Raw genomic sequence first — 135,482 nt, forward strand, 5'->3', positions numbered from 1 at the left:
ATTGCTACTTTTGAACCAGATGTTAAGCCACTCCACGAATGTCTCGATAATTCTGTTGTTGTGTTTGATGACATTATATTGGATAATCAAAACAAGGTTAGAAATTTCTTTACACAGGGCCGACACAAAAACATTGATTGCTTCTACCTGGCACAGACTTTTTCTAAAATACCGAAGCAGCTGATCCGAGACAACAGCAATTTTATATGTGTGTTTCATCAAGATCATACCAACCTCAAACACATACATGATGAATATGTAGGTGGGGACTTGAGCTACAATGATTTTTCCAAGTTTTGCAGTAGGTGCTGGAACCAGGACAGTTATGGGTTTGTCACAATTGATATGACAAGAACACCCAATAGTGGCAAATACAGAAATAAAATCAACAATTTTCTAGACATTGAAATATAAATAAATAAACATGAAAAGGCCAATAATTGATGATCTTAAGTTAAGAGATTATCTTGTAAAAAGATTTAAGGGATGGAAATCAGAGAACCGAGGAATTTATGAACAACACAAACAAACAGAACAGCCTATCATTGATGCTATTAGTGAATTAGGTAAGAATATCAAAACTGTTACAGAGCAAAATCAAAATTTGATCACAGAGCTTGTACCTGTAGCTGCAAGGAACATATTAGATTATCCATTCACCCCACTTTCCAGTATTCATACACCTAGTCCTATTGCTCCTAGAAGAATTGAAGCTACTCAGGATCCTATTGAATTGGGTCTTCTTGCACAAAAATATTTAACCACACCTAAAGACAACAAAGATGAGGTGTTTGGCTTATATGCTGACACAGAGCTTGATGGCAGTATCATACATACAATTGGCAATTTCAGAGTAACATTTATGGGGGATGATCTGATTGTTTATTCAGAATCTCGTCTCGGAGAAAAAGGTGCTTTTGTTAAGTACCCCGGCACACCTGGGTTGTGGGAACTGATGACTAGGAAAAGGCCTGGCAGCTATACAGATCAAGATTATGAGCACTACAAAGAAATATTAATAAAATCAGGTGCTCTATACCAGAACAATGATCCCACACAAAAAAGAGTCAAGTCTAGCAGTGGAGCAAAATACAACAATTTAATCAAGCCCATATGGTCACAGATCAAGACTGGCAGTGGAATCAAACAATACAACACCCTGCCTAAAGAATTTGTCTGGGTTGATGATGTCAGGAAACTTGTAGATAGGTTATTGGTGATAGCTGGGGAGGAAAATGCTGGCAACCACAATTTTTACAATGAAAAGGTTGGAATTATGGACATGATAAGCACAAAATTGTCTAATTTTATAGTGAATGACACTAAGGGGATTGGATATCTTATAAAAATTATTAATACTCTACCACCTAAATTTTGGAATATTTCTGAGGGTCGGGGCCTGGTTAATGACATTATAAACAAGCTGCCATTTGAACTACACATTCCAGGCTATCAGTATTGTGGTCCCGGTACAAAATTGGACCATAGATTAAACAGAGGTGATCCTGGTGTAAATCCCCTAGATGCTGCTTGTAGAGACCATGACATAGCATACAACACACATTCTGATCTTGACAAGAGACATGTTGCAGACAAGAAATTAGAAGAGGCTGCATTTGGTAGATTTGTAAGCAAAGATGCTTCTTTGAGTGAAAAAATAGCAGCATTGGGAACCACCATAGCTATGAACACCAAACAAAAACTGGGGTGGGGGCTGTGAATATATATATAATAAACCTACAATGAAGGCCAAGGGTGTTATGTATCAAATACCTTATGCAGGTCTCAAATCTCTTAAAACTATTGATAGTCTTTTAACCAAAAAGCAGCGCAAGAAAAAAAGCTCTTGTATTGCCAAGGGACATGGTATGAAATTGTTGCTTAGTACCCCCCAATTAAAAAAATTACAGCAATCTAGAAAAAAATCACATGTGGGGGGATTCATATTTACCATCCCTGCCATCTTAGCTGCTCTCGGGGCTGTTGGGAGCTTGGCTGGGGGATCAGCTGCCATAGCAAAAACAGTAATAGATGCCAAGAAAAATAGGGCAGAATTAGATGAGCAGAGGCGCCATAACCTCGCCATGGAGAAAAAAGGCAAAGGTGTTAAGAGAGCCATGAATAAGTTTAAAAAAAACAAGAGCCGCTTACAAACCAAGATATTGAAGCTTTAATCAAGCCACTGGGCATCAAAAATTTTAGAGGTGTGTACATGTCTGATTCTTTACCAGAACAACCACTCAACAAAGAGTGTGGCATTGTTAATTTGGATAAGTACAAAAATCAGGGCACTCACTGGATCTGTTATCTTAAATATTTAAACAATGAGGCATTTGTGTTTGATTCAATTGGAGGTGTTCCACCTGAAAATTTAATAAAATATCTAAAATCACCTAATCTTTATTACAATAATGCCCGTGTTCAAAATTTCAAAGATGTTAATTGCGGACATCTGTGTTTATCTGTTCTCAGATATATGTCTCAAATAAATAAACCATCAATTGAAAATTTTCAAAAGGCCTTGTGGTATCTGAAACATCATGGGGGTATTCCATCTCACCAGCCAAAATTCAATATTGAAACTCAAATTGCATGATGACATAGTGTATCCCAAAACAATAGCTCTCAGAGCATTTTATGGCATGTACTTGATCCCTAATATTACACACCACAACAACAAAATTGCAGTAGGGGATCAAAAAATTGTCATCACTCCAGGGCAATATAATCTGTCCACTCTAAATGCTCAATTACCCAGAGGTGTAGTATTAACTCAAAATTCTGTCACTCACAGAGTAGAGATTGTATCTGCTACAGAAACAGTGGATCTGGGTACTATAGGAGAACTGCTAGGCTTTGAGAACAACACAAAACTTGAAGCAGGCATCAAACACACTGCTATTAATATACCCAAATTCTTAGCCATAGAGACTCTGAATATTCACTGTAATGTGGCTGAGGGTATGATCACCAAATCAAATGGTATAGGCACTCACAAACAAACTGGCATCATTGCAACATTCAAACCTAATTCCGAATTCATGGAGCCAATCATCTACAATCCATCCCCAACATTATATTTTCCTGTGTGCCATAATAGAATAGATTATATTGAATTGATGGTCACTAATGAAAAAGAAGAATTAGTTGATTTTGCTGGAGCCACAACAACTGCAATCATAGAGATTAACATTTAAATAAAAATACATACAATGGAAAATATTGAGAGTTATGAGCTACAATCATTCTCCCCAAACAGGAGGACATTTGCAAATTTAAATCAACCCAACACAGAAATTGAAGTTGATCTTGATGTTGGGGATGGATTTATACACCCCCACAGAGCAGATCTATACATCAAATTTGATGTTGTAAAGCTCGATGGAACAGATTATCCGGCAAATTCAAATATAAGATTGGTGGATAATTTTGTGCCGCATCTGTTCTCTGAAATTGAGATCAGAAAGCATGGTGTTGTTATAAACAGAGTGGATTATCCCGGCATTACCTCCACAGCTTTGGCCACATTAAAATTATCCAAAACCGAGGCTTCTTACTACAAAATAGGTGGATTTGAGGCTGGTGAGAAAATATTATCTAAGAACCACACAGTGCTGTTCCCCATGCGCCTGTTGCCAGGATTCTTCTCAGATTACAAAGATATTATGTGGAAGGGTGGTTTAAGAATCACATTTAGAAGAGCTGCCAATGATAATAATGCTTTGATGAGGTACAGCGTATTAAACCCTACAGGAGAAGCTCTGCCTAATACCCTACCTGATGCAGGCAAATGCATTATTCAGACTATGGAGCTAAGAATCCCTGTTGTTGAATATGAGGCCAGTTATGCTCTTAAATACAAAGCTGATATAATAAAAAATCCACAGATTCCTCTGCAATTTTATACATATCAATGTGTACAGAAGCCCGCAACTGGTACTTATTATGAGTTTGATGCTACAAATTCATTCTCCAGTATTCAATATGACATGCCTGATTTTGTGGTGGTATTGTTTCAGACTGGGAGACACAATAATCAGGAAAAAAATTCAAGTAGATTTGATAACTGCAACATCAAGAACATATATCTTAAAAATGGCAGAAATGAGGTATTCCCTTGAGAAAATTACAATTTAGACATGTCCAAGGATGATTTCCTCAAATTATATGAGGCATTTACATCCTTCAAAAGGGTCACTACTGGCAATACTGACATGTATTACACACCAGATGAATTCAAGGCACAGAGACCCATGTTTGTCATCAACACTTCAAAAAGGAAACAAGTTGTGGTGAATGACAGGACAAACATTAAAATTATCTGTGAATTCCATGAGGCATTACCTGATGACACCATATGTAGTGTTATTCTCATAGGTGAAAAATCATATGTTTATGATGTAAGAAATGAGAGGGTCACAGAGCAATTCTAGAAGATATTTGCTCTTATTATGCTGTTATACAACACACAAACCTCAACTGTATTATCAGCTAGCAGTGAATATTTCATGTGTGGGCATATTATTTTGTTGTATATATTTCAATCTTATATCAGGACTCAAACCTAGAGCCCCTGATTACAAGGCAACAATATTAACACTTCTCCATATGGAATATATCCATATTTTACTGGGTTCTGAGACCCTAATACAGACAAAATTGGATTTTGACTGCAATGAATTATTCTCCAAGCCTTGCCTAGGCTCTTATTATCAGAATAATACAAAACTAGAATTGCTTTCAGCATGAAAAGCAGTTCATTGCTACTGTGTCAGAAAATATGTATCTTTATCTCAATAATCTTTGTTACACTTTTACATGTTGCACAGAAAATATGTATCTTTATCTCAATAATCTTTGTTACATTTTTACATGTCACACAGAAAGATTAATGGCCTCTTCAGTGAATCGCACAGAAAAATCATTAATATTCCCTTCTAGCTGTGTAGATTATATCTCTTGCGTGCCGGCAAAACATGCAAACAATTAATTATGCTTACCCGCTCTTCTCCTATTGTATGGCTGAGCGGGTGATCCCCAATATAAAATAATTTTGCTCTGTTGAACAACACTTTTTACTAGGTTTAAGATCTGGGAGCTATCAATTAGCAATAATTATTCTCAAAATCTCACATATGGAGATATTATTTTGCCACATATATTTCAATCTCTCAGAACTCAAACCCGAGCCTTTTGCTTACAAAGCAACAATATTAACATTTTGCCATCAGGGGAGGCTTCACATTTTATCAGAATTCAAACCCGAGCCTCCCGATTACAAGACAATAAAAACCATGCACCACACTCCACTAGGCCTCAGAACCCAGTATATCAATTCAAGATTCCTGGGATTTTGACAGAAAAAAACACACTATAAACAATAAAATCATATGGGAACTTGGCATTGTTTTAAGTGTAGCAAATCTGCTTGAGGGGGGTTCATACTTTCTCAGGAAATATTTGAGGGCATTTTTACAAAAATCTTGGATTAGACGGGGTTCCACACTTGAGCAAAAAGCTCATATGGGCATGTTGAGCTTGTTTTAAGTATAGCCAAATCTGCTTGAGGGGGGTTCATACTTTCTTGAGTTTATAATATCACCAATACAACTACTGGTTTATCGACTTTCGGGATTATCAAACAGTTGGGAAATTTCAAATTACCAAAAAATTAGAACCTCAGGAATACCTAAATCTTCAGTGGTATCAAACCATATCGGGAACTTCTAATGAAATTATAATGTTCGCGCTATAAGTTCACAAGCAGCTGCTTCGGGCAGAAATTACATGTGACATTATATAATTTGTGAAACGTTAGGAGTTGTCTGAGTATTTTTCAGAGAAACTCCGAAACTATCAGGAAATTGCAGACATTTGCTTTGCAGTCCCATCTGGTGTGTGGAATTAATTTCTTTCACATCCGTATCGCGTTCTATACGCTTGTAATTTATGAGAACAAATATAAGTCTGAAGAATTTTTTACGAACAAGTCTCTGCACATAGTGGATAGAACAGGTAATCTGGTAATTTTACTGAACCATAAGGGGGGTTGATCCGTTGAACCCCCCCTTAAATACGCCCATGATTATGAATATCTAAATTTAACAAACTCAAATCTGACACTCAATGTGTATAACTATGTTCTAAGTATTTAAATCAAAAATAGAGCATAATTTTTCATTTGTGTCATTTTACAATGCCTTTGTGTCCCTCAGCTAATTCCGACGATGAGAACGAGTGACAGTTAGATGAAATTGATGAAGAGGCATTGACAAATAACACCCATGTACAGACTGGGACTCGACCCCAGGATCTTCGGTGGCGAGATCAAAAGTCGACTATTTAACTCCCTCAGTCTACTCATTTACATTAAACTATACATAGCAATGAACCTCTTGAAAAGAACCGTTTGTTCTTTGTGTACAAAGCACGACAAATTTAATCAAAACGAAACAAGATTCCACATATGTTTACAAGCGTCCACATTAATATTCCGCATTTATATTAAGATATTACGATAAAAACTTGTTGTACCAATGGTAAATCTTGATGCCAAGTGGTGTTCCTGAAGCTATAAAACATAATTACAACGAGAAAGCTAGTTTTATTTTCTTATAAGATGCCGCGCACAAGGACATGAATTATTATCTAACACAACGATACTTTGTACATTGAATTTGATCTATCACACCGAATTTACGATAACATATATTCTTTCCTGTTTAATTAAGGCAGCCTAATATCTTCCTGACATGATAATGTATGATGATGTAAATTTGTTAGTGCCTTGAAGGTGTAATTCGTTCGCTCTGAACGTAAATTTCTGAATGTGACACCACACGGCTTCTAAAACTAATTGTTTCATTCTTGAGTGGACATGTGGTATTAATTTTTCTAGTGATATCGTCCCTAATTCAATAAGAAAAGGTAAAGGAAAACAGGTGTCATTAATTTTGGTAATATATTGAAGAAAGTTGAGGAAGAAAAAATACCTGTAATATGTTTTTTACAGTACAAGCTAGCAAATGACTTTAAACATAGCTATAAATTGAATTTCAGTTGTTTAAGAAGTAATTTTATGCCGGTATTGATTAATTCAATGAGAATGCGCGTTATTATTTTCTTTATACGAGTGAATAAATTTGGTTGCTTCAACCCATCATATTATTAGTGCGAGAGTATGTGCGTATGTTGTTGTTGTATGCACAGATAGGTTAATCAGAACTGAATCTACAGTTTAAAATGGGATCCGAACTACTATGTACCTCCACCGTGCATCAAACCAGGAACCCCTTGATTTCAAGCTGACAACGTTACCACTACGACATCGAGGAGGCGTGTGTGTGTGTGTGTGTAAAGAGAGGGGGGAAGGTAATGATTCTTCTCCCCGGGCCTTCCACGATGGAGTAGTATAGTAATATCGTTGCATTGTAATCAAGGAGTCCAGAGTTCTATAGCCGGTGCAAGCACATAGTGGTTCGGATCTCACTTTAAACTCTAGGTGCAGTCCCGATTAGATTATCTGTGCTATAAATTGGACTTCAAATAAACTTAAATTCTTGTCAAAGGAGGTTTATACAGGAAAATCAATGCTGTCAATATTGAACTAACATAAAGGTATTGAAAAAAATAATACATGCATTACATCTCCAAACCAATATTCTTCTTTATAGTTTTGCACATTATGTGGTAAATCAGCTGTTCCTTTCTTTCTATTTCGGTTATTTTTACGTCGCTTTTCCCACTTCCTTATTATCGGTAACGTTACTCTAAATGAATCGAGAAAATTGTGAACAATTCACGCTCTGTAGAACATACAGAATTAACGGAGACGTTACCGAGAATCCCCCGCATGGGTTGACCCCTGCCAGGAATAAATATTTCCCAGTAACAAAACAATAATCACGTTTAGTCGTGTAACACACATATTTCTATTAATTTCTAAATGTAAATTTGTTCATGATACACCATTGTCCGATGATTTCAAAACCCATCAATGACAAAGCATGTGACTCTCTTCACAAGAAACACCCAACAGTATATGAAATACCGTATTTGCCGGCGTATAAGACACTTTTTTGTACACATTTTTTTTAAGGAAAAAGCTTTATCCCTGAATTTATATTAATTTACAGTATTTCAAATATACAGTAATATGTAGGCCTACTTTCAGCAAATAACTTACCTAATCTAACCAGAAAAGAATACATTCTAATCTTCTTCGTCACACACCTCATGGAAGCAAGAAAGAAATCGTCTAGCTCAGAACAGAGAAAGTTTCCCGAAATGTAGGTAATAAAAACTGAGTATCGGCATATAAGACTGTTCTTCAGATCTGTTTTTAAAGGTAAAAAGTTCATCTTATACGCCGGCAAACACGGTAATTCTTTTTATGCAAGATATAGTAATGCGTTAATAAATTTCATGAAAAAGTTCATAGAGCAGGAAAATTTAAGCCATTGCAAGGTTCTCGGTTCGTTAGTCTCACATTAAATCCTTGCACACTAACACACGGCTGATGACGTGTTTTCTGAAGATCCTAGAAATATTATTTTAATCCTGATTTTAAAAAAAAATACATTCAAGGGTATGCGCTTAATATCCTAATGCCTTCACGATAAAGCAGAACGCCAATTCCTCAGAATTACAGTTCCCCCGTTTTTTAGTATTAAGCTCTTTGTTAATTAATCTCCTTTTACAACTTTATAATTGTCTTATAAATAAAATAATAGTCAACATATTGTATTAATAGCTACCAAGTTTGTCCTGGCGTTCAGAACGGAAACTCGGTCTACAAGAAATATTGAACATACAATTTATTGTACCAGAGATTAAATTGTTTGATTATAGTGTTAGTGTATCGACGAAAAGTATACATATTACTTAGTAATAAAAGTAAATAATCAGTATAATATATTATATTGCAGATAATATTTCGGTATTTCTTATCAGCATGACGTCAGTATATGGGTTACGATAAAAAATAATTACTATTAACATTAGAATTTAAAATCGATATAAATCTTATTCAAGTGGTTAAGTATTCTTGCTTAGGTTCTCCTATCAAAACAGTTAAATATTATGTATATGAGGAAATGACTAATATAAGTGGTGCCAAAAGGGAAAAAAATCTTGAAATGTAAGAATACAACAGAGCCAATAGTGACAGTGCATGTATGCTTGGGAAAGATATTTCTATGAGATTATGAATGTGCAGTTTTCGTAACATTTTAAAGGTTTTCTTCTAGTTATTACTAATAGTAGTACTACAATTAATAACAATAATAATAACCTGTGTTTATCTCAGTGGAAAGTTGCCTAAATCGCACCGGTTCCCAAATTGCACAACTGGTCTAAAAACCAATGCACTGAACATTGATAAAATCTAGCGGCTGTACAATGGAACTTCAGGCATGCCCAAGAACACAGCCTGTCAGTTGTAGCTGTTGATGAAGTAAGTGATAAGCGATGTATGCGCATTTGAAGAAAAAAACCTGTCCTTCATGCTATTTTTTTGCACCTTTTCACAAGGATATGGGAGACAAGTGAATTATATATTTTTTAACTTCATTTAATGTTCTCATTTGTAAATTCTGTTAGATTAATTTTAACCACATTCGCATTGTGATATTCTCTCAAAGTGAGGCATGGAATGTTTTATTTAAAAATGACGGGAGCTCCTAAATCGCACCACATCGCGTCTGCCGAAATCGTACCGCATTTCACCACTAAAACTCTACGAAGATTCGCGTTTGCACTGAGACAGGGTCCTTATTCCTCATCGCAGGCAAAGAGCCACAAAAAGAAACAGATGAAAGGACTCAAACAACATCATGCATCTCCATCTATATTTCAATATTTCTAGATACCAAAGGAGAGTTGAACTGTTGTTATAAGTCCACTTTGTGCACAGAGGCTGGACCTTCAGTTTAAAGTGGGATCCGAAACACTATTTATTTATTTATTATTATTGACCTCAACAGGTTTACACCAATTTACAGAGTTCATATTGTAATAGTACAATTTCTTGTACAATACATAGAATAACAATACTGTAGAGTTTCATAACATATTTCCATCTATTTTTCTAGCCAATGAATTCATAACTGTTTTCTTGAAATGTGAATATGACATTGTGAATAAATCGACGCTTTTATTATCTTTCTCCATAGCATTGTAGACCGCACTCATTCTCCAAATAGGTGACCTTTTCATGATATTTGTTCGCGCTTTGCTCACATAGAAGGTTCCATGCTTGGGTCGCATTTTAATGTTCGGAATGCGTATTTTGAATTGTGAAAGCCACAGAGGAGATCGAAGTTTGCCGTTAAAAAATTTCCAAAGTAGCGTAAGGTCTCGGGCTGTTCTTCTGTGGTCAAGTCTGTCCATATGGAATTGCTCTATTAAGTTAGTATATGATTCGAACCTGGGGTATTCGCCTTCCAGTTTGAATTTCATGTATCGCAATAATTTTGACTGTACACATTCTAAATTTGCGGTATGTTTTTGAACTTCTGTGTTCCATATGACAGAGCAAATTCGAGTTTTGTACGCACTAGAGAATAATACAATATTTTTAGTGTTTGTATACTTCTGAAGCCCCTGCCCGTGCGAATAATAAATCCAACAAGCTTGTACGCTTCGCTTATTACTTTGTCCAGATGATAGGCGAACGTTAATTTAGAATCAAAGAGTATTCCTAGATCTCTTGCCTTTTCTGCTTTCTTAAGGTTAACATTATTTATTTTATACTGATAATCTATAGGCGTCTTTTGCTTGGTGTATGTAACAGAAGCATTTTTTAACATTTAGGGAAAGTTTGTTATATGAACACCACGCACTCAACCTATTTATGTCGCGTTGTAAGGAGGCACAATCGTCTGCACTTGTTATTCTTTTGTAGAACTTTAAATCGTCAGCAAACAAGAGTTTGCGAGAATCAATCAGATCTTCTGGTAAATCATTAATTAACAACAAAAAATAGAAGAGGCCCTATATTTGATCCCTGAGGGACGCCCGAGCTCACCAAAAATTCATCTAATGAGGAGCCTTTGTAGGTGACATACTGTCGTCTGTTCAATAGGTACGACGCCATGAGTTTTCTTAGGGAGTGTGACAAATTAAAGCTACCTAGTTTACTCAGTAGTACGTCATGGTCTACTGTGTCGAAAGCTTTTGAGAAATCAGTATATATCACATCTACTTGCCCCCCTTCGTCTAATACTGTACTTGTATAATGCAATTTCTCTGCAAGATTTGTTTCAATCGAGCTGTTAGGTTGGAATCCATGTTGAAATTCGGATATGGAATTTTTCACATAGTTAAAAATATGCATGTATAGTATTTGTTCTAGTATTTTCGCAGGAGTGGATAAAATAGAAAATAGGACGGTAGTTTTGTATCGTATTGTTTTCACCCGACTTTTGAATTGGACATATAGCGGTCACTTTCCATCTATCAGGAAACTGCATAGATGATAGGACAGAGTTGAAGATAATAGACAGAGGAGCCTTTAAAACATCAGCCTAACCTTTGAAAATGTATGGTGAGATTTTATCAGGTCCAGCGGACTTCTTTGGTTTTAACTTTTTGATAACATTTTCGATTTCATTTATACTGATTTCTTGAATATTCAGTATGTCTAGCACTCTACTTTGTGAATGCTCTGTCATAATTTAAATATTATACGTGGACCCATTGCCTGTGTGCCTCCACCGGGTACCGAACCCGGAAACCTTTGATTTCAAGCACTGCGCCATCGGTGAAGCTATCAAGGCAGAGAACAAAATTAAACTAACAGAAGAGAAAAATCCCACGAGGCCTACAATTAGATCTAAGAAATTGAAATGTCATGACAAAGAGACAACCCAAGCTGAAAATGACACACAATGGTATTGCTTCCTATGCGGAGAAACCGCGGAAGAAAACGTGGTGCAATGCATCGAGTACAAGAAATGGATACACGATTCGTGTTCTGTCCTCTCAAACGAGGAACTGTATTTCTACATTTGTAATGTTTGCAAACAAACTACAGTTCAATATTGTGTTTACTTTTTCCAGCTTCAAAATTAATGTCCAGAATATGTTTACTTTTTTTATCATTTTCCACTTTTTTATTTCTTATACAGAAACACATATATTTGGAATGATTTTGGCTCTAAATGAGCATGCTGTGGACAGAAAACGTGCCACTGTATATTGAAGTCTTTGAGCCTTTGAAACATGTTCTTCCATAATATTTTAAACAGCGGTGAGATTTAGGAGACCAGTTGTATAAATCGCACCATTGCAAGGGTTTGGAATTTCATATTTTTCTGGTACTTCCAATTGGAATAAAATTTTCCCAAGACATATGAAGAGAAACAAAAGTTCCCTTTACGAGATGGTATATCAAAAACGTACGGATTTTAACTTGTATTGCATCTACGGTCATTTATTTGAAAACTGGTGCGATTTGGGCAACTAGAGTAAAATTGGGAATCGTGGAATAAGTTGGGTAATGTGGAATACTACGATTTTTGCTCCGGTAAGGGGTGACATCTGATGAAAATGTTATAAACTGTTACACCACTAAGGTCAATGGAAGATATGATAGAGGTGTGAGCTCGCAACAAAAGGTCTCGTCGTTTCTGCAACGGAAAAACCGATTTTACAAGTATTTGAGAAGGTAGGGTAAGGACGGGGCAAACGGACACTCTAAGCACAATTTACAAAATAACTGTGAAACATTTTATTGAAGAATGAAAATAACTATTGGCATAAAAGGTGTGAACCTTCAGTTAACACATGGTAGCACATAGTATGCAAGCAAATGAACATCTGTCTCAAAATAGTCTAATCAATCCCCAGATGCGGCAGTGTCTGTTTACCCCGCACGTTCGGGGCAGACGGAGATTTGATCGCGGCAAATAGACACGTGATGATTTATGAACTATCATCACTCTCACAATATCAACACACATAATATGGGTCATTTCCTTTTGTAACACAATTTACATGGAACCAGAGAGAACACTCTAATCACTGCACCCAATTTTGACCATGGTTGTACACATCTTTGCATTTACGGCACTCATCAATTGTTGTGCGTTTAAATTTCTTTGAATTTTTGCTGCAGCTTTCAGTTTCTTGTACTTGAGGCAAGCGATGAATGAAGGATCCCTCAATACATGTGATTGCCCAGTTTTGCGTTCCTTGCTGCAGGTAGCAGAAGTTGATGGCAAAGGGTTTAGCTCCTCAAACCTTCCACGAGATAACACATCCTCTTCTCTTGCTGTAAGCTCTGATGATCGCTCATCTTGAACATGGACAGTTAAAGGAACAAAGACATACCCAGGCAGTCGTTCTGGATTAACGGGATATATTCCATAAGCATTGAACCCATTTACAGCATTGTTCGTTCTCGATGTCTCACCATCCTGTAACAAGGGCACATTGTATTAGAAACACAGACATTTGAAGGGTACAAAATGTATTCTATACAATTCACACTTGCCATTTCCATTACCGAGTCAAACATACATTAGTATCTCAATCAAAAAGTACCTAACAATAGTTAAATGCAATACAATTCATCTTTGTCCGTTTGCCCCAACGGCAACCTGTCCATCTGCCCCACCTGTAGCCTTTAACTTTACATTCCGAAAAAGTCCACCAGATGACAGCACAATGTTGTGAACACGTGTGTGTATATAAAGGAATCACTGCCTTCACCACACTTCAAATCACAACTTCATATTAACCTATGCAATCCTTGTGTTCGCAACTCATTTTTTTAGTATTCAAGGTTTTGAACGTACATTTTCTGCTTACCTGGTAAGGTTTTTATCCTGCATTCGTGTTTCTTCTTTACGATTTCTTCCGATGTTCAACACAACTGCTCGCAAACATTCAGGTTCGTACACAACTCCAACTACTGCACTGTTGCTAACTTCAAACCGAAAATATTCGTACTTTTCTTAGGGAATGTCCGTTTGCCCCAGTGCCCGTTTGCCCCGTCCTTACCCTACATAGATTACACCTCATATGTAACTTGTGAAATGAGCATATTTCTTAATAACGTCCGTAGATGAGGAAAATTTAAAATATTAAATTATAAGTTCACCGTACAGATTCGTGCAAACCAGTTCAGAAATATCCGAAATATTCGGGTAAATAGTGTTGCAGTTTAGTGTGTTGTGAGTTGTAACAAATGACTGACGGGTTTCAGTGTCCTTTTCGGCAGTTGCTATGTATATTAGATTTAAATCGATGGGCTACTATTCGATAGAAAATATGTTACTTGACTTAAAATTAGATATTGAAGAGGCATACTGGATTTCGAGGTAAGTTTGTTACACAAGCGGTCTGTGGATACCGTGAAGGAGCTTGTGTAGAAATTGGAGTTGTGAAGGGAAATAGACAGCTGAGATCTCTCTTCCGATTCGATGTTAAAGCTAAGGGAGGCAGAAAGGAATGAGAATGTGCTTGAGAGATAAGTGTGTTCTTTTAAGCTCATTGCTTTATAGAGTAGTGAGATTGTGTTGAATTCGCCGATTATTCAGTTCAAGTAAATGTAGTTCTTTGTAGAAAGGGGATAAGTGATCTCTGCATTTCAGGTCGAATATGAATCGGACGCAGGTGCTACCAGCTTCCATTCTTGAAAAATGATGAATTAGACCATATAGATCTCTCCTTTTCTCCATTTATATAATGGACTTGCATAAAAGTCTCTCACATGTTCAGTATCACCAATATGCTGATGATACTCAGAGTTACATACACACAGGGGTAAAAGAATACTCAAGTACGATATCCTAACTACAAAAATACCTTGACGCCATTAGTAACTGGGCACAATTTTAACCTGCAAGAATTAAACCCAACTGTAAGTCGAAATGCATCATAATAGGATCCAATTTTCTTGTTAAAAAGCTAAGAGCAAGCGCAGATCAGACGATTCTTCCTAAATTGAATAACTACACACTAACTTTAGAAAAGACCGTTAATAACTTAGGCTTTGTCATGGATTCACACATAGAATGGTGAGATCATATCTCAACGCAGATAAGAAAAGCCAAGAAATCTCTTCGAGCCTTGTACCACTTAAAATAATATTGTAGGCACTGATGTTAAGAAAGCCTATAGTGTTATCAAGGTTAATCTATGAAGCCATAGTTGCTTTCAATGCGAGCAGCTCCATATCTAATAAGCTACAACAACTACAGAATGTATGCATGAGATTCATTTACAAGCTCAAAAAAAGGGACCACATTTCAAAATACTTACACAGTTTGAATTGGCTTAATACAAAGAACTTCACTAAATATCAGTTACTAACTTTAACACACAACATACTAAACAGCAAACAGCCTGGATATATTTTTGAGAAACTGAACACAAATTCGAGCAGGCATCAACGTGTAACGCGACGGAAAAACTTAGTGTCATTCCCAGTACATAACACAACCACGTACGGAAGATCGTACACTGTATCTGACACCAAAGAATGGAATTCCCTTCCAACCTCTCTGACATTCATCCAGTGTCATAAGCAGTTTAAAAAGAAACTAAAAAATCATCTACTAGCAAGGCAGCTAAGCATATAATCACGAGCAACTTTTCTGTTATAAATATACAGGGTGTCATTTTAATGGCGCCCACGGACCACGGAAACGTATAGAGGACATCAAAACAAACAACTTTCCTCAGTAACATTTTTCTTCTTGGTGCATTTCGGATAAGATCTACATTAGGAATAAGGATATTAAATTAGGCACCTGGAATGTTCTGAACCTTTACCGGCCTGGGGCATTTCAGTGTACAGTTAATGAGATAGTTAAGTATAAATTAGATGTAGTAGCTGTCCAGGAAGTTAGGTGGCCAGGAGAAGGGAATTGTAAAACTAAAAATTATACTCTTTTCTATGGTGGTACTGAAAATCATAATTTTGGAACAGGCTTTTTCATAAATAATAGAATTATCTCGGCTCTTAAAACAGTAGAACTTATTAATGATAGGATATCATATGCAGTTTTACAGGGTAGGTGGTGTAAAATTATTTTAATAAACATACATGCACCAACGGAAGATAAAGATGATAATACTATAGATGATTTTTATACAGAGTTAGAACAGGTCTTTGATAAATTTTCTCAGTATGATATGAAAATTCTGTTAGGTGACTGTAATGCACAGATTGGCAAAGAAGAGACATTTAAACCCACGATTGGTAAAGAAAGTCTTCATGAATTAAGTAATGATAATGGTATAAGATTGATTACTTTTGCAACCTCAAAGAATTAAATTGTGAAAAGTACCACTTTTAAACATAAAGATATCCATAAATATACCTGGTCTTCTCCAGATGGTAAAACTCATAATCAGATCGATCATAGTCTCATTGATAAGAGAAGGCATACAAGTATAATTGACGTTCGTACACATAGAGGTGCTGACTGTGCCAGTGACCATTATTTAGTAATTGCTTAATTAAGAGAAAGACTTGCAAAGATAAATCACAAGCAACAAAATCTAAAGGTTCTAAAATTTGATACAGGAAAGTTTACTGATGAAAGAATTTAGAAAGATTACCAAATTAAACTGTCAAATAGATTTGATGTTTTTCAGGATTTAAATGATGATGAAAATATAAATGAAACAGACGTAAATAAGAATTGGGAGCACATACGTAATGCAATAGAATCAGCAGCTAAAGAAAGTATAGGATACCATAAACCGAGAAACAATAAGCCATGGTTTGATAATGAATGTCATAATCTAATAGAAATAAGAAATCAGGCTAGACTTAGGTGGTTAAATAACTCTGTTGATACAAATTTAAACAATTATAATAGAATAAATCGAGAAGTTAACCCCACGTTTAGAAGTAATAAAAGAGATTACTTGAAAAGCAAAATTAACGAAATTGAAACAAACAGCAAAAATAAAAATATCAGAGATTTAGCTATATAAAGGTGTAAATGAATTTAGAAAGTGGTGGCAACCTAAAGTAAACTTGATAAAAGATAAAGACGGTGATTATATAGCTGACCCAAGCAATATTCTAAATAGATGGAAGAACTACTTTAATGACCTTTTAAATGTCCATGTAGGAGATAAATCAGAAGTAAATGAAGTCCACACAGCAGAACCTTTAGTTCCAGAACCTAACTTGACTGAAGTTAAAGATGCTATTAATAGGCTAAAGAATAACAAAGCACCTGGTATTGATTTAATACCAGCTGAGTTAATTAAATATGGTGGAAATTCATTAATATGTCAAATTCATAAATTAATTTGTTTAATATGGAATAAAGAAGAAATCACTCAACAGTGGAAAGAATCCCGAATTGTTCCTGTGTTTAAAAAAGGTGATAAAATGAACTGCAATAACATATAAAATATTATCTAACATTCTTTTAACAAGATTAACCCCATATGCTAATGAAATTATAGGTGATTATCAATGTGGATTTAAACGTAACAGATCAACTACAGATCAAATTTTTCACATCAGACAGACATTTGAAAAAAAGTGGGAATATAATCAAAATGTCCATCAGCTATTCATTGATTTCAAAAAAGCATATGACTCTGTCAAAAGAGATAAATTATATTATATATTAGTAGAGTTTGGAATATCTAGGAAGCTTGTTAGTATGATAAAAATATGCACCAGTGAAACAGAAAGTAAAATTCGTGTGGGTATTAATATGTCTGACAAATTTACAATTCATGATGGGTTAAAAAAAGAAGATGCATTATCTCCATTGCTCTTTAATTTTACCTTAGAATATGCTGTTAGGAAGGTAAAAGAAACTAACGAAGGACTAAAATTAAATGGTGTGACTCAGTTGTTAGCATATGCTGATGATGTAGACTTACTGGGGGATGATGTGAATACAATTAAGAATAATGCTAAAATATTTTTCAAAACTGCTAAAGAGATAGGTTTGGAAGTTAACCAAGAGAAAACTAAATATATGCTTACAGGCCGAAACCAAGTGTTAGGTAATAATCAAAATCTAATTATTGATAACAACTCGTTTGAACCAGTTTCCAAATTCAAATACTTACGAGTAATATTAACAAATGAAAATTATATTAAAGATGAAATAAAAAGTAGGCTTAATTCAGGAAATGGATGTTACTTCTCTATTCATAAACTTTTGTCTTCTCGTTTAATATCTAAGAAACTAAAAGTTAAAATATACAAAACCGTAATTTTGCCTGTAGTATTATATGGATGTGAAACTTGGTCCCTTACATTGAAAGAGGAACATAAATTGAGAGTATTTGAAAATAAGATCCTTAGGAAAATATTTGGACCTAAAAGGGATGAGGAGACAGGTGAGTGGAGAAGGTTACATAATTTAGAACTACATAATTTGTATTCATGTCCAGATATTATTAGAATAATTAAATCAAGAAGACTTAGGTGGGCAGGCCATGTGGCACGAATGGGAGAAGAAAGAGGAGTTTACAGGATTCTTGTTGGGAAACTTGATGGTAAGAGACCTGTAGGAAGGCCAAGACGAAGATGGAGGGACAACGTTGAGATGGACCTAAGGGAAATCGGTAGGGATGGAAAAGAGTATATAGAACTTGCTCAAGATAGGGAAAGATGGAAGGCCTGTGTTGCTGCAGCCATGAAACTTCGGGTTTAAGAAGGTTAAGAAATTTAGTTAGTTAGTTAGCATCATTTTGGAGCTACAGTCGTTCATAAAAGCCCGTTTTTCCGCCTGAATGCTGGCAACCACACACAACATTTAATTGCATTTGTCACGTCATATCCCGTCGTGAAGCGATGCGTGTCAGGGTTGCCAGGAACACACATACTCTGTGAAAAATTACATAGCTACAATCAGCCACATTATGTACCGTAAAAAAACCGAGAAAACACGTTCTGTAACCTAACAGGAAGTAAACAAACGATACGAAAAATGGTAGAAAGAAAATATAATTCAAGTGGAAGTGGTCATATCGAATTTTGTCTCAGCTTACATGTCAAATATTTGCAAATCTAGTTTCCAAGTTCGCATCTACAATTTAGTCTATCCACTTCGTCTTCTGATACTAGTTGTCTGTGACACACTGAACAGATGCCAAAATAGAAATGAAAGAACTCAAAATTCCAAAGGTAAGCAACAGATAATATAATGTATATTCAGAGCATTATGAGGCAAGTGGCAAAAATTATTGAAAATACAGGGATATAAGTAGTACAAGCTCTAAGACGACTTTGTGTTTATCTATGCACCGGATTCACATGTAATAGTTTGCAAATGTAAACAGGGTAGTATATTCGGTACTGATTCATCATTAGATTGTTACTGTGGTTGTACTTGTTTTAGCCGTAATGTAACAACGTGAACCTCGGATACTTCCGTTATCAGCTCAAAAGTACCGCATGGCATCTGGACACAAACCTGTAGATATCAACCTTGAAACGAGATTTGCAAATATTTGACATGTAGTTGGGCGTAAACAGCCACTTGTAAGCTGTAAATCCAATAAAATTTATTGTTGTTGATATTATAGATGTAGGCTGAGACAAAATCCGACATTGACATTTCATTTTGAATACGTTTTTTGCCATTTCTCATATCGTTGGTCCACTTCCTCCTTCCCCTGGGATGACTGCTGATCTTCTGGATTGTAGGCTATGATATTCGGTCTGCTGGACGCGTTTCTCGCTTCGTTTTACAGCTAATAATGTGGTTTGTAGTTCGTCATTTTTCACAAAATTTGTGTGTTCCTTGCAACCCTGTCGTGCGCTGTTTCGCCGCAGGATATGACGTCACAGGTACGATCAAATGTTGTGTTGGGTTGCCAGCATCCAGGCGGCAAAACGGTATTTTTTGAACGGCTGTACGAAGCACCAACGAGAAAAATGTTACTGGGAAAAGTTGTTTGTTTTGATGTCCTCTATACGAATCTGTGGTCGGTGGGCGCAATTAAAATGACACCCTGTATATCCATTGTAATAATTGGCAACTCTGTTCATATAACTTCTTACAACTATTAGCAGTCTAAATTTCATTATTTTCTTCTATCTATTCAATTTTTTAATTTTTTTATTGCTACTGTTGTTTCATTTATTGTTCCAGTTGATTTCACACGTGTACTAGGTCGTTCAAGTCAATCGGGGACTTTTTTTTAAAAAAAATAGAAGAACAAATTTCAAAGTGTGGTAACTGGATTTATTTTTCCACATAACCTCCTGCTACAGTTATACACTTATCCCAGCGTTTAACTAACGCCTGGAATGCTTCCGCATACAAGGATTTATCATTACGGCGGAACCATTGTAGGACAGCATTCTTCACTTCTTCATCAGTGTTGAAATGTTTTCCTCCAAGGAATTCCTTCAGGGGTCCAAACAGGTGAAAATCACTTGGCGCTAAGTCAGGACTATAGGGGGGGTGGTAATATCTCCCAGCCGATTTCCTGGAATGTTTGGAATGTGTGTTCAGCGGTATGCGGTCGTGCATTGTCTTGAAAAAAGAGAACACCCTTTGTGATGAAACCCGGACGTTTCTTCCGTAAACTCTTATGCACATCACGCAGAACACGGCAGTAATACTCACTGTTGATAGTGACACCATGGGGTAAAAAATCAACGTGAATAATCCCCTGTTTATCCCAAAAGTCACTTTACGAGCAGACGCAACTGTTCGAAATTTCTTGAGAGGTGGTGATTCCGTATGCTTCCACTGCATCGATGCTCTTTTGGATTCTGGAGTGAAATGGTGAACCCATGTTTCATCACATGTCATGATGCGATTCAGAAAATCCTGGCCTTCCATGTCATAGCGGTCCTTGAGTTCTCTGCAGACTTCAACTCTTCTGTGTCGGTCAAAAGCGGACAGCTGCTTTGGGACCCACCGTGCACTCACTTTTCGGAACAACAAATGATCATGAATTATTGTGTTCACTGTTCCTAACGACATATTACACACCCTTGCAATTTCACGACAGGTTATGCGACGATTGTCCAGGATCAGCTGCTCCACGCGCTGAATGTTTCCAGGAATGATTGCCGTGGGCTGTGATTCACCACGACCGGGATCGTCAGTAATAGAGATACGGCCATCTTTGAAGCGCTTACACCATTCAAATGTCTTACTGCGACAGAGTGTCTCATCACCGTACTGAGCCTGAAGTCTTCTGTAAATTTCTGCAGGTTTTCTGTCCTCGTTCACTAAAAACTTCATCACAACACGCTGTTCCATGTAGACATTCACACTGTTGTCCGCCATCTTGAATAACGATCTATGCAGAAACGCGGGAAATGAGCGCCGCCTACCAGTAACAGCACACAGTTGCCAGTTCCTACTGCATACAAAACCTCCAGCCTAGGCGTCTATTTAAACCTGGAAAAAAAAAGTCCCCGATTGACTTGAACGGCCCACGTACATGTACATACTAAAGATGAAAGTGACAAACATTAGATATCTATGTCTATTAGTTTATACATGTAATCCTTTTCTTTCCTTCTTATTTTTAATCAATTTATATATTTTTATATTCGGTGTTCATCAAACTTACATGCAATCAGGGTATATTAATATATTCCATTTTTACTTTACCTTTACTTTACTTTGTAATAATCGCCCAGACAAGGCCTGTTGTAAGAGCGGCCCTCGAGGCCGAAACACGCCCGCTCTAATAAAGACGATTTTATTATTATTATTATTATTATTATTAAAAATAGGGATTACTGCAGCCTTGTTCATAGATCTACTACTTCAATAAACAAGAATAAATATTTTCTAATGCATGTGGTAATATGTAATAGATAGAGGCTAATGTGTAATACTAGTCCACATTACCTTCCCAACTTGGAAGTTATAAAATAGTGCTGGCTTTTGAAACTGCTAGTATAACCCACAAAATATATCCTGTGCAGCTGATAATATATTATTTTTCTAAACAAATACTTCACATTTTATTTGAGAATATAAAAAAAAATACTGTACGTGCATTGCATAAAGTTCGTTTCAGAATTTCAAAACGAAAACGGTATTCCATGATCCCCGCATTTCCTCTTTACGCCTTTCCTAGACCCAGCAGTGTGATTTCACATTAAAGCAAAATTTGAATTCTCACCCCCATACACAATATATTTAGAACTCCAAGTACGTATGTGAATATATGCACTCAACAATACTTAGTTTTTCTAACATCCCATGAGAAATATCACATGAATTGGCCCTAAAATACTTGGTAAATGTTACGCCTAAATGCGCCATTATTAAAATACAAAGTGATCCTGGAGATAATGAACGAGAGATTTGTAATTATCGCCGTACTTTCAAAATACAATAACCGCACCCAAATTGATTCAATCAAGATTTTGAATAGTTTAATAACGGGTAATTATTATTGCTGTTGATGATAGGAGACAACATGATAATGAAACCTACATGAAACATTACTTTTAGGTACTGGTATGTTATTTTCGAGTTTGTTATAAGTAGTTTCAATGCATGCACAAGGTGGATTCTACTCAAAACTTAACGCATTCTTTTCTTGAACTTATGGCATTGTGAGAAGTAAAAGTAATCCATTGAAACATACAATTTGTAATTTTTCAACTACGAAAGCGTGTGCAGTTGTAGAGTTGGTTCGAGTTGGTGTTTTAAGTCCACTTTGTGCACAGTAAGGCTAATCGGGACTGGACCTACAGTTTAAAGTGGCATCCGAACCACTTGTGCCTCCACCAGGGATCGAACCAGGGACCCCTTGATTACAAGGCAATGACGCTACCATGGGGGAGGCCCTGCAGTTGTAGAGATAGCCCCTACTAGAATTACTTGTTTTGTTCAGAAAAATTATTTATTTCCAATAACTAAATATTTGTTGCAAATACTAAAAGAAACATTTGTTTGAGAGTACATTTTAACACATTTCGTCCACTGAGAATGTAAATGTTCTATGTCCATTTTTTTTTCTTTTTTCAGGAGAGCCCTTAAGTTTAACATGATATATTTATTGGACCTTTGTCACGATTGTGTTGAAAGTTTGTATCATTGCAAAGGCTGATATATTCAAGCCTCACTAAAAAAAAAAGAATAAAAAAACGTAGTTGTTTGGTTAGGTATTTATGCTGTAATTCATTATCGAAATTTCAGATTGAACAATTGCACGCAACACTAGTTTTGATTTGAGAGTACCAATGTTCTATCTCCCAGATTTAGCCTTGCATTCTGAAAACGAGATGGAGATGAAACAATTTCAATATAAATTCGTCATTTGGTAGCAAAGTAAAATAAATAATTCATGTATTGGGAAATCAATCAACTACTTTGAATCCACTATTATTCAAAATTCTTGTCTGTTAACAACAAAAATAAGAACCGAAGACCATTACTATTACTAAGCATGTCCCACAAGTGACTGAGGTTAGAATGCAAGTGGTTTATCTAATACTCGGATGGAATTTGTAGTTGGTTTAGGAAATTGTCGTAAGGTTTCATTGGCTGTTGGAGTTTCCACTCTCGCGGCTGTTTTCAAATTCTGCACATAGACCAAAAACACACACAATATATAAATATTGGTTGTATGTAGGCACCAGACGATTGCATGGATGAAACAATAACATCCTAAATAGACTACAGTCAAAATATCTCCATTTGTTTACAATTTGGAGATAGAACATTTACGTTCTCAATGGACGATTTGTTTCCTATCAAGCGTTTAGTACGACTACAGACACTACTAATTAAAAATAAACAAATTTATTACTAACCCTTCCTAAGGGTTTGCTCAAAGTGAGGTTTTGGGCTCCACAGACTCATCTCCGATGTAAATTCAAGATAGGAGCACTAAAAGCAAAACATAATTCATGAAAAATTAAGTTTTCAGTTTCCACTTTTATGTACCAATATTTAAATCGTAATGTTCTCAATTTAATGCCTACACATAGGGTTGCCGTATATGCGGGATTGTCCCCTTTTTTAAAGAAATGTCCCGGTATCCCGGAAAATATTCTCGGGACGCCCATTTGTCCCGTATTTAGCTAAAGAAATAATAAGTTAAGTTCTGAATTTTATAGCAATGCATTAGAAAAAAATGTCCTCTTAAAGGACGCCAATAGTTCACTCAAATATTAATATATTTTGTCAAAATGTTAAAAATTAGGGATTAACAATGCTTTAAACAGCAATTGATTTTGTAATGTTTAAAAATCTTATAAAAAATAAATTTAACTATATCCATGCCTATATATACTGTATGTCCCGTTTTCTTATTTTAGAAATCTGGCAACTCTACCTACACATAGAACAGAATTATTGTGAAAACAGCTGGACACTCCGTGTTATGAAAACTTTCAATTTTAAATCAACTCAAGTAATAAGAAAATAACTTGAAACAAGGGCGCCGACTTTCCAAAATTTCTGTGGGTGCATGCATATCAATGGCGGTTAGATCTGTAATTATTAAGTATTGTATTCTTTAAACAACTTACATGCACAATGATTGCAAGAGGCAATGATATTATCAACACGTTACTAAAAGAAAATGCCACATTCATACAAATTAAAATGAAAAAATCTTCATAAATGCAAATAATTTTAATTTTATTGCAGAAAGAACTATGCAAGGATTTTGTTGTGAACAGAAACTACAAAATGACTAACTTTATGTACCAAATAATAATAATAATAATCATCATGACATGTTAACTTTCAATATAAAACACATTCCTTCTTACGTCATTTGCACTTATGAATTTGTTTGCAATTTTGGTAATGTCAATATTTTTAGTCATTTCTTTATGAACATGCAAAATTGCCAAATCATTCAATCTTTTTTGGGTCATTGTTGACCGCAAAATCGTTTTCAATCGTCTAAGTTCAGAAAATGACCGCTCAGAGGTACAAGAAGTAAAAGGTATAGTTAAAATCACCCGTACAAACTTCACAAATTCTGTGAGCATTTCACGCATGGGACCACTGTTTTCTCTACTTAAAATATTTGTAATGTCTGACAAGTTGGCCACTTTTTCTTTCTTCGTTCTGCACACATCTAGAAACATGTCCCTGTGCAATGTTAGCTTGTCTTTATCAAAGTCTGTCCCGTAGAACTGCAGAATTCGATCAGCACCAATTTGACCTATAGCAAAAGCTTCAAGTTGTGAAATAAGTTCCAAAACCTTTGTTTGAAATCTACGATTTAGCGAATCCACAGCCACATCAATTATTTTAAAAAAATATTTGTCTGTTGCCTTTGCACAATTGAAACATTTATGTTTTAGAGGTTAGAAATTTTAACTTCCATCTCAATGTTTTAATTGCTTATTATTTTTTGATAATGGCAAGTGAGAAATATTTATTTTATTTTGTTTTTATCAAACTAAAAATCTTGTGGGTGCGGCGCACCCACAAGATTATTTATGTGGGTGCTCGAGCCCCGGAGCACCCACGTAGTCGGCGCGCATGACTTGAAAAGTCCGCCAAGTATCATGTAGAATAAGCGAAAAGTAATCAGATTTTGCCGTTTAGGTGACGGAGTAGTGATAACACACATTTCAAGTTTTTGCAAGTCACGATGGAAGTACAGATCTTGTAATTTTGGTAACTAGGATCATGACAAAAATTCCGTTCCGATTCCTATTTCGGGGAGTCATTTACCGATTTTCGGGATCCCAAACAGTCGGAAAATTTCCAATCATCACATATTGAAAGTGCTTAATTATCGTAGTTTTCTTCGCTCTATGTACTGGAAATTTCTTGGATATGTGCAGTTTCCACTTCAGAAATTCGGAAACAATTACTCCAGGAAGAAATTATGTGAAGAATTCCACCTGTCCACCCTGTCAAAATCCTTCCAGATGTTGGTTTTTGGACACGGACCTAATATTTTCATTTACATCATTTTTGTATGGGATTCACGAAATAAATGGGCAATTCTGAGACAGTCACCGAATAAGTATGGTTGAAATTATCAGGAATTTGGATGCTGAAAAACCAATTTTATTTTGTTCTCTGTAACTGCATAATGTAACGACTAAATACATACATATATTTTTCTTGTTCTATTAGCAGGAAATGACGGCATCCATTTTGAAAGTTAACATTTGTTACCTTGTTACTATTAAAATCGTACAATCGGTGCCATATTTAAAAAAAAAATCTCTTGGATCGGCCCTCGAGGCCAAAACACGCCCGCTCTAATAAAGACGATTTTATTATTATTATTATTATTATTATTAAATAATACATCATTTTTGTATGGGATTCACGAAATGAATGGGCAATTCTGAGACAGTCACCGAATAAGTATGGTTGAAATTATCAGGAATTTGGATGCTGAAAAACCAATTTTATTTTGTTCTCTGTAACTGCATAATGTAACGACTAAATACATACATATATTTTTCTTGTTCTATTAGCAGGAAATGACGACATCCATTTCGAAAGTTAACATTTGTTACCTTGTTACTATTAAAATCGTACACTCGGTGCCATATTTAAAAAAAAAATCTCTTGGAGCAAGACAAGTAGGCCCAACATAAATGTAGGTTCCAAGATTCTTGGTTTTTTGATAACATGGTTAAAGCATGTGATACTTTCAAATTTTTCCGTATGTATAACTTTTTACGTATATAAAACTTCCGATTATGTAAGTAGTTCCGATAGAATGTAGCAATGTGGGTCATAATGAACGTCTTAGTGTCATGTTTTGCGAATGCTTGTATTCGAATATTTTCAAATTTCATCAGCCACTAAAATATGATTAACCTATTGTCTTTATTGCTAAAGGAAGAAAGGGAAGAGAGGGCACTGTCTAAAGGATACTTCAAAGCAATTTTTTCCCAAACTGTTTCAACCGCTGTTCCCTACATTAACTTATAAAAAATAATGTAATTAGCGGGATCGGAAGTTGATAACTAAATGTACTAAAAAATAATCGTAAAATTATGAAACATGACCCACAAAATTATGTCAGATATTAAAATGTAAACTTCAAAATGTTAATAAATGGCGAAAGAATCAAGATGGTTGTAAATATACTTGAACAATTCGACACAAGGGATGTTAAGTGTCTTAGACTATTGCAGGTATGGAAAAACAATTAATTGCTCATGTAGGGGTTGTGTGAATTAGTTATCCACCTCTCGCCCTTTCCACTTGATCTGAAATAGATAATGGATTTTTCTCTTGTAGAATTTTGGAAGAGACAAGTATGGACTAGAATGCACGAAACATCTGGGAAGAGGAAATCTGCAGCTATAGAACATGAAAGTGATAAAACTACATTAAAAACTAAAAAATTTCCAATAAGTCACAAGACACCACAAAATCCTGGTTCTAACTGAAGAGAAACTGACTACCACGAGGATTAGCATCGTTTTCAAGATTCCGAGAAATGTAAATAGACCTATCTTCATATGATGCTAAAGTCAATGTTATCTTCCATTATCTTTGTGAATAGTGAGTGGTATGTAAGCTCGAAAAATTCTAATTTTATTGTCCATATTTTTGCATAGCCCCCATATCATCTTTTAGAACACATTTTACATGTTTTAGTTACTTTTACATATAATTTCCATATTTTCAAACATTTCCCGACATGTATGCTATTACTAGATTTCATTTCTTGTGTTAAATAGCAAAGGTTTTCTGTTCGATTCCCTACTCTCTGTTTGTCTAAACCTTGACAATAGAGAATGCATCTGTTATTCTAACATTCTTATCAAGCCACTGCATATTTTAAATATAATCCCATTACTTTATGTGATAGTGAACAAAGTTTCAGTCAATATAAATTACCTTAGAGACAATAGGAGAAGGTTCATGAAAAATAAAGTTCGGTAACTGAGTGTTCTGGTAACAGAAAAATAAAGCACATTTTGTATTTGAATTTGGATCACATCTAATGTCTTAAAGCCTAATGCGTTTGATTTAGCTAGGTGAGTAGCTTGATTAATAAAAACTGCTGGTTTTCACAATTGTAAGTCAATATTTAATTTCATATTTTGATTAAAATAGCTGAATATACCGTGCGTCCATTTCGATCTGCAGCCGAGAGATCGGGAGAAGCGTGGCGGGCGGCGCTGACGGAGGTGCCGACATTTGCGGCCTGTAATGCCCGCATATTTTTATGGACATATGCAGACATTTATATAAATATTGCAAAACTAGCACTAACCTGTGTTATAAGAGTTGTTCAAAGTGATGTCCACCTACATTCACACATTCCTGGCATCGTTTGATGAAATTTTGATTCACACGCAAAAATTCTTCTTCCGTAATTCTTCCTAGTTCTGCCCTTATATTGTCTTTTAGTTCGTCGATGCTATGAGGGTTATTTCGGTAGACTCTATTTTTCAAGGTTCCCCACAAATAATAGTCACATACGGTAAGATCTGGCGAACGTGAAGGCCATAAGCCTCTTGAAATTATTCTGTCATCAAACACCTCCCTTATAGCGTCCAAAGAATCAGCGGCGGTATGGGCTGTGGCCGAATCTTGTTGAAAATACCCATATTGTCTCTCATTATCTGATAACAACTGAAAAAACGGCGCGAGTATTTGTGTGCGGTACCTCTCTGAATTTATTGTGTCTTCAAAAAATATAGGCCCTATTATTCTTATGGCACTTACAGCACAGCACACCACACACCAATTTTTGCATCGTGTAACGGAACTTCGTGTATTATTCGGGGATTTTCAGTGCTCCAGTATCTATTGTTCTGTGAACAAACATGACCACGCAAGTGAAACCATGCCTCATCCGAAAAAAATATTAACTGTGGATCAACAATACCATCTACAATATTCTGCAAAACCCAATTACAGAAATTTACTCTACTTACGTTGTCAGGGGGCCGTGATTCTTGCACTATAGAAACTCTGTACGGTTTTAATTTTAGTAGCTTAGTGGCTGTATGTGCTGATGATTTTGACACGTCCATCTCCTGTGAAACACGGCGTAGAGGTTTGTTTGGAGAACGTTCTAACGCTGCGCCAATTTCATCGAGATTTGCTTCGGTTAGAATCCGTCGTTTTTGCTTAGGTGTTTTAAAATTTAACGATCCAGTTTCTCGTAATTTAAGGACAAGATGTCTAACCGTATCTCTTTGTGGAGGTGAAACGCCTGGGAATTTCTGTACAAATTGCCTACACACGTCTCGACACGAGTCTGTTTTCACATAAGTGTCATACATAAAAATTCTTTGCTCTAACGTGAACCTTGCGGCTGGCATTCCAATCGTCTGACTGACACAACACACATACACACTGCAATAACACAAACAAGTAACGGCAAGTAACCAAGAATAACACTCTTACGCACAGTACGAAATTAACACGCTCTTGGTTTACATCTGCCTGCCACTATATTCACAGCTCTGTAGACGCGAAGGAACAAAAAACTTGAGCTCGGAGATTTCGGATTGCAAGGAAGCTCACGAACACCATTAGCTTTTAACGGTTCGTCTGGAGCGTAATCTTGATAGTGTTGCACATTCGAAATCTCCAAACGATCCCCATTGACACAAAACTCTTTCAAGGATATAAACTTAAGCAGGGCGTTACTGGTCAAAACTATGATTAAAATGTTTTACAGAGTATTATCTGTGGCTCTTAACATCATTTCTAAAGCGTATTTATTTGTGTATATAAGGGTGGAACTTGGAAGAATTACAGAAGAACTTTTGCGTGTTATAACACAGGTTAGTGCTCGTTTTGCAAGATGTCCACAAAAATAAGCGGGCATTACAGGCCTCAAATGTCGGCATCTCCGTCAGCGCCGCCCGCCACGCTTCTCCCGATCTCTCGGCTGCAGATCGAAATGGACGCACGGTATATTCACATATCTAACATTTTTAGTAGGCCTACAGTTCCATGATAACAACATATTCCATAACACCAATGAAATGTTTAAATTAATTCATACATTTAAAAATTATTGTTGAATTTCATACTGTGGCATCGATTGAAATATGAGCATAATTCATTACAGTTTGTAACTATTTTTTATGCAGCGTATTCTTAATCGCGATGAATCGGCATCAGTTCCATTATGTTTGCGATAAGTCAACTTTTTTGCTCGCAATGTTTAATATACGTTCTTCATATATATTCGGTTACATATTTCTCTAGCTTAATCACAACGATAAGGAGGATGAATGAAAATATAAATAACGAAACAAATACAATGACACAATCACTGTCTTGCCCATGATTCGAACTGGGATTCAATGACAACGTTTTTGGAAAGAACTCGAGTGATGAAAATAGTAGACAATTTCAGCTCAAAAGCTCTAACGTTACGAAGTTATCGGAGTCACAAAAGTGGCGGCTTAACTCCTTAGTCACCGCTTCTCATCGGTGATTTCGTGAATGACCTTTTTGTGTGTTGTGATCCTGGTGTGTAAAACAACTCAATTTGAAGCATTTTTTTTAATAACAAGGAGTCTTATGTTCTAAGATTTGGCTTCTGGTGAAACATGAACGAGTAAAGGCCCCAGATGTAGCGAGATATAATGGGTCTGAGACTTCAATACTATCATCCGTAAAGGAGTTTGAATTTGCAAGTTTCTTTTTATTTTTTAAACTTTTTTGTGTTCGGCGGGATGCGATTTGAATGGGGGGATTTCCCCACTCTGTCTTGTACCATCCAAACCAGGGATAATTATTTCTCACCCACTGGATATGTAGACTATATTATTATATATTTCAAACTTAAATATTTCCTGTTCAGTTCACTAAAGCCTCATGTAAGAAAATATATTGTTAAGCATGTCATGGGAGATATGTGCCATATTTAGTCTCTTTTAGATGTCATGTATTCGGTATTTTCTCAAAAACTAAATATTAGATTTCTGAGGGTGTGTTACAAGAACTTTTCTATCGAATACTAAAAGTATGTTGTGTTTTTCATGTATGTTGGGTCCTTCGCCTTTTAATGTTATTCGAGAGCTGAGTTTGTTGAGAGCTGCAGCATTTTGGTACGTCTCTTTGGTATGGTTCCCGATCGACTCGCGAGAGGTCTAAGATTGAAAGTTTGGCAAAAATTTGACAACGCGGTTATTTATAATGGAATTGTCTGCATTTTACGAGGCTCTAGATGTTCTGAAACTACGCGTACTATCTATCATTGTCTATGAAAAACTGCCATCCTTCGGTTCTTTGAGCAAAGCAAAAAATTGTAGTGGCTAGAAAAATTCTTGAAACATTGAGAGCGATTGATTCACCGTGTATGAGGATGATAGTTCAAGAGTTAGAAGATTTTTTGGTGAACAATGTGAATAAGCGGTTTGAAGACTTGGGTTTCTTTTCGGATGATTGTGAAAGTTTTTTATGTTGACGTCAATCCTTTGTTTTATGTGGAAAGTGGAACTTTAAGCGAAATCACATGTACGTGACTAGTTAAAGGTCTTCGAATGTAGTTGCACAACTTTCACCCGCTTTTCCTTTGAATAAATAGACCTCCAGTGTATTGCTTCAGTGCACAAAAATTTGCAACAAAATGCATCAAGTCTAAGCATATAATAAGCAAACTGTGAATTAAGTATACAACGCGATACCAAAAACCTTGGGTCCTTTGTCAAAAACAAAGGAAAGAAAACACCACTTCATCCTACAATGAACACATACAGTTCGTATGTTTGCATTATTTCTATTTTATTGTCATTCTCTCTATTTTTCATTGCTTTCAGATCTTATGTAAGATTTAATGCTATTTGTCAATTCTGCTATTTTCTATTTTTTTTGTGCTTTTGAATTATTTGTATTTTTAATATCATGTTCTCTATATGTTACTAAAATAAGCCTCTGGGAAGCAATTGCACAAGCACTTGCTCATCACTTCAGATCAGTGTACAACCAAGACAAATCAAGTTACGAAACACCTTTCCCTGTATCTGACACTAATATACTGTTGGATGTGACTCATATAAAAGAAATTCGCCTCATGGACGTAGAAGCAGCGATAAAATTGGTGAAACCGAAAAACTCCATGGTGCCGGATAGAGTTCTGTTTTGTAGTAAAGCGTTATTTTTGGATAGCCTCAAATATCCACTTGATACTTTATTTAACCTCTCACTTTCAACCTGTGTGTTTCCAGAGAAGTGGAAACTCTCCGAGATTTGTCCCATTCCAAAGACTCCCGACAAAATAGAAACTAACAAATATAGACCCATAGTTCTCATTTGAGCCCAGCCAAACTCTTCGAACAAATCTTCATTCAGTTCTCTCCCCTTATCAGCATGGATTCATTCCGAAACGATCAATTGTAACGAACGCAGTAGAAAATTATGATTTTACGTCCTCAACATTAGATGATGATGTAACCAGTGCCGAATCTACAAGTCTTGCCCTCCCCCCGCAAAATATTACCAATATGCTACCTACACCCACACACACACCCACCCAACTATTTTTTTTTTTAAATGGGAAGGGATTATGTTTTCTCACACCTAGAAAATGATACATTTGTTACAATCATGCAGTCATAGCTTTTTCCTGATTAAAGATAGGTTGAAGAAATCTTCACCCCTGCATTTCTCGTGAAATTCTATCCTGATTTGATTCTAGTCTGACTGCCACGCGGGAAATCTGGGGTGGGTGATCGAAGGTCGGAATTTTTCCGGCTTTGTTCCAGCATAAAGCGGTTTTAGGGCCCACCCAGCCTCAAATCAAATGGCATGGGGAGGGGGGTAAAGGTGACCGCAGCGTGGTGCTGATCACATCACCTCCAAGATGGTAGACATCGAAAATATGTGGGGCTCTACCCCCACGTACCCTAAATGTGCCTTCATGGCACGGTGCTTTGTGCACAAGGATTTTAACTTTTCTTTTACCTGTATATATTGTATTCGTTCCTGTACTCCTGAGTAACAAAGTTTATTTCTTACATACGCATATAAGAACCCTCTACTATGTCAATGGCTGAGGGTCCCCTAAAGGCTTACTTGTCTCCGGGCCCTCTCGCACTGCGGGGTTTTGCGGCTTGTAGATCAGGCACTGGATGTAACTTATACGGATATTCCAAAGGCATTTGATCTTTTTGATCACGACACACTTCTGTAAGAGCTATATTGTTATAATCTTTCGTCCTCAATTTTAAAGCTTATGTCCTCGTACCTTAAAGACAGGAAACGCATGTTATATACAGTAATAGCACATCCTTCGAATTCCAGACCTATTCAGGTGTTCCACAAGGCTCAAATCTTGATCCACTGTTGTTTCTAGTGACACTAAACGATCTCCCAAAATGTTTATTGCATTGGTAAAAATTACTCCTCTATGCAGATGATTTTAAAAATGTGAAGAGTATAACAAATAATAACGATGCTATGGAACCACATTGGATATTGGAAACCTCGTCGAATGGCGATCCATTAATTTTTAACAAATGTAGAATAATTACTTTTACTCGCAAGAAAACTCCCTACATAAGCGCGTATACAAACAGTGAACATATACGAGAAAGAGTAAGAAACTACGAGGATTTAACTGTTTAATTTGATGGAAATGTCAGTTTTCAGAAGCACATTGGCCGTATTGTAGCCGAAGGATATAGAAACCATGGGTTTATAATGAGAATGGGAAATGACTTCAAGAAAACAAAAAGTTAAATGCTATGTAATTCGAATATAAGATTCAAATTGGAATACGTGCTTATACTCTGGTGCCTACACACAAAGCGAAATTGACCAAACCTAAGTATGTTCCACACCCGGCATTAAAAAGCTATTTTCACTTTGAATCCTTACACAATCGAAGATATATTCACCAGCTACTTTTTCTACACAAACTACTAAACCACACAATACACACCTCGCATTTGCTTTCGTAAGCCCGATTTTTATGTTCCACACAAAGAGCTATTAAAATTCAGAAAGATTAAACAAATCATTCCGAGAATGTATAAGTTATTTAAATGAAATTGCAAAACCAAAAGACGTGGTGGATATCTCCCAAAACACACTCAAATTTAAAATTGAAATCCGAACAGACTTTAAACATATGTAAAAAAGGTGAAAGATACGTCAATGAAAGTTTATGTAAATACTCTTTGTCAGTTTCGCTATTTTCCATTTCTGTACTTTTGCATTATTTCTATTTTATTGCCATTCTCCTTATTTTTAATTGGTTTCAGATCTTGTGTAAGAAATAATGTTATTTGTCAATTGTGATTTCTTCTATTTTTGTGATTTTGAATTATTTCAAGTATTTTTATTATCATGTTCTCTCTTTTTCATTCTGGTCATATACGTGTATTGTGTAAGATTTAATGTAATATACCTATATGCCTGTAGTGTCACATCTTTATAAAATGAAAGAAAATAAAATAAGAGAGACTATTGAGAAGGTCAGATGAATATGTAATGGCACTATTTAGAACGACCTGAAGGAAATTGTTAAGGGTGGTCCAGTGGATTGATCTTGCCTAGAATAGGGACAGGTGAAAAATATAGGTTGATGTGGCAATAAACCTTCGATTTTAGGAATGCCAAAGAATTAGTTTAATTAGTTACTTCAAAGAATAACAGAGTTTCAGTTAGGCTACTTATTTAAAAAGTAACTGTTACTTCCAAAAGCTATAGTTTTGATGCTCTCTGAAATCAAGAAAAGTAACATAATACATAAGTTAAACTTTTCCTATTCAGTTTCCTCATCTTGCCTATAAATAGGATTTATGTGAATTGAAAGTGTCCTATATTTTTTTAGCAGATTATTCCTTTGCAGACTATATTTATATTGTCCTACACAGTGAACTGTATTGATTGATTGGGTTGGTGTTTTAAGTCCACTTTATGCACAGTAAGGCTAAATGGGACTGGACATACAGCTTAAAGTGGGATCCGAACCACTATGTACCTCCACCGGGAATCGAACCCGCGACATGTGAGACTCTATTGTTAACTTGGAATAACGAAAAATGTCAATTGGTAGGGTTGGTATACTACTACCTCCTTTAAAATCTACATGGTGTTACCAGGTGCTTTTCTAAATTGATTTTACAAAGAACAAGCTCCAACAAAGCTCCTCGCATTGTTTTTAATAGACCTGTTAACCTTTTACAAACGAACATGTAAATCATGTCAATTAACAGAAATAAAACACAGGCACTCAATTTAATAAAAAGCTTTTCAACCCAAATATTGAGAAGTTGCAAGGCAGAACTAAATACATGCCATGTACATATTATTGCCATGTGCACTCAGATGATCCCTTCCACGATTTGTAAACGGTTTTCAAATCTTTTGGGCACATGGGTTCAAAAATGCTTAGCATAACATATTATATTAAAAATTCGTGATCAAGTCTCTAATCATTATCATCTCCTAAGAAATCAAGAATTCAACAATGATATTAAAGATCGTAATGAACATTTATCATTTCTCAGTTTTTCAAGAGTCATGTGCAAGAACAACAAACGTAGGCTAACTCTGTTGTTTCCATTCCCATATTCACTGTATTGGAAAAAGTCTGACAAAAAGTCTCTAACAATGCGTAATAGTTAATCTAGTTCTTCCATCGTTAGACAGAGAACATAAAGTGTTTTTCTTTCATCAATGAACTACATACATAGCCTACCTTAAACACAAATTAAAAAAAACAACAACATAGATTCTTAACAGAAGTATGAACACCAACCTCGATTCAAGACATTTTAACCTCAAGTCAATTTACTTCCGCAGCACTCTTTTCGCTTCCCTTGCTGTATTTTAAGAACGAATCTATACTCAGTCAAAACCTATCACTATACATGAGAGATGATATGGGATATCCTGGGAAAAGGATAAAAAATAACGAAGGTATCAAGATTTGAATAATTAGATGAATTGGACGCAATTACTAAACTCCTTGCAATTAAAGAAAGAATAATCGATTAAGTATACTAAACTAAACAATACCAAGCAGAATAAGAAGAAAAATGGCTCCAAATTTAGGTGTTATTTTATGGACCTTGGCCAAGCTGTCCTTTAGTCCAGAGATTATGAAGCCTGCAAACTTTCTTGTTTTGAAGCAAGAGCAAGACATAATAGAACTGAAATAATTATGTAGAAAATAAACAGAATATCTTGTTTGAAGGAAGCAAGATCCATATCTTTCACAGATGAGTCACTTAAAAAAAATGTGGAGAAAAGATTCGATTGAGTTCATTTTGACAAGAACATGGATACAGCAATATCAGAGCAAATACAAAAATTCCTAAATAAATATGTATTAAATTTGTAGTTCAGAGAACAAAAATATCACTATATGCGGAAAATTCAAAAATGTTAAGACGAGAAAGTTTGGGAAAAATATTAATATTTTTATTCATGCAGTCACCATAAATTATTTTTTTGTATAATTCACGCTATAATAAACCAGTAAAGATGTAGAAAATGTGATAGATGTAAAAGAATTCTTCATTATTCAGTCTTTGGGGGGGGGGGTGGTAATGGAAACCACATTTAAAAAGAGTGCAAGGAATGTTTTCTGACCTATGTGGTGGTGTATCAAAACAGGAACTTGAAGATATTAAATAATGTGCATTGCACTAACTTCTTAAATTTTTACTGCCAAACTCAAACACTGCATCATGTAACAAAATACATTACCTATCCAATCAATTTTACTCTAAATTATTATCATTAACATATAATTTAAATTATGCCTTCTGAGTTCTTTGCTCAATTTTAAGAACAATGAGCTTGACATCCATTGGCATTGGGAGCCTAAGATAAATTGCCCCCCCCCCCCCCCATTGCTTCAATTTCAGCAACCAAGGGTGTACTGTTCAGCAGGGTATGTGCAGTTTTTCTGAGATGTTGTCGACTTCTCTTCACATCTTGTCAAAGGGTATTTTGGGACAAACTGTACTTAGGTTAGACCCCTATTCAAGCAGGGGTGTGCTCATAAAATAATTATGGAGGGTTTTGACAGGATCATAATTTTCAAGAACATACATGCACACAACACACACATATACAGAGTGGTAGTTCAAAATGTAATGATCAAAAATACTCACTAGTAACAAAAAAAAAGTCTCTCAAACACGAATCCGCAAATTAACTGTTTGCGAGATAATTGGGAATGTATTACTATATGTATTGTTAGGATCCGCCACTGATATGGTTTACGCATGATAGCACATTTTTATGTAACTGTGTGACTGCTTCTAGCTCGAAAATATGGTTAACTAACCATCGATCCTGGTGGCCCTTTACGTTGGCCTCCCGGATCACCTGACTTGAATCCTTTAGATTTCTGTGTCTGGGGTCATGTCAAAGAGGTAGTGTACCTGTGCACCAGATGTGATTGAAAACAATCGGAACTTAATGCTGTGTGCAGATTCAAGGACAACATTTCAAACACCTTCAGTAGCATCTTGCTTTATACAATCCTGTGCATTTGAAATCATATGTTTAATAGCGAGGAGTGTATTTTTTATTTAAGTTCTCCCAACAAATACGTCAGATTTTTTTATTTTTACTAGTGGCAGTGGCGGGGATTGGGTTCCAAAACTGGTGTTAGTTTACTTTCCCTTGGTAGATAAGGTTTAGCATAGTGCAGGAGCAAAAGTTGCAAAAATTGAAGGCGGGCAACTGCTGTAATACTACAGCGCCTAGTGGACAAGTCTGGAAGGAGAACAGCGCACGATGACCATGGGTATCAACAAACATGCCAGTGGCGGATCCTAACAACACATTCTTTTAGGCCAAGATTGTTGGTGGGGGGAAATCCCATCCCGTCCCTCCCAGGATTTCGCACCCTGGTTGAAGCCTTTCTTCAATTGAAAAGCTTTTCTTCGAAGTATTGTTTTAATTTAGCACTGGCAATCGTAATTAAATGAACATTTTACAACAAAGTACACTATTGGAACTTCCTTCTTTGAAACAGCTCTTTCAGGTTATCAACTTAAGGAGTTCTAAAAAATTATCCACGAACCAGAGAAAAAGTATTTGAAGGCAGTATGGGTGGTGCAGTGGGATGGCCAAGTGGTGCAGAGGCTGTCAGTAGCTTGTCTGGCGTTTACTTTAAATTCCTGAAGCTGAGTATAACGAAGAGAATAAATATGATGATGGATATTTTATTTCGTAATATTTATGCATCCCACTCTAACACATATAGGCGAAAGTTGTCTCACTCCAGGACAATTTAGGATGTAAAATGAGACTTTCTTTAAATATACTTTTCTTCCAGCTTTTTTGTCTAATTCATATCTGCGTGTTCAGTAGCGTGTTAAAGGGAAGTCTAGTACTTAAAATTAAAAAAAAGTCAAATAAAGGAAAACATGTCAAAAGTTTAAGACTGGCCACTAAAAAAAGTAACGCCCCGTTATGGTCATATTTCTCTTACGAAAATCCTAGACGCCCTATTGCACTATACTCTGTCCCGGGAATCTCTGGAGCAATCGAACGAAAACAAGTCTCTACGCAAGTAGTGACTCGGGTAGGTTCGGTATATGAATGCGTGAGAGACAACGGGATTGCGTGGAGGGGGAGAAAACGACTGAAGTTTGCAGAAACGTGTACTGCTCCACTCCGCCCACTCGCTTTCCCCCCTTCTCTGCCGTTATGAGCGACTTTGCTCCAAAGATTCCCGGGATAGAATATAGGCATTGATTGATCTAGTCGGTAGGGCGCCTGACTGCCACGTGGGAGCACGGGTTCGACTCCTGGGGTGGATTTTTCATAAAGCGGCTCTGGGGGCTCATCCAGCCTCAAATCAATTGTTACCTGGGGGCAATCATGGGGGATTATGGCGGCCGGAGCGTGGTGCTGATCACATTACCTCCAAAATGGCCTAGATCGAGAATATGAGGGGCCCTACCGCCACATTCTCTGTTTCTTCACGGCATGGTACTATATGTACGAGTAACTTTACCTTTTACCCATCTCGTCAATTCGTTCCGACTGCATAGCTCAACCAGTTCCTGAGATATGTACAGGCTTAGTAATGCCGATTGCTGAATCCCACAGGCAGAGAAATATTTTTTCTTGGATTAAGGCAGCTAGAACATCAGAGGAAGCAGACAGACCAGTTAACCCCTTTCACCCTCAACCCCCCCCAAAAAAAACCCAACGAAAACCAAGTAAATAAATTCACTTCCATGCGAGATATTCGATTCTTTAGATATTTAGGTTTATACTAAATGCTACTCTGTCCACGGCGACCTACGACGCCAGAGGTCCCGGGTTCGAATCTGGGCATGAGTGTTCTCTGTGAATGTCCATATCACTCATCCTCTCGTCGCGATTAGTCAAAAGGAGCAGAAAAGTGATGGTAAATAACAAAAGACAAATCCTTCTGTCCACCAAGTTTCATCTTCCTAACACTGCTTGATAAAGAGTCTCCGACTGATGTATTGAACGTTGCTTATTTGTACAGTAAGTTTGATCGCAGTTGGGAAGATGAGGCAGGGAAATGGAATGAGTTCGTTTGTAATAAGTCCACATTTACGCATTACTTTTAATTTGGACTGGACCTACAGTTTAAAGTGGGATCAGAACCACCGGGTACCCCTTGAGGGAAATGGGATGAGAAAAAAACATGCAGGATTTAAACCCAACACCTCCAGAATACGAATCGTTTCAACAAGTAAGGGGGGATGTTTAAAGTGCCTTAAAATCAATAACCATGTGGTGAAAAGTTGAAATTCGCCCACATTAATCGAAGCATTACCACGTAAGGGTCCATCATTGGGTTGGTGAGCAATGCGTGCGTTGTTCAAATACAGAAAATTCTGCCTAACAACACAGAGGTTCCCGGCTAAATTAGGACGACACCAATACCAGACTATGCTTTAAAGGCGTAATATCAACAAAGCCAGAATTCAATTATATAGAACCGATTGTTGAATAGTACATAGTATAGCCGTGTGCAGCTATTGAAAAGAAAGGTTGTAGAGAATTGAGAGTTCAGTGTCACCGGCCGCATGCTGGCGTTGTTCCCGTAATGGTTCAGTTGACCACAGATAATGGGAGCGAATTTTCAACCCTCCCTCCGCACCCCCTCAACCCCCCGCCCCGTGTCACCTAGGTTATTTGGTTTCAGAGGCGTATATCGTGTCGCATCATATATACCGCGGTCATCAATTTAATCACTCACTGGGACGAGTGATTGGGGACTTGCATATATGTGTGCGTGTGTTTCCGTGGAATGGGGCACCTATGTCAACCTCTCCCCGCCACCACCACGGGTGCTTCTGCCCGGACAGGGTGGTGGTGGGGGGGATACAAACAAACAAACAAATCGAACGCGGTCGAAAAGTATCTATTGGTCCTGTGTCGTTTCCGAATTGTGCATTGGCTCCTCATCCAGACGGCCGATTAAATGAAACTGAGTTTGCGTAGTTCGTAATTCTACTGAACAGGTGGAGCCAATTTCGCCAGAGACTCGCCCATTAGCTTCCCGCCTTGCTGGCCTGTCTGCTCTAACACAGACACGCGGGTTCGTCCCCACCTCCCCCCCCCACATGAACACACTTCTCCTCTCCCGCCAATGCGATAAAAAGCCTGTTGCTGTCGAGAGCGTTAGCGAGCAAGCAAAATTACGTCTGCAGGACAATTTATTAATGTTTCCATTCGGCCCGTCCGTCCATCTGTCCGATCGCATTCCTGTCCTCATACCACCACCCGTGTCGAATTTGTATAACCGATTTAATACCTGTTAATTGCCCCTTGCGTGGTGCATTTAACATACGTGCGAGCCTCGTAGGGTCCCTGTATTGTCGCGTTTGACTGTGCAATCGGACTATCATATATAATTATATACATATATATTATTTTCATTGTAAGTGTCGAGGGAAAAGAGCATGTGCTCTCCATGGCGGGAAAACATTTGTCCAGTGTTCTGAAAGTTACTTTTAAAAAGTAACTGACTTAGTTACTTGGTCCAAAAAATATAGTTACACTTACTCAGTTATAATTACTGGTGCTTGAAACTTGAAAGTAACTGAGAGTTACTTTTACTTTCTTGTAAACAAATTGCACACAATCAATGATTATTAATTGTAATAAAATAAACACATGAAGACTTATTTACAGGTACGCAATATACAGTCTTAATATATATATATATATATATATATATATATATATATATTATTACAACAAATAATGATGCAACAAGCTATGCTTGAGTTGCTTCATTTTATTTTACTCTCACTCTCTCTCTATATAATGCATATACCTTACAGAGTTACTCTTATTAAACAACTTCTCTTTAACTCGACTACCGCATTCCCATGCAGCAATCCACTTAATCACTTAAGTCTTCACGTGCATTAGAAATGCCAAATTGCAATGAAGCCTTAATGTTCTAAATTTAGCATGCAACAGAGCATGGCACCCTTGCCTTAGGCAATTTCGTGAAAATCCTTTCACCTTAGCATGCAGAGAAGACACATGGTTGGGTACAGAGTTGCTAAAATTAGCTCTTCTCCTGTGATACAAATTTTCAAGTTACGAATTTAAGTGTCATAAAGTAACTATTCATAATATTACTTCTATTGCAAAGAGATACAGTTACAGGTATTTATTTTTAAAAGTAACTAAGAATTTCTCAACAAAATCATCTGTTACTTGCAACTGTGTTAATACTAACTAGTTACTTTCAAACATTGCATTTGTCCACTGGCTTCAAAACTAAATATTTGTTTATACATTTGTATATAAGTAGTTACCGAAAAAGGGGGATACATCAAAGTGTGACAACTGGAGAGGTATAGCACTTCTCTCCATTCTGAATAAGGTCTTCACTAGAGTTATCCTAAACAGAATTAAGGAACATTTTAACTTGAAGAGAACAGGCAGGGTTTCGACCAAATCGCTCTTGTATTGATCAAATTAACGCCTTGCGGATAATTTTGGAGCAATGTATAGAATGGCCATCTCGTCTCTATACAGTTTTCATTGACTTCGACAAAGCATTTGACTCAGTCAACAGAAAGGCAATGTGGAAGGAAATTAAATGTTATGGAGTACCGACAAAAATTCTTGGTCTTATCCGAGAAACTTATCGTGATTATACATATAGGGCGTGTATCTGAGCCAATAGATGTGCAGTCTGGAGTGAGGCAACATTGTATATTATCATCCACAATGTTCCTGATTGTGATCGATGAAGTGATGCGAAATATAATAAGAGGGAAATGACGTGGTATTCAATGGGGAATGAATAACAGACTAGAAGACCTTGATTTTGCAGACGATTTGTGCTTCTTGTCTGAAGCACATGGTGATATGCAAACACAACTAGCAGATTTAATAGAAAATGCAAAAAAAGAAGTAGGACTTGTGATAACTCCAGGAAGACCAAGGCACTGAGGATTAATTCCACAAAAACATACCCGTTTAGTATCGGTGAAGAGAGTATTGAAAATGTGGATAGCTTTACTTACCTGGGTAGTGTGGTGGCAAAAGATGGAGGGGCTGCACAGGATGTTTCTCAACGTATCCAAAAAGCATACTGAGGCTCTATCCAGTATGAAAAAACAAGAAAATATCTATGAAGACCAAACTTCGTATTTTTCGAAGTAATGTTAAGTCTGTGCTGTTATATGGGTCTGAGACATGGAAGGTAACAAAAACGATTACCTCTAAACTACAGACCTTCATCAATCGCTGCCTGAGAAAAGAAAATGAATATCTTTTGGCCAGAAGTTATTCAAAACCAAGAACTTTGGAGCAAGACTGGAGAAACCGAGATGTCCATACAGAAAAAGTGGCGAAAATGGAATTGGATAGGCAGGAAGGAAAACGAGGCTGTCGAGAGAGGCACTAGACTGGAACCCGCAGGGAAGAAGGAAAAGAGGGAGGCTTAGACAGACGTGGCGAAGATCTGTTCACCCTGAGGCATTGGAGGAAGGAAGGAGCTGGAATGCAGTGAAGAGAATTGCCATCAGTATGACCAGGTGGAGATGCTCTCTTGATGCCCTATGTTCCACAGGGAACAACAGGAATTAAGTCAAGTAAGTCATAGATTTTTCTCACAAATATCAAGAATTACCACTTCTGAATGCTTGGCTAGACCTTTGGCCCACACTAGGGCAGCTATTTTCGAATTTTCCTCTCCATTTGAAAACATCGCTGTGATATTTCAAAATGTGAAAAATACATCTGCTTAGGAGTCTTTCTAGAGCATTTATGTGATCTCACTTGGTTTGCTTTCTCTGTTGTTTAGATATTATCAATAGTTTCATGGCTATGTAAGTCTATTAAAAAAGTCTAGACAGACTTAAAATTTTTCTTGTGATATTAACAGTACTAGAATTCTCATCTGCAGAGAAAATTACTAACACCAAGTATAGATTTTATTATACTAATGAAGGAAGCCCCTAGAAACACATATCTTGAGCAAGGAACTCTATAGCTGTGAAACATGGACAGTGACTAAAGCTGGAAGGAAAAGCCTTTGCAATGTGAAGCTTATGGAGAATATGTCCTGATAGCAGAAAAAAGCATGTGGAAGTCAACTGTGCAAAGATGTTGCAGGGTGGCAGGTACTGTGATATCTTGAAATATGAAGGTATAATGGTTAAAAATATTTGTAGGTTAAGGATGGAGTACACAAAACCAATAACAAATGTAAATTCTGAAAGCTACAAGGGTAATACCATGGAAGATGACAACATATAAAAACACAATAAAAAAGGAAAGGAGAAGAAGCAACATAGAACAAGTGAGAAGGAAAATAATTCAGACAATTAACTTTTAGTGCATATTGTCTGTTTGTTCAATAACTCATGGTTAGCCTATCTGAGTTGATTTAAGCAAAAGTTTGCTACATAACATACGAGTGATTCATAATTTTCTCTGGGGTTTCAATTGCTTATAGTACAAAAGTTATAACATACACAGCAAAAATAAACAAATCAGTACATAAAGTTTCTCTCCAAGTTTGTGCCCGTAATAGGGCCCCATCATATAATTGTAGATTTAGTCTCAAGGTGGAAGTATAACATAATTAACGCAAACATAGCATGCACAGGGGAACACAATGCATTCTGCACCTTGGAATTAGCTTGCAGAGGCGTGGCATGCATGTAGCCGGTGTTGCCGCAGGTAACAGCAAAATGTAAATAATTAAAAAGTTGTTTCAATAAAATGACAACATTGTTAAATACGTTAATGAACACCGTAGATATTGCCTAGGACATTTTTTCTGCAGCTGACAGAAGCAAAGAGGGAGGCCGTTCCGCTACCCTGAGGAGGCAACAAGGGAGAAGAGGGTGCCAATGCAAGGAAGGAGCGGGGAAGGACTTTATGGGGTTATTCATATGCCTGTTAAGGAGCCTTGTTGCCGTTCAGACTTACCGGATTGGCAGAAAAGAGCTAAATCCCGCCTAAAATAGGATTTCCATTTCTGTGAAGCAACTAGAGGTAGACTGCAGAGCCAAGGCTGGATTGAACTACAACTGAGACCAGTTAGGTAAGAGATGAAAATATAGTTCCTTGGTGTGATTTGTGATTTGGACAAACCTTGCTCCAAAATACTAAGTTGGCAACAGTAGTACGTACAGCTGGGCTTCCCTGCCAAAAAGGAGCGGAGTTCTGTCGTCTGCTCAGTGCTCATCACACAAACGTCAAATTGACCTGAGAAAAGTGTGGATCTTCTTCATCCACTTCGCATCTCATTGCAAAGAAACAGAGAGAGATGAAGAATTGACAAGGGTCTACCATTATTCATTGGATTTTCGTGGTAACTGTCTCTAGACATGTTTTCTTAACCAGGGGGGATAACATCTAGCAGGAATAATTGTCATACTGATAGCTGGTAACACTTTTGAAAGAGTCACGCCACGCCACTGGTCTGTTGTGTCAGTACAATGGGAATTTCATACAAAATATCAAAGAGAAGCACCTACAAACAGCACAATTCGTGCATGGTACAACAAATTCAAGAAGACTGACTGCCCGTGCAATGTAAAATGAACAGGCTAGGATGTGTGCAGCAGGAACTTGATTTCAGGATTGATGTCTGCTGCATCACCAGGGATGTGCATATCAAGCACCTCTAAGGTACATACCAAACTTAAAGAGAATCTTTCTGTACCATTATGCACCTTTTTGCTGTATGTGTTAATAGTTCTCGTACTAGAAACGTTCGAAACCCCAGAGGGAATTATGAATCACCACGTAATTTAAAAAGAAACTTGGAGTCCTCTTTGTTTTGTTTCCACTACACACCTGATTCAGTCTTGTAACATTTGATCAAATGTTAGGCCTATTCCACCTTAACAACAAAAGTTACTCTTATTTAGAAGAACCACATTGATATTCTGAAATATTATATATGAAGGGCTCAGGTGTAAAACATGGTAAGTGACATTTTGGCCATTTCTGATTTCATTAAGAAAAAAGGTTATGAGAAGCTACACTGTAGATAAATTGTTTTCATGTTGTGTTTACCAATTTCACAAGGCTTCACTGAGTCCAATGCAAATTGTGTGACATGGCAATTTCACTCAAAAATTGAAGGATGGGACAATTTACTTTGTAACTCAAAAATTACCACAATGTCACTTACCATGTTTTACACCCGAGCCCTTCATATATAATATTTCAGAATATCAATGTGGTTCTTCTAAATAAGAGTAACTTTTGTTGTTAAGGTGGAATAGGCCTAACACCTTCATATGTTTTAGATTCCCTTTAGGGCTGAGCCAATACCACTTTGAAGCAATACTCTTACAGATTCTCACAGACATCGATGCTTGAAAATTGGAACAATTAAAAGAGGGTCAACATATTGATTAGTATTCGTCGGTGAGGAGTGTTCCAGTCCAATTACAAGCATCAATTTATCAAAGTTTTGCTTTCAAATATTAAAAAATTACATCAGAATACAAGAATATCTGTTACGTAATCGCAAAATACAGTTCTTTCCACCGAGTATTGGTACAAAATCAATGGAATCTTAGAATTTTGCATAACTTCCAAAACAATTCGACTGTTGCGAACAATCAAAATGCTGGAAAAGTATTGACTGGTATCAGTAAATAAAATATTACCGATACTTTCTGATACTGATACCATTGTTATTGGCTGATACTGGTATCGGTATTGGCTGATACTGGTATCGGTATTGACTTAGCCCTAGTTTCCTTGTAAAGCACTTAGGCAAACTGCTGTGTACAATGATTTATTGTTGCACACAACACTTATGTTCAAATGCAATCGTTAAAATATAAGTTCCATATTTTAAAAATGCCTTCTCTATTGTAATATGCCTCTTTTATGCTAATTATGGGCATATAATCACCATCGTCATTGATATTCTTTTATCAATGTCATTTCCTTTGCTGCCAAAGTTAATCTATATTTTCACAAAACTTAGCATATACCCTCAGAAAAATTTGGGCCTACAGCACTGCTAGCAACTATGTTGGTTTTAGTGTAGCATTTTACAGAGTATGGAAGGTGTCTACATGTTCACTTTTCAAAATATAAGGGCCTTGCAGGTATAGTTTGCATAGGGATTTGCATGTCTTAATGGTATCATAACTACTCATAACTGGCAGGTATTTATTGACTAGTAATTCAAGGAACTGAACTGTTTGGTTGGGAGGACTTCTTCTAATCCAGAACAGAAATATACAACTTAACCCAGTGCTGTTATGGTACAATTTATCCTGAACAAAGTTCATGTCTTCCAAAAGTGACTGGGCATACTGTCAACTGTCATGCTGGCACATTGAACACCAAAACCAAACACAGTTATGTAGTAAATTCAGCACAAGCCAGCCTGTGGTAAATGTTATCCATTCTTCTACAGGAAAATTATGATCAGGAAATAAAGATTGAAGGATTGGCAACAGAAGTTTCTTGGTTTTAAAAACTATTAGATACCCATCATCTTTGGTGGCCGCGGTGGCTCAGTCGGTAACGCGTCTGACTACCATGCTCAAAATCCCGGGTTCGATCCCCGGCCGGTTCAAATCCGGGAACTTTTCTAACGATGGAAGCGGCCCCGGCGCCTACCCAGCGTCGAATAACATGGGTACCTGGGGGAAACCCTGGGGGGTAAAGGCAGTCAGGGGCTTGATGCTGATCACATCACCCCCACTCACGACCGGATCAAGAAAGTGTGGGGCGTTACCCCCACACCCCCTATACGCCTTCATGGCGTTGTGCTAAGCACAGGGGAGCACTTTACCTTTTTTTACACATCATCTAAACTAATGTGCACTATAGCTTCTCAGTAGTTGTATATCAGTTCTCAGCAAGAATTGAGAAATAGAGGAAATCAAAGCACAAATGGGTTATTAAAAATACATTGAAAAGATTCTGTCTGTGACCGAATATCATTTTGAGAGCTGTACAAACACCTAGTAGACAACCAAATATTCCTCAAGTTACAATCCTTCTCAATTTATGATTTAAGTATAATCAGGTTCTGGTACTCGTGAAATTTTGTTTGTTATTGTTCCGCATAAGAACTTCTCAAAATATTGTGGTACGATGTTCAGAAATGAATACCTATAAAAAGGTGCTGGTGTGGCATACTGTTACGGAAGAAAAACAAAAACTGAGTATAGTATGGGGGAAAGTGACACATGGAGACAGCAACCTTCTTAGCAAAGAAGAGGCAAAATAAAGTTTGTCCATCGAACAATGTCAATATGAACTTCTTTAACATCGAGAAGACAATCACCAAGTATGGATATCTGGATATCTATAATTAATCAATAAGCTCACCCCCTTTCCTTTCCGGAGCATCTAAAAACGAACAAACTGTCCATAAACAATTCCACTCCCCACCCTTCACATCTGTAATTAAAAGATCAGTCACGCAGATGACACCTAAAACAAAGAATAAACATTCATTGAACTTTGCAGGTGACAGATAAAAAAGAAAACCATTTTTTCCCAAAAGAGAGGAGCATTTATCTGCTGCTGATGTTCAGAGAAAATAGTATTAAACATATTAAAGTTCACCATGCTGGTAAGATCACCACCACTTTTGGTCGTGATCAAGAAAGTGTGGGTCCCTAACTCTACACCCCCCTATACTCTTTCATGGCATGGTGCAAGGCACAGGGGAGCACTTTACTTTACAAGTTCACTGTTTCAAGCACATCTTGGAAAACCTGCAACAATCAAAGCGAACAAAAAAAAAACAGAAAGCCAGCAATACCAACCATTTTGACTCAAAAAGAAATTCACTTATCTATCAAACGGGCCCATTACAAATACACTGATTACATTGGTCTAAAAATTTTCACGAACTTTCTGCTTATGTATATTTTTCAGTCTTATTTTGATAATTTGGACCTGCTGAACACGAATATGACATTGGTTTTGCTGTAATGTCAGTTTTTCGGATAATATGAGTCGTTTATTATTTCTTATTGAAAGTGCACACAGTACAGTCAGTACCCAGTAAATTACATACATAATGAACAGTATAACAATGAGAAATAGCTAAAGCAATACAATGAAATGAACAGAATACATTAATATTACACATCAGTCCCTTAATTTAGTTCATGTTATGTGACAACATGCTCAAGAGTGAATATTTGTTGTTCGTTGTCTTTTTTGGGAAACACTCCCTTCCCCTTCGTCACGAACTAATCCTCAAATGTAATCACCCATCATGGCACAGTCCCATCTTCCCTGGTATCTGCCTTCCATGAATTGAATTTCTTTTGAAAGTTTTTGCCGTGTTCTTCACTTAATGTTCTTAAGCAAAAAAAAAAAAAAAAAAAAAACCACGAAAACACCTGGTGTCTCTTTCTGAATTTTGTTATTCTACAGGAAGGAAGTAGCAAGTTCCATTCCTTCAGCCGTGAAGCTACAAGTTCAGACTTATTTTTTGGTAAATTTAGGTCTCGAATAAGGTCATCTAGCTCTTTCTGGTTCAGTAAATGAGGTTTCTTGCTATCCTTATCATCAGTAACATGGTCACCGGAACTGTCCAAATCACTACCTTCTTCCGCAAACGTGGTTTGGATTGGAGGCGATGGTATAGGAAGATCTCCACTGTCAGGAACAGGTGCTCGGGAGGATGATATGTCTGACACCTGTTCTTCCCCCTCTTGAAATGTGGCAGGTCGATCATGCAAAGGTAACAATCATCATGATGATTTGTAGGTTCCCTCCACACTCACAGAATCGCAAATGGCATGCCTTTCCTGCTACCACGCAACCAATGTTCCATCGTCGAACTGCAATTACCACACGTAACATGTGGAGCTCATGGTCTGTCCAGATCACCAACAGCCATTCCAAAGTATGCTTTACAGGCTTCACAAAATTTTGTCCCTGGTACAATAACATGCTTAACTTGCTTGGGCCCAATATAGTATCCACATACATAACAGAACGAGCCTGCATGTAATTTGCGCTTCTGACCTGCTGACATGCTGCTCCATAACAAAGCAAATTAACTTAACACAGATTAACACACACCCAGACTACAGCGCCTAGAATAACGTAGTGTGGAAAACGGCATGCTTCTGTGCTCTCAGGCTGGTTCCACTCGAAAATGATCCGCTAGAGGCGCTGGTGTTGACCCCGGTGCTTGGTGTTCGACTGCTTATAATGGAAGTAAATGGAGTTTTCGCTGCAACGTCTGATTCTTTTACATGAAGCATTTCTATGAATGTGATAATTGCTATGATATTTGGTACAGTGGTCGCGAAGATATTAACGAACATTCTAGACAGTCGACCACGTCCTGTTATCGTCATACTTTCGTTAATAATACGGGAGAAAAAATACGCGTGGAATGTTCTTGGCAACTAAATTTTTGTGTATGAATTAGGTTCATTATTATCATCATCATCATCATTTCTTTTAAAGATATACACACTGAAGCATTTGTATTTTGGATATTTACTGTCTCTTTTCTTCCGCTTTAAACTAATCGCGGCGATGATGATAATGATGATTGCATGAAACGACAAGGGGAACCCCACAAAACTTTCTTAGTGCCATCGACATGAGTGTAAGGCAACTTTCAAACCAATGGGACAAGCGACACGGGATGTTCACACTGTCACACTAGTGACACACACTTCCAGACTGTAAAATAGCATTCATTGCACATGAGGGTCCAAACAGCAAACAACACGTTCATATGGCGTATTCGCGTGCTACTTGTTACTTCGGTCGGAAAGCTCCTTAAGGGAAGGGTCCTCAGACCGAAGCGACGCGCTACAGGGGGAGTTCCCAACTAAGTGACAAGCGACATGTGCCTTCAGTCTATTAGCAAGCGTTGCTTGCGAACAACAGATAGGCGACACGATAAACCGCACAATACAACAACAGATCTAGGCGACACGATAAGCCACACGTGTCGCTTTGTCGCTTCTGCGTCGCTCAAACTGGGCCATTTCCTCAATAGCTTGCAACATGTTTGTTGTTTGCAAATACGCGATGCAATGAGTGTCTTGCTTTAGTGAGATTGCGCACCAAAGCGACAAGCGGCACGCGACACTTATCGCTTGAGGATTTCACCAACCGAACGCTGGCCTGTGCTTCCCGTCATGCCGCTACGATGTGAAATGTTGCTCTTGATTGGCTCGTTTCCAAGCAACATGTGTCACTTCGGAATGAAAGTTGCCTTGGACCGAATGACCTGTGTCGCTTTGGTGTGAAATCCTCGTATCGTTTGTCGCGTGTCGCTTTGGTGTAAAATCTCCTTGAGGAAACTGTGCAGTCAGAGCTTTTGTCCCTACGGTTCGAAAGGCTGCATTGATTTCAGAGTACTCGCTTTCAAGCGACATTTGTGGTTTGTCGCCTCGGTATGAAATATCTCTCAGGATACTATTTATATTCTAATAACATAGAAAAATAAACTCTAATACACAGTCCAAGACCTGACGTCCGGAATCACATTACGATGTTTCTTCTTGTGCTACGCATGCTATTTATTTATTAATTTTATTTTACTTTTCTTTCCAAATTAATGCCATTTCGTGACTGCAAATCACTCCACAAATATAACTGTTTCCATCAATTCACTTACAGCCTTTCTAGAGAAACAAATCTACACAATATTTTCCAAAAACTAACTAAGCCGCATTACTTTCATAACAAAATTAGCACCTGGGTCGATCGCACTGCCATCTACTTGTTATCGTCTCGGGGAACCAGTTTCTTGGGTCGTTTTCCACACTACGTTATTCAAGGCGCTGTACACAGACTGAAGTAGTAGACATGGTGGCTAACAAACAACCTTGAAACACAAGGCCAAAGTAGGAATTCAGCTGAGTGCTTGTACTCTTAAAATTTACTACAAACCTATAAAAACACACAAAAAAATTAGATAAACCACACAGACGGGGTAGATATGAAGGGAGAGTTTCGAACCATTGCGCGAGATAAAATCAACAGCAGCTGTGCTTCCATCTAGTGACTCTAAGAGTAAATACAACCACATTGCTGCGGCTAAGCCAGCAGTGCAAGAGAACAAAACATGCTAAAATCTTTCAAAATGTTGATATTTCGACAAAATCGTAGCCGGATTCGTGTTTAGTGAGTCGAAATCTATAAGAATTCATCACAAAACAATGATAAGCAAAAAAATCTTGTTGACCAGTGTTATCATCACAGTACAATTAATACCATGAAAACCCAATTTCATGTTCCTGGATTTTACATATTACTCTATTAAATGTTCCTGATCCCTATAAAAAAAATCGCACATTTCACGTTTTCCTGGATATAAAGTTCTCAGTCCTGTGAAAAATGTATAAATTGAGGTATAAAAAAATTCTTACCTTGTAATAGAAGAATACATTTTCTGCATCCTGTGGCATGATACACATAAAAATATACATATTTCAATGTTGGGACTTCATCTCATTGCAAAAGGAAATGAGGATTTCAAAATGCAAGAACCTATTAAAGAGAAATATAAAAGGTATGGTTAACATCAGCAACAAGTCATGCAATTAACAGAATAGCAGCTAAGAAATTAATAAAGCAAATAAAGTCAGTATGATGAGAAGAGCGGTGTAATAATCTGAATCTACAGAAGGAAAGGCATTCTCTAGGAATAATTAGGTGAGAAATGACCGTACTTGAACATACGTTAACAGTTATTAAACTTTAAAAATGAATAAGATATGAAAAGTTTCAAAGTTCTTTACACACATGGACAATATGGGAAACAAGCACACAGCATAAGCAGCCACATATAATGAGCATGCAAAACAGAAGCTTGTATACTAAATAATTAAGTTATGTAAGCATAAATAATTTGCCAACATGCAGGAAACCTTCTCCCACCTGCTTCAGTATAATCATACTTTTGTACACACATACAATCATCCAAAATATAGATACAATTATCTTTACATAAAAAATTCGAGTAACATAATTACATTGTGGCACAATACAGTTTCAGTGGCAAATTATAAGAACCAAAGGTGTTTTTTTTTTTAATTCTCTCTCTTTGGTAACTGTAAGTGGACAATATGCATTATTGAGTTTCCATGTTGGTTGATTAATTCAATAACAATCAAGCTATAAATACATCTTAATGAAGATCTCCCAAACAAACCTTATCAAAAAATCAAAAACAAACTTGTCACTTGAGAAAAAAAAATGATCGAGTGTGCGAGAAGGGGAGGGAAGAGATACTAACAATCTCTCACAAATCTTACAATTCAGAGGTCACGTAGCAAGTACAAATCATATTTTCATTATATCTCCCAATATCGTAAAATCAATTTTGGGCATTATCATCTTTGTGTTTGCCTCAAATGGCTTATTACAAAGACTCTGCCTGTAACATGTTTTGACAATTTGCATTCTTCATATTTTTCTAATATTACAAGGGGTTGATTAATTGATTTATCACCCTAATTCCTGCACTTTTTTCTCCATTCAAGTGTCTCCTCACATTTTGTGCCCAAATTATATAACAATAAAATTAAATTTTATATATTTTAACACTGGAGAACATTTGTGTCATTGCATTTCATGCATGCATTACTTAAGGCTTGGCTGGATCTTTGGTCAATGGTCAATGCCAGTGCAGCAACTTTCAAATTTCCCTCTCCTTTTTAAAAACTGATGTAATATTCCGAAATGTGAAAAATTACATATGCTTAGAAGTCCTTATAGAGCATTCATAAAAATCTTGGAGTGGTTTGCTTACAGCCACGAAACCATCGAGAATATCTAAGCAGAAGCAAAAAGAAACTACATGAAGATTCACATTAATACTCTACAAGGAATTCTAAGCATATGCAATTTTTGAGATTTTGGAATATCATACCGGGTGTTTCACCCAAAAAACCGTGATTTCTAGCGGCTACAAAATTTATTTTAAGAATAGTATAGTAAAAAACATAAATGGATACACAAGAAACAACGTATAAATTTTGTTTTCCAATGTTTTACACTGTTTTCTTTCGTTTGTTTCACGTTGTATAGTCCAGTATAATAATGGCGGGCCATAGACTGTTGTTGCAGCAGAAGATCTCATTGGTGACTTGGTTCATTGAATCACGCTCCCTTGTTGGTGTCCAACGACGATTCCGACTGGAGAATCAGTGTGCATGGGCACCATCCACCAAGTCCATATGGTGTTATGTTGATTAGTTCAATAAAACTGGTAATGAGGGAAGCAAGGAGGGGGATCCAGACTAACTGTGCGTACAGAACAGCATATTGCCGTAGTGCGAGAATCTGTTGTGAATAGCACCGACAAAAAAATCTTTGCGACGTTTGTCAGCAGAAAACGCAATATCCCTAACATCATGTTGGCGTATTCTGCGAAAAGACTTGCAAATGTTCCCCTACAAAATGCAGATGCTTCAAAAATTAACAGTCATTGGAAAAAGAAGGCGTTTGCATTTTGCAAATCAGTTCAGTGCGTTAATTGCTGATGACCCTGAAATTATTGGTAACTTGTGGTGTACAGACGAAGCGTACTTTTACCTGTCAGGTGAAGTAAACAAACAAAATGTAAGGTTTTGGGGAACAGAAAATCTGCATGAAATGGTAGACTCACCTCTGCATCCGGAAAAGGTTTTGGTTTGGTGTGCTATTTCAAAACATGGCATAATTGGACCTTTCTTTTTTAATGGCTATGTCACATCACAAAATTACTTGCAAATGCTTGAGCATTACTTCTATCCTGGTCTTCGTCGGCAATGGTTCCAGCAGGATGGAGCTAAACCACATACAACAGAAACTGTCCTTACTTTCCTTCACACAAAATTCCCCAATCGTGTGATCTCCAATCTCTATCCATTGTTTTATGGAACAGGATTACAGTGGTCTCCATGCAGCCCAGACATTAACCCTTGTGATTTTTTTTATGGGGTTACCTCAAGCAGGAGGTATTCAAGCTTAAACCCCGATCTTTAAATGAATTGAGGGCAAACATTGAGTAGTGTACTACAGCAGTTAGTCACGTAACCCTTGGTAAGGTTTTTGATAACATGTGCATCAGGGTCAGGGAAGTGTACAATCGTCAAGGTGGACACTTTAAACATGTCTTACATTAAACTTTAGTCTTTGATTTATCAGACCATGTAAATTTATCTTACAATGTGTATCATTAAAAAATGTTGTTGTACTTCAAAATCACGGCGTTTTCACTGAAACACTCGGTAGCAGTTTTTAAAAAGCTGAGTGGAATTTGAAAACAGCTGCACTGGCATCGGCTGAAGGTCCAGCCAAACCTTAAAATTTAGTTTTCAAATTCTGATGCTATTCAAAGAATGGTATAACATTGAAAGAATTTTAGAATGAATATTTATTTTTTGTTCATGTTAGGAATTTAAAGATATGAACAAATATATAACACCATTAACTGTTACAAGTTTTACGATAAATTATTGTTGTTATATCAGAAAAGTTCAATGCATGATGGCATTCAAAACTAGTTCCTCCACACAATAGCACACCAAAGGCGAAGGTTAGTTGTTTTTATACTAATTTCTATGGACCAACATTACATACGCACGCACATTCACACACACACACACACACACACACACACAAAAAGGAGAATGAACTATAGTAAAAAAAAACAGAATTGGTTATCAAATTTCCTGGGCATTCTACTGCATCTCCTTATGGGACATGCACATTCACAGCTATGGGTAAATGCCATTGAAACCAGCAGGTATAAGGAAAGATAAAAAACATTTGACCTTAATGCACATTTAGTGCAATCAGAGTGGAAGTACGTTTCTGGGAATTAATCACAAAAGGCTTTGGTGAAATCTTTGGCTGACACCAGCGAATCTATTTTCGAAATTTCCTCTCTTCAAAAAATCACAATGATATTCCAATTCTGAAAAATTAGAATATCTTCTAGAACATTCATGTGGTTGTTTTTGCTATTATCTAGTATCATTACATATCAACAAAACTATTGCAAATATATCTAGAAAACAGGGAAAGAAAATCATACAAAGATTAATGTGAATGCTCTAAAAGATATTGTAATCACATGTATATTTTTGGAATTTGAAATATCTTAGCGGTTTTTCAAAAGGAGAGAATATTCCGAAAACGGTTTCTCTGGTGTCAGCCAAAGATCTAGCCAAGCATCAAATATCACATTCGACACCGTTAAACATCTGATAAGTGCTGCATCAGACAAAAATCAAACAAGCTGTTTTTTTGTTAAAAAAAATAATTACCGAGAAAATAAATTCATGGAACTTGTCAACTGCTCTATTCACACACACACATTTCTGGGGGGGGGGGGGGGGCTTCCACAGGCATTAATAATAATGCAAAAAAAATCACTTTGTAGTGTTTTGAACACCATCCCACCACAGATGCTGGAAAATATTGTTTTTGCAGGTTCCACAGTATTGTGCAAGGTAGTGAAAATTAAATGTTGCCTAAACTCTTGTCAGATTTGCCTCTGGCTTCAAATTGATGGCCATTTACTTCACATAGAACAATAACCAGTCCAACTGTTTCAAATCTCACAAAAAATTCTCTACTTTCAGTTTGAACATGCTGAATAGTAAATACAGTGGAACTCCGAATTTATGTTCCCAGTTTTTACATTTTCCCACATTATACATTCAATCTTGATGGTCCCAACATAGCAAAATGTTATAAAATATTCCTTGGTTTGACATTTTCCTGCATTTTAAGTTTTTCAACATGGTCCCCTGAAAAACTTAAAATCAAGGTACTACTCTACTCCCCAATAATATTCATTCATGTTTCTCATTTCATTATCTACTGTAATGCAGGTTTAAGACACTAACAGAAACTTCACAGAATGTGACAATGTATCACATCTAAAGAACACTATTGTTTTCCACCTAGTAAAGGCACTTTTTCCAAGTTGAGGTTCAAATGGTATGTTGTCATACTTCTGAACTTAAAAATATACTAGTGTCCAAAATTAAAGCAACAAACGGAAATTCTTTCCCGTGTGTCCATTTGACCACATAATACGATCAGGTGATAGTAATATTTATGATGTCATAGACAACTGGTTTAAGATAGAAAATAAACTAACCTTAATTCAGGAGTGCCCCCCACCAAAAAAAAAAAATCATGTCATGTGTTTCCCCCAAATCATATCATTCACACCCTTAAACCATATCGTAATCCCCACAAAATATTTAATTACGACAGCATGTCTACCTAAAGTAACTTTTTTCTTAGCTTTACTGAACATTATAATTGATCTTCCCCTCCTCCCTAAACAGGGGTGCCATCACTCGAGACCACCCCTAAAATTGTTCATCATAATTGAGAATATCCCGTGGATACCACTTCAAACTGTAGGTTCAGTCCCGATTAGCCTTAGAGCACATAAAGTGGACTTAAAAAACCAAATCAATCAATCGAGAATATTGCTTGTCCTGTAATACAGCTTTAGTATAAAAACTTCACATTAATCTCATTAAAGTGCCAAACACACATCGTAGCAACAAAACATTGCGAGCGAAGCGAGCAAGAAAATTTTTACATCCATTTCTTTGCAGGCTTTGAAGAACATTAATTTAATGGGATGTCAATACTTTCTTAAAATCCTGAAATATTTAGTCTTTTCCTTTTCCATCGGCACATTCAGGGTCGAAAACGTGTGGATGCCTTATCGCTAAATACAGTCTCCAAAATGTAATGTTCGAACTCTCTCTCTCAACTACAGAAATCCATTCACAATCTAAGATTTAACACTTTATCAAGAGGTTTGATGCCCCCCCCCCCCCTTCGATAATGCCCTAAACACTTTCATTTCTTCATCTAATGGATTAAATATGGAGCATTTAAGGTGTAAAATTTTGACATATATTTTGGACAAGATATAAATGTTGAATTTTATATTATTTGAAGGAAAAAATCTCCCCCAAAAATCTCGATGGCGGAACCTGCACCATAAAACCCGCTGTGGGCAACCCTGCCAGGATTTATCAACAACAAAAAAAATCACAATAGGAACAGGTTAAACTTGGCAAATTTATGAACAAAAAAAATCACAGGAGGAAAGGATTTCTGTTCGTTGCTTTAATTTTGGACACTAGTGTAGTTTGAGGTATCCAACTAACAAATTATGAAGTTTATCCTTGAAATAACATTCATTATGTCCATCTACATATCAAGTTTCATGTTCTAGTTATTGCAGTTCTAAAACTACATTTGGCATAAATCTATTATGTTAAAGCAGAGGAGAAAGAAATTTCTGGAGTTATACAATATGATAAAAGTGTGCATATTGCCAGAAAGTGAAACTTCTATACGTAAAAAAAAATTGAATTTGAACATAAATCAGAAAAATGATGCAATGCTTATTGACAAGCCATTTCACAATTTTCAATTGCAATTATTTATTTCCATTTGTCTTTAGGAACTCTCCCTTAACTTAATGGTCTAAACTGTAGTTCAATACAACTCAAGTCATGGATACTATCAGGTCTAGCAAATCGAGCTTGGCTGTCCATGCATAGTTCCAATTTCTGCAGTTGAGGAAGGAAGGAAGAATGAAAGCAAGCAAGCAAAGTGGATCAAAGTGAAGCAAAGCAAAGCATGCAAGCATGTGTTTTTTTCCAAGGGGATTCATAAGTTAACTGACAAGTTCTGTAGTTCTGAAATGTCGATGGTTATGGATAATTTGGGCATACTATAGTCAGGGAACAGGAACCTTACACACTGTAACTGAAACACGATCACCATCTTGGATTGAGGTTTATTTTTTAAATATGAGAGAGAGAGAGAGAGTGTGTGTGACGTACTAACACACATATTATCACCAGAAATACAAACCTGCAATCAGTTTTGCCCTAGGTATAATGGTTTGCAAATTGTCAGCTGTCAAATTTACAAATATGCTATATTTTGTAGGTAACCAAAGATAGAATTAGCAAAGGAGTGTTACTCACAGGGTTGCTAGCCATCCTAGATTTTAAGGGATAGTCCCTTATTTAAGTACAATGTTCCACGTTGCATGGTAATCTTTCCTGAAATGCAACTTGCCCAGCATTCCAAATTACATTTTTCCTGGCTGCACCCATGTTTCTGAACACACAGATCCCAACATTGGCGGTGCATTGTGGAACATATTAATTCTGAAGAAGCTTCAAGAATTACTTCAGATATCAATTCTAGTTCCACTTCCCCATCTGTTTGTGACTGCTTTCCTACTCTTTCTACTTTCTTTCAAGTAAGCACAGTGTATGGCTGTTAGTGTAAGTTCTGTTGAACAAGTTTCAAGATAAGTTGTAAATGCAGGGTCTTCTGATGGAAAAAAAAAATACGTGTATATTTCACAAATCTTGGTTGAAGGAAGATGATTTTCACTTGCAGTGGAAATATATATAAAGCAGGTTGAAACAAAGAATTTTAAATAGCGCATGGCAGTCGAAGTGATTTGTGAAAAGTCTGAAACCTGGAACAAGAGGATTTTCTGCAAAGTGTAGCAACAGTTGAAGTTAATCATTGTGATCTGCCTTAAAAAGGCAGACGGGTAATGCAAAATAATAAAAACTAGTTTTACAATGTGATAAAATTGAACCGCAACAGAACCTGTCATCAGGCAGATGGCTGGAGTTCTGCAATTGGGTATTGCAACAATATGCAACCTCATGGGCAACAGTTTGTTTCACGGAACTAAGCTGCTGACTTTGCCACTGTCTCTTGGGGAACTGGTGCTTTATGAGTTTGGTAATGGTTGGGAGAAAAAAACCCTCAGCCAAGATGGAGACCATGTCTCGGTTCCAGCATGTAAGATAGGTCCCTGTTCTGTGACTATGGCGGTTCATCTATATTGCCCATAGAAACTCATATTTTGTAACTAGGAGACTGAGGCTGTCAATACACTTGTGAGTCACTCTACATAGATGTACAGTCACGGACATTTTTGGGTTGTAATAATTCCATTGAAAGCACATGGAGTCGTTACAACCCAGAAGTATCCGTGACTGTACGTATTCATTGAAGTGCTACATCACATTATCAAAATAAAGGAATAAGATAACTTCTGATGTTCTGTAATGAGAAATCTCATGCCTTGTAGATCATTGGACGTAAAATAGTTGCAGGCTTCCATTCACAACATTCCATACAGCTACACTCAATACTTATTTTTTTGAATTTCAAAAATTTTAAACCCCACTGTTACCACTAATGGCAATCTGATAGTCAAGCAATGAGAAACTACAATTGTGCAAGTAATTGTTATGTATTTACATTGGTTTGACAGAAGATGACAAACATAAAACAAAATTAAACAATAGCAATGTCATACAGTTTTTTATTATTAATTTGCTATGTCCACTTGGAACTACAATGTTCTGCAGACATGTGCTAAACCAACCAACGTTCAAACACGATTGCTTATTTGAATACTGGTGTCTACTAACACGTACACTTCGTTGCACACACATTTTTGTTACTAAATATCAACACCTGACTTTTATTTGTTTCACAGTTACTTGTTTTAACATAATACGTAGACCCTACTGCTCTGTATTGTCTGCACGATTGGTATAGACTAGCACAGTCAAATAACAACCTTGATAGTATTCCAGACAAATAAAAACATGGAATAACAAACAAACATTCAAAATTTATTGTCATCTTCAAACTCACTAGCTCGTGCCAACTGAAGATTATTGGCAAAGTACATATACTCTTATATTATACTATTTTACACTGCACACTCTTTTCAATGTCATCCAGTATTCCAAATAATAACTGAATATGACATCTAAAATTTAAGCAACTTCAGTGATACACTGAAGACTCAAACCTTTTCACAATGATATGGTATATACAGTCAACATTAATATTTCCTGGTTTTACACTACAAACAATTTCCTGCATTATTTCAGCATTGCAAACCTCAATATACAACAGAATTACCTAAAATGCTGAAGCATCAAAATGCACAAAATGTATAATGAGATAGTAAAGAAAGGCATTTGTGCAATTCACATAATAATAAACTTTTGTTACTCAGTCTTTACAACCTACAAACTTATTTCGGTCTATAATACATAACTTGACTATATATATTCCATCTGGTTCTTTAAAAATAAAAATTATATGTATCACGAATATGTAAAAATCTCAGTAGAGAACAGGAACTTTAGTTCTGTGTTATCTACCATAAAGCCATCGACCAATTAAATTGGGATAAAAACCAGGAACACAAGCATATCTTTATATTAAATATAAAATTTGTTGAACAATACGTTTTAATGTCGAGGTGTAACAAGAGAATCGACAGGCAAAAATTCACTTAGAAAATTATTCACGTTTTATTAGTAAACTTGATATAAGTTATTTTTTTGAGAACAAATAAACATTCCAATCTCACACACATTGATTACAGAATGATACACATAACTTCAGAATAATTTTGAGATCGGCTGGTTCTGCCATTCATTAAACTAAACACAATTTTTATTAAGTTACTTGAAAACCACAAGAGGTTCACAAAATATAAGGTAACTGGCAAATTAACATTCCAAAACAATTAATTCTTTCCTTCCTCTCCACGAAGTGGGAGACGATTTACAGAAGAGAGCATACACAATCATTTTTAATTTTCAAACCGTGATATACTTTTATCAAATGGCAAAAGCAATGAGGTGAAGACATGAAGTAATATGGCATTTTTAATGCAGAAATGTACGAATACTGCATCAACATAATATAAATTAACAATTTTTTGTAACAGGAAAATAAATATTACATCTCTGTTTAGTCTTATACAATATATCTCTATATACACATACATATATAGACAATAGAAATATATTTATTTGACAAGGCATCAACTGAAAGATCTCACATGGTGTATATGACTTCAGTTTACAATTTGCTCGTAACAAAAATGGTTTACAAAGTTGACTCCAGTTATGTTAAAAAATATTTCAGTACTAAATCAGCAAAATTTCTGGTTTCCACTACTGAAAAAAAGGCTCAAGATAGAGAAAGGCCCATACTCGTAAACCACAATCATGTTAACAATGAAGACACTATACAGGCTGATTTTACAACAAATGGTGGAAGTCCAATCGTGAACTTGGTTCAAATATCTAACATGCTTTTCTTCCAGCTATCTTCTGAGGTTCTGATTCAGGTACCATGTATGGGTAGGTCCACTCCCTAATAGGGACGAACGTTTCCTTTATGGCCTGTGGGGAAGCCCAGCGCAGGACATAATGAGGTCCACCAGCTTTGTCATTGGTTCCTACAAAAAAAAAATACAGTGACAGCAACAATTATCCCTATTCCTTTTGTCTAAACTTGGTCTACTACCTTTTAAATAGGTTAATATTGCTAAATGAGGAAAGGGTACACAAACAATGCCACTCTACCAAATTCTCACTTTTGGTTTGATTTTTGTTATTTAGCATCACTTTTCTGCCACTTTTGGCTAATCACGGTGATGAGGGTGAGTGATGATATGATGCAATTAATGAAGGGACACTCAAAAAGAACACCCATGACCAGACTGGGATTCAAACCTGGAATCCCTGGCATTGTGACCACAGAGTTTGGCTCTCACTTTCAGAATTTAGAGGGAAATGAGGATGGATTGATTGATTGGTTTGGTGTTTTAAGTCCACTTAAGGCTAATCGGGACTGGACCTAAAGTTTAAAGTGCAATCCAAACCACTATGTACCTCCGCCGGGTATCAAACCCAGGACCCCTTGATTACAAGGAGGTGAGGAAAATGAGGATGAAATAACATCACTCCTGATCATAACTAGAGGCAACCATTGCATAAATTATTCTTTGTCATTGTTTTTGAATGGTTTGTCACAAACTAAAGAAAACATTTGCAGGTTCCAATGTTTTTAATGTTCTTTTTATTTTGAAAAAGTATTATATGGATACAATTCAAATGTAAACTATATTCCATCAATTATTACTCAAGCAAATAGCTATATTGGACATTGATAACAGAATGAAATCGTACAAACCCACAAATTATAAGTGAAATTAAAGGAAAATTAATAAAATAAAATACAAAATAATAATGAAATTCCACCACCAACTACATGATTCCATTCCATGTCTTCATGCCAAACAGCAATTATACTGCTAGACCTGAAAGATTTGACTGTTTCGTAAACAAAGAAGAACCTGATAGGACAATATCATCTGCATGTCTGTGCCACATAGAGTTAGAACATGACACTCTACATTGAAAGATGGTATAAAATAGATGGAAAATGACCAACCAGGATATATTTCACAGGGTGTTCCTAAAGTTACTTTACAACTTTGATGTCATACAGCACAACTTGTAATTGACATACCATGTCCCATTTGATTTACAAATGCATGAAGTTTTATTGTGTCTTATACAGTATACGCTTTTAGAAGGCACATGAGTTCAGCAAATATGCAGCCAGTGCTATTGCACTGTTGCCAAACTAACTGCTAGCAGAAGGGAAAGAGAGAATTCGCTGTGTCCAATATTAAACTATTTTTTTTATAATGCATGCTCAGTATCTATGAGTACAGTGAGGTAATAAAGTGGATATTTCTACACAGGATTATAATATCATATAACTGCAACATATAAGAACTCAAACTGACTCATACTCGCAATGTTGGAGAATGCCCATGACAATGACGGGTCATTTTGTATATTGAGACGAATTTATGGGACTTGGACGGTTAGGTTCAAAATGTCTTGCCCCATCTTATGGTGAACTTGAAAGTGGCAATTTTTTAAGAAAAATACAAGACACGGCATTTAACTTGCGTGTTGCAGTTTCCTAACTGGGATAAACGCCCAATAATAATAATAATAATGTTAATACTAGTAATGTCATTATAACATTATTATTATTATTATTATTATTGATTTGCTTTATTTTATTTCACTTCTTGTGCCACTTTTGTCTAATGAAGATGGGGATGAGTGATGGCATGATGAATGGATACTCGCAAACATCCATACCCAGGCCGGGATTCGAACCCAGGACCAACATTATTATCACTATTAGTAGTATCAAAGATGTTATTATCCTCGTAAATTACGCAAAAAGGGGGTAGAAGTTGGTGCTAAAGCATTTATGTTCGAACAAACAATTTGAATTATTTTTAACACGTTCCAATTTCACATTAATAACTCAAAACAAGCACATAAACTATATTTGAAAGACAGAAAATGCTTGATAAATGCATTTCAAATATAATTCTTTTTTTAAATTAACATGACTTTCATGCACGATATATGCATAGACCAATGTATATGTTTCACATATATGCAATGTGGAGTGACATGGACACAAAATTGTGTGCATATTCAAAGTTTCTTTGTGCAAATAATTTCACGGAACACCATGGCATTATATCATTTACAACTTTTGTGCCTCCCCAATGGTGTAGTGGTAACATTGTTACTTTGTGATCAAGGGGTTCCAGGTTCGATACCCGGTGGAGGCATATAGTGGTTCGGAACCCACTTTAAGCTATAGGCCCAGTCTCAATTAGCCTTTCTGTGCATAAAGTAGACTTAAAAAACACAAATCAATTAATAAATTTTACAACTTTTTTTCATTTAGATCATTCGGCACCCAGGGCTGCCTCCCGCTGTCTCCTAGCTACGGTTCTCAACTTGATAAGAATAAGAATTTTTGTGAAAAGTATTTTTATTTGCATAAAATTTGAAGTTGTGGGCGGTAATTACCCTTGCAGGTACACTTGGCCGTCAATGTTTGACCCCTTTGCCCCCCTAGAACTCATTTCCGACCAAGGTTGGGGAGGGGGGCAATGCCCCTCCTGTGGTTGTGCCACTGGATCAATGACAGGAGTGCTGCACACTGTCTCTTTGACATAGCCCCACAAAAAGAATTCTAGGGGTGCAATGTCAGGGGGTCTAGGCAGCCAGGCAATTGGACAATCTCTTCCAATCCAACGTAGGCCTCCCCGATGGCGCAGTGGTAGCGTCGTCACCTTGTAATCAAGATTATTCATTGTAAAATATGGGAATATAAAATTGGGGTTCTCCTGTACTGTATCCCCCCTTGTAGTGAAGTTATGAAAAGCACAGAAACATTAGGTTTCTTATGTGCACTGGTTCTTGCATCAGACTTTTTGCCATTGAATTACATTTGCCAATGGAAGTGTTAACTTTAACACCTAAATGTTATGTATCGTTTATCAAATGGTCTCTGAATATCAAGGTCTAGTTTCAAAAGCTGGAGTTCGCCAGGGAATATCAACACATTGACAGTATATAATTTGTTAACACTGACACCACTACCTTTTCCTGGCTGGAGGAACAGATGTATTTTTGCAGATTGCCTGTGCAACACAGATATAGGAAAATTACCAATATTAATGAAAATATCGGTACCTGATAAAATATTTGAACACAAATCCTATTGGTTTTATTTTTAAATAGACTTATGCTGAATGTCGTCTTCATATAGTTTTCATACCAGTGAACAAATGAATGCTTAATGTTATTATTTGGAATTTTATCTATTTTTACTAGTTTAGAAAATCATTAGAAGAGATTTAGTATTTGTCTCTTGTAACCTGAAAGTGTAAGTTAATTGTAGAATAAGTGCAGAGAAAAAACTACGTACCTGGGAACTGGTTTTTGTATTGCCACTTCCCGCTTAAGAGAATAGAAACTTTTCTTCCTCCTTGGAATGCAAGAACGGTCAGGTACAAGGTAAGGTTAAAATAGGTTGCAATGGGTGGTATTCTTCTACAATCCTTTCTGGCATGTATCCATCAATATGCAAGATTTCGCTCAATTGAGTACAACCTTGTACAGCAAACAATGAATACCCGAACATAATTTTCTTCATTAGTTAATAAGATGACCGTGATAATATGAACGGTAAATCTTCCTTCCCAAGTTATCAAGGGATCATATATCTTTTTCAATGATATGTATAATTGTGAACCTAACTTGCTCAATTGTTCATAATTTTTATTTATCAGATGACAAAACAAATGAATATATTTTTATGAAAACCCTAGGATAACCTCTGTAACGTATCAAATCCCACAAAAGAACTAAAACTATATGGTCTATGAGGATAAAATATCCATATCCTAGTTAAAACCTGAGGCTGTAAAGGGGCACTCAGCACACACAAGGACAAACAAACACAGGACAACACAACTCCACAGAGGATTATACTGGCCATGGTCCAGCTGCCAGAGCCTCGCTAGCCTGCAATACTGCTGTTACCAGTGTGTAATAATTGGAAGTGAGGTTGACTTTTGGGTGCCTTTTCTGGTCTCCCATTGCATGCCTGACAACAGATGAAACAATGATAATTTATAGGATTGAAAACTAGACAGACACCCTGTACTTTCATAGTACATACCACATAAGAATAGAATAGAATGAGTTTTCATTTAAGCAGCAGTGTTTGGACGTAATGTGCCATTCTTACAACCTAACCTATTCACAGATACAAAGAACCAATAAGAGAAAGAAAAACATGATAATACGTACAATGAAGATAATACGATTTGTACTGTGAAATAAATGTATGTAATAAGTCATCAGTAGTGTATTGTGGGGGTAATATGTATGTGTTACATGATGTGTATGTGCAGATGCAATTATAAACATTGATGTAGGTTAATGTTGTTGCTAGGACAATAGTAAGTTGTTTAGTTTTTTCTTAAAACTATGATGGCAAATAATGTTAGCCGATGGTGCAGGCAGTTTCTTCCACACTCTAATCTCTGTAACAATGAGAATTTCAGATATGCAAGTATTAGCGACACTCATTCTTGTCCTGCCTCTCCGATGGCATAGTGGTATCGTCCTTGGATTGTAATCAAGGGGGAACCCCTGGAGGCACATAGTGGTTCAGATCCCACTTTAAACTGTAGGTCCAGTCCAATTAGCTTATCTATGCATAAAGTGAACTTAAACTTTGTCAATTTTTATTTTATTTTATTTTTGTTATTTAACATCAATTTTCTGCTGATCACGATGATGAGGATGAGTGATGATGGGATGTAATTGATGAAGCGACACTCACAAAGAACACCCATGACTATGCTGCAATTCAAACTAGGGCTCCTAGCATCATAGCACTCTGTCACGGAGATCGGCACTTTGTGATTTTTGCCATACACTGTAATCTGTTATTTTGCCTTACACAAGAAGCTCTTTGAACAAAGTGTCAAAATCAGATTCAAGATTACTCACATCAATGGATACCCAAAAACCTTTCCTGCTTTCTCTGTCATTAAGCTGTATAACTTTGAAGAACATTCCAGTCGGAAGATGAAATGTTACATGGAATTAATAAAATTAAAATAAATATCCATTTTAATTATGCTGCAATTTGTCGTCCGAGTACCAGAGAAACAAAACTAACAAAAATGAGGTTTTCGGTTTTGTTTAATGTATCTCCTCTGAAGGTCCTTCTCCGTAGCCCTGCAGTCTAAGGCACTGTGCTTTGGATTCCGACTGCAGGACAGCATGGGTTCGAGTCAGCCTGGGTTCATTCTCAGAGTTCTCGGCCTGTGTATAGGACCAGTGGCAACCCACCATTGTGAGGAAATTGGGGAGCTACGAGTGAGTAGCATAACCTCGTCTCGGAAATCTCCTATAACGGTTGGGGTTCGACGTTCTGAGCCCACGTCACCCCATTACCAGTTGAAGATCTCCACACCTCTAGGTAGGATTGTGGGATTGAGACTGGAAGTCGGGAGATGGGCCTAGGCCCTCCAAGGGCCTTCGAGCCACGGCCCTTTATTTTTATTATCTCCTCTGAAGAGGAGTCAGAGCAACACATCTCCATCTCTGTCAAGTGATAAAGCAGTCACATATCTCCAATACACTAATTCTCTTCAGTCAGACATACCTGTATTTCTAAAAATACGTTATTCCCCTCTTGTGTAAATCTGATAAATTTTGAGTTATGTCCCTCTGGTTCTCACACGACAAATTGATGTAACACAAAAGGTGGTGATGTCCAGCTGTAAATGGATTTCTACTGACTTGGTGTAAGACCATTTTTGCAGAGAATAATCAGAAATAACTTACACTGAGTAGTTTCACACAATTTACATTGTACACTCTTGCTGTGATAAAGTGCCACTCTTACTTGCCAACTGTAAGGTGTGTCACTTTGTATGAACAGGAGTGTACACAGATGTTCAAATAATTTTGTTGAAAGTGTGAGATGTGCATTAGAAGCAGAGATCCCAAAATAGGGAAGTCAACAACTTTGCACCATTTTCTTAGCATGCAAAGGTATTGAATGTTTCCATTTTATTTCCATATCTTATATACTATGCCTAATTTCCAAATTTAGATGGTTTCTTCGATGTGAAACCTTCTAATCCCTGAAGATTCAAATGCAGCTCACATTTTATAGTGCTTTAATGTTGTACATTACTTGAACATACAATAAAAATAAAACACTTCATCCACAAATATAATTACTTAGAATCCTATTTCAACACTAAACATTATATCATATTCTTTGATTGAATTAGGTTATTTTATGTCACTATTCTGCCATTTTGGGTATCATATTCATGGATATAGTGTCTTACTTTTCTGAGATGAATAAAAATACTACTCAATGTAAACAGTCAATTCTCTTTAGTTACAAGTGGTGATGTTTAACTCTCCTCATTTGCATTATCAGACCTGATGAAGTTAAAGAAAAAAGAACTATCCACCACATTTCATCGATAACTTCATAAGTGCACTATCATTTGTTACTTCATTGATGGGTACCACTACTTTCATTCATACAGGTGGTGATGAACATGATGGATTTTAGGAATTGTGGGTAACTGTAGTCTGCTATAATGGCTTGGAAATACTCTAAGTTGTGTGATTTTACATCTATTGCAGGATATGTATGTTATATCGTGTTCTATTTCATTTAATCATCATCCACCGCGATGAGCTTTTCAAGTTGTAAAGAAGTGCCCTTTAAATACAACATATTGAGGTTTTTGTGGTTAATCTATCAAGAATTTCTTCAGTTATGATCCATTTCTGTTAGCAAAGTTAACAATAACTTGACGAGACAGAAAAACAATGGAAAAGATAAATGGTGTAAATATTGCTTCAGAAGACTAACGATTGCCTCTGTGGGGGTGATAAATTCATATGCTTTCTTTTTGTCACCTGCGGAGTTACGTGGCAGAAGGTCTGGGGAATGCTGGCTGTGGAACACCTCCATTTTGAAACAAAACTCTGGTGATAAAAAGACAAGCAAGGATGTCAAAGTAATGTTTTCACTGAAATGCGATGAAATTATGAATGCTGAAGGATTACATGTTTTACAATATCAGATCTGACTGCAGAGCTCTGTCACTACCTTGTGCCAAAAGGTACTTTTTAGCGAATCCAGTCTATTTTCTAGCTCTCTAGGTGAATCAAAATGATGAGATCGTATGATGAACTATTGTAATTGTTTGACATTTCACACAGTAGAAACCACATTTTTTAAATTCCAACAGAGCATAAGTATTTGTCAGAAGATGAAATAATTTCAGTGGCTGAGCACTCTACATGGTTGATGCACAATCTCATCAGAGAAGTCGTAGCCTAGATTCGGATGCTCCTTTCTGAATTTTCCTTTACTAATTCCATCTAGTAATCATTCATTATAATCATTGCACTTAGCCTGAAGACCCAGGCTCGATATCCAATGGAGGAACATTGCACAGTGGTTTGGATCCTATTTTAAACTGTAGGTCCAGTCCCAAATAGCCTATCTGTGCATAAAGTGGACTTGAAGACCTGACCTGAAGAGGCAGAGAAGAAATGCAAAATAAGAAATGTACAAAATTTATTTTTTGTTAAAAAGCTGGAATGTACGAGGGTCATTCGGAAAGTAACTTTGGTTTGGGTATAAAAGAAACACCAGGACATTGTTACTGTGAGAGTTTTTATTATATACAACTGAAAGGGACAAGTCTAAGCTATTTTTCTACATAAGCACCGTTTCTGTTGAGATACTTATCATATTAGCGAACAAGGTTTACAATACCCATGTCAAAGACATCTGCCGCCTGTGCATTCAGCCAGGCAGTAACACTGTCCTTGAGCTCCTGGTCATTGTTGAAGCACTGTGCCCCTAGCCACTTCTTCATTTGTGGAAAAAGGTGATAATCGCTAGGGGGCAAATCTGGGATGTAAGCAGGGTGGTCAAACAATTCCCACTGAAAATGTTGGAGAAGGTCCTTGGTTCGAGCAGCAGTATGCGGGCAAGCGTTCATGCACAAGAACAATGCCAGAACTCAACATGCTACGTCACCTGTTTTCAATTGCTCGTCGCAATTTCTTCAAGATTTCACAATACACTTGGGTGTTCATTGTGTTCCTCGTTCCAGGAATTCCACCAACAGTATCCCTTTTCTGTCCCAAAACACAGTTGCTCAAGTACAGTGTTACTGCATGGCTGAATGCACAGATGGCAGATTTCTTTGACATGGGTATTGTAAACCTTGTTTGCCGATATGATAAGAGTCTCAACAGAAACAGTGCTTATGTAGAAACAGCTTAGAGTTGTCTCTTTCAGTTGTATATAATAAAAACTCTCACAATGTCCTGGAGTTTCTTTTATACCCAAACGGAAGTTACTTTCCGAAAGACCCTCGTACTTGTTTTACTTACTGTCAGCCAGGCAGCCATATTCAACAAGACAGTCAGTCGCCAACCTAAGATAGAGTAGGAAGGACTGTCTTCTATATTTTTTTAACCTTTCTTTAACCCAACTTACCTTCATGTTTGAAACGTGGACTATTCTTGTCTTAACTTCTGAAGAAGCCACGTGATATGGCAAAAGTTTGGATAACTAAACAAGCAAGTACATACATGCCTAACTGGACTACAGCTACTTAGCGAAATGATGCCTTATATTTTTTATTTCAATTTTTGCCACTTTTGGCTAATTGCAACAATGAGGATGAGTGACGATATGATGCAATTGACGATGGGACACTCACAATAAACATCCATACCCAGGTCAGAATTCAAATCCAGGACCCCTGGCATCATAGCATGCTGTGTTAACCACTCCAACATGGAGGTCGGCACGCAAAATATATTGTCAGGTGAGCCTAAAGAAGCTAAACACATATTGTAGGTTGAAATAAACACAGATTTGTTTACGTGCTTAAGGTTTACGGTCAAAAAGAGTTTCTTCATCTCTTGATAAACATTTATATATATCAAACATGATGATTCTTCAAGATGTTTGCAGTGTCTTCTCTTTTTTAAGAATAATGGAATGTGGAGGGAATAGGCTTGAAGATATTGTAAGTTGTCATGCAGACACTTCACATATGCTTCAATCTTGGACAAACAAGGCAAATCCTTTCGAATCGCTTTGCACCCACCACTGTGACATCAAAGAGAATATGAAATAGAGCACTAACCTGATAATCTTGCTCCTCCAAAAGGCTGCTGTCCAACAACAGATCCAGTTGATTTGTCATTAATGTAAAAATTCCCTGCAGCGTACTTCAATCGATCCAGTGCTTTATTCAGGTATGCTCTGCAATTATTTAAAAAAATTAACATGCAATATCATTCTTGTAACATATGTCAGAAATGTCCATGTAGTCACAGTCATATTAACAAGTAGCGACATTCAAATTTCATTTTTTTATTATGGAAACATGAAATGTCAGATTACACATATTTGATGTTTTGTAAACATTTTCTACAATATTTTATCACGAAATACAAAATTAAATGCAAAATGTGAAATAAACATGATATTTGGTTCATTTACTGACACAACATTCACCATGTTTAGATTTACCTTGCAGGTTATAAACAATCTAGAAATACTGATTAATTTTGGGATGGAAAATGAACTTCTGTACACAGGACTACATGTAATAATACTCCACTAACAACATTAATGTGCTAAATGCAAAATGTAAAACTGGTGTTCCATTGTACACTCATTTTGACATTACACAGTTGATAGAAAATTTTTCCCTTTCACTTCACAAAATGCTACAAAATAAAGACTTATATGCAGTAAAATAATATTACTGTAGTTGAATTGCATCTCTTGTACACATGCAGCATAAATAAATGAAGTGTGGAAGTACTGAGTGAGTGTTTATTTCTATAGTTAGTCCTTAGAAAATTCCATTAACATCAAATGTACACTCTGTTCATTAAATTATGAAAAAAAAATCTGAGTAAATTTTCACAAAATTACACAGACTATTGCATATAAATATTAGGTATGAACAGATTAATTGGTACTGTATCAGTATTGTCTAACATAGGCATATGAGTAAAATTACCGATCCAGTAAATCCATTTTGTTATTTTCATGTTTGCAAACTCAAATGCTTACTTTTGTAGAGTAAATGTACACAGTGAAACCCCAATGTTATTTTCCCAATTTTACATTTTCCAGCATTATCCATTCAATCTTCGTGTCCCCAATAGGGCATTGCTAATAATTTTGCCGGATATTATATGTTCATGCATTTTAAGGATTTTCATCTTGGTCCTTTGAAAAGCATAAAATCGAGGTTACACTGTAAAGTTTTTTTTGTTTGTTCTTTACCATCACTAGGGTATGGGACTTTGTTATAACATATTTTTCATTTGGCTTCGGATCTAATATTGGGGTGAGATCTTTACATATCTGATGAAAATCAGCCGAAATAGACAAATTTGACAAAGCATATTTTGACATATTTCACCAATTTTGCATTTTTCAACATATTTCTTCAATTTTGTTGTAATAAGACATATTTCTGTATAATTTCGTAATTCTCTCGCACATAATCGGTTATTTCATAATTTTTTCGTCGATGGCAGGATATGGAAATTACGGAGGAAGAAAGATGTCGTCTTTTCTTAGTACAGAACAATAATACCCCACTTTTTTTATCCCGCCGACAATTGATAGCCGTGCAAACATTATTGAGGAAAAATATTCTCTCTCATTGTTGCACGGGAAGTAAAGAAGTTTCGTTCTCATTTCTTTGCCTTTTTCGATTTTCACAAAAATCAGTCAAAAGTAAAAATAACATTTGGTACATTACAGCCCCTACTCTACTCTATTGGGTATGGGAGAAATTTGAGAGTACTGTTGTACATATTTTTGACTTTACTGGGAATATTTCTGCATTTTTCTGATATATTTGTAATTTTTCATGACATATTTTCCAATTTATATGACATAATTACATACATATTTTACAGTTTTATAGGACAAAGTCCCCGGCCATCTTTCTGTAGCTTTTCGCTAAACACAACAATGATGATACGTGATGATTAAATGAATTGATGAAGAAATACTAATATAGAACATAATTATTCAGGCTAGGACACAAACCTGGAAACTTCAGTGACAAAAATGAAAGTTTACTGTTTAATACACACAACCACTTATCGATAACAGTAAAATTATCGTATCCGTCCACCCCTAATAAATATGTAAGCATGTGAACAGTACCAATTATATGTTACCCAAATTTTTTTGCAATTTTTAGGAACTAATTTTAAGGGCACAAAAATATTTTTCACATTTTTAATACTTAAAGCTCTAGACCTTAATCATTGCTCAGAAATCTTTCACACTAGCCTGTATTCTTTCTGAATATCCTTAACTATTTGGTTCTCTGGAAGAAACTATTGTTCAAACCATTTCAGATATTTAAAATTTCCCTTAGCTACATGAAGTGTTCAAATATTATTCTTAAAAAATACTCACTCATCTTGTGCAAACACTGCTCCAGTAAGAGCAAAACCAACGCTTTCAGAGATAACATCAAATATTTCATCATTAACCATTTTGTCATCAAATGGATATATTGTCACTATTGGTCCAAAAATTTCCTCTGTCATAGTCTTATTACATGGATCTGCACTCTCAATAATTGTCGGTTCAATATAATAACCAACACTGAAACAATGAAAAAAATATAACATTTTATATTCCTCTTAAGATTACAAATACTTACATATTGACCTAATCTTAATATAACTTTACTTCTCCACAAGATAATACAAATGAATTCTTGAATAACAATATTTAAACAAATCAGCATATCCTAAATTAATGTGAAATAAACCAGAACTCTAACATACAAAATACCGGGTGTTCCACGTACAACTGGCCAGTGCACGTTTCCATGCAGAACAGGCGGGCCAGTTTTATGTGGGATACCTAGTATAATTAAATAGTTGCATTCTATATGACTTAAAGGTGTCAAATAAATATAAATTTAAAAACTTTCTCACAATGTAATTTGTTAAAAAAAAACTTTTTAAACTCTTAACAGGAACAACTTTAATAAAGGAAGTAAAGTAGCATTTGGGTAATCTCTTTTCCATTCATTAATTTGAGGTTTCATAAAATTTGATAAAGGTACAATTTTTGTGCCATAAATTGGCAAAAAAGAAATAAAGAAAAAAGGAATTTTAAAAATGAATCATGTTTAGGCTATCTGAAGTGTAGAAATGAAAAAAATTTAATGCAATTTTTATTTACTACAGGAAACAGTTTGGGTTATTATAAAGTTGAAGACAATCTGTGTATGTACCATAATTGGAAAATTTATAACTTCACCACATTACTAGAATCCACACAACTAAAAATAAGTGGAGGAATAGGAAAACAATTTTGTGAAATTTAGCTTATATGTGTCATGGAATTCATGGATATTTTTTTCTGCCTCATAAGTGGCAACACTGCAATATCAGAATACATGTTTTAAAGCCTATTGGATGTGCTTCTGAATGCCATGACTAGATGAGGTATATAGGCAGTGGTTGCATTAGTGAGCAATCAAACAGCTAGTGTGTTGTCAGCACTATTCAAAGATGGAAGTCAGCAAAGTGGAGCAGCGTCCTTACTTGACGCTTCTCTGTGGCACAAGTTCATGATGTCTACCACAAAAACAAATCCAGAATTCTTGACTCTTTCTTGACCTTTTTTTCAGTTTTCAGTTTTCTTACTAAATTAATGGTGGAAATTAGCAATTAAGAAAATAAATATTTATTTAATGAGAAAGGCCAGTTAAGATTGAAACTGAAGCTGTATTTAACAATAGAATTACACTTGCTTTATGTATTAATGTATCCTGGACTGCATTTGTCAGACTAGCTAGGCTCTGGCATCTGGACTCGTGTTGTCGTTCCTATATATTTGTGATTGTGCCTTCATCCACCTTATCTTACCACCATTCACCTCATCTTCGCGATTAGCCAAAGGGACAGAAAAGTGAAGTAAAATTAACTAAATTAATCAATCACTAGCATGCATATTTCGTTTTTGACGAAAACACAAAATGTGAAATAACACATTGTAATGTTCACTTTCATATTTCTGAAAGGTGCGAGGTGCCTTTTCCCACATTGTTTTGTCCCGAAATAATGAGAACTGAGCTGCAAAATGTGAAATAGACTCTTAAACACGAAATTTAGAGTTTATTTACAGATGCGACACTTTCTGAAGTCAGAATTATCCTAAGAGAAAATTGGTTAATTCTGCTGTAAATATTTGAGAAGCAAAAAGAACCCCTTTATACAGTAATAAACTTAATATTCTGGTAACAACATAAATGTGCTATTAGAAGGGATACATTTATTTTGTGTAGTAATTGCAGGTTTTAAATCAAATTTGGGATTATATTCACATTTTTAAAACAAAAATATCATTTTATATACTGCTTTTTCATTGCTATAACAGCAAAATTTTATTTTATTTACTGCTTTTGAACCAGAATTTAACTGTTTATGTACCAAAATGTTGCTCTCTTATTTACCAAAAATATGTGCCTCTATCAATCACTCATATTGATAGCAAAGTTCTTGACCACAAGTATATTTTATTGACATCTTGACCTACTTGTTGATTTCTTTACATATTCTTGACTGGTCGACACCCTGTTGTGAGAGTCATGCAGAACTACAGGAAGCAGTGGGTGATCATGATATGCAATACAGAAAAGTGACAATGTGGGTGCAGGCATTCCAATGTGGGTGAGTATCAACAGCAAACCTGCAGCATAGTGGACGTTGTGTACATGTGCAAAGGTATGTCAGTGGCAGTTATCAAAAAATACTTACAAGAAAACAGGTGCTGGATTGTGCAGGAATTAGTCAGGCATACAGGAATGTCACATTTTATGATGTCCTCAAATTGCACAAGCTTGGTGCTAAGTGGGTGCAACTCGATTAAGTGAGGTACAGAAATTGATTTTCTGTGAAACATGTCACATGCACCATCATGAAGATAATAGCATGTTACACTACACTTGCAATAGACAAAAAAGAGCACGTGAATATGAACCTGAACTGAAGTGGCAGTCAAACGAGTGACTGATTGATTTGGTTTATTTTACTTCGGTTTTATGCCTCTTTTGGCTAATTGCTAATTGCCGCGGTGGCTCAGTTGGTAACGCGTCTGACTACCATACTAAAGGTCCCGTGTTCGATCCCCGGCCGGTTCAAATCCGGGAACTTTTCTAATGATGGCAGCAGCCCCGGTGCCTACCCAGCATCGAATAACATGGGTACCTGGGGGAAACCCTGGGGGGTAAAGGCGGTCAGGGGCGTGATGCTGATCACATCACCCCCACTCACGACCGGACCAAGAAAGTGTGGGGCGTTACCTTCACACCTCCTATACGTGGTGCTAAGCACAGGGGAACACTTTGCCTTTGCCTTTTTGGCTAATTGCAAAGACGAGGAAGAGGGATGATATGATGAAATTGATGAAAAGGACACTCACAAGGAACATGAATGACCAGGGCTGGATTCAATCCCAGGACCTCTTGCTTCATAGCACGGTGTGCTAACCACGGAGACCAGCTAGTTGGGGGAGCATCCCATCCTCCCACATCCCCCCCTCACTTAGAGCACTGCTTATCATACAAAATAAAGATTTCATTTCTAACAACACATTTATGTAGTTATTATAGTATTACGTTTATTCCTGTGAGAAGGAGTCTATCTTTGCTTCTGAAATATTTGTAGCAGAATTAATCAATTTTCTGTAATTCTCCATATTTCACAGATAATTCAGACTTTAGAAAGTTTGTGTTCAGTACTTAAAGTCTCGCCTTCAAATACATGGAAACCTTTACAGCTTGTTACTTCATATTTCATGTTTCTGCAAAAAAAAAAAAAAAAAAAAAAAAAAAAGTGACTCATGCAACCAATAGCAATGTACCATGGACAATCTGGGAGACTACTTTGAGGGGTACTGGTTATTAATTTAATGAGCATCACTGTATTCATCACAGTACACTATCAGTACAGTATATTGTTTCAAAAGATGTTTCACATTTGAAAGTATGATTATCTTATAGTAAGAGTGTCCAATGTCTGTGACGGTCCATTCCACCCATTTATTGGTGGCATTCAGAAGCACATCAAACGGGGCTACCTGTTTGGCAGGAAACAAAGTTGCCACGAATTCCAAAACATGTACATCAGTACTGCTTAATTTTCCACATGAATAGTGTAATCAGGAAAAGAAAGCAATAAAGTAAAACAAAATAAAGTGTATGACAGCGAGTTTACCTGTCATCGCAGCCTCCTCCAGAAATTATTTTCAGCGTGCTAGTCTTCTTTGCATGGTCCTGATAACTCTTTATCCTCTTGAATGCCTTATCATCAATTACTGCAGACAAGAAAGTATCATATTCTGTAACTGGACCCATTTTCAATGTTTTTGCAATCTCCACGAGGCACTCTTTCAACTAAAATATAAAATGAAGTTTTCAAATAATTGCACTGCAAATTACACTACCGTCATGTATATTCTCTCTCTCTCTCTCTCTCTCTCTCTCTCTCTCTCTCTCTCTCTCTCTCTCTCACACACACACACACACATACACACATGGCTGCATAAATAACTGAAACCTACCTTACGATCGACCAGCTTGGTTGTAGAGGTTAGTTAACAGTTTTGCTTAATAAATGAATCATTAAGAAACACAGAAAGCCTCTCTGACTTATAAGATCATGATGTATTACAACAAAAAGAAGGACAAAGCATATACAAGACTGGCTTCAGTTTCATATTTTCTAATTAAAGTTAGTAACAAAAGAATACAAGAACAGAAAAAAGTTTACTCTCATAAACAAGTTAGGAGAACATGATATATTTGATACATCACTAACATCTAACATGGATGATGAAACTAGAAAATATGCTATGACCCATTCCACATGAAATAACCCAGAGCAGGTTGCTTCATAGTCATGGATTTGCATCCAATTTTTTTTACTGATAGATACTTGATCCAATATGACAAATATATGTAATATTAGACTTGTCCAACAAATATGTTGAAAGATTTTCAGAAAATAGGTGGACGAACGAATGTACTATATGACACAAAATATGGAATAACTATGTGAAATATTGTGATGATTTAGGTATTGTTGGGAGAGGAGAAGAACAGTCCTAACAGAAAATAACTGTGTTACCATTCTTACCTGCTCAGAAGGTGTGCCTAGTTTGAATAGTATCAAAATATTTCTGTTAGTTAGAATATTCATTTACATTGAGTAGTTAGTCGTGCAATTCGATATATTTTGATAGAAATTTTATTACTATTTAAATTTTGTTTATAAATTGTTTATATATGAAAAGGAATTTTATTGTGGTTGGTTATATGCTTAGTACATATAAATTAGTTTGTTATAGATTATTAGTACAGTGTTGGGATTTATTAAATATATGAAATAATTAATTTTTATTATAGGAGATGTTAATAATCGTACCTTTTGTATCAGGGAGGATTAAATTTTAATTGAATATTCTGTTTTCTCGAAAGGTGAGGAGCTAGTAGAATTAATTTTAGGGTATTGTGATGAAAAATACACTCCACTTCGGGTAATTCTTTGATAGGGAATTCCAGGTTTTACCACATTGAAAATTGTTACACAGCAGAATCAATATATGTTCAACATAATATTAAAAAATCAGAAAGGTAATATTGTTCATAAAATCATCACAGGTTTCAGTATTCAATGCATGAACTATTGTTTCCAGTGGCACAGAGTTTAATTTTTGAAAAATGGCCCTAAAACACACACAAATTACCACTAATAAGAGTACAAATAACATTGTTAGAAATGTTGAAAACATGGGAGAAGCATTACTGTGATGTTTATACACTTTTGGCTCACAGAAATTGCGCTAAGACAAGAGATTTTGCCTGGAATGCATATGGGTCAGTCCATACTGAATTGTCCAGCACTGCTTGTTTGACCATATATATATATAATTCTTGTTATTCTAACCCCTTAGCAAGGGTAGTTTAGAGTAGGCATTATTTTTCTGAAACTTGACTTCTTTTAATTATGGCGGTTATTGTTTGTTTCATGACTTCAGGCATTATTCTTGCAGACAGTTTCGATAATTATGAAAACTCAGCTAAGAAAGATGAAAGAAAGCTGTGGTAAAAAACAATGTTTTCACTACATTTCAAGCTTTATTTTATGTCCTGTGCCTTTTTTCACAATCTCAAATGCAAATGGCTGAAATTTAAGGTCAAAACAATCAAAATTTAGGATTTTCTTTAGTTTCTTTAGTAAGAAAGTAATGTCACATCAGAGCTTTCATTTTTTTTTAGAGGAAACATATACAGTAGGCACCCTCTAGTTCGGCTTCGGTTGGTTCAGCCCGACCCTGCTGCCTTGCCGGCGACAAGTCACCACTTGTTTGTCTAGCACTGGAAAGTATTGTGCTGTACAGATAAGTCGTCTACATCTCTTGCTATTGTGCGGACTTACTGCTCGCATTTGTTTGTTCTTTTGTTTGTACTGTACCGTTCTGTGCACTGCATTTTTTGTGTGTACGTGTACTATTGGAAAATGAGTGCTAAACGGAAACGTACATTTGTGACTATAGAACAAAGATTACAGGCTCTAGAGTGCATAGATAAAGGTGAATCAGTCCAAAGTATTTGTAACGATCTTAAAGTCTGTAAAAGTCCAGTTAATGACTGGCGCAAAAATAGAAAATACATTGAGAGTGGTTTAAAGTACCATATAACTAATTTTAATGTATGGCCATACCGTTTATAGGATTTATTGGTCTTCTTTTCATAACTTCGGTTCGTTTGGCCATTTTTTAGTTTGGCCTACAGTTCGGTCCAGAGGTGGCCGAACAAGAGGGCGCCTACTGTACATCCAAAGTTTTGGCAGAAAATATTTGAGCTCTGCTACTGACTTTCTCTTTTAGTTATAGCTTTTTGAAAATGTTAGTTTCTCACTTTTTTAAAAAAATTGAGCCCTTACGGACTAACGGGCTTACTATGCCATTTGCATGATGTAATTAATGAATACAATAATTTTAATTTTATGATAGTTCATTAAAAGTAAATATTTATTTGTAACCAATAACACAAATTTACTTTCTTTGCCCAAATTCCTCCTGCTATCCATGGAATATCACTTTCGATTACACTGTCCAACAAAATTGAAGTTGTTGTCTGTTAAAAGATAAGTTGTGGGTGATTCTAATTGAATTTGATGTGCTGGTTTCAAATCTAATTACAGAATTTTTCCATCACCCATGAAATTTGAGTAACAGGGTACATGCAAAATATCAGGTACATACAAATCTTATATAGCTTTATAGTGATACGATGCAATATTTTTTACAATGGCATATCTAGAATGTCTTCGAACTTGATTTTCGGCTGCACTTTGCCTGAGGAACATCACTTTTAGTGTCCAGCAATAATCTGCCAACATATTTGGAGTCCATTTTCCCTGGTAGCGCCTTTCCATTTCACCAATTTCCTGGTGGAAACGTTCTCCATGTTCCTCGCTCATTGTCCCAAGGTTTTGCAGGAAGAAATCGAGGTGGGAGTCTTGAAAAGTGTATCTTCAGAGACATATTACTCTCCAGAGCATGATAGTTCTGAATCAAATTACTGACAAGTTCTCTGTAATTTTCTGACTTGTAGTTTCGGAGGATATTTATGCTTACTTCCTTCAAAGATTGCCAAGCAGCCAATTCCAGCTCATTTAGGCTCTTTTCAAAACCATTATCTTTCATTAGTTTCCTGATTTGAGGGCCAACAAATATTGCCTCTTTTAGTTTCGCCTCAGTAATTTGCGGAAACTTCTCTTTCAGGAACATAAATCCACTACCCTCACGGTCCATTCCTTTTACAAAATTCTTCATCAGACCAAGCTTTATGTGGAGAGGAGGCAGTAAGATTTTTGTCTGTACTTACAAGTGGTGGATGAACAACATTCTCCTGTCCTGCGATGAGTGACTCTCTCTTCGGGCAGTTCTTTTTAACATAATGATTTTTTCTATCTCTGCTGTCCTATTTACACAGGAAACAGCAAAATTTGGTGTAACCTAGTTGCAATCCTAAGAGTATAGCAATAACTTTTAAATCTCCACATATCTGCCAAGAGAATTTACAGTACTGGATATTTGTTAACAGTGTCATGTTTTCATAACTTTCCTTCATGCCCCAGGAATATGCTATGGGAATGCTTGGATATTTATTTCCATTGTACAGTACAACTCCTTTCAAACTTGTTTTCCAAGAGTCTAAAAACAAACTCCATTCTTCACTTTTATGGACAATATCTAGTCACTCTAATAGACCATCGATGTTACAACAGAAAACAAGGTCCTTATCTTCAGCATACATATCTACAAAGCATTTTTGGCGTTGCCGGAAAAAGTAACTCTAGTGTCACACTCCAATAAATGCCATCCTTTTAATCGCGATGCAAGCAGTTCTGCTTTACCCTTACTTAACTCTAGATCTCAACCTAAATCACTAAGATCCTCTTCAGTTATTAAGTGAGGTTCAGTTGTTGAAACACTCCCCACAAAATCAGGATCATTATGCAATTCACTACATTCATGCAGACATCAATGGCCTAAAGTTACTAGTGTATTGTTGGAGCAAAGACATAAAAATATTTAAAATATTGCCTTCCAATCAGCTTATTATAGACTGCATGCTGCAATAATAATGGAGAATTATATTTTTATTGTTACAATAAAATGGTGGGAGATTGACAATTTCTGACTTCATTTTCGGAATCAGCAGGTGGCAAAACATAAAGAACCGTTGAAATTTTACTTTTAACAAAACCATTGTTGGACAGTGTTATATGATTATATATATATATGAATGGCTTATTGCAGAAAGGGACCTGAGTCACATTTTTGAGGTATCGGAGTCACAACTTTTTCATCTCCTCTGTCTCTAGCAGCATACTGCAGGAGGGCGCATTGAGGGTTGCAAAATTAACTATTCATTATGCTAAAAATTTGAGCCAACAACAGCACATTTCTTTCTTACACTCTCAATATTATACGATTTTTCTTGTTTTTCTCAGAATTGTGCAAAAGTGACTCAGGTTAAGCCATTCATATATATATTTTTACAGATACCTCTCATAGAGTACGCTTTATGCTATAAATATAAAATTTCAATTAGGTCCCCAAACACAGATATAGGGGCTCAAATTTTGAAAAAAAAGAAAAGAAAAACAAGCATTTCCAAAGAGCTATAAATAAAATAGGAAAACAGTAACAGAGCTCAAATATTTTCTGCCAAATATAGCTCTGATATGACATTACTTTCCTACTAAAGAAAAACCTAAACTTTGATTTTTCTTCAAAATTAAAATATAATTAAGCCTTGTTTCCATATTAAATCCAATAAGTTGCTGACCAAGGCAGTTTATTAAGATAAAAAAAAAACTTAACACGTAAGGTTTCCACCCTGTATCAGGGTCTTCCTCAGATGAAGAACTAAACTAAAATGATGAAATATACTACACACAGAAAGATTACATACACATAGCAGGGTCACAAGCCACACAACAACAAATCAAGTTGACAGTCCTTATCTAAGAAGATTTCTCCAAAGGAATTAAACATATCACCTCCTGACAGTTGTTGACTAATGGGTCTACTACACTGACAGGTGATTGGCAGGTCAAGATTAGCAAGAGTCTAGAACCACCTGCTTACCACTCCCCCACCCCTCCTGCCTTTTTGGTTATGGATGAATACCTCCTCCTCTGGTCTTCTTCTTTTCTCTTCTTTCTTCCTTCTTCATACTTCTTTTTTCTTCCTTCATTCCTTTTCTTCATCCTTTCAACTTTCTCTAACACACTCTTCCATTCCTTGTTTATCTTGAGTCCTCCATTCCAATTCATGATGTCTTCTCCTTTCTTCTCAATTTCTTTGGCCTCCTTCCATTTTCTCACTAGTTCTCTCTTCTCTTTTCCTATTTGCCTAGCCGAATCCCATTCAACTTCATGTCCTGTTTCTCTAGTGTGTTTGAATATGGCATTCCTGTCTCTCTTCAATCTCACATCATCCATGTGTTGCTTTAACCTGTCTTTAAGTCTCTTCTTCGTTTCCCCTATATATACACTTTCACATCCTCTGCACTTCACCTCGTAGATAACCCCTTCCTCTTCTTCCTCTCTCTTTTCTTCCTACTTCTTGCTGGCTATACATAAAATAGTGCGTCCTCCCTTCCTGTAAGTTCTTATACCTACTTTCCTCAGCACTTTGCATATCTTCTCTGTGGCATCGCCCATATTTCTTATACCAAACCATCTCTCTTTTTCTTTTTCTTCCTTCTCTTCCAGTCCTCTCTCTTTTATCTCTTTCCTTCTTCTGTTGATGTTGTGTGTCTGTCTTTCTTTTCATAGCCATTCTCTTCTAGTTGTTCCCACAGGCTATTAATCTTGGTTTCTTCTTCCCCTTTCTCTGTGCATATCTTCTTTATTCAGTCTTCCATATTCCTTATAAAATTACGTTTAGTTCCATCACCCACATCACTTCTTTTGTGGCAGAACACTCCTGCCGAACACTTCTTTTGATACCATGTAGCCACAATCCCCATTCCTCTCTTCTTTTTCATCTCAATATCCAAGAAATTTAATGTTCCTTCCTGTTCCGTTTCAAGCTCAAGGAATATCCCTGCTTTCTCATCTTCTACATCTTTAACAAGCTTACTCAGCTGCCTTTTTGTTCCCTTCCATATCCCAAAACAATCATCCACATATCTACAAAACAGACTTAACTTATCTCCTCCTTTCACTATCACTTCCTTCTCCCATTCATTCATAACTAATTCCGCCAGCACAGGGCTCAAGCAAGAGCCTATATTCAGACCTTCACTAATCTTGATGATTTTACTCCCCACTCTGCTGTAGCCATTGTCCCAAATGGTTTCCAGCGCTTGTACCACTCTCTCACTATCCCATTCTCCTATAATGCTTTTCCCCACTTTCTTCCTCACTATATCCACTACGTGTCCCCTTTTGATGCTCGGGAACATGCTTCTCACGTCTAGGCTAAACATTGTGATTTTATCCCCAGACTCCTTCAGACCTTTTATAAGGTCCACCACCTGCTCACTGTTTTTCACGGCTCTGCTTTCTTGTTCTCTCACTAACACTTCAATTACCTTTTTCAACTTCTTCTCCAATGGTTCCAAAATATTGTCCCTGCAATTCATCACTGGCCTCAACTTTATAAAGTTATATGTTATGTGTACTCATATTAGTGGTAATTTGTGTGCGTGTTTAGGGTCTTTTTCAAAAATTAAACTCTGTGCCACTTAAAACAATAGTTCATACATTGAATACTGAAACATGTGATGTTCTTATTATGAACAACATTGCCTTTCTAATTTTTTAATATTGTGTTGAACATATATTGATTATGTTGTGTAATAATTTTCATTGTGGTAAAACCTGGGATTCCCTATCAAAGAATTACCCAAAGTGGAGTGATTTTTCATCACAAAATTACTTTCTAATGTTGCATATTTTGTGTCATATGGTGCATTCGTTCGTCCACCCAACTTCTGAAAATCTTCAATTTTTCAAATATTTGTAACATTCAACATATGTGTTGGGCAAGTCTAATATTACATATTTGTCACATTAGACCAAGTATCTATCAGTAAAAAAAAAACCTGGGAGCAAATCCGTAATCCGTGACTATGAAGCAACTTTTTGTCTTTCAATTAGAAAATTTTCCAGACCTTTCCGATTTGAATGAAACAAATTGTTAAATAATTTTCCTAGATACACATTTCTGTGCTAGTTCCACACTAACTGGAACAAAGGTTTACCAGAATCAAAGTTACTCTCAAAAGAAAATTTAAGTATTATATTCTAACTTAAATGTTCCTAATCCTTCTAATAATAATACCAATTTACCTTAGGCCACACTGACTTTGGTACGAACATCCTTGAGCATGCTGAACATTTCTGCCCACAGAATTCAAAAGCAGCCCTAATTGTTCCTGCAGCGACCGACTCTATATCTGCAGATGGATGAATCAGGTGGAAATTCTTGCCTCCACATTCACCGATCAGTCGAGGGAAATTTTTGTATATACCGATGTTCGCTCCTACTTGCTTCCACAGCCTCTGAAAGGTCCTGTGGTTTACAAAGAAAACAATATAAGTGCACTCAAAAAAATCATGTTATTAAAAAAATAAATGTGTAGAAGAGATTGTCAGCTTGAATCAATCACTTAGGCTAGGGCTAAGCAGAAAATAACAATATTTGTCATTCAAATTTTAACAGCAAGTTTTAAATATTTCCTTCATGGCATAGGCAATTATGCTAAGAACAATAACTTTTTACATTGTATAAAAAACACAGGCAACATCATGTAAATATGAACAATCACTTTCTTCCTTTTTTTTACAATATATCAAGATATGTCATAAAGTCGTGGCATTTTTAGGTACTATGTTCATCCCTCTATCACTTTGACAAGATACAGATATTCTAAAAAGTATAGACAATCAAAGTCCATTCACCATGCCCTCACCTGCCTATTAGGGATGGCCAGATCCGGATCCTGGTGGATCCGAAATCCGGATCCGTTTGGCCATCCCACATGAGCGCTTCTTTGGAAAGTAAGAATGTGTTTTTAACATATTGTTACCTGCTATATAATTATTTATAGTGCGCGATTTTTAATTAATACACTTACAAGGGAGGTTATCTAAGTGTCCCCCTTCGATTTCCATGAAATTGAAATTTGGCAGTTGTATAGATGGGCCCAAAGGAAGTAGTACATGTTTTTGTGTTTCAGCTAAATAACAGATTTAGGGGGCAACCCCCGCCCCCGCTCAAATGTCAAGATGAGGAGAAATTGAAGTGGGGATCTGACCCCGAAACCACGTAAATATGGCATAGGAGGAAACAGGGGGCATAGGGTCCCTCTATACACCTGCCAATTTCATGGAAATCGGAGGGGGACAAAGGGGTCAGATCCGCACGTCAATTTGTCCTCATCTTGACATTTGAGATGGGTTTTGCCCCCTAAAACAGTTTTTTAGCCAAAGCAAAAAAACACGTATGTCTTCCTTTGGGCCCCTCTATACACCTGCCAAGTTTCATGAAAATCGGAGGGGGACACAGGGCTTAAATGCCCACTTCAATTTGTCCTCATTTTGACATTTGAAGGGGGTTTGCCCTAAAACAGTTTTTTTAGCTGAAACAAAAAACACATATCTCTTCCTTTGGGCCCCTTTATACACCTGCCAAGTTTCATGGAAATCGGAGGGGGACGCAGGGGTCAGATCCTCACTTCAATTTGTCCTCATCTCGACATTGAGGGGGTTTTGCCCCCTAAAGCAGTTTTTTAGCTGAAACAAAAAGAAACACGTATTTCTTCCTTTGGGCCCCTCTATACACCTGCCAAGTTTTATGGAAATTGGAGGGGGACACTTGGATAACCTCCCTTGTTAGTCTTACAATTTGTAATTATATAACACTGCATATATTATAATGTTTTATTTTAATTTTTAAAACTGCAACTATAGAACAATTGTATAGTTTTTGTATAACATTTCTATCTTGTTAAATGTGTTAAAGGTTTCATCCTGGAATGGAATGTCTCACATTTATGTGTGTTTCCATTTCCAATACATTCGAATGAATACATATTCGTTTCAATGGCATTTACAAAATCACCTCTGACATTTTATGTTAAACAAGTAAGATTATTTTTGTGCACAAGTGTGTTAGCCGATGAGTAGCAAATTATTTTAGGAACAATACTTGAAAAAAAATCTTGTAGGACTAACAAATGAAAAATTTCTTTGTAATAGAAGATCATAATACCTTTTAAGGTGTGGTAATATTATAATGGGATTGAGATACGAAACTATCAGATCCAGATTTTTGGATCCAGAACTTTCGGATCCGGATCCAGATCCGGAACTATTGGATCCAGATCCGAAACTATCAGATCCGGATCCAGATCCGAAACTTTCAGATCCGGTATTTCAGATTCGGAACTTTTGGATCCAAACTGATCTGGATCCGTTTGGCCATCCCTACTGCCTACCACTCAAGGAGTGAATGTGGATTGAAACATGTGCAAATCAGATAGTATAAGGTCCTGGTTACAGGAAGGGTGTGGTAGGAATTTCAAGGGCAATCAAGTTCTGAATTTTGATGGGTGACATGGGGCTGTCATAATGTAGATTTTGCGACAATTTTCAACAGTGTGTGTCAACTGATTGGGAACCACTTGAGGTTGCCTGGGGTGAAAACCTGGCTGGTGGAAGTGGATGGTTTAACATTTAAATAGCCAATGGGTCATATATGACCCAGAAAGTATAGGCAAAAACAGCCAATGGGTCATATATGACCCATGCTGCTGATTACAACATTCAAGTGCTTTTAGGACCTTCATACTTGTATGTGAGGTTGTAAATGCTGACAGATGTTGAGATAAGACTTTGAAATGTCATGTGGAAGAAAACCCACCCCTCCCCCCTTTCTCTAATATGCAAATTAGCTATTTTTAGCCAAAATGCAGGATTGTACATATTGCATCATACTTCAGCCTGTTACAGAAATAGGGACTTGAAACAAGTTTCACTTTGTTGCAAAAGGTCTAGTCTTTGAAAACAATGCAAAAGTTTGCGCCTTTTTTCCAAAATAACGGGAGAAGAGGGGGTGAAAGCCAGACTTTTTTTTAAAATTTGGGGACTTGGCCCCTCCCAACCCAGTTTTTCTCACTTGGGCTTTCTGAATTGTACACGGTTGTCTGCTACGATGTTCTTGCTTTCAAACAAAAGTTATCCGAAGTAGATTGCTCAAATAGTCTTCGAGATATACTAATTTATTCTCTAATATGCAAATTAGCCATTTTTGCCAAAATGCAGGATTGTACATATTGCATCATATTTCAGCCTGTATGAGAACTAGAGACTTGAAACAAGTTTCACTTTGTTGCAAAAGGTCTATTCTTTGAAAATAATGCAACATTTTGCGCCCTTTTTCCAAAATAACGGGAGAAGAGGGAGGTGAACACCAGAATTATTTTTTCCATTGAAAATTGAGGACTTGGCCCCTCCCAACCCCGTTTTCCTCACTTGGGCTTTCTGAATTGTAGTCGCATGCTCCGATGTTTTTGCTTTCAAACAAACGTTATCCGAAGAAGATTGCTCAAATAGTCTCAAGAGATATAACGTTTTTCTGAAATAAGTGTAAAAATTTAAAAATCGCATGCAAAGGCTGCGGCAAGAGAGGGGTTACTTTCGAAAACCGACTCGGGCTTTTTAAAGGTTAAGGTGCATGGAACTCCTATGCTGATCATTTGTGTGTTGGTTACCAGAAATCCACCCCATATCAAAACCTGAAGCATTGCTGTTGCCAAGTGCACTGTCACTTCATCTACTACACCACAGATAATCTTCGCTACAGCCATTCTCATCTCAACTGTTAAGACCAATGGTGTTGGCTGTTACACCTGGATGTCTAACGTGGACATGCAACTCTGTTTCGACCATTACTCATTCTGCTGTATTGTAATTTAATCCCTATTTGGGGACTACTCACCTACGCACTGCAAAATGCTACAAATTTATGACTCACTCTAGTACAGGAGCGTACGCAGGATTTCGTCAAGGGGGGGGGGGGGTTATTTCTAAAACTTTCTCCAAATTCACATTACCTTTGATTTATTATACTTTAATTAAATAATAATAATAATCACAATTAATTAATAATACTTATAATTAATAAATTAGCTGAATTACTACTAATAATACTACTAATACCACTACTACTATTATGTAGTAGAGATCTACATAAATACACCATTTATGAAAACAATAGAAAGAAATTACTTTTTAATCATTCAATTTTTATCAAATCCTGGGAGCATTTTTTTGTTTTTATTTTTGTCTGGTCAACAAGGTGAGACATTTTAAGGGTGAAGAAAATCCATAAAACAAGAAAATATATTAAAATAAATTGAAATAATTAAAGTATGGAACTCATCCAAGAAGCTGCGGTGGTCTGGTCGGTAGAGCATCTGACAATCACGCGGGAGATCCGGATTCGATTCCCAAAATTGGTTGGATTTTTTCCGGCTTCTTCCCCTCATAAATGTCCCCGATAATTCACATCTGGATTGTCTCACTGTTCTTACCAACAAAACAGTTTCCAATAGTTAAGCTTATTGTTGTTTGAATAATTGTCTAGTCAACAAGGTGAGACATTTTAAAGAGACATTCAAACGTGCTGCAGTAAATAATACAATGGGAAGGCAGACTGGTGACTGTATTCTTGTCCGCCTAGCCTTTGTCTATACATTAGCCTCTAACAACAAACCAAGAACTTTCTTTAGTTAATTCTCATTGTACACACAAAAAAAATACATGTTCGTTGAACACTGGCGTACGTAGAGGCATGGCCGATGGTTAGAGGCACATACTTTTGGTAAATAAAAAAGCAAAATTTCAGTATAAAAACAGAGTCAATTTCGGGTTCAAAAGCTGTAAATGAAATGAAATTTCGCTGTTAAAGCGGTGAAAAAGCGGTATATAAAATTACATTTTGGTTTTAAAAATGTGAATATAATCGCACTATTACACAAAATAAACATATCCCTTCTAATAGCACATTAAATCATTACCAGAACATTAAGTTTATTCCTGTATAGAGGAGTCCATTTTTGCTTTTCAAATATTTACAGCAAAATTAATCAATTTTCCTTGAATTGCATAACACACAGAATACTTCAGACTTCAGAAAGTGTCGCGTCGGTATATAAACGGTAAATTTCGTGTTTAAGAGTCTTTTCGCATTTTGCAGTTCATTTCGCATCATTTCGTGACAAAACAGGGTAGGAAAATGCACCTCACACCTTTCAGAAACCTTAAAAATTAACATTGCAATGTGTTATTTCAATTTTGTTCTCTTTTTGTCAAAAACGAAATATGCATACCTCTACCGATGATGCTACAGCCCCTATCAAAATTTTGAGAAAATCAGAATTTTCAAATAAAAATCCGTTAAGAACTTTAAAAAATCAAAATGTGTAAATACGAAACCTCTTTTAAAGTGAGTCCCGATTACCATTTTTGTCTTTGAATACAATTTTAATAGACTGAAAAGCTCCAAAAATACGAAATATTTTATTATGCATCCTGCCCTCCAAAACGAAGCCATGTGTTATCCACATTTACTATTCCGGCCCCTCCCCCCCCCAAAAAAAAAACTGCGTATGCCAGAGAATTGAACATTGTTGCAACTGAAATACAAAACATTTTATTTCTCTTTTAAATCATAGTTACCCTCATATTTCACTTTCAAGAACTTGTGCTTATTTTCAAGGCATCACTCTGAAAGACGCGTGTGCTTGGAATGCTGTGCTTTTCTCCATGCTACATGGAAATAATAATTCAAATTATTATTATTATTATTAGTGTAGTAGTAGTAGTAGTAGATGTAGTAATAGTAATAGTATTGTCCCAGATCTTTGACTGTGGTAAATTGGCCATTTAAATTTTTTTCCACAGCATTTTTCATTATATTTCACAAGCTCAAGGGGGGGTTAAACCCCATAACCCCCCCCCCTCTTGTGTATGCCACTTCTCTAGTATGATGTTTTTCAGACCAGAAAAATTAATTTCTTGTAATTAAGCTTACGGTACAGAGCCTGTGAAGTTGATAGCTGCAAGATATGGAGAAGCAGTAATGGCATCACCGAAAACTGGTCCATCAGCGGGAACGAAGTTAACTACGCCAGGAGGTACTCCAGCTTCTGTCGCTGCTTTGTAGATAATGTAATTTGAGTAGAGGGCAGTGTCTGATGGTTTCCACAATACACCATTACCCTGTTTATAAACACAGAAATTAATTGGTACATAAACATCTACAATTTCTTTGTTCAGAAAACACATGGAAGTTAAAAATCAATGACAGTTAACAATGATCACGTTACCTTTACCCAAGATAGACAAATGTTATTTTGGAAATTGTAATCAAAGTTTGTTCAATAGGGTACCAGTCTAGAAGCAAAAAAAAACTACCAAAATGTCAGCATAGATATCTCTTTTTCGTTAATGAATACTCAGTACTTAAATGGTCATAAGAAAAATAAGAGCACAAAAAAACAGAACTTTTGCATGTGAGGAACAGTAGTTTGTTTAATTAATTGGATGACTGAAATGTCTCGTCATCATTTTGTTAAAATTATGGAGATTATTCCTATAATTAGTAGTAGGCTGTTTTGTAACTGAAATCATCTAATTATTCCTGTAGTATTATTGATCTTATGGCTCCTGTTGCTGGTCATGGGCTTTGATCTACTAGGCTAGCATTTATATGATTACTATTGCTATCACATTTTGAGGTTACTTAATAAATAATGATTCACACTACAGTTTTTTTCTTCACACTAAAAATCCACTTTAAACAAACTGAGTATGCATTATGGAGGTATTCCTGGCAATGCCTATGTACTCTGTCATCGTTCCGGCAGTTTTTGTATTGCTGCAGCAAACTACTGTTTGGGGGTATCCCAGCACCACTTGTGGACAGCCAACTGAAGCACTTCATTGGAGGTGAAGTTCTCACCATGCACCTTCTCTTTCATTGTGTTCCCACATCTGGCTGATAACCACTTGTGGATGTCCGAACCCGTCACTGCATTCCTCCACTGTCCATCGTTGCCCATGATATCTGGTTCCATGTTTTCTCGGTTTGTCCACAAACACACGTGCACACCTTAACGAATAACGCAGTACTGTTCTTCCTGTGCAATCAAACATTATTATCTGGTGGCAATACATGACACTATAGCTTACCTTCACACACATACACACATCCACACATACTTAGAACACATTTCAAACTGCTACATTCCGAAAGTTATGGGGAGAATGCCAATCACTTTTGAATGACTAAATATATTCATAGGAAACATGTTTCATTTTATGTAATGAACGATAAACCAAGACTCTTTCTCAGAAAAATGAATACATATACATTCTCTCAAATAAATACTGGGAACTGTTCATTTAAAAAGCCCTTGTAAAAGGAATGATTTTTTTTTTTTTTTTTTTTTTTTGCTGTAAGATGGTACCAATGTACCTAATTGTCATGTAAAGTTTTGGCGTGCTCTGTCAACCAGTTTGTTTACAGTTGTTGGTTAAGTTAGTCGACCTCAAGTGTGCTCTACTATTTTGTAAGGGATAAAAATATCACAAAAAAGAGTTCACATCAAATTTTGTGTTGTCAATGAAATTTCTTGTGCTGAAGCATTGAAAATGTTGGAAAAGGCCTACGGCGAGTCAACTTTATTGAAAACACGAGCATACGAGTGGTACAAAGCATTCAAAGAAGGATGAGAAGTGGTTGAAAACTTGCCTTGTTCTGGTTGATTTCAACGTCTTCGACTGACAAAAACATTGACAAAGTGAAGGAAATGGTGATGGAAATTCATCATTCAAGCTTAAGGGAGATGGCTCAGGATCAGGATCTGGACATGTCTCATACATCTGTTTGCATCATTTTAGTTTATGTTTTGGGCATGAGATGTGTCATGGCACAGCTTGTTCCGAAGGAGCTAATTTTCTTCAAGAAGAGCACTGCAAACAGGTTGCTGAAGACATGCTTGAATGTGCCAATTGGGACCCTACATTCATGAAATGCATCATAACGGGCAACAAGACGTGGGTTTATGAGTTTGACATGCAAACCAGCCAACAAACTTCGGAATGGCACTTTGATAATGAGCCGAAACTGAAAAAAAAAAAGAAAAACCACATCAAAGTCACTAGAAAATCAAAGTCATGCTGACTGTTTTGTTTGACTCAGAATTCCTTCCGGAGGGGCAAACAGTCAATGGCCATAATTATCTAGGCATTATGAGGCTTTTGAGAGGGAATGTTTGCCGGAAAAGGCCATATTTGTGGAAGAACAATTCTTGGATTGTGCACCACGATAATGCACCATCCTACACAACGATCCTTGTACACGAATTTTTCACCAAATACTCAATGAATGTCATCGATGAAGCACCGTATTTGCGAGATATGGCCCTGCCCTATGTGATTTTTTTTTGTTCCCTAAACTCAAATTCCCACTTCGTAGAAGACGTTTTAAGTCCTTTGAAGTCGTAAAACAAAATTCGTAGAAGGAGCTGAAGGCCATACCGGGAAGTGCCTATAAGAAGTGTTTCGACAACTGGATTATTCGTTGGCATAAGTGTATCGCATCAAATGGAGCCTATTTTGAAGGTGATAAAATAAATTTGGATGATTAAACCAATATTTTGAGTTTTATTGAACAATTCCTGGTATTTATTTGACAGAATGTACATGAATTAAATATTTTTGCAATATCACATTGCTTGCATAGAAAGACTGAATCCGTAATTCAAAACCAGCACAGAATGAAGTTACTACATCTAGTTAGAATCTTTCTAAAAAAAAAATGCAAATATGCATTATTATATAACACAGACTGCAAGTGCAAAACCTTACCATTAATGCTGGTGTATAGGACAGATTTCCACCAATAGCTGTGAAGTTAAAAGGAGAAACAGCAGCAATGAATCCTTCAATACCTCTGTACCTCTGAGAATTCTTCGTTTTAGAAGGTTCTGTACTAATTGGCTGATATTTGGTCAATTCTTTGGCGAAAAAGGCATTGAACCTGGAATGCATTAAGTATGTTAGATTGGAGAAAAACCATTACCATATTTGGGCATATAAGATGCAAAAAGCATTATCACTGAATATTATAATTGAAGGGTGTAAAACATGGTAAGTGACATTTTGGTAATTTTTGAGTTACAAAGTAAAATGTGCCATCCTTCAATTTTCGAGTAAAATTGCCATGTCACACAATTTGCATTGGACTCAGCGAAGCCTTGCGAAATTGATAAACAGAACACGAAAATTTATCTACAGTATAGCTTCTAATAACATTTTTTCTTAGTGAAATAGCTTCTAATAACATTTTTTCTTAGTGAACTCAGAAATTACCAAAATGTCACCATGTTTTACACCCAAGCCCTTCAATTAGTTTACAGTATTTCAAATATAAATTAACGTGTGTGTATGTCTACTTTCAACAAATAACTTGAGTAATGTAACTAGGAAAGAACACATTTTAATCTTCTTTGTCAAAACTCAAGACATTCATCTCCAGAGCTAAATCTTTTCTAAATCAAAATCTCAGTCCTCATGCAACAAATTATCCTCTGGTACCATCCAGTGCATTACTAATATCACACTTCTAAAATGATTTAACAACTGCGTTAGTTTTCACAGTTTTAGTTTGTGAAATGCTAGGCCTCTTCCTTGAAGGTAATCAAAAACTGAGTATCGGCGTAAGATGCACCCTGTTTTCAGACCCATTTTTAAAGGGAAAAAGTGCATCTTATACCCTGGCAAATATGGCAATATTTGTATCATTTTACAGTATCTGTTAAATCCTAGAAATACAAGGGAGTCAAACAAAAATCTTAATTTGATTTGGTATATTTAGCAATTTCTGCATGTACGCACAAGTTTGCTGCATTTTAGCAAATACCCATTGCTGATCTAGATACATTTTCAAATCTTGAGTTACTGCCTGTATATCAAGAAGACAGATTTATACGGTTTATGTCTAATTTTGGCTAATCTTGAAGAAGAGGATGAGTGATGATATAATGAAGGGACACTCACAAAGAACACCCAATGCCCAGGGATCCTGGCAACGTAGCAGACTGAGATAACCACTCTGGCACAGAGGTTGTATGTAAAGAAGAAGAATCTTTGGAATGCATATATGAGCCACTGAGATGGACTTTCCATCAATCTGCCTGTGACTTAGGCTATTGTTGAACTTCCTCCTCCATTTGTATGATAAGCATGGACAGATATACATATAATTTTCATTTGCCGGAGAATTTCTGTATGCTTTAGGCTTTCAGAGGTCAAGAAACCACTGATTTTCACTGTTGAAAGGGTGTGGAGGAGGTGTAATCTTTAAAATGACAAAAATAGAATTTTGAAGCTGATTTCATATCCTTGAGGTTGTTTTGTAAATATCAGTTGATACCTCATATAAATTTGTCCTGTCTACAGTCTATCCTATAAGGTTTTCATTTGATCCTAATGCACTGAACATTTGAATCAAACATTTGCTGACTGTGAAACTAGCAGAAAAATAATATAGCACTGATAAAATTATCTTTTACCCATCCTTCCATTGTTCTCTTTTTCCACTCTCACAGTTGACATTCTTTTCTGCTTTACTAACAATGTTCATCATCTCATATTTTGTGTAGTACTTTTTTAAACCTTCCGTAGTTCGATTGGTTGTTACATAAACATGGTACCTCAGAACAAAGTCATGTCGAAGATTGTTTATTTATTCTCAAGATTCTTTGTGCAGGTAGGTGTCTATGCTTAATGGTTTGTGCGAAAACTAAAATCTATTTTTATCCCAAGATCCAGAAAGTTCAACACACCTTCATTGGATTTTTCCTCAGTAAATATAATTTTAGGGTATCAAGTTGGCTATGATTTCTTCATGTTTGCACACACATAAAATGTCATCTGTAATTATTATTTCAGCATTCCATGAAAATTAGCCCTACTCCATGTGAATAACAAAATGAATCTGAAAATTATAGTTTTTAATTGCATTAAGGTTTAATGTTTGTGAATGCATATAATTTGCATATTTAACCAACAAAAATTATTATTTTTCTACATTTTTAAAACATCACACACATAATACCTTTTCCTTATTTGTATGTGTTTATGTTGTTATTCTTAGTAAAGTATCTTTGTTGTTATAGCACAAACTCTTACCCTCAGAAAATTTTAATGGGGGAAAATTTTAATAGAACAAGATCATTGGTGGGAAGGTGGGAGATCCCCTTCCAACCATGGGAATTCGTACCCTGAATGTGACCACCAACGCTATGGAATTATCCTTATAATGAAGAACATGTCTGAATGTGAGTTAACCACAAAAAGAGGACATTCTCTCATCAAGGCTGCAGTTTGAAAAAGGTCAAGACAGGGAGTAAATACGGTGAACTGTCCCGACCAAATTGAAACATCTAGTAGCTTTGCATAAATGGTTATCAAACTAAAATTACTAAATATAGTAAACTGCTGCCTCTATCCAGAGACAATCCCATTATTCATTTATACAAGAAGAAAATCTAAATTCTTGCAAAATCTTAAAAATTATCCATGTTATTTTTGTAGGTTTGCATCAAAATATTTCATGGCAGCTCGAGGGGGGGCATGGCCCTGGGTATGGGCCTGAGCAATGCCAAAGAATGAACAATGTATGCCATCAAAACGTTGGAAGATAAATGCTGACTTCAATATGTTTGATCTTCCAAGAACACTTGTATGTATTCATGTCGCCACGAACATGTTAACATTTGTGTATATTATTATCTTTGTGTACATTATGTTCAGCATAAATAAGACTCCAGTCCTGTGATGGACAAATAAAGAAATGAAATGAGAGGATCACTTATTACATCGACTTTCTCCACTCAATGTTTGTTCAATATTAATTAAAATTAAGCATTATTTCCAGGATCATTACCATCTATGAAAGTGTTGAAAGGCCTTTCTTGAGGGCTCTGGAAAATACCTGGAGTTTGGAAAAATATCAGACAGTCTGGTGATTACATTTAAATTCATATCAATACTTTCTGATACAATATTCTTGGAATCAGATCAGCCTTAATCATAACCCAATATGTGGTTCTCTGTGTTGAAAATATCCACAGGACTTCCTTCACACTTACTTTATATTTTTCAGAAAAGTCTACTTTACTTCTAACCTGAAAAAATCAATCAGCTCAGCTGCAGAATCGATTTCAGCCTGAACAACTGTCTTTGCCTGTCCCAACATGCACGCTGCATTTAGCTCCATTCGATATTTGGTTGCCATGAGATCAGCTGCCTTTAACCATATGTTGCATCTCTCCTTCAAAGGAACTTTATCCCATTCCTTTTGTGTATTGACTGCCACAGAGATAGCTTGATTGACGGTTTGCTGCAAAAGAAGCAAATAAACTGAGTGTCTCATGCTTATAAATCATAATGATAATCAGAATTAAAGTATACAGATGGATTGAAAACAAAGTTTTGCTCATACGATATAGGGTTATGTGCAAAAGAGATCAAGATTTCGATACAAAAACTGGACACATTCGGGATCAAAAATGGTGAATAAAATCCCAAATTTGATTTAAAAACTACACATAGTGCTGCTTTCTTAAACTGTAAAATAAAAATTTACATTCTAAGAACACATGGTTATTGGAATATTATTAAGTTTATTCCTGTGTACAGAAGTAAATTTTCCATCCCAAATTTAAGAGCAGGATTAATAAATGTTCTCAGATTTAGCATAACTCACACAATAATTTTGACCATGGAAAGTGAAGTAAGTAAACAATCTAAATATCATGTTTAAGAGCATATTCACGTTTTGCACTTCATTTCATATAATATCCATCACAAAATATAGTGGGGGAATATACTGCACACTTTGGAAAAACATCATATATGATCATTGCAGTGTGTATCCTCACCAGGGTTGCTAGATTTTTTATTATGAAATTCCCTGATATTTCCAGGTTTTCCAGTCCAAAAATGAAATTTTCCACACATGTTTATCATCATGATTTTTGCTTTGAACTTTGTGTTTTTCAATTAAATATACAGGGTGTTACTAAAGTTAGTTTCCAATGCTTAGGAGGTGATTCTACAAGTGAAAATAAACACAAAAGTTCATGTGACGAAATGCCGAAAACGGCACCCATTTGGAGTTACTGAAGTGGGAAAATTATGTTTACAAGGAAATAGTGGCACAACGGCCAACCATATGACCGCGGCGAAGGGCATTCCACAAAGAAATGCAGCATGCTCTATTCAAAAAAGCACATGACAGATGTGTGAAGTTGATGCGCAAGGGATTCCCCAAAGGAAGCGAATGGGTCTGTTGAAATCATGGGGGTAGGGAAGGGTTTAGCGAGATGTGTTATCCACGGAAAGTGATATGTGGAGACTGACAACTAAGAAGAAAGCAAAAATCCGTAGTGGACATCACCATTACATAGAAAAACAAAGATGGTGGTGCTGATGCACTAGGTTGCATATGTGTTGACATGTTCACTGTGTGCAGAGTGGAGGTGCTGACGGAACCACATCACAGACGATGTTCAAACTGTCTGCCATTAACTTCCATGCAGAGATGACAACACCGAATCAACGATTGTCTAGTGCGAGCAAACAACCCCACGGTGTCTGCTATAGTCGCTGCTGCGACATTAATGCGTGCAACAAGATCCTCGGCTGACACGACAGGTGTTTCGTATACGAGGCGTTTCATCTCTCCCCATAGAAAGAAGTCCAGGGGAGTGATGTCCGGCGATCTTGCTGGCGAAGGGCGTTCCACAAATAAATGTGGCATGCTCTATTAAAAAAGCACATGGCAGATATGTGAAGTTGAGGTGTTAAATGCTGTCAGGGATTGTCCTAACACCAGTATGCACGCTATAGCCAGTGCCCACAACACCTCCCATGTTAATGTGTGGGGTATCCTATCCGAAGAGGGGATGTACCCTTTCAAACTCCAAAAGGTACAAGATCTTTTACCTCAGGACTTTGACCAACGTGTGGTGTTTTGCCAATGGTTTTTGCATCACATGGAAACTATCCCAAATTTTGTGAACAGGGTGTTGTGGACCGATGAAGCTATGTTCACCAAAAGGGGCGTGTTCAATAGTAAAAACAGTTACGTTTGGGATTTTTCAAATCCACATGCAATTCTCGTGACACACCATCAGCACAGGTTTGCGGTTGATGTGTGGTGTGGGATAGTGCATTACCATTTGATAGGGCCATACATTTCCCCTGTTCGCCTGTGTGGTGGTACATATCATGCATTTCTTCGTGATGTGCCTGAACTGTTGGAGGACGTGCCCTTGGCACTGAGGACTATGGTTCCAACACGATGGTGCACCATCACATTTCGACAAAAATGTGTCACTTCCTCAATGGCTTCTTCCACAATCAGTGTATTGGTAGGGGTGGGCCTGTGCCGTGGCCAGCAAGATCGCAGGACATAACACCCCTGGACTTCCTTCTATGGGGAGAGATGAAACGCCTCGTATACGAAACACCTGTCGTGTCAGCCGAGGATCTCGTTGCATGCATTAATGTCGCAGCAGCGACGATAGCAGACACCGTGGGGTTGTTTGCTCGCACTAGACAATCGTTGATTCGGTGTTGTCATCTCTGCGTGGAAGTTAATGGGAGACAGTTTGAACATCGTCTGTGATGTGGTTCCATCAGCACCTCCACTCTGCACACAGTGAACATGTCAACACATATGCAACCTAGCGCAACAGCACCACCATCTTTGTTTTTCTATGTAATGGTGATGTCCACTACGGATTTTTGCTTTCTTCTTAGTTGTCAGTCTCCACATATCACTTTCCGTGGATAACACATCTCTCTAAACCCTTCCCCACCCGCATGACTTCAACAGACTCATCCACTTCTTTTGGGGAATCCCTTGCGCATCAACTTCACACATCTGTCATGTGCTTATTTCAATAGAGCATGCTGCATTTCTTTGTGGAACGCCCTTCGCCGCACTCATATGGTTGGCCGTTGTGCCACTATTTCCTTGTAAACATAATTTTCCCACTTTTTCCCACTTTAATAACTCCAAATGGGTGCCATTTTCGGCATTTCGACATGAACTTTTGTGTTTATTTTCACTTGTAGAATCACCTCCTAAGCATTGGAAATGAACTTTAGTAACACCCTGTATAATACGTTAATTATTATGAATATTCACTTTCACAACTTTTTTAAAGCAAATTTCATTCTACACACACAAGAACACATGAAAATTCAAAGAGTAAAATGTAAAATTACAATCGGCATCAAATATATTGAGTGCTACAATCACGTGCATCTAGCCTTCAGGCTATGGTAACAGAGGTACATTATTTCACCATAACAGAAATATAAAAACAACAGAAAAAGTTCATAAACCATACACAATTTTTCATTTTCTGGAGGATTTAGAGTGTCATAGAAAATGTTGCTTTTCTTGCTTACATTTATAAGTACACAACATCCGGAGAAATCGTTGTTGCATATAAGAATTCAATAGGAAATGCCAACAAGACTAATATCTATAAAATAATAGACGATAACCTCATCTTGACCAACCTTTCCAATAATAATGATCATATTGTTAATATACTTTAGTTATCAATCAGATATCTGGACTGCAAGTTTTACTTTAATATTCTTTCTAATATCCAGTATTATAAACGTGAAAATATATTACAGAAATTCGAAGGAACCATAATTTTGCACAGGACAGAATCATAAGAACGAAAGAATCAAGTTTCTAAACTAAATCTTTTTTGGGAGTGGAATCACAAGAACAGAATCCAGAAGTGGAAGTGGACTTTTTCTCTTGCAGACTCCAAAATGCACGTAAATTCCAGACAATCTGCAAAATTCCTTGGCATTTCCCTGACATTTCTGTTTTCCAGATGCGTAGCAACCCTGCTCACATTGTGGGTTTCTTTTTTTATGTGTGTGAAAAGAACTAAATTTGCATTGAAGTTGCAAAGGTTTCATGAAAAACCTAATTGGATCATTCACCATCTTAATTAATGTATGCATCAATGAGACTTCAAGAAGTTATATATTAAGTTGGTGTTTTAAGTCCACTTTATGCACAATAAGGCTAATCGGGACTGGACCTACGGTTTAAAGTGGGATCCGAACCACTGTGCCATGTGCCTCCACCGGGTATCGAACCCGGGACCCCTTGACTGCAAGGCGACGACGCTACCACTGCGCCATCGGGGAGGCCCTAAGTTATATATTAAAACACATGCACAAGAAACTGTATTTCAACATTCTCTTTACAAAACCAGAGTAAATGATTTATACCTTCATATTTAATAAATAACAAATTGCAGGTTATTTATAAAAATAATGGACTATAATGATATGAGTACTGCAAAATTTGTTCCATCGCTAATCAATTATATGAATGCTTTACATTCAGTCATTTACCACAATCAATTGGGTTTGATGATGGTAAATGTTTAAGTAATAAATAAAAAATCTAAATTCTTTATTGCACTGACACTATATTTCGATAGTGTAATTTGGTAAGTGTTATGTATTTCATCAGATATTTATATTACACTTGCTTAGAATAAAAAGGCCTCAAAGTACGTGTAATATTATTTACATCATTTACTATGTGCCATATTATGCACTTCAGAAATGGAACTCTCACCCGATTTTGCAAAAAAAGATACTTGTTCAACGTCAGGATAAAGATTAATTACCTGGTTTACAAAATTTTAACTTTAATTGCTACGAGTAATTCAATAGATTCTGAGAGTCTATTATAAAGTTACATGATTACACCTCACCAGTAATATAATTTAATAAGCTTTCTTATTTGCCAATTATAAAACTTTGTTATATTAACTAGTCAAAAACATTATAATAAAATTACCAGCTAGTAAATAACTTTAACAAAATACACAACCTACCGTATCTGCATAATAGAAAGTTGCAAGGGTTTTCTTGTGGTCAAAAGGCTAAAAAGAAAGAAAAGCATGTCGTTTATTGGACAAGTTAGTTAACAGTTACACACATTGTAATACCAAAATGCACTAACATTTTTAGGTATGCAGATGTCCATTTCAACATGTAGTCATCGGATTTTGCTTGAAGCAGATGAAAATTTTTGTTAATATATGGGCAAATTCGTTGCCATTCTTGCCCTTGGTACAAATTATCTAAGTTTGATCACTGGTGGAAACACCAAAATTGTCTACATTTACATAGAACTATGAGGACAATTGGGGGAGCTATCTGAAAGCAACCAGTAGCAGCTCTAAGTCAAGAAAGCAAGAAAACAGCAACAATGGGACTCAATGCACTGACCATGCATCATCCAATTAAAAAACAATTAGCAAGCCTTTTAGAAACCAAATCTAAAGTTGATGAGGGTCAATTTCCAAAAGACTTTCTGCAGTTATTACTGATAATTTACACACCATAATTCTCATCATGTTTGATCACTACCAGCTTGTTTTCAAGTTATTCAACCAGAAAAAAACTGAATAAAAAGCTCTGTGCCAAAAGCTGCATGATTTATCTCCCACATAAAATACTGACTTTATCGAAATCAATGTCCGAAAATTATGAAAAGAAAATATCTGAAATTTGAATACCTTGATAAACATGCTTCCAAAAGTAGCAAATGTGTTTATGCATTAAACAGAATTGTGTACAAAGATGAAAAAAAAATATTTACTTTCCATAAGTTATATAACAACGTCACATTTGGGTCATTAACATAATGATGTTTAAAGGCAAATAAATGTATCGGTTGATACTTTTCAACCGATACTAGCCGATACCATTGTTTTTGAGTCACTAGACGCACAGCCAAAACCAATTGTCTTCTTCCATTTCAAAGTTTCGTTCACCTTTCAAACTTACCTTTGGTTTTGAAAGAAAAATGAAAAATAGTTGTGCATTTGTTAAATGAACCTGTACTCAAGTTTCCGGGAACAGCAAGTGCGTGACATAAAGATATAACACCATTAAGCCTTGTTTCCATGATTATGAAAAACTAAATATGCTGACCAAGGCAGTAATTTATTTTATTAAAAACAAACTAAACATAACGTTTCAACTTTCTAGCAAGGTCTTCTTTAGACTCTGTATCAAGTACAAAATTAACAAGATACAAAAATAGGGCATTATATATACACAAACATTACTCCCTCCAGACTATTAGAAAGTTGTTCTGGAACTTTCTAGCAGGTAGCTTTCCCTTGTCAACTGTACTTTCACCTAAAAGGCTAAACATATTTACTTCCATATAGAATGTGGTTGGGCTTTATATCTCAGACTCTTTTTCCTTCATTTTTCTTCCTTCTCCTCTCCTCTTTCTCTCTTGTCCTTTCCACTCCTTCTAACACCTTCTTCCATTCTTTGTTTAACTTCAGTCCCTGACTCTCTTGTCCTTTCCACTCTTTCTAACACCTTCTTGGAAAGGACAAGAGAGAAAGAGGAGAGGAGAAGGAAGAAAAATGAAGGAAAAAGAGTGTGAGATATAAAGCCCAACCACATTCTATATGGAAGTAAATATGTTTAGCCTTTTAGGTGAAAGTACAGTTGACAAGGGAAAGCCACCTGCTAGAAAGTTCCAGAACAACTTTCTAATAGTCTGGAGGGAGTAATGTTTGTGTGTATATATAATGTCCAATTTTTGGTATCTTGTTACTTTTGTACTTGATACAGAGTCTGAAGAAGACCTTGGTAGAAGGTTGAAACGTTACGTTTAGTTTATGTTTTTAATAAAATAAATTACTGCCTTGGTCAGCATATTTAGTTTTTCACAAAGATATGTACGCAGATAAGACTTGTGGCCAAGTATCTTGCAAATGAAGCGTAAAGTGGAATTATCCCCATATGAGTTCGATGCTTCTGTTTAGTTCTCTTCGAAGTCTACCAGGCTTTGTTCATACAGATGCAGTCTCGTGTAACAATAACCCCAATGAGGTCCCAAAAGCCAACGATGCACCTGTTGGTAAACCTTCCATTTTCTTTGGTGTTTGCGGACATCCCTCTCCTTAGTGACCTCCCACAGTCAAAAAGGTCATCACTTATGAAAGTGGTGGACGTGTCTCGGACATAGTACCTAACATTTTCCTGGAAATTCAAATACCTTGGCTAATTCCCCTTTGTTTATCCCGACTGGGTTTCAGCAGGAGTGTTTCGGCACAAGGAACGCGGCAGAGGAATAATTTTCTTTGAACTACAGATGACGGGAGTTAGTTTCTGGAAAGTGTAGTGATGGGTTTCAATTTCCTCCCACGCCAAGCGATAGAACTATGCATTTAATCTTTCTTAGAAATAATTTGCCGAAAATATATCGAAAGCAAAGTCACTTCGGAATATCACTGTACTGAAGTCAATTGCCTGATATAGAAGCAAGAGACTGGTAAGTTTTTATTCTCCCCTTATATGTCATTTACTAATTATTATTCTCTTTGTTAAAGGACAAAAAAAGAGACGGATGGGTTTCACATTACAGCTTTACTGTTAGTTTTAGACATCGTGACCGGGGCTGGTAAATCGCCAATTATTCTTGTGTTCACAGATGATTTAATGTTAGTTTGGGAAGAGTGATCCTTTAGTTTTACAGGAGGTTGAAGAGGCATGATCTCATTTTTCAACATTGGCGGAGAGGACGACAACGACTACACGATTGCCTTGCTCTTAGCTTCACTTAATATTTCTCTAATATTTGAAACATCTGATCGATTGTCACTTTAAAAAAAATGTAAAGCTTAGATGCATCGTTGCAACAGAGCATCGTTTGGTTCATCACCCCTCATCAGAAATGCATACGTATAAACTGCAATAATAATAATTATATACACACACATAATAATAACCTTTGTTATTTTAAATTTGGAATTATTCAAGTATCAGCATCAGCATCAGTATCGGTTCAAAGTGGTATCTGCTCAGCCCTAAAACAAACCATACAAAACTTACAGTAATATGGTATGTGACCAAAACAAAACTTACATTAATATGGTATGTGACCACCCTGGACCTTCACACAAACTTTACAACGATTTTCCATGCTTTCAATGAGGTGATCAACCATCGCAGATGCGAGCAATGGACATTCCTCCATTAGGGCAGTTTCCAACTCTCTGAGACTGGCTGGAGGAGGTAAACATGCAGATACAGCACGGCCGAGGGCATACCAAAGGTTTTCAATGGGATTAAGGTCGGGGAATATGCTGGCCACTCCATACGAGAAATGCCCTCACTTTCCAGGTACTCGTCAACATGTTGGTTTGATGAGGACGGGCATTATCATCCATAAGGAGGAAATCAGGATCAACTGCTGCAGAGTAGAGTCTCACAATGGGGGTCTAGCACTTCATCCCGATACTGCGCAGCTGTCACAGAAATGCCTTTAAAGATGTACAGCTCGGTGCAATATCCCATTGAAATTCCAAGCCACACCATGGCGCTGCCACCTCTGAATGAGTGATGTTTGATGATGTTATTGGCCTGATTGCGTGTGCCTCATTCTATCCAGACCCTTACACCCTTATCATCTGATTCCAGGGCAAATCTGGTCTCGTCCGTGAACAGGACATTGCACCAATCTGAGACAGTCCAATTGACATGTTGACGACACCACTTTAATCTTGCCCGTCTGGCATGGATGGTTAGTACAACACAAACACGTGGTACTCGGGCATACAATCCCTTCATGTGGAACCTTCGGCACACAGTACTGGCAGATATTGTCTTACCAAGTTTCTCACAGATTGGTCCAAGTACAGGAAGAGATATATGAAGAAACTCTTAATTGAGCATTGCGGTGATGTGTCGCCCACCTTAGCAGTTTCGGGAGCATATTTTATTTTCATCGGCTGGCATCTCGTATTCTGACCGACTTGCACACTGCACTTGGGCACACCATCCGATCGTCATCATTTCAAGAGGAGATACATTCACAAGTTCATGAGTGCTCTTTGTAAATCACTTATGATAAAATACCAAAGGAGATGCAAATTAAACAAAAGATCTGTTTGCCATCATTTTCCCGACCTGGGGAAAATCTAGTGACGAAAACATCCTCCCCGTTCCGCACTCCATCATGTCATCTTCTCTCACAATCTATTAAGTCGGCTCTTCAGGTGGAAATAGACATTTTTTCTTCACATGCGATTTCGTTCAAGACACAGTCTTTCCATTCTATAACTTACGTTTCTAATTTTTTAATGCGATTTGAAAGAAGAGACACCTGTGACACTACTGTAGATGACCAGGGTCACTGGGAGGAGCAAAATGTGTGATACCTGTCACGGTTATGCAGATTGAAATCTGTGTGCTACGACTGAATATCAGACTCTGGGGGGAGGTGGAGTTAGGTCTTATTACAAGCAGCTGATGTTGGTGTCGAAAGAAGATTAGTCTAAACTGTACAGATGGAAGAAATGCTCACTCTACAACTGCTTCCCCCTAGTGCCCACCTTCCTTCTACCATACAACTGGTTATGGATAGCGAGCCGTATGGCAGAAAAATCTTGCACCGGTTTCATGGAATGACTTCGTGGAAATCGTAGCAGGACAATATGTGTGAGAAGTCAGTAGTAATACCGATGTCCTTTGTAAATCTAGAGCCAAACAACTTCGCAACTATAAACACATTCCCTCGCTTTGCTACTGAAGAGTGAAAGAAGCAGCTGCAGACGAGATTAGAGGTGTTTGGTCAACCTTTTAACATCACAACTGAGGACATAGTCTCATAGGTGGACAAGACTGATGTACTTTACTCCAGTAATGGTAAGTGTTGGAGGAAGCAGGAAAAATCATGGGAGGTAGTGGCCTTTCAAAAATATGGGAAGAAGTTCATGCAAGAAACGCTGTTGTCCACATGATAAATAGACGTGAGTACGCAACATCATCCTCTGTTACAAGGATTTGATGATGGCCTCCCCGATGGCACAGTGGTAGCGCCATCAGCTTGTAATCAAGAGGTCCCGGGTTTGATACCTGGTAGAGGCACAAGTGGTTCGGATTCCACTTTAAACTGTAGGTCCTGTCCCGATTAGCCTTACTGTGCATAAAGTGGACTTAAAACACCAACTCAACAACAACAAGGTTTTGATGCTTACACAGTGCCAGAAAAATGTCACTCTCACTAACTGTCACGACCAAACTCTCTCTCTCTCTACATAGTAGACAGTGATATACTAGACTGCTGCAGTAAAAAATAACAGCTAGTGTTACAGAACACGATGACCAAATTGGCAGAAAAAATTCACCCCGATAAACTTTAGATACAATATTTCGTGACAGTTGCAAGAACATGCGATTGGAGGCTTCATCTGTTCACGTATAACGAAAGTAGAATCAGGGTGTTGAATATTTCTTGTTATCTCAAAGCATCACATTTGCATCTTCAGTTATGATAAAACTAGAATCTACAGTATCAACACATGACGTTAGAAGATTATCTAAAACATCATCAAACTCCATGTTTTCCCGCTATTTTTTACCATCACTGTCACTAGATGCAAAAGAAAATCCACTTAATGTCACACCATGCTTGGAAACCCACAACACAGCACTTACTGGATGAATGAATTTTTGTTTTAAGTCCACTTTATGCAACCAAGGTCTTAAGGGGAGTCATGCATGCACTGAACTGCTCCACAAAACAACACACATGAACAGGAATTGCAAAGACATCAAATTTATGCAAATAAATTTTTAAAATTTCAACCACTTGTGCTATCTTTTACGTAGTTTACATTTACATTTCTGAAAGTCTTTAAAGTAAAACAGTATCATGTTGTGGCTCACTGTTATCACCCAAACACATTTTTTTTTTTAAATTTTCAAAATTGCCGACATTTTTCAGAATTGATGTATGTTCGCAACCCTCGATTTTTGGTGATTTTTCGCTGGAGGTACATGGGGAATAAAACAAAAAATTAGCTTTCCAATTTTTTTTCCATCTCCGTCACTAGCTTTTCCTCAGGTCGGGAAAATGATGGCAAACAGATATATATATATATATATATATATTATTATTATATACTTTATCCAGACATCCCAAATGTACTCCAAATATCAGGGATGGAAGCTAGTCAAAGGATCACAAATACTGACTTAACTGGCCAGTTTAACAACAACCTCGCGATAAACTTATTTTTAAAAGAAAAACCGGGATTTTGTTTATAAATATACATGGACTCTGCATCCTTTGCAAATTTTGTTATTAACACAAGATTCACCAATCAATTCATCTTAAGTATGAATATGATAATTCAGAGAAAATTGTTTATTATACCATATCTCAAGATGAAGGTTAATATCAATATCTGACAAGAGTACAATAAAATTTACCATCACTTGACGCCTAACATCCTTGGTTCTAATTTCTTCATTGCCAATTATAATGGGAACATCATTACATTCGGACATCATATTTTGCAGTGCCTTCTGCAAATCATCTCTCTCCTTACTCCCTGGTAAATACTCTGAAAAAAAAAAACTTAAGTTGCAGAAAAATTAACATGTCAAACTTCAATATATATAACATGGAAGAAGATGGCAGGGTATCCATGGTACCCACTCTCACGTGTTGTTTGATGACATATCACTACATCACATCATGCTAATTACAAATGCATGAATCCAATGGTTCTTAACCTGTGGCCCACAGACACCCAGAGGGGGACTGCCATGCTCTCAAGAGGGTCCACAGAGGCTTGAAGAAATAGTACTGACTTCATGCAAATGTTGCAGGACTATACGGGTTGTCAGCTGAAGCAAGCTTGACAGCTGATGTCTAGAAGTCATGAGGCTTCCGTTCTGAAGACAATCGGTATACTCCAGCTCCTCCTACTGTCTACACCTATTACCAACTCCATTTATCCTTGACAATGGGAAACGTAGGAACTTTTGAAGTTTTTTTTTTTATGTGTGTGTACTGTTTTCCTCTTGTGTTGTATGTGAAGTAACGAAAACACTTTGATCTGACTTGCAATTTCCAGATGTACTGCGTGGCCATAATTATTAAAGTTGCCCTACTCAGAAGCCCGTTCGAAGCAAAGGATTTCGCTGAAACTTGGTATAGAGGCCATGGAGAAGCGAATGCTGATGAAAAAAAGTTCAAATTTCCACCACTAGGTTTAAATGTGGTGCTGAAGTAATAACCAGTAATTTGAGTTAGAACAGCAGTGTTCAATATGCAACCTGTAAACGCAAATGACCCTTTGGAAATGTAAGGAGGTGTGATCAATGGTCAGACAAAGCTTTTCCCGGGATGATGTTCACTGTGCACCAGATTTCAGCACCACATTTGAACCTGGTAGTGAAAATTTGAACTTTTTTTCCCATCAGCATTCACTTCCCCATGGTCTCAATAGTCTTCTCTATCAAGTTTAAGTGCAATTCAATGCTTTGAAAGGGTCCCAGAGGGCTCTGTGAGTAGTGCAACTTGAATTGTGGCCACACCGTATTATGACCATTACCTACAGCTGCTGGGTCTGCATGATGCATATGTCACCTTAATTTTCATGAAATTTTGCATTATTAAACTAAAAAAGAAATTCTGAACATTATCATACGTAATTTAGGAAGGGGCAGACAGGGGTAGAAAGAGAAGTTTGGTATGTCTCCAAATTAAAACCTATTGCTTCACATGCTATTTGGTGTTTACCAGGCTTAACAACCATGTTTGATCTTTCTCCAGAATAAATAAATGTATATTACTGTTATTTATAACACAATACAGTGGAACCTCGATTTTACGTTTTCCAGGGGACCAAGCTTAAAAAAAATTAAAATGCAGGAAAATGTAAAATTGGGGAAAACATGCTTTGCTATGTTGAGATCAGCAAGACTGGATGTATAATGTGGGAAAATGTAAATCTGGGGAACGTAAAATCACGGTTCCACTATATTATTGCATGAAAATAGAAAATTATACACCTGTTGTCCAAAATTTGTCACCTCATCAGGCACCTAATTCACGAAATATATGTTTTCATGTCCCAAACATTGCTGATAACTGCATGCGACACAAATTCTTCAATTAAAAAAAAAATGGTTGAAAGATGGCAAAACAAATCAAACTTCAATGACTTAAAATTTATTCTAAATGGATAAATGTTAAAAACACAAAATCTATTTTATATCATCAAATAAGAACAAGGTTTATAGGTTCCTCAATATTCATACTGCATGTCTTGTTATCAATTAGGTACTAGCATGGAAGAGACTTTAAAGGAAGTGTAAATTTGTAGTTCATGCGCACACTGAAGCACTAGTGAAGCATCAAGAGACATGGTTGAAGCTGTCTATATAGTACAGGTCAACGAAGTTAGTAATAAGGTGTGTTTTATACAGCGTATATTGATACATGTGTAGATTGAATTGTATCTTCTGCAAATATGCTGTATAAAGAAACAAACTGCCCGAGTACTTGTTGAGGCCAGTGTACATTAGTAGGTAATTAGTAGGTGGTTTAGGAATGGCTAGAGAATGCATCTTAGGTTGGAAGGCACATGAATCTGGGGTTCAAAGGCAATTAACCTAGCAATGTGTGATGGTAAGAAATTTATTATGCACTGTAGAACTTTAAAAAAAACACCTGATTGCCACATTCGCTCATGGATTTCACTCGACGAACAACAGGAGGCAAAAGTTGTTTCAGGTCTGGCAGAAAATATTAATGATAGAAAAAATACATTGACAATTTGACTGCAATGTTTTGTAAAAGTTGCCCACACTATAACAACTTCTACCAGTGCAGTGTGCATGTTAAAGCAGTGTTTTATGACAAGTAACACATATATAGAAGAACATGATCTCACTCACCCAGAACAGGTTCATTTTTAATTGGAAAATCATCGAGTACATCTCTCTGCACAACAGTGGCTACTGTGCGGCATCCAAATCTAGAAGAAAACAAGAATTATGAATATATTTAACACACACAAAAGATGGACATCATTATACAACTTTCACAATTAAGTAGTATGATGGAAAGAAATAGATTGTACCTTAAATAGTTTGCTGCTACTATCAACTATCCACAACTGATTCGTAACTAAATAAGGGCTGGTGACACGGCACCCTTCGCTTATATAGTAGCCAGTTCCGCTGTACTTTGCAACCTCTGTTCCCTGTGAAAGTCTCCTCTGCAAGTTGGAGCATTCCACGAGACAGAGAAAACTAGATGTGAAGTACACCAGGAAGCAAACGTTCTGCACCCGCATCCCTAGCCATCTACAGTACAATGCAAATAAATACAATAAGTTATGAAAAAGTTTGCAGTACTTGCACACACGTGTTAATTCTTTTTTCAATGTGTCAACATGCTTCAATATTCACTTAAGACTGAAGTTCTTGATACCTTATTGTATTTGAATATGGTGGAAATGCAGACCTCTACGAAGAATCTTAACTGCAAACAAAATCTCATCTTATGAATGTGTGTTTCTAAAGTATTTTCCCATAGTTGTTACTGGCACCTTTCTTTTCAATGTGATTGCTCACCAACACAGAATTTATTGGTATTTACATTATTATTTTTTCATGCATAATTATTGTTACGTTAAGAAACAAGTTCATGTTTCTCTGTCAGTTCATATGTGATGGTAAAATAATTTAGGTATGAGTGCTGAGTTCCATGTTAACTTATGCCAGAATCTAATCAAGAACTCAAAAGAATATGAAAATCATTTTGTCTTTTAATATATTCAAATGCATGTAGCTGTTGCACTTTTAACACTTTGGGTACCTTAGGAAACAAACTTTACAGATAAACAAAAGAACATCGAAGGAGATATGGTTGTCTACCAGAACCAGAAGTTGTATAAGAGAGGCTGGTTGGTTTGTTTTCATTAGACACACATGAAATATAAAATAATGCCTTTTGCGATACATCAGAAATAATCATGCACTTCTCAAATACAAAAACAGAGCCAGGAGAAAAATTGTGGTTGTCATAGAACCATTATAGTTTGTTGAAGTCCATTTTATGCTCAAGTAGGATAACTGTGACTGTACCTACAGTTTAAAGTGGGATCTGAGCAACCCAGGGCCACTTGTTACAAAGTGACAACCTTACCATAATGCCCTCAGGGATATCTTATATAATCACATCATAAAATTCCTTTTCTGTAATTTTCTCATTTTATGTTGCTTTTCCGTCACATTTGGATAATTGCAAGAATGAGGTGAGCAATAACTAGGCAAAATTCACAAAGGGACACTCGCGGAGAACACCCATGTCCACACTGGAACTCGAACCTGGGAACTATGGTAACGAGATGAAAAGTCGATTGAGCTGGCTCATATTCATATTTGGCAGACAACGTATGTACTGGTAATAAACAAGAGGTAATACATAACAAAGGTTGTTTTTCAAGATAGGGCAGGAATTGTCAATCTTTACACCGCGACTGGGCCAACACAGCTATGAGAAAAAAGTAAAACTGATAATTTACCACAAAATGCAATAGGGCCAGATGCCAGAGCCTTATTTGCCTGCAAGGATGAACTTTCCAGGGTGTACTGCATGGAAGAGGTGTTCACTTTTGAGTATCTTTCAAAAAAGTCACTCCATCACATCAAATTTGTGCATTTTTGTAATGCTTGGTACAGGATGTCGCTTGAAAAATTTTAGGAAACCCCTGAGATAAGGTGCATGTTGTAAGAATTTCAGTGTTTACAGTTAAGACCCTAACAACAGCAATTATCTCCTTACAGTACAGCATCTTCATATCATAACAAAAAAGGTTGCAATAATTATTTCATTATCTGACAAAGAAATATTTTTTTTTAGTTGTGAAAGATTTTTGAACAAATTTATGGTATTTTGATTGTGCTGAATCTAAAATGAACAACAGTTTTGCCAAGTTGACTCTAGTTCTTGAGATACTTGATATCATTCCATTTTAAGATTATCTCAATAAGAGCTGTAGGTGTTGACATGAAATGGGACATAGCTTTTATTTTAGAATATAAAAATATTCCTGTAGTCCATCCATTGCACAGAATATATTTATTAAAAGTTCGATTCACTTTATTTGTTTTATTTTTGAGTTTTATTTCTATTGTTGAGGGGAATGAAACATGTGTCCTTCACGAGCAAGGCCACGTAAATGATTCTAATGGATTGTGCTGCATTTGTGGCGAATATTCTGTGTAGAAACAAAGAAAAACATCACCGACTTTGTAAAGGAAGCATACCTTGCATATTGAAGTAGTTTGTTAAGTCTTGGATAATGGTGGCAAGCGTTCATTACATCGATAGATCCTTTCGTGGACTGAGTTTTGAGAAACAAAAAATGGGAAACTTTGATGGGCCTCAAACTCGTAAACCCATTAATGATTCAGTTATGTCTCAGTTGTCAAGAACTATTTTGGCAATCACAAAACTATGAAGAACTAGAGCAAAACTTGCTCACAAACTTCGTATATTTTGTAATTAATGTAAGCATAAAGATAAATTTCTTCCAAATTAACTTTGACAGTGTTCCAACCTTCCAAATAATCTTGGTGATTTTAATGGAAAACAGGGAGAGAGGTCCCGACCAAGATATAAAGGAGATTAAGGAAATATTTCAAAACAGATGGGACAGATACGAGATAGCAGATCAGTGGTGGCGATTAGGTGGGGTGTGGAGGACATTTCCCACCCACTTTTTGCCTCCGCACTATGGTCTCTTAATGACAAGCCATGTCTACCAAGGGAGACTAAACTGTCCTTGTACCTGGCCCCTCCCCCTTCCCGTTTTGGTACCAATGGTCGCTAGTGTGGCAGATTATTGCTGGGATCTTCAACATAATTGTTCCGACACCCTACACACAAGAAAAAACGTTTTTATCATCATAAAGAATGATTAGCAATGAGATTTCATGCTTTTTATGTTTTTTAAAGGATGGCTATTACTAAAAAACTAGAGCCAATGTAGAAAAACTGTTATCATATTCAAAATCACAATGGCAAAGATTCCCCAAAATGACTCTAATTTCGTTGGCAATCAAAAGTGGGTAAGACTCTAGTTTACGTCCTTTTCCTAAGGAATACGTGTCATATTCATTGGAAAGGTTATTTTATAAGGAATTCAACAAAGTAAATCCCAAGGCGAGGAAAAATTTCCTGGAGGAGAAAATCGAGAAAAACTGATGTTGTCCGGATATGCGTGATTGAATGTACTGAGGACATTTTTCGATGATGAAGCACATATTTAGGGGTGAAATGAGTGCTAATGGAACCTAACCTAACAGGCCTAACCTAACCTCATAGGCATACCTCGTTCCCGTGAATGGTTAGTGACAGAAAGTGTAAAAAGAAAAACTAACTTACCCTACAGATGCTGGAGCACCGGCTGTCTGCTAGCATGGTTTTGTAAACGGGCAAGAAGGAGTGGGCAAGACTAGAGTCTAGCCAAAAAGTGTTTACCAATGTTATCATTACAAAGGTTTTATATTTCCAGAACTGGCCACAATCGTCAATGGTTTAACCCAGCGGTTCTCAAACCTTTTTCTCATTGTACCCCCTTTAATCGTAACTAAATGTCTAATGTACCCCCACCATAGGTTTTCTCCGAATGGTGGGTTTTTGGGAGCCTTTTTTGGCTTCCTGATTGGTGGGGCATTTTTTAAATATTGCGAGACATGTACTGCAACAGAGCAAAAGGGCATTCAGACTGTATGTGAAAATAAAAAAAATCATACATTTATTGTTTTATTGGGTGTTCCTACGTTTACAATCTCTATGATTACGGTAGTTAGAAAAATAAAAATGTGAAACACATGTATGCTAAGAAGTATATATACAAAAAAAAAAAAAAATTTCATATAGGTATACTTTCCCGAGTTATTGAAGTAAAAAATTAAAGAACAAAAATAAGTTTGTATACAAACTGTGAAGCACAATTTTGGGCCGGACACAGTATCTTGATGTCTGGTTGTGCACTTTAAACATTCAAACGGAGATTCAGCTCAAAATTTAGTCTATTATAGATTTCTAACGAACATTTTATTTCAAAAATATGTGAAACAAATATAACAGTGTCAGTGACAGAATCAGCTTTATTTTCCTGTTGAGTGTTAAAGCTTTGAAGTCTGCTCTACACACCCGCAGCAAAAATGTTATCTTGTGGGTATTCTCGACATTTATTTTCCGAGCTGATTGCGTATCCCCTTCAAGTTGTTAATGGGTAACGGTTCCGATTGTTTTACGATTTCTCCTACCACAATGACTAATTATCGTAGAATTTTGGAAATCATTGTCACACGAAATTTGAACCTTCCTTAAAGTAATGAGCACTGTTTGGACTAAAAAAAACAACTTGAAAATTACTTTACGCACTTCTCATGGACAAGATATTCTCAGTCGACAAGCGACAGTAAATATCGTAGAAGCGTTTGAATGAATGTAGAAGTAAATCAGAACCTTAGTAGACTGCATTTAGGGACTTTATTTTAATGCTAAGGGAACCAAACCTAACCTGCCTAACTTAACACGAAAGCATATATTGAAAAAACCTTTAAGTAATCGCTAAAACTCCACAGTATGTGTTAACAGATGTGTACAATGAAATCGAACCATGTAAAAATGGCATTCGTAGCATGATGAAATCGCAATAAAACAAAAGGAAATTGGGCCCGTTAATGTACCCCTGGAGGTACGCGTACCACAATTTGAGAACCACTGGTTTAATCAACAATGTCATAGATTTTATTCTTAATGAATAATTTGTAAGGGTAAATATGGACTATTTAATGTAGCATAGTTTGTATAGAGGGCTTTGGATGGACACCCTATGAGCAAAAATTAAACGAACTCATATTTATATATCTGAATTGCTCTTGAATAAGAAATTTGAAAAGAAAATTGGTAAAATTTTCGTATCCCCAAAATGTATTTCTTCAATTTTACTGGAGAAAGTACTTACCGAAATGGGTTTATTTATACTTTAGGAAGGTCTTGGAAGTTTGTTTTCACCACGTTGAAATTTTTTTGCCAGTAAATCATGTAATTTTCGACATTAATGTCACCCCAATGCACGAAAGCTGTTCCCTTGTGTCCGTCTACTATGTGAACCAAATACTTGCGAGCGTTTCATGACGTAACAACCGGTCAGTGTTTCCAAATACGCGGTTTTGTAACTGTGTAACAGTTCTAGAACGTAAATAAACGTGAGTTACTGTTCATCATTTCTGATTACGAACTTGCGACAACATGACGTGCACAGGATCAGTGGCGTGCTCAATGTGAGGTTGATGGGGGCTATAACCCCCCCTTTCGCTCAGTATCTCTAAGGCTATTTATGAATGGTTCGTGGGCTATTTATGTATGGTTCGTGGGGCTATCCGTGAATGGTTCGTGGGGCTATCTGTGAATGGTTCGTGGGGCTATCCGTGAATGGTTCGTGGGGCTATCCATGAATGGTTCGTGGGGCTATCCGTGAATGGTTTGTGGGGCTATTTATGAATGGTTCATGGGGCTATCCGTGAATGGTTTGTGGGGCTATCCGTGAATGGTTCGTGGGGCTATCCATGAATCGTTCGTGGGGCTAGCGCCAATGGTTCGTGGGGCTATCCGAGAATGGTGTGTGGGGCTACGAATATTTTTTTCGAAACCAATTTTTAACTATTGAAACCTTTGCGTGGCCCTACTAACCTATCCCGCGCCAATGGTTTGTGGGGCTAGCGCCAATGGTTCGTGGGGCTATCTTTTTAACTACTGAAACCTTTGCGTGGCCCTACTAACCTAACCACGCGCCAATGGTTCGTGGGGCTAGCGCCAATGGTTCGTGGGGCTAGCGCCAATGGTTCGTGGGGCTAGCGCCAATGATTCGCAATTATTTCCAATTTCACACTTTGCACATTCCTTTCCTCTCTTCACCACCCCGTGTGCAACCAAAAACTCCACCGGATCCTCAACACCCGGCACCAATTTCACAACACACCCACCACACGACACCTATAACTTCCGAGTTTCGTCAATTTTTGACATTCGTACTTACGTATTCTCCATACTAGTACCTAGATATTTTGCTATGAAGAAGGTCGCAACACTGCATAACCACTGATCATGGACTACGCTAGTCAAGATTTCTCTGCCATATCGCGTGTAACGCAAGCAAAAGCGAAGAAAATAAAAATACTCCATATTTCGAAAATTGAGATTATTTGCCTGCAAAAAACGAAACGCGAAATAGAAGAATCCTTACGAATGCAGAATATGTATCAATGTGAAAAATACGAAAATAAGGGAATTAGAGACGTTTGGTGGTTACCGAAATTTTAACAGAAAATTTAAAATAAAATGAAAAATTGATGGTAACATTATCGTATGGGTGAAACGGATTCCTTCAAATTTACAGGAGAAAGTACTTACGGAAATCATTTTCTTGAGCGTTTTGGAAGTTCCTGAATGTAGATTTGATCCATTTTAATGTGAATGCGTGTTGTTTTCTGCGAAAATCTCTGTCCGACACGCTGTTTCTGCTCCCGCCATTTGCTTTTTGCATGAGAGTGCAATGTTCCGTGTGTTAAGACGATGCAACCCCGTAGCCAGTGTTTCAGCCTCGCCGTGTTTTCACTAGAACCACCTGTCGAGTTCGGAACAAGCCATTTTTCCCGAATGGGTGTCACTTATCGCACAACATTGTAGCAACATTGTGTTCCGACGTCACAGGAGAGAGCTATTTTTACAATTTTTCTTTGTATTTATGCTAATGGAACCTAACCTAACAGGCCTAACCTAACCACGTAGGCATTCCTCGTCTGACGTCAATATTCAAGGTTGCAAGATTGTTGTGCGTAAAGGAAGAGAATTAACGAATTACGAAAGAAAGATGGTTCCGACCCGAATGGGTGTCACTTATCGCACAACACTGTAGCAACATTGTGTTCTGACGTCACAGGAAAGATCTTTTTCATGTTAGGCAATACAAGCTAACGCGTCTCTTAGCGAAAATAATAATTTTTCTTTGTATTTATGCTAATGGAACCTAACCTAACAGGCCTAACCTAACCACGTAGGCATTCCTCGTCTGACGTCAATATTCAAGGTTGCAAGAGTGTTGTGCGTAAAGGAAGAGCATTAACGAATTGCGAAAGAAAGATGGTTCCGAATTGCTGTGTATGGACAATGAACGTGGTAAATCGCAAGGTTATTTTACAAGTTCTACACGTAAATGCGACGTTCCGACCCGAATGGGTGTCACTTATAGCACAACACTCTAGCAACATTGTGTTGTGACGTCACAGGAGAGACCTTTTTCATGTTAGGCAATACAAAGGTAACGCGTCTCTTAGCAAAAATATTATTTTTTCTTTGTATTTATGCTAATGGAACCTAACCTAACAGGCCTAACCTAACCACGTAGGCATTCCTCGTCTGACGTCAATATTCAAGGTTGCAAGAGTGTTGTGCGTAAAGGAAGAGCATTAACGAAATGCGAAAGAAAGATGATTCCGAATTGCTGTGTATGGACAATGAACGTGGTAAATCGCAAGGTTATTTTACAAGTTCTACACGTAAATGCGACGTTCCGACCCGAATGGGTGTCACTTATCGCACAACATTCTAGCAACATTGTGTTCTGACGTCACAGGAGAGACCTTTTTCATGTTAGGCAATACAAAGGTAACGCGTCTCTTAGCAAAAATATTATTTTTTCTTTGTATTTATGCTAATGGAACCTAACCTAACAGGCCTAACCTAACCACGTAGGCATTCCTCGTCTGACGTCAATATTCAAGGTTGCAAGAGTGTTGTGCGTAAAGGAAGAGCATTAACGAATTGCGAAAGAAAGATGGTTCCGAATTGCTGTGTATGGACAATGAACGTGGTAAATCGCAAGGTTATTTTACAAGTTCTACACGTAAATGCGACGTATTAGCATAATTTCAAATAGGGGCACGAAAGTAGATATTTTCCGGTGAACGAGGTTGCACCACTGCATAAATCGACAAAACACTCTCAGAACGCCCCCTAAACCAGTATGCTATCACGGCCATAATGTGTTACAGATTCGAAACAACAAGTAACAGTAAGTACTCGTAAATAGAGAAAATAAACATTATCTTAGTTAGAAATGCATTATTTCGCCTTAAGAAATGTTCCGCAACACGTTAGCAATGTAAAGAAGTCCGAAATATATGATTCGTAGGTGTTTCACCCATACGATAATAGTACCAAATTGATTTTTCCATAAAACGTAATTTCGTGCCTTTTTAAAAATTAAAATGTTTTTCCATGTTAATACATGTTAAAGTATTACGAATACATCCTTTATAATAATTATTTCAATACAGTTTAGAATTAGGCCTTGTTGAAAGTTACACCTGAAAATGAATTACATGATAACGGGAAAAGGAGCATTTTAATTTACTATCAACAAAGGTGCCATCATTACAGAATTTTTAGAAGTCAACTAAACGTTTGCTTCAAAGTGACAATTTATTCAAAGTGGAATTTGAGCATTCCAGGTAGTCCAACGTAATGTTTTCTGTTTTCGAACAGATTTTCGCAATTTAGTTTCATTCTGTAATACGATCAGAAAAGTCTAACCAATTTTTACAAAGCTCATATCCATGGCATATTTATTGCTTCAATGCTTTCCTTGTAATCATTTACAGCAGACAAGAGCTTGTGTGATAAGAAACTCCAAGAAAAAAAGAAAATTGGTTGGTTATCAGTGTTCAATGGTTTTTTTATCCAAGTTCAATAGTTTATCTACTGTAAACTTCTGATAATGTACATACCTTTGGATGCCTCCTATCAGTGACTGGGCTCCGATTTTCAACATTTTCGATCAAAGTTCACTTCAATATCAGTAATATTTAAAACAATTCGTCCATGAACTTTGTACCGTACACCCCTCCCATGGACTTTCTACCATTATCGGCCAACCTGCGCAAACGTTTATGGAGCAACTCCAAAGGAACAGACGTACATTTCCGGTATAACAGTTAGAAGAATAGCTAAAAGATGGCAGCACATATATCGAAAATACTTGGCAACAAAATATCTGCGGTGAATGTAAAAACCCCTAATTGAAATTTCGGTTTTCCAGAAATGAGACAGCTGTACATAATTTCCCTCAGTAAAAGATGGAATGAAATGATCATTATCAAGTATATTATCATATGCTCTTCGACGAAACTTGCAATTTCATAATGGTCACTGGCGTACGAAGAGGGGGAGAGGGAAGGTGGATGGGTTTACGGGTCTCCCTTATCGCACAATGCGTTACCAACCTTCAACCTGGAGTTCTGACGTCACCGCGGGATGTTTTCGTTGTTAGGCTATGCCTAGGTTGTTACGTTTAGTTCTCTTAGCATAAATAATACAGTGTTGTGTACTCATGCCAACAGAACCAAACCTAACAGATTGTGGCGTAGCAAGGGGTGGGCGAAGTGGGCGACCATCCGGGGCCTCTCGTCTCCCATGGGGTTGATACGAAAAATATAATAATAGAAGTGAGAAAGAGATGAAAAAGGGTAATTCTTGTGGGGAATAAAATTAAAACATTCTATTTTTATTTGGTTTTAAATTCTAGTTAAACGTTTAATGTCAATGAAATAAGTCAAATCAGGAGCGTAACATACAGGTGGGCCTAAGCCTAAGAGGCTAGAAAAAAAAAAAATTATAGTCGTGTATCTTATGTGAAACATTTACGCAAAAAATCACGATAACTTGCTTGGAGTTGGACATTTTTACCAATTCATTCTTTTATTGAATAAAAAATACTTTTGTCTTGCATTTTCTTCTTTCTCTTGACCTTGCACTACATATTTTAATATGTTAAAAAGCACCTCCAAGCTCCACGGAGCAAGGTGAGAAGCATTTAAATGCTTTTATTTTCAACTCGTTGAGAGCATGGATAATATTAGCACTTCTTCCTTCCTTTCTACAGCTTCAGGTTTCAGCTCCCGGAAAAATAGAGAAATGCATTTTTAGGGTGAATGAAATATAATTCCCGTCAGTAATTTAATATTATTATTATTTAAATATGATAATTGCTGACGTATTCCTGAAGATTTTGTATCGATTCACATTGAGATTACAAATTTAAAGAAGAATGGGGGCCTAATCTCTCCCAGGGCCTCGCGATATGTTGCTACGCCACTGCTAACAGAATCAACGTAACCATTCCGCGTCTGAAGTTAGAACACGAAGTTGGTAAGTGACAATTTAAGAAATATTCAGAAAATCAAAATTTTCAAATGAAACCAGTAAAGAACTCTAAAGAAAACGAAGTGGTAACTGAAACCTCGCCTTAAAATGACCCCCGATTTCCAACGTTTTGTCCTTGACCAACCTTTAAGATGACGGATAAAAATGGTAATTATGAAATATTTTATAGTTACCCCCTCCCCAATAGAATCCACCTATACAATTCCAGCTCCTCCGCCAGTGATAATAGTGAATATTTTGAAAGATCAAACATTGCCTAGGGAAAACAGAAACAAGGTATTAATGCTTTCCTCGATATTTACGAGGGAGAATCAAATGAAAACCGCAATTGATTTTTCCCCACTGTTTTAATGCAGGGATAATGTTTGATTGTACATTACTTTTCTATATAGTCCCTTCCCAGTTCAATGCACTTACGCCATCGGATAGGTAGTGCTTCGATTCCGCGTGAGAAAAATTCTTTCGGTTGACTGTGTAGCCACTCGTGTATCGCCGCCGATTGGACGTCTACATCAGACTTGAACCTCTGCCCTCCAAGGTGGGCCTTTAATGGACCAAAGATGTGGAAATCAGATGGTGCCAAATCTGGTGAGTATGGCGGATGTGGTAGGCACTTGAAGCGTAGGTCATCGATGGTTTTCATGGTTGCACGAGCAGAATGAGGGCGGGCGTTATCATGTTGAAGCAAAACACCTGCACTCAGCAATCCCCTTCGCTTTGTGAGTATCGCTGGCCTCAAATGGTTCTTGAGAAGGTCGGTGTAGGTGGCACTAGTCACTGTCGTACGTGGGGGCATGTAGTGTTCCAGAATGGGACCTTTCTTATCCCTGAATAAAGTCAACATGACTTTCCCTGCAGAGGGCTGGCTGCGAAACTTCTTTGGTTTCGGCGAAGACGAATGTCGCCATTCTTTGCTTGCACGTTTCGTCTCCGGTTGAAAATGGTGCACCCAACTTTCATCCCCGGTGACAATGTGAGCTAGAAAATCCTCACCCTCCTCTTCATAACGCCTCAGCAGCTCTTGACATGCTTCAACCCGACGGACTTTCAGTTCCTGCGTCAGCTGTCGGGGAACCCACCTGGCGGACACATTTCTGTAGCGGAGTTCGTCATGCATATTCAGCAAGGAAGTCATTTCAGCCATGGTTACACGCCGGTTTTCCTGAATAAGCCGATCTGCTGCGGCTATGGACTCCTCTGTCACAACTCTCTGAGCCTCACCCGGACGGGGAGCATCAATCAATAAAGTCGTACTTTCTGCGAATTTCTTGCACCAATCGTAGACTTGCCGCTGTGACAGACAGCGTCCCCATACTTCGTCTGCATTCTCCGATGAATATCAACCGGTTTCACAGCTTCACTCCATAAAAATCTAATAACTCCACGCTGTTCCTGCTTGGTGCAACTGCGTAGTGGTGCCGCCACCTTGAATTAGCTGTTACTCACATCCAACCCCACCTACTGGCACTGCTTCGTACTACCAGCTCGGAAAGACGTCAAGGACTGTGTCTGCAAATTTCCAAACGCCTAGATAGAAAAAAAGATTTTTTAATGGCACTTTTGCGGTTTTCATTTGACTCTCCCTCGTATATACTAGTATTATAATAGTACAGCATATGATGAGAATACAGTTTTGTTTTCTGATTCAAGATAAAAATATGCAAAAAAGAAAATTCTGACATTGCGTAAAGTATTAATCTCATGGCCGTAACTTTGTGGGGAAAGGAGGGACAGAGTCATAAAGTTTCCCATCCCATGAAAATACTATCCAGGACTCGTTGCTAAATAACTGTTGCATTTGCAAAATCATACAAATTACTCTGTATTACTTTGCTGCCCAGGTTCCAGGAGTTTAACAACAAAAAAATCCTTAACTTGTAAATTTCAATACATTTTGTGAAACCGAGTACCCCCTTACCCCTCAAGTTAAGTCTATGATTAAACTGCATTAATGTAAATCTATATTTACGCACACACGCACGCACTCATAGACAGACAAATATATACAGTGGATTTTTTTTAATTCGATATGAAAAGAGTTCGAATTATCCAAAATTAGAATTAAGAAAACATGTCCATTAAACATGAGATTTAAGGACAATAAACTTGTGTTCGAATTACCGAGTAATTCGAATTTAAAAAAGTGCACTGTAATTATATAAGATTGATTGTTTGATTTGCTTTATTTTACTTCGCTTTCTGTGCCACTTTTGGCTAATTTGCGAAGATGGGGATGAGTGATGATATGATGAAATTGATGAATGAACACTCACAAATATCCATGCCCGAGTCGGGATTCGAACCCCTGGTGTCCTAGCGCGATGTGCTAACTACTCCGCCACGGGGAATTCATGGCTATTCGGAAGGGGGAAATGGGGGGCACGACCGACCTGGAAATTCAATTGTTTTTGCTTTCTATTGATGTCAATCAATTACATTTCATACTTATTCATGTCTTGCATTCTTGTTTTACTTTTATTGTGCATATATTGCTATTGGTGTATATTTGTTAATGATATCTTTGAAACAGAGAGAGAGAGAGAGAGAGAGAACATGCGACGACATTAGCTATCGTTAGCATAAAGTCAAAACTAATTGCTTACCTTTTCTGTTATAACAAAAACTTCCTCCAGGAAATTTTTGGTGCGGGGATTTTTAAAAGAAGATTGTTGGTAGGGGAGAAATCATCCTCTCCCTCCATCATTTCGCACCCTGCATGTATATATCGTCTGCATATAGATGCAGACTATCGTTGTTAACGGGTGGAGGAACTTCTCTGATTACGACATACATTAAATAACAAACGGTTTTGCAGGAAAGATAGAAAGAGCGGTTATATGACGAAATAAATATTTTGAAGTTTCTGTAGGTTCCAATTATTCTTCCAAGTCTTTATGGTAGCGACAGGTGGAACTTGGCCAAAATCGCTAAATAAAATCAGGAGATAGTATGTGGCCCGACAGTGGTTCGCGTGTGCGTAATAAAGACAGTGAAAGGAGCTTTCAAACATCCTCTCCCAGGGATCGTAAATTCAGGATCAAGTGATGCTTCCTGCTGGAGACAAAGACGTCTCTTTGAGATAAAAGAATTCAAGGTGAAACACCAGCCATATTAATGCATCAGTTTGTCTGGAATTATTAACAGGTCGCCCACATTATGAACAAAGACACTTGTAAAATATTAAGTACAAAAATAAAAACGTACAGCCATGGACAATTCTGGGTTGTAACGATACTCTTGAAAGCAAATTAAATCATTAGAATTCAGAAGTGTCGCTGAGCGTACGTTAAGGTGACCAGTTTTATTTTTCAAACAACAAAACGGGACGTTTTTCATATTTTCGTGAACGAAAACGGGACACATCTTAATATGAAAACTGTTTCGTCACACATACGTATGCTTGAGAACTAATTAATTAATTAAATATTTAAAAAGCTGGCCTACGTGGCGGAGTGGTTAGCACATCGCGCTACGACGCCAGAGGTCCCAGGTTCCAATACCGGCCTGCCAGGCCCGTAGCTAGGCAGGGGCCAGGGGGGGCTGAGCCCCCCCTGGCATTGTCGTCAGCCCCCTGGTATTAGGTAAAACTATTGCATAATTTGTTTGCCGTGACAAGTGAAAATGTAGAGTGTGGATATTATTTGCTCATAACTTGATAGAAGGATAAATTCACAGTACATGAAGAGCAGCTATCACCTGTTGTTCATCTTGTTTATAAACCGAAGTTTAAGTAACGGGAAGTATTTAGAAGGTTCTCCAAATTTCTTCCACAGGGGATCTATGCACCTTCGCTCCCCCTCTTTCGGCTTTCCCTTGTAGCAGGTCCTTTCCATCTGCATCAAAAGTCATCGGCTCCCAAGTTTTGCAAAGGGAAGTTTTATTGCCCGGTCGGGGGTGGAATATAAGGGCTTGCCCATGCCCTGTTGGGGGAAAACATTGACAAAGACACTTTGTTGAGTTCTTCATTCGTGTAAAGAAGGTTTCGCGTTTGCGCGGGTGTTATTGTGTTTCGTATCTTCGTAAAACTGATTCGTGTGATAGTGAGTGGTTTTAGTGACGAATAATATAACCATGTTTCGTCCTTGGTGTGTAGTATTGTGATATTTTAACGATTCCCCAGCACCATGGATAAATTTATAATTCGTAAAAAAACATCTGAATCTTTGACCACGGCGACCACCGTACCTACTCTTTCCCCATCTACGGCTGCCTCCAATCAAGAAGAGGATTTCTTGCCTACCGAAGTAAAGGACATTTCCAAACCAGGTGAGGAAATTAAACAGTTAAAACTCAAACATTACCCCCGAAATGCTGATGGACGGTGTTTTCAAAGTGACTGGTTTAAAAGGTTCAAATGGTTAGAGTATTCACAATTTTTAGATGCAGCATTCTGCTATGCTTGTAGACAATATCGGCCTTTCGGATGCAAAGAAGTGGCCTTTACATCTAAAGGTTTTAAGAACTGGAAGGCAGCTCTCGATAAAACCAAAGCAGGGCTAGTGAAACATGATGCGACACTTACACACATAGAAGCAATGTCAAGGTGGGCAGAAAAGCAAAACCGTTCTTTGGTGGGAAAATCTATTTCTACACTAGTCAATCAGAATGTTCTTGAAAAGAATCAATATTATATCAAGAGCATTGCTGAAGTTATTCAGTTCCTTGCAATAAACGAATTGCCTCTTAGGGGAACGTACCACTTAGAAGAACATGAGGAACAAAGCCTGTTTCGAAATCTTTTCGAGTTCACGCTTCGAAAAGATGAGAAACTGGCAGACTGTTTTAAGCAGGTGCCTAAAAACGCATCTTACTTGTCCCCTGAAATTCAAAACGACATTATTGAAATAATGGCTGACATCGTACGTGAAAACATTGTTAGTGACATTAACAGTGCAGATGTTCCTTTGTATACTTTGCTTGAAGACGGTACACGAGATAAAAACAACAGAGAAAACGTAGCCATATAGGAATCCGCTATGTAAAGAATGGGACAGTCATGGAATCAATTCTGTGCATAGAAACACTGTCAGCTTTTGATGCAGAGTCTTTTGCAGAGCTAACACTAAATATTTTTCAGAAATATGGTTTGGATAGTGCGAAATTGCTCAGCCAGTGTTTTGACGGGGCTTCAGTTATGAGTGGGAAGAAAGGGGGTGTGCAAGCTTTAATCCAGCAACGGCTTGGGCGTCTAATTCCTTACGTTCATTGCTTTAACCATCGGTTACATCTGGTAATTGTTAAATGTGTGGATGAAATTTCTCCAATTAAACACTTTTTCGAACAGAGTTCCATGTTGCACAATTTTCTAAAAAAGGGAAAAGTTGCCATTTTATACGAGGGGAGAAGTCTTTCGCGACTTTTAGAACAATGTTGGTCATGACATTTAAAAATGACGAGAACAATATTTGAAAACTACAGAGATATAATTCATGTTTTGCAGTTGGTGAAAAATGGAAATTTTAACGGGGATGACGTAGCAGCAAGTGTTGGTTTGCTTGTAGTCATTAGCAAACCTCAGTTTCGGTTTTGCTTAGTGTTCATGAAAAAGATCCTTGAAATATTAAGCCCAGTTGATAAAATGCTTCAAGCACGTAATGTTCATTTGGATGCTGGTAGAAAGATGATTGAAGCTGCCACAGAAACATTAAGGAGCATGCGTCAGGAAGATGTGTACGAAGGCATTCTGCAAGAAAGTAATGTACTGCTAGAAGAGGATGGAATTCATGACGAGATTGTTGAGCACCCCACAAGAAAGAGAAAACGAAATACACAGTTGCAAGACTTCGTTATCACTGACGTCCTAGGAGAGGAAAAGCTCACATCTCTCACACAAATTTTCTACGAATATTTAGATCTTGTGCTAACAGAAATAAATAGACGTTTTACCAATAAAGACGACTTATTGGAGGCTATATCATCGGCTGAGTCCCTTCAATTTAGCAACATTGAATATTTATCAGCCTTTGGAATCACCATTCCATCAAAAGAGGAACTAACTGTTGCCAATGCATATCTCAAGAAACTGGATTCCCCTGATACTTTTAAAGAACTGTACAAAACTAGAATGGCCTACGAAGACACTTATGCTCTACTTGCTGGCATAAGAACTTTTGCATGCAGTACAGCATTGTGTGAATCCACTTTCTCTGTGTTAACCCGCATCAATAGCCCTCAGAAACTGTCAATGTGCAGCAAGCGCCTGGCAAATTTTGTTTTTCTGGCATTTGAGAAGAAACGAGCATCGAACATAGATATGTCGAGACTGCTTCACAGGTTCAACAACATGAAGAATCGCCGACTTCAACTTTTTTAAGGCAGAGGTATGTACTGTAGTCACTATTATTGAATATTGTGCATTTTTCATATGCTAACTAACTAACTAACTAACTCTCTAGCCTTCTTAAACCCGAAGGTTCATGACTGCAGCAACACAGGCCTTCCATCTTTCCCTATCTTGAGCAAGATCTATATAATCTTTTCCATCCCTACTGATTTCCCTTAGGTCCATCTCAACGTTGTCCCTCCATCCTCGTCTTGGTCTTCCTACAGGTCTCTTACCATCAGGTTTCCCAACAAGAATCCTGCAAACTCCTCTTTCCTCTCCCATTCGTGCCACATGGCCTGCCCACCTAAGTCTTCTTGATTTAATTATTCTAATAATATCTAGACATGAATACAAATTATGTAGTTCTAAATTATGTAACCTTCTCCACTCACCTGTCTCCTCATCCCTTTTAGGTCCAAAGATTTTCCTAAGGATCTTATTTTCAAATACTCTCAATTTATGTTCCTCTTTCAATGTAAGGGACCAAGTTTCACATCCATATAATACTACAGGCAAAATTACTGTTTTGTATATTTTAACTTTTAGTTTCTTAGATATTAAACGAGAAGACAAAAGTTTATGAAGAGAGAAGTAACATGCATTTTTCATATGGGATACAAATATTTGTGTAATCAAAAGTGTATGAAGTGTTTAGTAAGGAATGAGGTCAGTAGCATTCAATTAACACTTCGAGAGATGACCGTGTTTTAGAAGATATTGAAAAAGAGGGTATTATTTGTATTATATTTCTATTTCTTTAATGACCCCCTTAACACACACAAAATAGCTTACCTTTATTTAATGTGAAACGTTTTTTTAAAAAGTCCCCTGATAAACCGTGAGCCCCCCCTGATAAACCATGAGCCCCCCCTAGAGATCAATTCTAGCTACGGGTCTGGGCATGGATGTTTGTGAGTATCCATTCATCAATTTCATCACTCATCCCCATCTTCGCAAATTAGCCAAAAGTGGCACAGAAAGCGAAGTAAAATAAAGCAAATCAATCAATCAATCAATTTTATATAATTAAAGTGCACTTTTTTAATTCGAACTCGGATAATTCGAATTACTCGGTAATTCGAACACAAGTTTATTCTCCTTAAATCTCATATTTAATGGACATGTTTCCTTAATTCTAATTTTGGATAATTCGAAGTGATTCATTGATATTTTTCCGATGAATGGATCTTCGAATGTAGCTATGCCATAGTTCATAGTAACAGTAAAGAAGGAGAGGAAGAGAGGAAAGGAGAGGAAAAACTATTACAACTGGGGTTTCAAGTCCATAGACAAACATTATATTCGTAAATATAGCCATCGCCGATGGCGAAGTGGTGACGTTGTGCCCTTCCTCACCGAGGGATGTCGGGTTCGATCCACAGTGGAGGCACAGTGCTAACTCTTCTGATTCCACTTTAAACTGTAGGTCCAGTCCCGATTAGCCTATCTGTGCATAAAGTGTACTTAAAGCTCTTTCAATCATAAGCTGCCACGGCGTATATATGAACGTTAGTTAACAAAAGACGTTCATCATATATAATTGCAATTATTTTTTTAATTTCAAACTATTATTTTGCGTATCAAAGTGATAATTGTTGGTCATATTCAATTACATTCTCTATCATAATTCTTTTTGTCGACTTTTCGTTGAATTTGACGCTGTAGTGAATATACATCGTTCAGTACAAAATAACACTTCTGTATCATGATTTCATTCTACAATGCATATTAACTGTTTTTGATTGAAATATTTGAAAACGATTTTTATGCAGGGACTATTTTGTTTATAATGTGATTCTAGTAATTTTGAACATTTCAAGTGTCTCAAAACAATCCACGAAGTTAGGAAAAATCAGATTCGTTGATAAATCGGAGACAGCAGCGTCGTGTAAACTCCTAATAAACCGTACAAAAACAATTACTATTATCTGGTGCCCCCCCCCCCCCACCTGAAGCGCAGGGCCTCGGGCGAGTGCCCGAGTTGTCTCTTCCTAGGGTTGGCCCTGCTTAAATGAATATGACATTTGGAACTTAATAAATGCAACTTCCTCAAAATTTAACGTCAAGGTTGAAAGAATATCTTAAAAGCAGTGGCGGCGATTGGGTGCCAAAACTGGGGGGAAAGGACAGTGTACTTGGTAGACAAGGCTTAGCATTAAGAGGCCATGGTGCGCACCTTAAACGCCGCCACTGCTTAAAAGGGATGGTTGGATCTTTCTAGTGCCTTCGGTCAAGTCAATGCAAACTTGTAAAATTACTGAAAAGCCTTACTGTGTACTGCTCATGGATTTTTAAGAAATTAAATTACACCTCATATCCCGAAATGAAGTCAACCAAACGATTAATTTGGAATTTATATGATCTGAAAACTCATAAATATACTCTAATCCTTAACATCATTTCATTATTTCCATGCTTTGCGGTATCAATTTTGGATAAAAGTAATCGGAAAACTTATGAAACAACCATGAAGATCTTCCATATCTTTGCAATTCTCACGGTCTCCGTTCGAGAGACAAGTTTCTCGAGAATCTTGTCAGATGAACGCGTCGAGTTCCACCACTGCACAGTAATGTTAATCGGGAGTGAACCTACAGTTTAAAGTGAGATCCGAACCACTATGTGCCTCCACCGGGATTTCAAGGCGACAACGCTAAACTACGCCATAGGGGAAGTCCCCAATGCCACAGCTATCCCATTTCCTAGAATATGTGTGTGTGTCTGTCTCTGTGTGTGTGTGTGTGTGTGTGTGTGTGTGTGTGTACATGCGTAAGATCCTCTGTAGTCCAATCGGGAGGGCGTCTGTCTGCCACGTAAGATATACCCGGCTTCGATGAACACAAATCACAAAACCTCACTATACCCTAAGAACAGAAAGGTCAACAAAATTGAATAAGTGACAATAGAGAATATAATTTGCTGAGGAAAGTCAATAAACATGCAGATTACTATATTTGGAACAAGAACAAAGATAATAAAACCAGTATTCGACACCATTGGCTAGAAATCGCTTGAAGGCGGTGTGAGCCAAGAAGAAAAGAAGAAGCTTTTAGTTGGGAATTTTTCCACCAATGTGTCTGCATCGAGCGGCTCTGGGGATCACTCAGCCTCTATCACATTGCTTCCACAATTGGCAGAGGTTCTGAATCCCCCCTCCACATCATGTATTTGTTGTAAGGTTCAATTTTAAGGAATTAGTGCTTCAGTATTTCTAAAGATACCTGCTTGATTGTAAAATGGAATGGATATTTGTAAAGGGTATCAAATACTAGAATTTTGAAAATTTATACTGAAGTATAAATACGAAATAACTAACGAACTCTCTAGCCTTCTTAAACCCGAAGGTTTGTGACTGCAGCAACACAAGCCTTCCATCTGTCCGTAACCTGGGCAAGATCAATCCAATTTTTTTCCCATCCTTACCGATTTCCTTCAACGTTTTCACTTCATCTTAGTCTTGGTCTTCCTACAGGTCTCTTACCATTTTCCTCTCGCCTCCCCGATGGCGCAGTGGTAACGTCGTTGCCTTGTAATCAAGGGGTCCCGGGTTCAATACCGAGTAGAGGCACATAGTGGTTTAGATCCCACTGTAAACTGTAGGTCCAGTCCCGATTAGCCTAATGTGCATAAAGTTGACTAAAAACACCAAATCAATCAATCAATCAATGAATCAAATCTTATTTCCTTTCCTACTATAAATACGAACGGGCGGATTAATTGGCAGAAGACGAGCTGAGAAGATCGGTCTTTGACGTGTAAAAGTGGCGATAAACCTTGAAATATAGCTTTAGGTCACCTTTCTGAATATTAATTTAATTAGCATTTGAATTCTTATAAAATTTACTAATGTAGCCTGTAATTAGATACTCCAGAGCTTCGACGATCGGTGGGAGACAAACTAAATAAAAACACCCATCCCTGAAAGAAAATTGTTGCTACGAGGTTACTTTAAAAACGAAATTATCGTTATGAACAGTTTATGACAGTGGCTCCCAAAGTGTGACCCGCGGCGCCCTGGGGTGCCGCGATATGTTCCAATATTTTCACTCAAATGGCACGTACTTGTTAGTCTACACATCAGGGGTGCCCAGAGGGGAAGATTATGGCGCAGGTTGCGCCATCGAGATTTCGGGGGGTGGATTTTTTCCCTTCAGATAATATAAAATTCAACATTTATATCTATTTCCAAAATATATGTAAAGGTTTTACACCTTAAATGCACCATATTTAATCCATTAGATGAAGAAAAGAAAGTGTTTAAAGGTATTATCGAAGGTGGGGGGGGAGGATATCCAACTTTTACATATTAGACCTTCATTGCCATGTGGGTTCTTGGGGGGGATTCTGAATTAAATTTGGGGGGGCCGAATCAAACTCTAGGTCTTAGATTATGGCGGGTATTTAAGTTAGAGAGGGGGATGAACATTAAATTGAGGGGATATCCAATTCTTGTGTATTGCTATTGTCGTAGACTGTTGTGGAGACTGAGAATTATTTTTTTGGAGGAGGCAATATCCACTGATCAATATCAACAGTAAGTCTAAAATTGATTGAGTATTAAATTTAAAGGGGGAAATCGAAAGCTATTGGTAAAGTTATAAATCTTAGATTGTGAAGGGATTTCTGTAGTGGAGAGATAGTTAGAACATTACATTTTGGAAACTGTATTTAGCGATATGGTATCCACACGTTTTCGACCCCGAACGTGCCAAAGGAGAAACTGGAAAATACTAAGAAAGTATTGACATCCTAACTAACTAACTAACTCTCTAGCCTTCTTAAACCCGAAGGTTCATGGCTGCAGCAACACAGGCCTTCCATCTTTCCCTATCTTGAGCAAGATCTATATACTCTTTTCCATCCCTACCGATTTCCCTTAGGTCCATCTCAACGTTGTCCCTCCATCTTTGTCTTAGCCTTCCTATAGGTCTCTTACCATCAGGTTTCCCAACAAGAATCCTGTGAACTCCTCTTTCCTCTCCCATTCATGCCACATGGCCTGCCCACCTAAGTCTTCTTGATTTAATTATTTTAATAATATCTGGACATGAATACAAATTATGGACTTCTAAATTATGTAACCATCTCCACTCACCTGTCTCCTCATCCCTTTTAGGTCTAAAGATTTTCCTAAGGATCTTATTTTCAAATACTCTCAATTTATGTTCCTCTTTCAATGTAAGGGACCAAGTTTCACATCCGTATAATACTACAGGCAAAATTACGGTTTTGTATATTTTAACTTTTAGTTTCTTAGATATTAAACGAGAAGACAAAAGTTTATGAAGAGAGAAGTAACATGCATTTCCTGAATTAAGCCTGCTTTTTATTTCCTCTTTAATATAATTTTCATTTGTTAATATTACTCCTAAGTATTTAAATTTGGAAACTGGTTCAAACGAGTTGTTATCAATAATTAGATTTTGATTATTACCTAACACTTGGTTTCGACCTGTAAGCATATATTTAGTTTTCTCTTTGTTAACTTCCAAACCTATCTCTTTAGCAGTTTTGAAAAATATTTTAGCATTATTCTTAATTGTATTTACATCATCCCCCAGTAAGTCTACATCATCTGCATATGCTAACAACTGAGTCATACCATTTAATGTTAGTCCTTCTTTAGTTTTTTTTACCTTCCTAACAGCATATTCTAAGGCAAAATTAAAGAGCAATGGAGGTAATGCATCTCCTTGTTTTAACCCATCATGAATTGTAAATTTGTCAGACATATTAATACCCACACGAATTTTACTTTCTGTTTCACTGGTGCATATTTTTATCATACTAACAAGCTTCTTAGGTATTCCAAACTCTACTAATATATTATATAATTTATCTCTTTTCACCGAATCATATGCTTTTTTTAAATCAATGAATAGCTGATGGACATATTGATTATATTCCCACTTTTTTTTCAAGTATCTGTCTGATGTGAAAAATTTGATCTGTAGTTGATCTGTTACGTTTAAATTCACATTGATAATCACCTATAATTTCATTAGCATATGGGGTTAGTCTTGTTAAAAGAATGTTAGATAATATTTTATATGTTGTTGAGAGTAGAGAAATTCCACGGTAATTATTGCAGTTCATTTTATCACCTTTTTTAAACACAGGAACAATTATGGATTCTTTCCACTATTGAGGGATTTCTTCTTTATTCCATATTAAACAAATTAATTTATGAATTTGACATATTAATGAATTTCCACCTTATTTAATTAACTCAGCTGGTATTAAATCAATGCCAGATGCTTTGTTATTCTTTAGCCTTTTAATAGCATCTTTAACTTCAGTCAAGTTAGGTTCTGGAACTAAAGGTTCTGCTGTGTGTACTTCATTTACTTCTGATTTATCTCTTACATGGACATTTAAAAGGTCATTAAAGTAGTTCTTCCATCTATTTAGAATATCGCTTGGGTCAGCTAGAAAATCACCGTCTTTATCTTTTATCAAGTTTACTTTAGGTTGCCACCCCTTTCTAAACTCATTTACACCTTTATATAAATCTCTGATATTTTCATTTTTGCTGTTTGTTTCAATTTCGTTAATTTTGCTTTTCAAGTAATCTCTTTTTTTTTCTAAACGTGCAGTTAACTTCTCGCTTTATTCTATTATAATTGTTTAGATTTATATCATCAGAGTTATTTAACCACCTAAGTCTAGCCTGATTTCTTATTTCTATTAGATTATGACATTCATTATCAAACCATGGCTTACTTTTTCTCGGTTTATGGTATCCTATAATTTCTTTAGCTGCTGATTCTATTGCATTGTATTGACATCCTATTAAATTAACATTCTGTAAAGCTTACATAGAAATGGATGTAAAAATTTTATTGCTCGCTTCGCTCGCAATATAGAGTAAGGTGGGGCAAGACTGCGCAGTTTGAGTTCGTAATTTTATATTCAAGCTATGAAACTACAGACACACATGAAAAAAGCAATACACATTGCACTATCCTTTGCTAACTAACACTAAATTTCCGAAAGCTGAATGAACAATATTTCTGCATGAAACAATTACAAAACCGTGACCATGCAAATGCGTAGTCTTACCCGCACCGCGGGGTAAGACTGCGATCAAGTTCGGGTAAGAATGCGCACTTTCTACACAGAGTCACATTTGTATAAAAAGAAACACAGATCACCTTAAAAAGTTCTTCTATCATATGGGATACATTTCTCGTGGCATTCTCACAGTAGGCACAGTGAATCCCGTCCTGCACTTGGGTTAGGAATCGCTAACACAAATCACAAATAAAGGTTCCTGCTTCATAGGAGGTGCAATTTTCATTCCACCACTCGTCACATGTAGAACACTGGATCCAACCCTCTATTGGAGGATCGCTGTACTTCTCATTACAACCTGGGCAATTGTACTCCTTCTTCTGGCGTTTTCTGCTTGCTACATCTTCTTCAACAACGATGTTCCGTTTCTGTTTCCCCTGAACTTTCTTCTTACTCTTCTCAGCCAACGAGGCTCCAAGTTGACTTTGAATGGAGATCCAGTTAACACCTGAGACTGCCTTCCCTTTCGTCGGTGGTGCTGAATATGCTCTGCACGTGGAAGTGGTGAATTTGGTTAACGGAAATGTGCCCGTATGATCCAGTATTGTTAACCCCACTTGTTGAAGACTGCTCACCTGGAGTTGGAGCTGATACATTTGTCACAGTAGAGGGATGAAACTCGTCCTCAGTGAAGATGTCTGGAAAGCTGAATGAACGTGCGCAGTCGTGCCCCGTGCTGCATTCCTGAACAAATCACGTGATGCTGCCCAGCCATTGCACAAAGCAATGGAAAATAATACACAGGTGGACTCGGCATTAACACAGCTTCTTCTATCCATCAACATCGTAATATTGTATACATTCACAGTGACGTAGTACTCAAAACACGTAGTACCAAAATAAATAGCAAACACCCTCAAAATCTTTTCACTTGCCTCTCTCAGCACAAGGAATTTCAAACGTATCTTCACCACTGTCCACAGCTAGCTACCATCTTGGACGAAGTAACGGTGCCACAGTGGTGCCAACTTTGTGTGATTTTCACCTCGAAAAACCGGTGCGCAGTCTTACCCGCTGCGTAGTCTTACCCCACCTTACTCTACTATTCCTAGGATGCGTGTTTGGCGCTTTAATGAGGTGAATGTTAATTTTTTATACTATAGCTGCATTACAAGACAAATCTATATTTTCGATTATGATCAACGATTTTAGGGGTGGTCTCGAGTGATAGGCTCCCTGTTTAGGGAGGAGGGGCAGATCAAGTATAGTGTTCAGTAAAGCTAAGAAAAAAGTTACTTTCGGTAGACACGCTGTCGTAATTAAATACTTTGTGCGGATTACGATATGGTTTGAGGGCGCGAATGATATGATTTGGGGAGAACGCATGACATGATTTTGGGGAGGATGTGCCATTGGCCTTGGGGGGGATGGGCACCCCTGCTACACATGGTATTTAGGCTCACCTGTCCCACTAATTAAAATTGTAAATTTAATCAATGCTATATGAGCCTCCCCGATTGCACAGTAGTAGCGTCGTCGCCTTGTAATTATGGGATCCCGAGTTCGATATCCAGTAGAGGCACATAGAGGTTCGGATCCCACTTAAAACTGTAGGTCCAGTCCTAATTAGCCTTACTGTGCACAAAGTTATACTTAAAACACCAACTCAATCAATCAATGATATGATT

The 135,482-nt window shown here is 36.9% G+C and overlaps 1 protein-coding gene across 1 annotated transcript; it reads right to left on the minus strand.

The window, feature by feature from the left end:
* Positions 1-59,621: 59,621 nt before the first annotated feature.
* Positions 59,622-119,196, minus strand: P5CDh1 (delta-1-Pyrroline-5-carboxylate dehydrogenase 1). The gene is made up of 12 exons (XM_083135424.1): positions 119,021-119,196; positions 110,105-110,184; positions 107,627-107,760; positions 101,215-101,262; positions 96,448-96,662; positions 93,125-93,296; positions 90,285-90,472; positions 84,536-84,758; positions 76,874-77,052; positions 73,056-73,247; positions 70,744-70,862; positions 59,622-61,584 (listed from the first exon to the last, which is right to left on the minus strand). Exons 1-12 carry the CDS (start codon positions 119,062-119,064, stop codon positions 61,430-61,432), a joined length of 1,749 nt encoding a protein of 582 aa, XP_082991550.1. The 5' UTR covers positions 119,065-119,196; the 3' UTR covers positions 59,622-61,429.
* Positions 119,197-135,482: the final 16,286 nt, after the last annotated feature.

This window comes from Lepisma saccharinum, chromosome 14 (genome assembly GCF_977018435.1).
Source record: "Lepisma saccharinum chromosome 14, izLepSacc3.1, whole genome shotgun sequence".
NCBI lineage: Eukaryota > Metazoa > Arthropoda > Insecta > Zygentoma > Lepismatidae > Lepisma > Lepisma saccharinum.

Excerpts from the sequence above, each read along its gene's own strand:
- P5CDh1 (XM_083135424.1), bottom strand. The coding sequence starts at position 119,064 with ATGTTGAAAATCGGAGCCCAGTCACTGATAGGAGGCATCCAAAG. Across the intron at positions 110,185-119,020 it reads CTGATAGGAGGCATCCAAAG|ATTTGGATGCCGCACAGTAG; the intron begins GTATGTACATTA and ends GTTTTCTTCTAG. Across the intron at positions 84,759-90,284 it reads AACTTCACAGGCTCTGTACC|GACCTTTCAGAGGCTGTGGA; the intron begins GTAAGCTTAATT and ends TGTAAACCACAG.